This window comes from Curcuma longa, chromosome 4 (assembly GCF_044706935.1).
Source record: "Curcuma longa cultivar G26 ecotype Majalengka, Jawa Barat chromosome 4, ITB_CL_G26_1.1, whole genome shotgun sequence".
NCBI classification, from domain to species: domain Eukaryota; kingdom Viridiplantae; phylum Streptophyta; class Magnoliopsida; order Zingiberales; family Zingiberaceae; genus Curcuma; species Curcuma longa.
In genome coordinates, this window is record NC_133864.1 from 3,588,205 (window position 1) to 3,693,347 (window position 105,143).

The 105,143-nt window shown below is 37.4% G+C and overlaps 7 protein-coding genes and 3 pseudogenes across 10 annotated transcripts; 6 read left to right on the top strand and 4 right to left on the bottom strand.

Moving 5' to 3' along the window:
* Positions 1-11,378: 11,378 nt before the first annotated feature.
* LOC141826433 (protein argonaute MEL1-like) lies at positions 11,379-20,510 on the bottom strand (annotated as a pseudogene).
* Positions 20,511-21,981: 1,471 nt separating this feature from the next.
* LOC141827835 (putative vesicle-associated membrane protein 726) lies at positions 21,982-24,125 on the top strand. Its single transcript, XM_074715164.1, has 5 exons — positions 21,982-22,171; positions 23,320-23,458; positions 23,534-23,654; positions 23,734-23,796; positions 23,979-24,125. Exons 1-5 carry the CDS (start codon positions 21,982-21,984, stop codon positions 24,123-24,125), a joined length of 660 nt encoding a protein of 219 aa, XP_074571265.1.
* Positions 24,126-25,554: 1,429 nt separating this feature from the next.
* On the bottom strand, positions 25,555-32,476 carry LOC141828232 (protein PTST homolog 2, chloroplastic-like). 3 transcript variants are annotated; one of them, XM_074715616.1, is made up of 9 exons: positions 31,672-32,476; positions 31,429-31,577; positions 27,768-27,980; positions 27,464-27,699; positions 27,108-27,253; positions 26,884-27,031; positions 26,562-26,630; positions 26,383-26,479; positions 25,555-25,933 (listed from the first exon to the last, which is right to left on the bottom strand). In XM_074715616.1, the coding sequence occupies exons 1-8, from the start codon at positions 32,292-32,294 to the stop codon at positions 26,384-26,386; spliced, it is 1,680 nt and encodes a 559-aa protein (XP_074571717.1). In that variant the 5' UTR covers positions 32,295-32,476; the 3' UTR covers positions 25,555-25,933; position 26,383. The 3 variants fall into 3 exon arrangements, with proteins under 3 accessions (XP_074571717.1, XP_074571716.1, XP_074571718.1); XM_074715615.1 differs by having other exon boundaries at positions 26,370-26,479; XM_074715617.1 differs by lacking the exons at positions 25,555-25,933; positions 26,383-26,479; positions 26,562-26,630 and having other exon boundaries at positions 26,945-27,045.
* Positions 32,477-32,916: 440 nt separating this feature from the next.
* On the bottom strand, positions 32,917-35,822 carry LOC141828233 (gamma-glutamyl peptidase 5-like). Its single transcript, XM_074715618.1, has 4 exons — positions 35,328-35,822; positions 33,535-33,690; positions 33,291-33,458; positions 32,917-33,228 (listed from the first exon to the last, which is right to left on the bottom strand). The coding sequence occupies exons 1-4, from the start codon at positions 35,703-35,705 to the stop codon at positions 33,121-33,123; spliced, it is 810 nt and encodes a 269-aa protein (XP_074571719.1). The 5' UTR covers positions 35,706-35,822; the 3' UTR covers positions 32,917-33,120.
* A 23,377-nt stretch (positions 35,823-59,199) lies between these two features.
* LOC141828636 (uncharacterized) lies at positions 59,200-62,926 on the top strand (annotated as a pseudogene).
* Positions 62,927-63,124: 198 nt separating this feature from the next.
* LOC141826922 (uncharacterized) lies at positions 63,125-64,722 on the top strand (annotated as a pseudogene).
* Positions 64,723-75,147: 10,425 nt separating this feature from the next.
* LOC141828681 (uncharacterized) lies at positions 75,148-77,152 on the bottom strand. Of its 2 annotated transcripts, none has more exons than XM_074716139.1 (4): positions 77,004-77,152; positions 76,829-76,937; positions 76,679-76,743; positions 75,148-75,419 (listed from the first exon to the last, which is right to left on the bottom strand). In XM_074716139.1, the coding sequence occupies exons 1-4, from the start codon at positions 77,127-77,129 to the stop codon at positions 75,315-75,317; spliced, it is 405 nt and encodes a 134-aa protein (XP_074572240.1). In that variant the 5' UTR covers positions 77,130-77,152; the 3' UTR covers positions 75,148-75,314. The 2 variants fall into 2 exon arrangements, with proteins under 2 accessions (XP_074572240.1, XP_074572242.1); XM_074716141.1 differs by having other exon boundaries at positions 76,829-76,941.
* Positions 77,153-77,358: 206 nt separating this feature from the next.
* On the top strand, positions 77,359-78,642 carry LOC141826107 (agmatine hydroxycinnamoyltransferase 1-like). The gene has a single exon (XM_074713359.1). It carries the CDS (start codon positions 77,359-77,361, stop codon positions 78,640-78,642), a length of 1,284 nt encoding a protein of 427 aa, XP_074569460.1.
* Positions 78,643-90,800: 12,158 nt separating this feature from the next.
* On the top strand, positions 90,801-92,084 carry LOC141826111 (agmatine hydroxycinnamoyltransferase 1-like). The gene has a single exon (XM_074713362.1). It carries the CDS (start codon positions 90,801-90,803, stop codon positions 92,082-92,084), a length of 1,284 nt encoding a protein of 427 aa, XP_074569463.1.
* A 5,169-nt stretch (positions 92,085-97,253) lies between these two features.
* LOC141827479 (endoplasmic reticulum oxidoreductin-1-like) lies at positions 97,254-102,222 on the top strand. The gene is made up of 10 exons (XM_074714733.1): positions 97,254-97,509; positions 97,607-97,738; positions 99,303-99,555; positions 99,635-99,745; positions 100,102-100,220; positions 100,321-100,425; positions 101,022-101,224; positions 101,300-101,423; positions 101,721-101,891; positions 101,979-102,222. Exons 1-9 carry the CDS (start codon positions 97,354-97,356, stop codon positions 101,868-101,870), a joined length of 1,353 nt encoding a protein of 450 aa, XP_074570834.1. The 5' UTR covers positions 97,254-97,353; the 3' UTR covers positions 101,871-101,891; positions 101,979-102,222.
* Positions 102,223-105,143: the final 2,921 nt, after the last annotated feature.

Below are 105,143 nucleotides of genomic sequence, written 5' to 3' on the forward strand. Positions count from 1 at the left end.
TTTGTCATTTCGTTTTACTAAATATTTTACTACATAACTAACATTAATTTTACTAAAGTAAGATTGATATTAAAATTACTCAATACTATAAAATTTTGATTTATTTTTAATTGATGTAGTATATGTATTATACTTGAAATAATATATAATTTAGTATTATTTAATTCAAGTTGATATGTCTAAATAATGTTGTATAATTGTTTTTTAAATAAAAAAATAATTGTAAGAATTAAATAGACCTAAATATGCGTAAAATAAACTCAGTTAACTAAAATAATTATAATTAGTATACAAAACCAGATAAATGGATGATTAATAATTACTTTTTTATTATTTATTTGTGGTAATCAAGATTTGTAACTCTTCGAACCAATGGAGGTGATTGGCTCAATCCTATAAAAGTTTTTCACTAATCATGAAATCTAATTATGGATGTTTGAGAACCACTAGGACGTCATTGCACCGTAACTCGGGGGATAATTACATATTTAATATCTATTATTATTTGTTTATCTAGACTCTGTCTCATTATTAATTCCTCCAGTTTAATTAATTAAATAACTTTTAAAAAATAAATGAAATTGTCGGTGATCGAGTGCAACAAAATAAAATAGCAAAGTTGTTCAACTACCACACAATTTACAAGTAGAATTGATTCATTAGACATTTTTCCATTTGATTAATTTGTTAACATCCACCTGTGTCGATCGATTGTTTTGTACTTCATTAGAATGCTCGATTATGTTTGAGTTGATAGTTTTCGTATATCTTGGCTTGATATTTGGTGATGAAAATTTTCAATATTATTTTTGCAACTGAGATTATTTTTCTTTATCATTTTAATTACCACCTAGTTGCCCATTTAATCTATAGTTTAACAATTTACTATCTAATTCTGATTAGTTATTGTTCTGGTCTATGATCCATGGATGAGTCAACTCTCACAGAACGTCTTTTAATCACTTGATAATTAATAGTCAAAACATCGTTGAGCTATAAACACTGTTGAATTCTTGGTAAGTGTTCTCGAGTTCTCACTAAATGTTATCAAACTCCCATTAAATATTGCTGAGTTCGACGTACCTTCTCCTACGTGGAATCTCCATTGACCACATCAAAAGAATATTACGTGGTCTTTATTGACCGAGTCAAGATCATACCCTAGCCAACTCCCTATTGGTTATTACTGATTTTATGGTCAAAATACAATATATCAATAAATTATTGAAGTCCTTCCACCCCGAGGCAACTTCTCAATGATAGTGCCACTTGAAAGGTTTCACTTAGAACCATGTCTTCCGAGTGAATCTCGTGTAGGATCACTCTTGAAGATCCTAGATTTGGTTGATCATTGTCTTGGAGTCAACGATCTTGTATTCTAGGAATTGGCCGATGATAAACTTTTTGGCCCCTACATCCTCAGTCTTGCACTTCTTATCCAGGGACTCCTATAGCTCTTTAGCCGTTCTCATCATGCTACATAGCGTACAAGTTGGCAAAATAGTTGATGATTTAGTTTCGGCATAAGAACTCAGAATGAGTTCATGCCTCCACTGCATTAATGGTCTAGATATCAGTTGCATCCTGGTCGACTTGGGAGGTTCCTGGTCAACAACCGAGCCAGATTTAGTGTGGTCAAGTAGAAGAACGTATTTTGTTGTCACCGCTTAAAGTTCATTGGGATGAACTTCTATGTCTTTCCCCATAGTTGATTGGAGCATTTCCAATAGGAGCAGAAGGGGTCCCCATAGTTGATTGGAGCATTTCCAATAGGAGCAGAAGGGGTCATCACACGTTGAGTCGTTGCACCTCAATTGCTTCCGTGGTCATCTCAACGGAACGATTCTGTCTTTGCCGGAGATACAAGGGAAATTTACTGAATTTGAAATTATAGAATCAAAATTCAATCTTATCTGTTAAAATGACCTAAGCTGATAATCTCAGGATGTCAAGCTTTGCCTGCTTGGTTATCCAAGTGAGCAATTGAGTCTAAGTGGGTCGCTGCCTTCTATGATTGAGTTGATTTGACCGAGCTGTCGAGTTGACTTGGCTGAGTGACGAGTTAGTTGAGTGTCGAGGGCGAGCGTTGATTGAGCTGAGTGCTGAGGTTGAGTGTCAAGGGAGGCAAGTGTCAAGGTTGAGTGTCGAGTCAGCCGAGTGTTGAGTCAACAGAGGCCTGAGGCTGAGTCAACCGAGTGTTGAGGCTAAGTCAGCCAAGTTGGTCGAGTTTGAGCTGCCTTGGCTGAGTTGTCGAGACCTAGCTGCCGAGACTGAGTTGCCAAGTCACTGAGTGCTGAGGTTGAGTCAATTGAGCTAGTTGAGTCTAAGTTGCCGAGGTCAATCTGCCAAGTCAGCCGAGTGTCGAGGCAGAGTTAGCTGAGTCACCGAGTGTTGAGGCTTGCGTGACGCAGTTTCCTTAAAACAGATTTGTCCCCTCCAACGGTGCTTAAATAGACATTTGTTTCCCAGGATACAACGATGGATTGCGATCACCACCAAACACAAGTTGGTCATGGCAAGCTGAAATTGTACATAAATGCTATCACGGGTTCTGCAAAGCGAAAAAGTATGATAGAGAGGAAAATTTTAGAGGAACAAAGGTGATAGCAAAATTGATTCGAGTGACAAAATATTGATTCATTCACTTGGGCAAATTTTGCCCCAACCATTTCGGCATTAAACATGCACATGTCATGTTCACACACAAGTCAACTTGGTTTAATGCAATCCGGATTTTGGATTTGCACCCCTATGCACCCACGCGTGAGAGAGAGTCCCTCTCCATATATATATTTACAACTAAAAATAAAATAATGAGACTCTCAATGTGGGATTAAAACGCATGCACAATAAAATCTCCTCATCTCCTATTCTTATTTCCATTTAAATTTCCATCAACATCTACGGTGAATCCTCGAGGTCTTGCAATTCATAATGCATCAAATGCTTCCCTCGAAAAAAATAATAAATCCCAGTTAACCTCATTGATTATCCTTGGGGGTGACCGACCTGGTCCTACGGAAGTTTCCTACCGACCACCAAGGTAAATCGGGAAGCGCACGCAGCGGCCAACCCAAATGCCCAGCATCGTTTGATTGCGATCAAATGCTTCCCTCCAGCTTTGTATCTATGGGTGATCAAAAATTTCATTAAATTGAATAAATCAACCAAACCGATCGAATTTAAAAATTTGATTCGATTATTTCAGAATTTCAAATTTTTTTCTAAAAAACTCGATTACTTTAGTTCGATTTCGATTTTAAAATTTCTTATTTGATTAAATTAAATAAATCAAAATAAAAAAATAATTAGTAAATTCTTAAATGAGTAAACTTATAAATCTCTAACTAATTGATAAATCTCTCAAAATACTTTAAAAAATTGATTATTTCAATTAATTTAATTTTCGATCGAATTAATCGATATTTTATCGGTTCGATTTGTTTGATATTTTTATTTGAAAATTTGATCATTTTAGTTAGTTAAAAAAATTAGATCGATTTAATTAATTAAAAAAATTAATTCATTTCGATTCAATTGATTAATTTAATTCAATTCAATTCAATTTAAATGAATAGTCAGTCCTATTTCTATCACAATATAATCCCTCCGGATGAATAGTCAGATCTAAAAAACCTATAATAAAGTTTTATAATTCTTTAATTTCCTTTTTTAAATAATAAGAATTAAATAATCACCTACTCTTACCTCAAAGCTGGCAAAAAAAAGAAAGAAATTATTTCGGAAATATGTACCAAAATTGAAAAATATTAAAACTTAATTCATATATTAAAATTCTCTAAATTGTTAAAATTAAAATTACATTAATTAGCAAACTCCTATGCTCATTCTATTCATTATGTTCCTGTCCAGAAATAGATTAATTATATTAAATAATAAATTTGCTAAGTCAATAGGTAGAGATTTTTTTTATGTTAGACTTAATTCGAAATATATAGGGCTAGGACTAAGTAGAGATTATGGTCAAATTATATCAAGATGTCTACACGATTTATGATAACGAGATAAGTTTTTAGTATATCTTGAATCTCTACGTATCTTTAATTTCAATTGTAAAAATAAATCAAATTAATAAATTTGCTAAGTCACTGGATAAAAGTTATGATTAATGAGACCGAATCGATAAAATATCGATTAATTCGATTTTCTACCGAATTAATTGAAATAATCAATTTTTAAAAATATTATAATAAATTTATTTATTAATTAAAAATTTATAAATTTACTTATTTAGAAATTATATTTTTTATTTTGTTTAATTCGATCTATTCGATTTATTCGATTTAATCGAATAAGAAAATTTAAAATTAAATTAATAAAAATTTTTAAATAATTAAAATTTTGAAATAATCGAACGATCGAATTTTTAAATTTATCAACTTATTAAATTTAACTGAATTTTTACTCACTCCTATCATCTACAGAAAAATGGTTCTCATAATACAGAAGATCATGATAATATACTGGTCGGCTACTTCCCTAAAAATGGATGAGATAAAGCTATTAGAACTTCTTGAAATATTTAAAAACAACAACAACAACACACGGTTGAACTAATTGCTGAAGAGGTATAGTGAAGTTGGACCTGTGTAGCAGCATAACTACAGAGAAATAAATCAAACTCAGACGGATGATAGATCATTTTATCAACGACAGTTTATAAAATCAACAAAATAGGTGTTATTTTTAGAATTGGATGGTATGGTATATTAACATACTGAATGAGTGAGATATTAAATTTAAGAGTGAGTATTCGATTAAAATTAAACCGAATCGAATCAAATTAACCAAAATCGAATCGAATCGATTTTTTTTTAACTAATCGAACCGACCAAATTTTTAAATAAAAATCAAATAAACCGAACCGATAAAAGACTTAAGAATTTAATTTTCAACTGAATTAACCGAAATAACTGAATTATTTAAATTTTATAAAAATTTATCATTTAGTTAAGGATTTATAAACTTATTTACTTAAAAATTTATAAATTTTTTTTTATTTTAGTTAATTCGGTTTATTCGATTTAACCGAATAAGAAATTTTAAAACTGAAACCGAACCGAATTAATCAAATTAATCTATTTGTTTAGAAAAAATAATCAAAATTCTGAAATAACTGAATCAAAATTTTAAATTCGATCAATTTATTCAGTTTACCGAATTTTTGCTCCTCCTAATTAAACAGACCTACTAAAATGTTTTTGCCTCTATCAGTATGAATCTCAACGTCAAGGAAGAGCCATGTGTGATGCCTTTTCTGAACCACCACATAAGTGATTTTGGCTTTGCAGTCCACTACTATAGAGTCGCATACTCGCATGCCTAACAAAATTCCGTCATAGACAAAATGAAAGGAAACAAAACATCAATTTAGATAAAATAAAGTATATCAAAATTTGGCACTATTATTGTAAAGATTAACCAACCTGACTTGAAAAAAAAAATTGTTTATTTTCATTTGATATAAAAAGGAATATAAATAATAGAGTTTAAAGTTAGTTAGTTCAACTCGATAATTTTATAAATATTATAAAATTAGCTAACATTCAAATCATGATCTTATTTCTTTAATTTTTATTTGAATTATAAAGAATATATAATATATTTATAATACTATTTTTATCTAGTATTTTTTGATACCTTATAAATCCTAAGTTTTAAATTATTTATAATATATTAAAAATAAGTAACACTATAATTATTTTATTAAAATGATAATTTAATTATAAGAGCATCTGCAACGGCAGATGCGTTATAACGCTCTAATATAATAATTAAAAATTAAAAAATTAAAAAACAAATACAGATGGTGGGCCAGTCAGAGGTTGGCCCACCACACTGTTCACTGAACGCGTTCAGTTCACTACAATTGCCACATGGACAAAAACTGCTGACTCATCCTCTCTCTCTGTTATTAACGCATCCTCTCTCTCTTTATTAATCTGCCGTTGCAGATGCTCTAACAATAATCATGCTACTATCTCAGCTTTAGTTCAATAAATCTTTTAATTATCAAACATGAACTAGCCAAGCTAAAACACCCTATCTACTACCGAAAAAGAAATCAAACTCAGAAGGATGATAGATCATTTTATCAACTACAGTTCCTAAAATCAACAAAATAGGTGTTATTTTTAGAATTGAATGGTATGGTATATTAATATACTGAATGAGTGAGATATTAAATTTAAGAGTGAGTATTTGATTTAAATTGAACCGAATCGAATAGAATTAATCAAAATCGAATTGAATCAAATTTTTCTAAACTAATCGAACCGACCAAATTTTTAAATAAAAATTGAATAAACCGAACCGATAAAAGGCTTAAGAATTCGATTTTCAACCGAATTAACCGAAATAACTAAATTATTTAAATTTTATAAAAAATTTATCAATTAGTTAAAGATTTATAAATTTACTTACTTAAAAATTTATAAATTATTTTTTTATTTTAGTAAATTCAGTTTATTCGATTTAACCGAATAAGAAATTTTAAAATTGAAATCGAACCGAATTAATTAAATTAATCGATTTATTTAGAAAAAATAATCAAAATTCTGAAATAACTGAATCAAAATTTTAAATTCGATCAATTTAATCAGTTTATTCAGTTTAACCGAATTTTTGCTCATTCCTAATTAAACAAACCTACTAAAATATTTTCGCCTCTATCAGTATGATTCTCAACGTCAAGGAAGAGTCATGTGTGATATCTTTTTTGAACCACCACATAAATGATTTTGACTCTGCAGTCCACTATTATAGAGTCACATACTCGCATGCCTAACAAAATCCCGTCATAGACAAAATGAAAAGAAACAAAACATTAATTTAGATAAAATAAAGTATATAAAAATTCAGCACTATTATTGTAAAGATTAACCAACCTGACTTGAAAAAAAATTTATTTATTTGCATTTGATATAAAAAGAAATATATAAATAATAGAGTTTAAAGTTAGTTAGTTCAACTCGATAATTTTACAAATATTATAAAGTTAGCTAACATTCAAATCATGATCTTATTTTTTGAATTTTTTATTTGAATTATAAAGAATATAATATATTTATAATACGATTTTTATCTAGCATTTTTTGATACCTTATAAATCATAAGTTTTAAATTATTTATAATATATTAAAAATATATAACACTATAATTATTTTATTAAAATGATAATTTAATTATAATGATAATCATGCTCCTATCTCAGCTTTAGTTCAATAAATTTTTTAATTAACAAACATGAACTAGTCAAGCTAAAACACCCTATCTACTACAGAGAAATTAAGAAATCAAACTCAAAAGGATGATAGATCATTTTATCAACTACAGTTCATAAAATCAACAAAATAGGTGTTATTTTTAGAATTGGATGGTATGGTATATTAACATACTGAATGAGTGAGATATTAAATTTAAGAGTGAGTATTCGATTAAAATTGAACCGAATTGAATCAAATTAACCAAAATTGAATCGAATCAAATTTTTTTAAATTAATGGAACCGACCAAATTTTCAAATAAAAATCGAATAAACCTAACCATTATATAAAATAAAAGTCTTAAAAAGAATTTAATTTTCCATCAAATTAATCCTATTTCTTTAATTTTTTATTTGAATTATAAAGAATATAATATATTTATAATACTATTTTTATCTAGTATTTTTTGATACCTTATAAATCCTAAGTTTTAAATTATTTATAATATATTAAAAATAAGTAACACTATAATTATTTTATTAAAATGATAATTTAATTATAACGATAATCATGCTACTATCTCAGCTTTAATTCAATAAATTTTTTAATTAACAAATATGAACTAGTCAAGCTAAAACACTCTATCTACTAGAGAAAGAAATCAAACTCAGAAGGATGACAGATTATTTCATCAACTACAGTTCCTAAAATCAACAAAATAGGTGTTATTTTTAGAATTGGATGGTATGGTATATTAACATACTGAATGAGTGAGATATTAAATTTAGAAGTGAGTATTCGATTAAAATTGAACTGAATTGAATCGAATTAATCAAAATCGAATTGAATTGATTTTTTTTAAAACTAATCAAATCGATCAAATTTTCAAATAAAAATCGAATAAACCGAACCGATATAAGGCTTAAGAATCCGGTTTTCAACCGAATTAACTGAAATAACTGAATTATTTAAATTTTATAAAAAATTATCAATTAGTTAAGGATTTATAAATTACTTATTTAAAAATTTATAAATTATTTTTTTATTTTAGTTAATTCGGTTTATTCGATTTAACCGAATAAGAAATTTTAAAATTGAAATCAAATCGAATTAATCAAATTAATCAATTTGTGTAGAAAAAATAATCGAAATTCTAAAATAACTGAATCAAATTTTTAAATTTGATCAATTTAATCAGTTTATTCAGTTTAATCGAATTTTTGATCACTCCTAATTAAACAGACCTACTAAAATATCTTTGCCTCTATCAGTATGATTCTCAACGTCAAGGAAGAGCCATGTGTGATGCCTTTTCTGAACCACCACATAAGTGATTTGGGCTTTGCAGTCCACTACTATAGAGTCACATACTCACATGTGTAACAAAATCCCGTCATAGACAAAATGAAGGGAAACAAAATATCAATTTAGATAAAATAAAGTATATAAAAATTCGGCACTATTATTGTAAAGATTAACCAACTTGACTTAGAAAAAAAAAATTGTTTATTTTCATTTGATATAAAAAGGAATATAAATAATAGAGTTTAAAGTTAGTTAGTTCAACTGGATAATAAAGTTAGCTAACATTCAAATCGTGATCTTATTTCTTTAATTTTTATTTGAATTATAAAGAATATAATATATTTATAATACTATTTTTATCTAGTATTTTTTGATACCTTATAAATCCTAAGTTTTAAATTATTTATAATATATTAAAAATAAGTAACACTATAATTATTTTATTAAAATGATAATTTAATTATACGATAATCATGCTACTATCTCAGCTTTAGTTTAATAAAATTTTTAATTAACAAACATGAACTAGTCAAGCTAAAACACCCTATCTACGAGGGTAAACAGTATTACCTTTCTTATTTCAATCACTTCTCTCAAGAGGACCTTTTGAAATTGCCCATCATTCACCCCATGCTTGAATATGCAAGTATTTCAGTGAACTTCTACTTTGGGTGTAATATACACGAATTAATACTGATAGAATATGATTCTGAGTGATGATTTCATAAAAATTTGATTAAATTGGATAAATTGATCGAATTTAAAATTTTAATTTGATTATTTCAAAATTTTAATTATTTTTTAAAAATCAATTAATTCGGTTTGATTTCGATTTTAAAATTTTTTATTCGATTAAACCGAATATATTGAATAGACCGAATTAAATAAAATAAAAAATATAATTTATAAATTTTTAAGTAAGTAAACTTATAAATTCTTAACTAATTGATAATTTTTCATAATATTTAAAAATTTTGATTATTTTGATTAATTCGATCGAAAACTAAATTAATCAGTATTTTATCGGTTCAATTTATTCAATTTTTATTTAAAAATTCGATCGATTCGATTAATTCAAAAAAAATTCGATTCAATTCAATTTTGATTAATTCAATTCGATTCAGTTCGATTTAACCAAATACTTATTCTTATTTCTGTAGAAAGAAAGTAGAAGTTCCTTGCGAAACAACCCGAACAATTCATAAAAGTTACAAACTATTCCCAAAATCCTTGAATGTGACCAAACCTTTATACTTGAATGCTTGGGGCCAATCAATTGAAGCTACAACCTAGGTTCGAGAAAGAAATCACAATCGAACAACATCATTAATGTTGTCATCAATTCCAACTTTGGAAAATCTGAAAGACACAGAGAAACCTATCTAATCTAGTACTTGGCAAGAACGGCTTGTTTGTGTGACATACGGTCCAAATATTATTATCGGCGTGTCTGTCAAAAAAGGAATTTGGTCATGCAAAGCATCATGGAGCACCGTGTTTCGTCCTCCGACCTATTGAGCGAACAGTGCAGGTTGACAGTATGTCGATAAGTATTAGCCGAATCAGAAAATGAAACCCACGAACCTTGGCATTGATCTTTAAAGCAATATTTTCCAAATACTTTTTTTTCTTCTTTACTTGCGCCATATGTCTAGGCTGTTAGTATCGATGAAATTAAAATATCTTCATAATAGTATAATATTGTTCATTTTGAACCTAAGTCCTCATGATTTTATTCTTAGGCTCAACAATCTTCTCCTTGAATAAAGGACCACTGAGACCTCCCTTATCATTCTCATCATGGTTCGGGTCCAGACTCCCTCTACTGAGAGCTCCTACCATTCTTCTAATGGTCCGGGTCCAAACTCTCCGTACTGAAAGACCTCCTACCATTCTCCTAATAGTCCGCTCCCTTACCATTCTTCTCATGATTCGGATCCAGACTCTCCATACTGAAAGCTCTCCTATTATTCTCCTAATAGTTTGAGTCCAGACCCTCTCTACTGAGAGCCCCTTATCATTATTCTAATAGTTCAGACTTCCCCTAGCTCCTTCGTTTTTTCTGAGAGTCCCGCATGGCTCTACATAGACCATGACTCTGATATCAATTGTTAGTATCGATGACATTAAAATATCTCCACAATAGTATGATATTGTTCATTTTGACTTAAACCCTCATAGTTTTGTTTTCGAATTCAACCCAAAAGACTTCATACCAATGAAGACATCTTCTATCTTATAAACTCATGATTTTTTTATATATTTTTAATGTTGAATTTTGATTGTATCTCAACATTGTTGCTCAAGCTCGGTTTCACATATTCTCTTGATTCTACCTACGGTGAAAAAGAAATGTCAAATAGATGAAAGATATGCTTTCAACCTTATAGGAAAGAATAAATACCGTAGGAACCACCCGTTTCCGGTAAAATGATGATCAGCAATTCAATATAGCGTCCAGTTATTCCCCAACTATTAAATAGCTCAGTTACCGACGGGTTTTCTTAAAGCTAGTTCTAGTCCATCAGGGGAACCACCTCAATTTCAATAAAAGGCCTTGGATTAAAAACCTTTAAATTCCATAGAAAAGTCTGGGCTAAACGGAAATAAAAACTTAGTTTGTTTAATCGAGAAAGTGATGTGTAGTATACCATGCCAATGTTGCTGCACATGAGAACAAGATTGTTGCAGAATTGGTGTACTTCATCTTGGGGAAGACACGAAGAGAAACTTATGCACGTCCAATATTCCACCATCAACCACTCTCTGAGATTATCAACAGAAATATTAACAGATTTATATGGCTTGTGTGTGTGTCTATATTTAGATATATGTATATATGCAAATATAATTGAGCAGATCAAGATAGAAGTAGCTGACCCAAATGGTTGGAATAAAGTTTGACAATGATGAGATATATCCAATCTCATAACATAGATTTAAATGAACATGTTTCAGGTTTATAAAGTTGAAATTTACCCGCACAAGTGAAAAGGGGCACAAAAAGCAAAACCTGCTGACAAGCACAGTAGGAAGCCGACTAAGGTGAATCTTTATATATTGCATTTTCATTATTTCTGCTTTAGTATATTGTGTAGTAGTTAGTAGGACACCCTTGTAGTAATATTGTTTTTTTGTTGTCAGTAACAACCAAGTATATTATGCACTTATGGATTATTATCTGAATTCTCTCTTTAATGTTTCAGGCAAGAGAAGGAATTCAAAATAATAATTAAGCATGTTGCGCAGGCAGATACTAATCATCTCAATGAGTTCTTATATGGAAGATAGATTGATGCTCCACAGAAGACCATTCAAGCTTTTAATATTGTGCTCAGGCAATCATCTTCTGCAAAGTAATCCAACTTTATTGTTCTCTATGTTATGCCTTATATTTTTAGTGACTCGTACACTAATAGCTAGGTTTGCACAAAATTGTTGCTCCTCAGTTACTCTTAACTATTTTTGCAGAGATATAACATTATCAAAGTCATTCTTTTCTCCCACTTTCCGTAATGTGTCTGATATAGGTGGCGGTATGGAATCCTGGAAGGGGTACTACCAGAGTCTTCGGCGAGCACAAATGGGGTTGTCTTTGAACAATGGTATTTTCATGTGCAAACACTTTATACATTCACCCTATATATTGGTGTCCTTTCTTGATCAGTGATTTTTTTTTGTGGATTTCACATTGTTGAAAATTGAAGTAGTCAAGCATGTTAAGATATAGCAGTCAGTGTATTTAATTCTCATTAAGTTGTTTTGTAAACAAAGTTGATAACAGATGCATGCTGATTTTTGACACTTTCTTTCTTAGATATATCTGGTACTTCTTTCTATAAATCTACGATGGTAGTGGACTTCGTAGCTGAGTATCTTAACCTCCATGATTTCTCAAGGCGATTATCTGGTGGAAGACGCATTAAGACAATTTCCTAAAAGAACAATAGTCACTTAATATTGTGTTTGGTCATCATCTTTTGACTTTAGTATTTTCTTTTGTTGCCATTCTCAGATTTTTTTTGTTTTTTTTTTCTCTTTCAACTGCTGTAGATACTAAAAGTTCTAAAAGGAATAAAGGTTGAGACAACTCACAATGGAGAATTCTTCAGACGCTACAAAATTACTGGGATAACCAAGATGCCCATGGGCCAACTAATGTGTTTCTCTGCCTTCAAATCTTATTTTTTTATTCAATACTTCCTATAATTAATCTCCAATACAAAGCAAACTACAAACCTACTTTTCAGGTTTCCAGTTGATGAAAAGGGTACTGAGATATTTGTGTTGCAGTATTTTAGAAATCAGTACAACTATCTTCTAAAGTTTACCTCATTGGCCATGTTTTTAAGCTGGTAGCGACACCAAACCAACCTACTTACCGATGGAGGTCGTTTTCTTTCATTTACACATAATTATTTGTTTCATTGACTATTCTATCTTCAATTAAGATCTTAAGTGTTTTTTTCCTCCATGATATGTACACATTTTTTAGGTTTGTAGAAGGGCAAAGGTATCAACGGGAGCTTAATGAGCGACAAGTGACTGAGTTACTAAAAGCAACGCGTCAACTGCCTCATGATCGGATGAGGAGCATCGTGGAGGTATGCATTGAACATAGCTATAATGCAAGGACGAATTAGACTTTTCTTGTTATTCTACATGAGCTCTGTCTTGATAGGGCTGTCAAGAATCTTGTTGGTAATAGATAGATGGAGAAGAAATAGAGAGGAGAGGAAGGGGGAGGGAAAGCCCTTTCATTTGAGGACAGAAAATAAAGGCCCCAAATCCTCCTTAAAATAAGCTTCAATTTACAAATAATAATAGCTTTGACCCTTCTCCTCCCTTTATCTCGTTCAGTCCCAAAGCATTGTTTTGTTGGTTATTCATGAGATCCTACATATGTTGTTTGTCTTTTTTAAATAATATGTACTCAAACTCTCACTTTTTTGACTTTTTATTAGGCTCTTTTGGTCACTGATCGAAGTATTCTGTTGTTGTTACAGATTGTCAGCCAGAATAAATTCAACGACGACAATTTCGTGAAGGAGTTCAGTATTAAGATTGACGATGAGCTTACCCTAGTTGACGCACGCGTCTTGCCGCCACCTAAGGTAAGTATCGTCAAAAATTCTCAAGTCTGTGTTACCAAGTGCATCTGCATTTCATTTATATGCTTTTGATGTCTTGCAACGTTAGTGAGCAATATGTAACTAATCTGTTCTATTTGTTTTAGCTGAAATATCATGACTCAGGGAGTTACTAGTTATGCTCACCTTATTGATCATGTTCCACTAGCCGAATTTAGGAACGCACGATTTCTCACTCCCTGAGTCATGGTATTTCAGGTAAAACAAATAGAACAGATTAATTACATATTGTTTACTAACATTGCAAGACATCAAAAGCATATAAATGAAATGCAATTGCACTTGGTAACACAGACTTGAGAATTTTTGACGCTACTTACCTTAGGTGGCGGCAAGATGCGTGCGTCAACTAGGGTAAGTTCATCGTCAATCTTAATACTGAACTCCTTCACGAAATTGTCATCGTTGAATTTACTCTGGCTGACAATCTGTAACAACAGAATACTTCGATCAGTGACCAAAAGAGCCGGATAAAAAGTCAAAAATGTGAGAGCTTGAGTACATATTATTTAAAAAAGACAAACAACATATGTAGGGTCTTATGAATAACCAACAAAACAATGCTTTGGGACTGAACGAGATAAAGGGAGGAGAAGGGTAAAAGCTATTATTATTTGTAAACTGAAGCTTATTTTAAGGAGGATTTGGGGCCTTTACTTTCTGTCCTCAAATGAAAGGGCTTTCCCTCCCCCTCCTCTCCTCTCTATTTCTTCTCCATCTATCTATTACCAACAAGATTCTTGACAGCCCTATCAAGACAGAGCTCATGTAGAATAACAAGAAAAGTCTAATTCGTCCTTGCATTATAGCTATGTTCAATGCATACCTCCACGATGCTCCTCATCCGATCATGAGGCAGTTGACGCGTTGCTTTTAGTAACTTAGTCACTTGTCGCTCATTAAGCTCCCGTTGATACCTTTGCCCTTCTACAAACCTAAAAAATGTGTACATATCATGGAGGAAAAAAACACTTAAGATCTTAATTGAAGATAGAATAGTCAATGAAACAAATAATTATGTGTAAATGAAAGAAAACGACCTCCATCGGTAAGTAGGTTGGTTTGGTGTCGCTACCAGCTTAAAAACATGGCCAATGAGGTAAACTTTAGAAGATAGTTGTACTGATTTCTAAAATACTGCAACACAAATATCTCAGTACCCTTTTCATCAACTGGAAACCTGAAAAGCAGGTTTGTAGTTTGCTTTGTATTGAAGATTAATTATAGGAAGTATTGAATAAAAAAATAAGATTTGAAGGCAGAGAAACACATTAGTTGGCCCATGGGCATCTTGGTTATCCCAGTAATTTTGTAGCGTCTGAAGAATTCTCCATTGTGAGTTGTCTCAACCTTTATTCCTTTTAGAACTTTTAGAATCTACAGCAGTTGAAAGAGAAAAAAAAAACAAAGAAAATCTGAGAATGGCAACAAAAAAAAATACTAAAGTCAAAAGATGATGACCAAACACAATATTAAGTGACTATTGTTCTTTTAGGAAATTGTCTTAATGCGTCTTCCACCAGATAATCGCCTTGAGAAATCATGGAGGTTAAGATACTCAGCTACGAAGTCCACTACCATCGTAGATTTATAGAAAGAAGTACCAGATATATCTAAGAAAGAAAGTGTCAAAAATCAGCATGCATCTGTTATCAACTTTGTTTACAAAACAACTTAATGAGAATTAAATACACTGACTGCTATATCTTAACATGCTTGACTACTTCAATTTTCAACAATGTGAAATCCACAAAAAAAAATCACTGATCAAGAAAGGACACCAATATATAGGGTGAATGTATAAAGTGTTTGCACATGAAAATACCATTGTTCAAAGACAACCCCATTTGTGCTCGCCGAAGACTCTGGTAGTACCCCTTCCAGGATTCCATACCGCCACCTATATCAGACACATTACGGAAAGTGGGAGAAAAGAATGACTTTGATAATGTTATATCTCTGCAAAAATAGTTAAGAGTAACTGAGGAGCAACAATTTTGTGCAAACCTAGCTATTAGTGTACGAGTCACTAAAAATATAAGGCATAACATAGAGAACAATAAAGTTGGATTACTTTGCAGAAGATGATTGCCTGAGCACAATATTAAAAGCTTGAATGGTCTTCTGTGGAGCATCAATCTATCTTCCATATAAGAACTCATTGAGATGATTAGTATCTGCCTGCGCAACATGCTTAATTATTATTTTGAATTCCTTCTCTTGCCTGAAACATTAAAGAGAGAATTCAGATAATAATCCATAAGTGCATAATATACTTAAATCATATTCTCGTGCAACCAAACCTGATGCTATCCTTATTTTCTTCAGAGAGTTTTGTTGTAAAATCATTTTCTTTGAAAGGGTCCAGCAGTATACAAGCTCATCTAACCATCATAAACGGATAATCGCCTTAAAAGTTCATTGTTGTGGAGGATGACAAGCTCACTGAGTATTCTTCTATTGAGAACCTTGGATTTAGATTTAGGTGATGTTGCAACCTGGTCATACACACAAGTCAAAAGAAAACCAATATAACTATATAGAAAATGGAAAATTATATTTATAGGTTAATGTATTTGTAAACCACTCTTAAGAACACCAAGAATACATTGAGCCTTTTCCAACTAAAACCTTTGGAATAATTAGCATTAACTCAAATGTAACAGGATATCACAGTCCAAGTTTCTGAATATAAATCATGCTAGTACCATTGTTTAAAATAAATTCAGTTGTGCCAAAGCACATCTTGGATTTGGGTAATCCCATATACAAGAGGGCGTTAAGAATATTGAAACTAGGTCTGAACCTTTCCTAAGAACATAAATTCCGAGATAAGTAATCATCTAGTCGATCACACAACCACAACAATTCTGTGGATCAAAAGTAAGAGAAATCACCAGCAGATTATTAATATGAGTATGAAGGAAAACTCCCTTTTGAACAGCAAGCTTCCCGACTTTTCTACAATGGTAAGCAAAATTGAAATTAAGTCCCTCCAGAAACGTAATAAAGTTAACATGACATGGCTCTCTATTGGGGATGAACAATTAAGCCGTCAACGGTGACCGCGGGCAGAAAACAATGAAGCCTAGAAAATCATTCTCAAATACAATGATGCTGTCAATGCTCCAGAGATTTTTATTCTGCCAAAAGTATGCAAAAGAAACGAACACTCCAATTATCATTGCAGCATCGTAGACAGTGGCTTCAATACACGAACATCAATTCCGTGGTGTTTAATTCGTGAAATCAGAATATGCGACCACTTAGCTTTTAGATCTAGAAAAAAAATAACAGTCGGCCGAACAGAGCATGCTTAATATACTACTAACTAGTATCGACAAGTACAACAATTCGAACGAAAAGAAGAGCCAAAGAATCTCACGTGGTAGCGGAAGATATTCTCATCATCGACCACAACGAGGAAGTGGTTTGCCGTCACGACGCACTTGTGCCCCTCCGTCCCGTATCCCGGGCGAGCCGGACGGCTCAACTCCTCGATCGAATCCGGAGGCGGAGACGGAGACGAGGAATCCCTATTCCTCAACTGCCTCTTTTTTCCCCTTCCAAGGTCAGACGAACCGGCCACTGACGATAGAGACGACGCGACATTGAGCCCTCGCTTCCTCCACCTCCGCGCAGCGACATCGGTCGCGAAGAGCGTGGCGATCCTCCAACACCACCACTAGATCCGGCTCCCCGTCCCTCGCTTCCTCCACGTCCGCGCAGCCGGGATAAGATCGCTCGCCAAGAAGAAGAGTCAAGAAGGCGAGGAAGAAAGTGGGTTTACATGCGGAAGAACTGGCTCACAGCCTCACACCGACTCACTAGAAGCTTCTGTAGGCGTGGCATCCAAATGACTATTCTATCCTTGAGTGAAGACAAGAGGCAGGTGACGGGACTCAGCTAATCGCAGGTAATCGTCTTCAAGGCACAAAAGTCGGTGTGGCGTCCCAGTACCGGTGAGCTTTAGGTTATGTTTCCTCGGAAGAGTTTTTTCTTTACCTGCCACGTGGCTACACTGCAGCATCGGTAATGGTTACTCCAACAATAGCACGCCATTGGACGTCCTAGTAGACCCTATTCTTTAATTCTAAATTATACGATAATATATTTCTAATTGCTCAATAAAAGCTTCTATTTTCTTAATTTTGCTCTGTTCACCTCTCTCTCCCCTCCATTTTTCCACCCATTTATAATAACTCAATTTTAACTAAAATTTATTAAAATATTAAAATAAAAAATATCAATATTATAATAATAATTCAAAGCTTATAATGTGAATTAAATCTTAGTAAAACTTTAATGGAACATTTATAAACAAATTAGCCATTTAGGCCTTTATGCCCAATCTCAAATAGGAAGCATCATCAAACAAACAAATGAAAAAAACTGTCAAACCGCAGAATCTGAAGATAGCATGGTCGATCACAACAGCAAGAATCACTAAGCATAAAATACATTAAAAATAATTTATTTCTCCCCTCCTACACGGTACAAGTCTTCAGCTTTCACATCCATATATCAAAACATACCAAAAGCTACAAGATTATCTCAATCACTTCCACGTATCATACCAAAGATTACAAGATTATCTCAACCATGTTATCCGTGTCAGAGCGACTACTTGGCATATTGAATGATGTTAAACTTCTGCTTGCCAAAGCTCAACTACGCAAAAATATGCCTGTATTTGAGACAGAAAAGGCCAAGTAAACACAAATGAAAGATATGCAACAGATATGATGCACCTTGAAGATACAACAATTTCAACTAATTGTAAACAAACCATCAAGAAATCAATCTCAATAGAATCCACTGATTGGTAGCATTCCTTCGTTTATCAATCCTCGTTTGCCATAGTGAAAGATAATCAATGTCTTAAATAATTCAAAATTGAGATAAAACACTAAGATGGCAGCTAAAATAGTGTATCTTTGTCTGCTATATCTTTGTCTGCTATTTTGAATAGTTAAGCATAAATTCCTTCTTGATTGTCTATTGCACATCAAAGGCTTCAACTTTTCCAATCTCCTGGAACCATCAATACCTTTTAAAGTTTGTTGATTGTGTACCGTCTTAGTAGGTAAGAAGTGTGATCACTTATTCTGATAAGCTCTTGAGTATCCCATGTGATAAAAAATGTTAACATTAAGGTAGATGAACTGTGTCTAAATAGCAAAAACTAATTGGCGGACCAGGACTTCCAAACCTACAACAATTCCACACTGAGTGTCAATGAGCATTAATGAAATGCCTTCCCATTTGAATTTATATAGGGACTATAGGACAATAATGTTGTGTTTGGTTTGCAGAAATGGTAATTATATAGCTTAGGAATTCTCATGGAATAACAATTGTCATATTTGATTATACAAATATATTTTAGAATACAAACTACAACAGGACAACAAGGTTTAGATCTAGTACCAATTAAAGGACAATGGAGAGAATTGATGAGAGAGTGGTATAACATAAAGTGTAGGGATCAATCATTTATGCTTCCAAGTATACTTTTTGAAGAATCCTCGTTTTATCATTGCTAGTAAACTCTTTTCAAGAATATTTTTTAAAATAGTAAACTCATATCCAATGGGATCTTATAAAAGGTGCTATACTTCTAGAATATTGAAAAATAAATGTTCTAACCCACCACCATTACTCACCATCAGTCACCTAAACCGTCATCTGTATCCTGATGCCCAACAGTGTCATATGCAGGATTTATGGCATGGTCAATCTGCAGAAGGTATGAAGGTAGGGATGCTAGGTGGCTAGAAGTTGGACAACGAGTGGCAACAATGAGATCACCCCCATCCTGAGAAACAATTATTGATCTTAATCTGGATGGATTGCTGCTCAAATTTAAATTGAGCTCAGATGGAAGACAAAGAAGGAGAGGATTCAAAAATATTTCCCTTTTACAGAGATAGTATTTTGCGCACAACAAATGGACCTGAATACTTTAATTAGATTTAAAGATTCTTCGGATTCATAATTAGGGCCCTCATCATGCAGGTTGACAAGAAGATTGCACCCTCAAGATCAATAAATTTCACTCTCCCTAGAATCACACCCAAGGATCCAATCATCACCTTACCAATATATATATAATATGGAAAATAATTATACTATGCTCTTGGCTAGAATTTATTTACTTATTTAGTTTGAGAAAAATAACATGATTTTCTCTATTATTTTATGCACAATGAAGCTATAGTAGTAATATTGTCTTCCCTACGTATTTTTTTTTATATTTCAAAAAACCCTGAAGCACTACAATTCACTCAAAAGAAAAACAAGAGAAGATAGCACTTACACATTTGATTTCACTTACGTAACCACCCTAATTCTCTAGGAGAACTTCCAAATTTGGTAATTTCAAATTAAAACAAACATAAATATGATCAGCCAAAATAATATTAACATATCAAAACTATAGTGTTTATGTCTAATTTCCATAATATTTTCGCTTAATTTATAAAAAAAAATGAATATTTGAAACCATTGCACACTTTCAACGTTGCCAAAGCGATCAAACAAGGCATTAGAGAGGTAAGCCAACCTGATTCCGAAGAAGCTCAAGCCACAGCGACAGGTGACGGCTGGGCGGGGGTCTTCTTCGACTTGTCAGGGCGATCAGCAAAATCCTCAGGATTGTAGACGACCGTGATGAAGAGGGAGCAACTGGGGCAGCGAGCGATCTCCTCCCCGAGGCGAAGATCTTCCTTAGTGATCTGAAATAAGTCACCGCATGGACAGGGGTAGGTGAAAACTTGCAGCTCCTCGTTCCATTCCATGTCCTCGATCTCCACCTCGTCGTAAGACATCTCAAATGGCTATCTAATCTCACGTTTGTTCTCTTAATTGCTCTCTCCGAGTACCGCGAGAAGGTTAGGTTGAAGAACTAAAACGAGAACTGCGAATTCGCAAATCAATGGATCAAAACCTACTCAAAAGCATGAAACGGGAAGAATACGACGAGCAGTTACGGTTGCCCTAGCCCAGGTTGGCGTAAAGAAAGGCGCCTAAAGTTGGCGTCTAGGGAAAAATTGAACCGGACGATCGAAGGAATTGACCGGATTTCGTCGGTTCGATTGTGAAATTTTTTAAGGAAACAGGCGAAATCAAAAAGGGCCGTTGATTAATCGGCAGCCTCCTTTAAGTCACACGATTTGAAAGGAACCTCATGGAACAATTCCATAGAAGCCCTTTTTATGTTAATTTTTTTTATAATTATAAAATATTATAAAATTATGAAAAATTCAATTTAACTAAATTAATAGTGCAATATTAGACAATTAAATACGTATGTATATATTTATTAAAATTAAAATTTGTGTGTATATTTATTAAATTATTTTTAAAAACATGTAATTTTTTAAAATATTTTTATTTATAGTCCACGTTGTTTTGTTGAGTCCACTATCAACATCAATGATCCGATTAAAACCGTTTAGACATAAGTTGTAAAAGAATGAAACTTTCTGTTTAATTTGATAAAAGTTTGATTATGTTAATTTAATACATATAATCAATTAAATGATCAAATTTAATTATGATAAGAATCTCACATGAAATAAATATGTTGAACACTTCTTTAGTGTACAGTTATGCTTTGGATTTGTTAAATAGGTAAACTAAAGGTAAACATGATTAATTTATTAAACATGATTATGCTTTGAACATGTATTTAATTTATTAATATTCTTAATAAAAAATTTGAATTATTCGTGAAAAATATTCAAGATTTGTAAATCTTATTAACATTCATAAATAAAGATTCTAGACTATTTGTGAAAAAATATTCAAATCATATTTATCAATAAAATTTTTATAAAATTAATAAATTAATAAAAAAATTTAAAAGAAATAAAATAATATCAAAAATATAAAAATTTTAAACAATCAAATAAACTCTAATTAAAAGTTTAATAATATTAAATAAATTTAAACAATAAAAAATTTAAATTAAACTTAGCAATCATTTCAATTACTTAATTTATTCTAAACTCAACTTAACTTTATTCAATTGCTTTATTAAATAAGTTTGAATAATATAAAATTTAGGAAATGAGATGTTTCCTAAATTCAATTTAAATCTCATCGAAGCAAAATTAGAGCGACGCCAACGAGAGCAGGTGGCGAGACGAGGAGCTGAACAAAACCGCATCAAGCGCCTCTCCTCTCTCGTCTCCTCAGACTCCAATCCTCCTCCGCCATTGCTCATCCTTCCGTCCTCCCTCCCTCCTTCCGCGCTCACCTACTAGGGTTAGGGTTTCCTCTTCCCGCCGCGGGAAGATGGGGCAGCAAACGCTGATCTACAGCTTCGTCGCCCGGGGCACCGTCATCTTGGTGGAGTACACCGCCTTCACCGGGAACTTCACCTCCGTCGCCTCCCAATGCCTCCAGAAGCTCCCTTCCTCCAACAACAGGTTCACCTACAACTGCGACGGTCACACCTTCAATTACCTCGTCGACAATGGATTCAGTGAGTCTCCTCCCGATCCCCTTCTCACTCTTCTGTGATCTTGATTATCTTGTTACCCAAACCCAAAAGCCATCTTGGCACTCATGGATCATGAGCTTCTTTTTAATTTCTCCTATTTTATGGCTTTGCCCAATTTGAGAAATTGATTTTGGAATATGGTTGACCTTCATGGCTGAGCTATCTCACTCACTTGTTGATCCTTACCGACATAAAATTGTCTTTTAATTGTACAAATATTTCACAATATATGATTGGAGATTGGGAATGTGTCTTTTATTGCTTTGATTAGCGACGATAGGTCTGCTATTTGTCAGCATTGCAAAGTTTTTGTTTCGACATTAACTCAGTTAAGTTGCTAACAAACCGAATAGCTAGCAACTATCTACATGTACAAAACCAGGGCAATGCCAATTGTTATTGCAATTTTCAATCGAGGAAGCATATTGGTAATGTGATATAGGATCGTTTTTACTCGGATAATTGTATAAACATTGATTTTTTGTTTTTCATATTTATATGAATTGTATTGTTGCTTCTTGTTGGGACTGAAGCGTATACTGAATCATTGCTTAAAAGTTTTGAGGTTGGAATATGTTATGCTTAATTGTAATGATTTACTTCAAGTTAGATTGTAATGTGGGCAGAAAATCCATTAATTCTGCTACCGTTGGAAACATAAACTCCCCTAAACTCATCCACTGGAAACATAAAATCAAGCTAAAGCAACTCGCTTGAAGGCCTAGCAACTCAAACTCAGCTTAGGTGAATTCCAGTCAACCTCATCACCACTTGTCAGAACTTTCTTAATTTGAGCTGCCCTTGCCTTGTTCCCAATTGGGGTTTGAGCCAAACTAGTTAAACCAACATACTTTTATACTTTGTTATAAGTTAACCATAACAGTTTGATATCTATTTGAATAAAAAAACTGGAAGCAAATCATGAAATCAATTGTTCAACTTCACACTCTAAGGACCAATTCTTCACTGGTAATATAGCCATTGAGTAATAAGATTGATGTAGCTGACCACAAATGGTTGGAGCATAACTTGATGACAATATCGATGAAGATGACCTCATATACCATCTTTTCCCTTGGCCAACTAATTAAGGATAAACTGGTTTAAGACTGCCATGACAATGGTTGCAGCATACTGTGTAGTCGCTGTTGAGTCAGCTGGCAAACAAATTCCCATGGCCTTGCTGGAGAGGGTTAAGGAGGACTTCAGTAAAAAATATGGAGCAAAAGCAGCAACCGCCACAGCCAATGGCCTAAACCGAGAATACAAGTATGGTTTGCTTTCCCTAAACTAGTTATTGTCATTTGCAACTGCAGTTAATTTTGAATTTTTGTTTTTGTTCAGGTCAAAGCTTAAAGAGCACATGCAATTCTGTATCGATCACCCCGAAGAGATAAACAAGATAGCCAAAGTGAAAGCTCAAGTTTCTGAAGTAAAAGGAGTCATGATGGAGAACATTGAGAAGGTGATTTTGTTTCCCCTGTTTGATCGTTAATATATGTCGCCAGCATCTGATTATTCTTTCCCATTTTTGTTGATTTTAGGTTCTTGAGCGGGGTGAGAAAATTGAACTTCTCGTCGACAAAACTGAAGATCTTCGCTCCCAGGTATGAATTGAACATTTATTTGTCATATATGTGGAGGTAATTGCCATCCAAGGTAGCAAGTTATGCTGCTTTTAATTTGCAAAAGAAGTCATGGCCCCTTTCATATCAGAACCTATTCATCTCATTACACAATCATTCGATGATCGTAGCTCTAGTCGATATGCTATGTTGTGATATTTCAGGCGCAAGATTTCAGGCAACAAGGTACAAAGCTGAAAAGGAAAATGTGGGTAGACAATATGAAGATAAAGTTGGCTGTTTTCGGCATCATCGGTCTCCTAATTCTCCTCATAATCTTATCAATTTGCCCTGGCTTCAGGTGCTTCTGAACTTTGTTATTGCCATTGGAATTGCATGCAGGCAAGGAGAGAGAAGATAAGTGAGCGAATGAAAATTCTTCAGGATTTGGTGCCAGGTTGTAATAAGGTGCACAGTAAAGATTTCCTTCTATATCTTTTACCAGAAAGTATAAAAGTACTCACTATCATGTACTTGAGAGGAATTGTGTTTTTCATTTTTAATTGAGATTTCTCATATGAATTCAGGTTTTGAAGTACCCGCCTCTAAAGATGTAAGTCAAAATGTTTAACATTCAATGTTTTTCTATCTGTATGTCAGAATATATAATATTCAAACTACAACACTGCCTTTTGTTTGCTGCTCGTATGAGAACTTTGTAAACAAATTATTTTAAACAGTTAGACTAATTGCATTTGAAATGTATACGATGATTGTATCATCAACATGTTGTCTCTGCACAATTTATCGAGTTTCTTCTTATGAGTGCATACCATCTGAAATCGCTGCCAACTAACTAAACAATATGATTGTTCTAAGGGATAGTTATTGTTGTGATACAGTTGGAATGCAGATCTTCTTCATGGATATATCATTTTCGAGGACGTTAATATATAAATGTTGGTTAAGCTCATCAATGGTCATTCATCTCCAAACTATGCTTCTCTGTTTGTCTGCCTTTTCTACTACATATTATATTTTTTACGAAATGGTGTGTTGCTATCATCTGAAATGCACTTAGTTGTCTTGATTGCTGCGCATTGTTTGTGTTTGCTCATTTTATTGGATACGAGAACTTCATTCCTTAACCTACCATATCATGGAATCACTCTGATACACAGCTTTTGTATTTCAGCATGGTGCGCAGGGACACAACACCATTTCCCGTATGACATACACTCTGCATGAGACAAGAGAATTCGAGCAAAGTTCAACAACAGATTGGCTTCACATGCAGATTGGTGGTGCGCTAGAGAGAGTGACATAATCAAACACATTTCTTGCTCCTAAAATGAATACCAAACCGGGATTGATAAAATCCCTGTATTGAGGTTATACTTATCTATAGCCCATGTAAAAGTACATTCAGAAATCCACCTAAAGTTGTTATGCCCCTAAGGTGATATCTCGAGGAAGATTATCAATTACTATTATGAGCAAAACGATGGACAATTCTTCTCGGTTATCCTGCAAAATGGCTGATCAAACATTGATATCTCTATTTTAGTTCATTTTTTTCAAAAAAAGGATCAGTATTTTCCCTGAGTAATGCAATAGAATGATCTCTACTTTGTTTGTTTACTCCTTTAGAGATTGCATGCATTTGATCTTATTGCTAGAAGTTGATTGAGTTGTAGTTGAGTTGCTTCATTGAGCTCTAAGATGTGTGTTCTAATGAGTTTGTCACAAAGCTTATCGAGCTTGATCCACAGACCCAATGTCAAAAACCAATCGAGCTTATCGAGTTTGATGTCTTACAACTTTTTATCTACATTGTCAAGCAAAAAGAATATATCTGGCATGAAGAAATGCTCATTTAGTTTTACAACATTCCATATAAAAAATGTACATCTTGGTAGAGCAGTCACAATGAGGTTGTAAGAGGATCAGTAGACAGGCACGATATCAGGCAATAACAATGCCTTCAGTCGACCTGCACGCACAAACTGTCGGTGTAAGTTGAAAGATCCATAGGAACAAATGCCTTCATCTGATTTTGCAGTGCTGCAATTGTTGAAGTTTGCTTAGATTCTTCGGCATGCAGAGCCACAGGACGTAAAGGATCGTCGGGCTTCGATGTCATCATTGCCATCTTGCTTCTCTAAACAAGCTCCTGATGCTGTCAACCATGAACATGTTTTAAGCAAAAAGAGGTCACAACAAAATTACAATTGATACGAGAAAATTTGATTTGCCATAAAAAGTTTGTCTGATGATTTAGCTCTTACACTATCATAAAGAGTTTTTGTCCCACTCATCCATGCTACTCACATGGATCTTGTGCCATAGGTAATTATTTTGCCAATATCCCGCATTTGTTTATCTTGATTTTGTGATCGTAAGGTCCGATATGTTCTCGTAAATGTTCGTAAGGATAGAAATCCTATAAATTTGAGTTTCCATTTAATCCATGGATTGAATTGGATGCCATCTGATGTTTATAGATGGCAATGAGCATCTAACAATTTTGGTATCTAAAGAAATGTCAGCTCTCTACCGCAAAGAACATAGCTAACTTGCAATATTGAATTCACACTGATGCACAAAAATCATACCAGGAACACGTACTTCAATCAACCATGAGGAGGTTATTCTCATGACCATGGTTGTGCACGGTAGGGCGCAATGGATCAACTTTCCATACACCATCAACAATGAACTTGATCTGCGTCAAAACAAGATACATCAAGCCCAAGCATGCTTTGGAGTCATAAAGAAAATTGTTACCAATAAAAACTGTTGCTAACCTCATATCTTCCAGGGTACAACCTTAGCTGCAAAGAGAAGATGCCTGAGTTTGATCGTTCCATCCTTCTCTGAGTACAACATATCATATTGTTAGATTATGCTCGTGATGAGAAAAATTATTTGAAAACAAACAATGGATGCAAGTACCTAGTTGGAGATAGAAAGTGTGTTGGGATAGTTAATATAACAATAAAGATAACTCGATCGAGGTTTAGATCATTTCAGTTCTCTACAATAATGAACCACGAATCTATTTTTGTATATTACTCAACTTACATACGTTATGCAAACCAAAAACCGAAAGCAGGAGAAAATTTTTACCTGGTTAGCCCATCCATCAAAAGATCCCACAAGTAAAACCTCTGAAGCAGAATTAGGCCAGACGATACAGGTCGTATGAAGGAGTGATAAATCCTTTTGAGCAGCATTAATACTACTTTGTTTCTCTTCTGCTATTTTCTGTGCTTCCCTACACGTAAAATCCTAACATTACATGTATGACAAGAATTCAGTAAAGATTTGAGGCCAAGTTTTGAATAGCAAACCTGATCTCGAGTGATAGTTTTCCATCTATAATAGTCAATTTTGCTCGAATAGACCTCAACTTATCTCGAGCTTTCATAATTTCAGTTTCTTGGAATTCCCAAGCATCAGAAAGACTATGTAGCTCATCTAATGAGTTTTCATGGTGCTGGAGAACCAGAACTGAATGAGAATAGCAGTTGAAATTATAAAATTTCACCAATATTACAAATATGTCGATAATAGTCGAACAAACAAACAAATGAAATGAAAGGACAATGTATGAAACACATGCATATTCAGCCAATTATGAGAAATAGGTTCACATTATTCAAAAAAAAGGGGAAAAAATTGCTACATATAGAAAGAAATGACAAACCTTTTGGGAATTAGCACCATTGACTATAGCTTGTAATATGTGAGCAGCAGAGTTAAGATCTTCCTCCAATCGCTGAAGACGTGCAAGTATCTTACTTTTGTCAACTACCTTTTCATCTCTTCCTTTATAAGACATGTTGTTCTGCGCTTGTTTATGAAACTCATTACTAGAAACTTCAACATCTAAAGGGTGTTCTTCTGAGAGCCTTCCATCGTCGTTAGGGGCAATCTCAGCAGCTGGAAAGCACAAAGTTTTTAACACTATAGACACAGAAAATTGAAATGCAACCACAGCGATAAATTACCTTCAAAGTCCATCAAAGAAAAGCCAGCTCTTTGGAGACTCCAACTCCTCCATGTGTCAGGAAATGCACCTTTTGTGCCATTGACATCTTTGAATTTCGTATTTGCCTCAACCATTTGATCAGAGCTTTGTGAAATGCAAGTTTCAGATTCTGATGACTTGGATCTAGTATTTCCCACATTACTCTGAATATCAAGTTTACAAGCAACTAATTCTGCAATTAGAAAAGCAAATTTCATCAAAATCTAAACTAACAAAGATTTTCAGAAACCAAAATATTGGCAAATGTGACTTGATATCAAAAAATGACTACTAATAAACAATGGAGTAATCGCTCCTACATTTATGAACCAGCACCAACAATGTATAACAAAATGTAACAATAAACCACCAGATAAAAGTAATTGAAAATAGATGTTCTTCGTTTCAATCAAACAAAAGCCAACCGACCAAGCAAAGAAATTAAGGTGAATTTGTGCTTAATTCTGGATCTATAATAACATATCGCCAGCAAAGGTAACTGAATTTATGTTTATTTTGGAATTGAAAATAAGATGTTGTTACATATTCACACTATTTACTATGTTGTGGATTGCGCAAGATACTTGTGTAGATGTTTGAGATTAGAAACAAAACATAACAGCTGAATCAGATTGATGTATCAAAATCAATATTCATCACTCAATCTTGCACTATAACTCAATGAGATAATTCTTCCATCATAAAAAACTAGTTCACATATTTGGATCATTGAATTGTTGGAATTATTTTAAAATTCAAATAAATAGATTTATTTAACTGGTAATTTTTTATTTGTTAAACCCTAATCTTTTTCATATATTAAAAACGTGAGAGGTGGATATGGCTCATGTGTATAACTAAGTGTGCATTTGAAATAAAACAACTCCATGCTTTATATATGTGCTATAATGTTATCTTGTAATGGATATGTTTTTGATATATTGTTAAATGCATGGAATTGGACATTAGCAACTTAATTAGCCTTGATAATTTTCATTATTTTTAGCTAAAGCCTTTGTAGTATTGATCAAATAAATGTCGCATGATATTTATATATGAAATGATCGTGTGAACTACGAAATTAGTTAATTACAAAGACGTTATATAATTTTATTTGTCTTATAAAATACATCAACATACATGTGAGCTTGCTTATAGCTAAAATTTATGGAAAATAAATTGGGGAAGCTAATTTGATTTGTGTATTGTGTTTAGCATGACTTTGAATTATGATCCATAAATACTCTATTGAGCTCTATGACAATTGCAAGTAGCTCTTCATACTAGTCCAGTTACACATTAAGTACAATGATAATTATTTATCATGTTTGTCTTAGTTATGCGCATGCTCATATATATATATATATATATATATATATATATATACATGTGAAAAAAGGACGGTTCAGAAGTGTGTGACTGTCTTACTAAACGGCTAAAATAGGATTGTTGATCTTAAAATCAGTGGGTGGAATGAAGGGTTATCCATAATGGGTCTTCCAACAGTGGCAACCCAACCTTTATGATGGGCGACCCCTTGATGGAAATTTAATGAAGTAATATCAAGTCAATTGGTTGGTCACAAAAGTACATAAAAATTTAAAAACCTATAGAGTTCTTTATGATGAGAATCTTCACACCCCCATTCCTATGGTACTGACTTGTACTTCTACATAGAAAATGGGAAGACTTTTCTTCAGAAAACTCTGAAAAAGATAATTTCCACGAGATGTGACTCTAGAAATCCCTGGTAGGTGTCTCTTATATGAGGACTGATATAGGGTTGCGGCTAGGAGTTGGACCCTCCTAAAGGTCCTCATGAAAAATTTAAAAACTTGTGCACAATCATCGATGTGCACCATGGCATTGATTTTCAAATATTCTGTGTTTTATTGAATGTTGGATTCAAAGGTGGTGTAGTTCAAGATCAGATTTACTCTGCACCTTCCAACGAAAACTATTACACTAGGTTTCATCATTAAATAAAAGCAGAAGAATTGCTTATTCCTTTCTATTTACAGTTTAAGAAAAAAGTGAGAATTATATGAATTACTTTAAATTTAAAAATGTATTTATTTATTTATTTATTTTAAAATAATAATTTAAATCTATTTTATGAGTTATTATTTGTTTAATTGTAAATATTTAAATAAACGTAGACAAAGCAAGCTCTTTGGATTGGATGAGCTAGTTTTAGAGGAGGCATCCACCCTTTTCTATATACTAACAAATACCACCGTCACTCTTTACCTTTTTTTATATTACTGCTACTTGTAGTTTTCTTAGGAATGTGACAAAGAGTCTCACCATTCGCAGCCAGTGGAGACTCCAACCCCAATTATATCTTGGGTGGAGATTCAACCTAAGCGAAAGGTCGAATACTTACTTCTTGTCTCCTGGTTATATCTATATGTCTTATTAAGTTTCTCTTTTATTTATTTTATTTCATAACAATTTTAATTCTCAAAACTAAATTTTTAATTGTATTAATCATATCGGTTATACATGGCATGAAATGAAATTTCATACCGTGCTAGGTGCTATGGGTGGAATTTACCATTCCGCCCACCGCCTAGCACCGGCACTAGCACTGTGGGCCACCACAACTCATGGCAACCTCTGCAAATTTGCGGAGGCTATCGTGACCTCTATGGGATCACGAAGGCTACCACAATCCCACGGGGTTGCAGGGGCCACGGAGACACTACAATCCCATGGTTTTTTTTAAAAAATAAAATTTTATTTTTTTAATATTTAGGTTAAAAAATTTATTTTTTAACCTTATTTCCTCTTTTATTAATTTTTTCTACTTCTTAAATTTTTTCCTTTTTTTATTTATTTACTTTTTTCTTCCTTGTTAATTTTTTTAACCTCTAATTCCTCTTCCTTATTAATTTTTTCTACTTCTTAAATTTTTTCTTTCTTTTATTTATTAACTTTTTTCTTCCTTGTTAATTTTTTACTTTTTGGTTTATTATTTTTTCCCTATGTACAAAAAGAAAATTAAAGATAAAAAAATCTCTTAAGGATGGTTTTTTTTTTTTCCTGCTTATCTCTTTACAAGATAAATAAAGGAAAAAAAATAACCCTTTAACATTATCATTATCCCTTTTCACGAGATAAGAAAATTAAATTATTAAGAAAGATAAAAAAAAATAAATATATATAATTTTAACTTTATAAAATATACTACTACTAATAAACTAAATTATTCTATATATAAATTTGATTTAATTTAACCTAAATTGACTTTTACTTAATAAAACATTAAACATTTGACGAGATAATATCAAAACTTATACTCAACATTACATTTCAAATATAACTCAATAATAAACACCTATAGCTAATAAAAATATTTTTAATTAATACATTTTATATTTAAAAAATACTAAAACCATATCGACATGGTATATGGTACCGAAACTATATCGTTCCAGTCATAAACCAAAACTCCAACATGGATCACAATTTTAAACCTTGATACATGATAAGAACAAGCATGTACTTAAACCTTCAGTGCTCATTGCACTAAAGAACATATCTTAGTTGGTTCTGAAGTGTTTAAGATCATAGAAGCAAAACATGCATAATTTTGTTTATGTTATGGCAAATGATCAGAAACTGAAATGCAAACTCACTTGTAGCACGTCGATCGATTATAGGTTTCCTGTATGAATCCAAACCATTTACCACCTTCCCACTTGTTATGAAAGACAAGTTCCTCTCTTTTTTCAGCCTGCTCAATATTCCTTCAACCCCACCACCCTCTTCCTGGTCCACTGTCTCCCTGAAAAAAACACAGAAAACCAATCAAAAAAATGTAAATTAACAGGAAGATAAAGCAGCAACAAATAGGCTCAGCAAGCGCATCTCCCACTCACAATGTTCTTCCTGAAGAAGATGGTGTGGAAGGGCAGTCGTCGGAGCCGTTAGAAACCCTTTCTTGGTAGATTCTACCATCGTCTGCAACTTCACCTTTGGTTGGCATAACAGTTACGGTAACCCCCTCGGCAATGGGAGACTCTACCTTCTCTGTCGGTTGTGAGCTATCATCCACCTCATTGTCATCGACGTCCCAGCCAAAAGCGAGCCATCCGCCCTGAGCTACCACAGCCTCCGCTAAATCTGCCCTCCCAGCCGCGACGAGCTCCTGCTTGGTAGGAAAATCTGTCGGCTTCGCTGAGTTTTGCATGAACTCGTAAATCTCAGCTTCCACGTTCGCACTCCTCTTACGTGCCTCGAATCCATCCGCCGCCTCTTTCCTCCTCTTCCTCCTACTACAGACTATCGTCCTCGAGGCCTCGGAAAGTCCAAAAGACTCGATTTTGACGCTCGCACAGCAACGAATTCCAGCCGGACCGGAAACTGCTAAAGATACGATTTTGGCACTTGGACTCCAACGAACTCGGCGCCTGCGCGGGCCGGAAACCGACAAAGATTCGATACCGGGACGAAATTGAGGCCGGAATCTGGGTTTAGGGAGTGAGGAGAGGAAGAAAGACATGTCGCCGCATCGCCCCACTCGCCGCGAGCTTTGAAATTTATAAAGAGGATGGCTGTCCGGCAAAGGTCGCGCCTTTAGCCTTTATAGCTTGCTTCCGTGACAAGATAGGCAAAGCGGGCACGAGACAAAAGAAGGCGAGAAAGCGACGACGGGAGGGGAAACGAAGACAATGAGCTTGTGGAAATGGCGAGGAGGAGGAAGAGCTGGAAGAAGAATAGAAGATGAGGCGGCGACTGTTGATAAGGGATTGGATCGAGTGTAGCAAACAAAGTGAAGATCTCTAGTCCTTTTCTGGAAAGGGACCAAACCAGAAATAGCATTGGACCACGAGTCCACTGTGATATGCAACCAACCCTAAATGGGCCGACCCATGTGGTGCGGCCCAATACTAAATGGGCCGAGCCTTTAATAATTTTAAAATTATTTTAATTTTATATTGTAGCATCCGAAATAAAAATATTTTCGTGATAAAAACATAGACACTTTCTTCATGTATCGAGTTACCTTTATTTACCTCCTCACAGATGATCGTGAAGTCGATCGTGTGAGACCGTTAAAATGACGAATTCCACCTTTTGGGAAGAAAAAAGATACCTCTATTTACTTTGAGGAACAACGATGCTACATATAAAATCATACTAAATTATTCGATGAACGCAACACAACACGGTTTGATCCAATCAAGTCGTCAACAACAGCTCGATCAAACTGTTGCCTAGTGCTACATTAACATGCAACTGTTCTATCCAGTTCATGGCATCTCCACTTGAGAATCCCTTTGTAGAAAACATAGAGCTTCAATTGAGATCGGTGTCTTCTCTTTCGATTACCACAGAAGATCCCCCTTCAGGAAGCCTTTGCATAGCCTCTTCCAAGCCTCCCGGTCCGGTTGTCGCGTGCCGATGCTCACCTTTGCAGCTTCCGCATGGCAAGTCTGTCAAACAAGTGTTCTTGAGCAACTGAAACTATATGGCACAAATGTTTTTCAATAGTAACCTGAATGAGATTGCGTTGGAGGAGTCGATCGATGAGGTGGAGTAGGATGTCTTTGTCGTACTCCGGGTGGCCTTGGATGCCCATTATGTGGTTTCCGTATCTGAACATCTCGATGTCCGTCTTCTCGGACCAAGCCAGCACCTCTGCCTGAGGAGGTAGTTGCCATACCTGAACACAAGGCAAACCAACCTTATGTACTAGTTCAGTGCTGAAAAAACCGAGCTACCGATCGTGCATCACTGACTTCGTCACGGTGGAATTTGATTACAGGGAGATGAGAGGGTATGTGGAGGGAGGACTGTGTCTTGATGATGGTGTGGGAGGGGTGGACGCAGGTGACTCCAATGTCCCAGCCTTTCTTGGCTCTGCCGGTCGTCCCCCCTAGAGCCCTGCACAAGATCTGCCCAAGCAAAAGATGATATGAGCAATTGCATTGTCAGAAATCTTGAGAACTGATAGCATTGTTAGCGAAGTTTTAAGTATTTTGTCCATCGAAGATCTCAATTTTCAAATTCTGAAAACTCAAATTTCGACACAAAGCAACACAAAATTTCTCACTAGGAAGAACAAGAAACATATTGTTATTTCTGAAATGCAACAGCAAAGAACAGCCATCAGTGTTTCTAAAACCATTGGCACTGCCAATTCGCCATTTTCCAGTTGAACCGGACTTGTTTGGCAACCGAATCACAGTTCAAACAGATAGACAGACTACTGGCCAAGTTCAGTTTTCCAAACACAACAAATAGTCATAAAGCTGGGATCATCATATACAAGAAATCTTCAAAGACGGCAACTTGACCATCTTGATCCACCTACCATCTTCGGTAAGTTCCTAAAATCTAACATTACGCATCCGCAAACCATAGGATATAGAGGGAGTAACAGAACAGCCAACGATGCTTCAAAAACTGAACCAGTGGCACTGCCAACCCCCCCCCCCCCCCCCCCCCCCCCTGCCAGCCCGGTTCCTGGTCGAACCGAACTATATTGAACCTGACTTGTTTGACAACCGATTCACAGTTTAGACGGATAGACTTACCGGCCCAATTCAGTTTTTGAAACACAACAAATATTCATCAATGGCCAAGAAGAAAGCCGACCCACATACAAGAAATCTTCAAAGCTAACAACTTGACCTTCTTGATCCACCTACACTCACCCTTATCGAATCTTCGGTAAGTTCCTAAAATCTAACCATACGCATCCGCAAACCATAGGATATGGAGGGAGTAAACAAAGAACCAACCGGACTTGTTTAACAACCGATTGCCGGTTTAAACACAATCCAATTTCAGAAACACAAGCAGCTAGAGGGGGAGGCAAGTAACAAACAGATAGTCTTCATCAATGACAGAGAAAACAAAGAAAACTAGTTCCCTTTTCCTCTTACCGAACTAGAAATTCCACACAAAACATCAACTAGAATTAGAAGAAACCATTAGGTAAATCGAAAGAGATGAATCATGTTTGACAAAAGGCAGACTTGGACCATGTCAATTTTCCGAAACCCAGACCAAAGTTGAACCAATAAACAATCGATCTTCCGGATCAGATAGGCTATCTGTCCCTGAATTACAGTAGAACTAATCAAACTCAATGTTCCGGAAACCAAACCAAGCTGATTCCACACGACTAGATTGGCTATCGGTTACCGATTGAACCAGCCGGTCCGACACGAATTGACCAAGTAATGATCATAAGAACTTTACCTCTATTGAAGCTATTCTTAAGTTCTTCAACTTGTATAGATCTTATGCACAAAGAATCTACACAAAATGGATAATCTTCTTTAAATTAATAGCAAAATTGTCATGTTTGCTATACACATTATATTTAAAAATAATAATAAGAAGAACATTTTGTTTAATCAAAGAAATAATTCTGTTTTGATTGTAAGTTCCCAAATATTTGGGAAAATGCTGGTTTTTAATATCATTTTCTAAAAAATATTTCTATTGCAATTGCAGTAAATCATTAAAATTAAATTTCATGATAGAAATTAGGAAGAAAGTAAAGAAACAGAGCATCGTCCACCTGGTGGCCAAAGCAGACGCCGAGGACCTTCTTCTTCTTGGCGTCGAGGGCCCTAAGGAAGGCGACGAGGCCCTCGATCCAGGGGTCGTCGCCGTGCGCGTCGTTGCAGCTGCCAGTGATCACGAACCCGTCGTAGCCGTCGGCCTCGGCGGCCGTCGGCAGCTCGCCGTGCGCGGCGCGGTAGACGTGCCACGCCTCGCCCTCCTCCCCCAGCAGCCCCACGAAGACCTTGAAGTACCCGCCGTAGGCCTTCCGCACGTACTCTGAATCGTCGGCGCACAGCAGCACCGCGAACTTCCTCCGCCCCTTTTCTCTCCCCTCCTCCTTCTCCCCCGCGGCAGCTGCCGCCATCGCCGCGTCTCCATTCTCTCCTCCCATCTCCGTTCTCGCTAAAGATTTCCTCTTTCGGAGGGGAATGGAGTGGGAGGAGGAAGAGAATGGCGGATTCGCCCGCAAAATCCTGCCTTTTTGGGGAGGAAGAAGCGAGGAGCAACGGAGATGGGATTGCGGAGGAAGGGGATGAGGCGCCTTTATAGAGGTGAAGGCCTGCTGCTTGCTGTCGGAGAATTTTTATTTCAGCCCCTCAAAATTTACCTTTTCGATATGTCTCCCGATGTGCCAACAAATTTCATTTTGCCTTTCATAGTTTTTCTTTTTATTATTTTACCCTCTGAAGTTTGAGTTTTTAAATATCTTCCCTTCCAACCAAGTCAATATGCTAATCATCTTTTTAACTCAAAAGTGTCTTAAAAGAACTATTGTAAATAATTTTATTAATTTTTATTTCTATTTGATTTTTTTAAATTTAGATAGTTCTTTCAGTCCTAACATAGTTCGATAATGGTAAACTTATATCAAAATTAATAATAAACAAATTGTTCCTTAAATATGTTGTTATGGAAGGGCATTGTTGAAGAATTAACAATTATATCAAGGGATTGAATTTTTTCCATTATTGAAACATTAAAAGTCCATTAAAGTCAAATGATTAAGAAAATTTTCTTGAGTCAAGTGAATAGGGGAATTTTCTAAGATCAAGTCGCCATTAAAGTCTTTTAATAAGAAGGAAACTTATGGTTGAATTAAAGGATAAGGGTATTTTTGAAATATAGAATGGTCTTTTAATATTTTTTTCCAAAATGAAATATTCTTTTGATGATAATAAAAATAAATAATGATCTTTTAATTTTTGCCCATAATAATATCATGGAGCACAAATATTATCAAAAATCTTTTTTTTTGAAAGATTTCTTTCCACAAATGTTTATATTGTCTTCTAATCGTCCAACTCCAACCTTAATTATGAACATTTTTTTATGAAAATTGAATTTGGATATTATTCCCGTGACAAATAATTAATAGTAAAAAAAAGATAGCGAAGGAGATGGAAAGACACGATTTTGACTCATCCATTAATTTATTTTATAGTAGTGTTCCGGGGATAATCCTGTGGGCTCATCATGGTCGAACTCGAGTCTAAGTTTGGTCTCGCTCCCAAAGGACACAGCCGGTTGGATCCTCGAACTTGACGAGTCAAGTCACTTAACATAGATAACCACTGGAATGACCTCCGTCTGACCGGATTACATTCGCCGAATAGCCATCCGGCTATCGACTTCGCCGAATCGGCCACAGCCTGCCGAATCCTCCATCCGGCACAAGCCTGCCGAATCCTCCAGTCGGCCACAGCCTGCCTCCACCAGCTCCGGCGAAGCTCCCGGCGACCTTGAAGCTACCACCGTCGTCCTCATCTCCTCCTCCTGTTCTACTCCCAAGGCGAGGAAGGTCCGGTGACGTGTCCAGAGGCAGATCTCAACCGGAACATAATTTGGCGCCGTCTGTGGGAACACATTTCTGCCCGGATTTGAGATGCCGACGGACAAACCTCCTCAACCTCGCCTCACGTCATGACGGAGGAAGATTTCAACAGGGCGGTCGCCACGGCCATCCTGGCAGTTTCTGGACAACAACCTCAGGTACAAGCTGGCCCTTCGAGACCTCCATCTCTCGTCGACGATGCTCGCACCACCGGTGCGCCAGTTGTCCGGGTCCACAGAGGCCCGCTATGGGCCCACGGTGGCCCACTATTCTCGAGTCCAGAATCCTCAAGTCCTTCAAGCCCCAACATCATTAGGCCCATTCGGCCCATCAAGATCAAGACCCATCAGGCCCACCAGGCTCAGGCCCAGGCCCGGTCCTACATCCACGCTACGCATCTCAGACCGATGCAGAGGGCAAAGACTTAACCAGGCCATGGAATGCTACGCATCTCCAGCTTTACCGCAGTTAGCGGTCAAGAATACTAAGTACCATGGTACGTACTTTACTTCCCTACCCTTGAATAACGGGAATACTTCCGCAGGTCCTCTCCACGCTCAGGCTTTTCAGCCATTCGACATCACTTTCCCGACTTGGACATAATCGGGATCGAGCTGTCTCCACCGACATAATTAGGTCTCGGACCTACTCCATCAGCAATTGCCCTTCTCAGGGTTCAACCTCCCTTCGGCTCGGACATAGCCAAGGTCGAGCTCAAATTAGGTCTCGGACCTACTCCATCAGCAATTGCCCTTCTCAGGGTTCAACCTCCCTTCGACTCGGACATAGCCAAGGACGAGCTCGATTCTGGTGGTCTCGGACCACTAGCTCTATCAGCAAATGTCCTTGTCAGGGCTCAACCTCCCCTCATAGTTAGGGTCGAGCTTACTCCCGGTGGTCACGGACCACTAGCGCCCGCCACATCAAAGTCTGATAAATTTCATAACACTTGCTATCTTTTCATGCTTAACTCCCCCGCGCTTCGCACAGCCGGGGTCGAGCCGAATCGCGGAATCAGACCCGCTACAGCATCCGTCACCGCCATCTACTACAATTCTCAAACTCCCCAGCGCTCCTGCAGCCGGAGTCGAGCTCGCCTTGACAACCGAGTCGTACTACCGGCGTGGGTCAACTCACGCGGTTCTCTGGTTAAGCGGTTTTCATCTAGGCTTTCAGCCGTTCATCCCAGGCTCCTCAGCCCTTCATTCAGGCTTCTCAGCCATTCATCGCAGGCTTCTCAGCCCTTCATCTAGGCTTTCAGCCATTCGTCCGGGCTTCTCAGCCATCCAAGCGGACTTCTTCCGCTCAGTCAGTTGGCCATGCTGCTCAGTCAGTCGGCCAGCCAGCTCGGCCGGCAGAACTCTCATTGACTCTCTCAACTCCGTTTGCTCAGTCAGAACTCCCTCTGACTCGTTCAACCCGGTCAACACTCTCATTGACTCAACTCTGCTTCTCAGCACTTAGCTTCTCAGCTATCCTATTGGGCTCGCTCAGCGCAGTCAGCACTTCCACTGACTCATTTAGATCAGTCAGGACTCTCTCTGACCAGTTCAGCCCAGGCAGTAGTTCACTCAGAGTTCTCAGCCGCCCTCTCGGCTGTACCCATTCGGCAGCTCAGTCTTGCCACTCAGCAGCTCAGCTCTGCTCATTCGGCCACAGCAGCTCAGCTCTGCCCACTCTACGTATCGTCCACAAGCACGGACACACTCTACGTATCGTCCGCAAGCACGGACACACTCTACGTATCATCCACAAGCACGGACACTCTACGTATCGTCCGCAAGCACGGACACGCTCTACGTATCATCCGCAAGCACGGACACACTCTACGCATCGTCCGCAAGCACGGACACTCTACGTATCGTCCGCAAGCACGAACACTCTACGTATCGTCCACAAGCACGGACACGCTCTACGTATCGTCCGCAAGCACGGACACGCTCTACGTATCGTCCGCAAGCACGAACACACTCTACATATCGTCCGCAAGCACGGACACCCATTTTCGAATCGTCCGCAAGCACGGACACCCATTTTTGAGTCGTCCGCAAGCCCGGACACACTTCGTTGCTGAGTCGTCCGCAAGCCCGGACACACTTCGTTGTCGAATCATCCGCAAACCCGGACATACTTCGTTGCCGAATCGTCCGCAAGCTCAGACATACTTCGTTGCCGAATCGTCCGCAAGCTCGGACACACTCCGTTGCCGAATCGTCCGCAAGCCCGGACACATATTGTTCCTGAATCGTCCGCGAGCCCGGACCATCTGCCTTTCCGACACGTCCGCAAGCCCGGACAGTTCACATCCCCGTATCTCCTCCGCACCCGAATCGTCCATGCCCCCAAATCGTATGACACTCTGAGGCTTCACAACCACTCATCCGAGGCTTCACAGCCACTCATCCGAAGCTTCTCAGCCACTCACCGAGGCTTCACAGCCACTCATCCGAGGCTTCTCAGCCACTCATCCGAGGCTTCACAGCCACTCACCGAGGCTTCTCAGCCACTCATCCGAGGCTTCACAGCCACTCGGCCACTCGGCCATTCGGCCATTCGGCCACTCGGCCAGCCACTCGGCCATTCGGCCACTCGGCCAGCCACTCGGCCATTCGGCCATTCGGCCACTCGGCCATTCAACCATTCGACCACTCGGCCAGCCATTCGGCCATCCGGCCACTCGGCCATTCGGCCACTCGGCCATTCAGCCATGTGCCTATTTGGGCCCATTCCACTCGGCAGCTCAACCCTGTCACTCGGCAGCTCAGCCCTGCCACTCAGCAGCTTAGCCCTGTCACTCGGCAGCTCAGCCTTACCACTCAGCAGCTCAGCCCTGTCACCCAGCCACTCGGCCATTCGGCCACTCGGCCATTCGGCCACTCGGCCATTCGGCCATTCGGCCATGTCCTCACTCAGCCATCCTTCCAGGGAGGCTTCTCAGTCTTCCTTCCAGGCTTCTCAGCTTTCCTTCCCGGCTTCTCAGTCAAGGAAGGCTTCTTGGACTCCAGGTTTCACTCTCTCCCACTTGATCGGCTGAGTCTACGGACCCGACTCAGACTCGAGTCCAACTCAGTCTAGTCAGTCCGACTCACGCTCCCTTCGACTAGACTAGTGGGGAGGCTTATGTTTCGGGGATAATCCTGTGGGCTCATCATGGTCGAACTCGAGTCTAAGTCTGGTCCCGCTCCCAAAGGACACAGCCGGTTGGATCCTCGAACTTGACGAGTCAAGTCACTTAACATAGATAACCACTGGAATGACCTCCGTCTGGCCGGATTGCATTCGCCGAATAGCCATCCGGCTATCGACTTCGCCGAATCGGCCAGTCGGCCACAGCCTGCCGAATCCTCCATCCGGCACAAGCCTGCCGAATCCTCCAGTCGGCCACAGCCTGCCGAATCCTCCATCCGGTACAAGTCTGCCGAATCCTCCATCCGGTACAAGCCTGCCGAATCCTTCCGAATTCGAGTGCTGAGACTCCTCAGCAAGCCGAATCCGAGTCCTCAGCAGACTCCTCAGCAGGCCGAATCCGAGTCCTCAGCAGACTCGCCTTACAGTGTCCTGGCATGTCCCATCATGTTCTCTGACTGGCCCACGCCCTTCATTTATTATCGCCGCCCTCTCTAAACACCCACATGGGTAATGACATGACGGCTACCTACCAGAGATGGAACTCATGACTATTGTGCTTGATTGTTCCTGACATCTAATTAATTATGATGAAACATCTTGTAAATGATGACGTGACACGTGCGCACGCTCATCCCTTCCTTTAAAAGACCACTCCGTCGGACAGGTAGGGGGGCCGAACTCTTACTCTCTTTTACACGCTCAAGTTCTCCTTCTACTGTTCATCTTCTTCCTCTCGTCATTACAAACTTGAGCGTCGGAGTGGTCGCGCCAGGGCACCCCTGGCCTTCCCACTGACGTTCTCTGTGTTCGCAGGCCTTCAAGTTCTTGAAGTTCTTCCTGTTCTCCACCAGCTCCGGCGAAGCTCCCGGCGACCTTGAAGCTACCACCGTCGTCCTCATCTCCTCCTCCTGCTCTACTCCCAAGGTGAGGAAGGTCCGGTAACGTGTCCAGAGGCAGATCTCAACCGGAACAAGTAGAAACATTTTTTAGTTTAATTATTTTATATATCGTGAACTTTTAGAACGAGTTTATCCTTATGAAAAATTTTCCATTATTTTTTAATAAAGTAGTATTTTATACATCGTTGCGCATGTCATTTTGATCACCTTTCAGTTCTAGGACGAGCCACGTTTCATATGTGAGTTTTTTTGTAGCAAAAATTATGATGGCGTCCTTTTATTTTTAAATAATCTAGGGATGTCATTTTTTTCTTATAAAAAGGGTATTTACTTAAATATCCTTTAATACTATTTTGTATTATTCAATATTATTATCTCCGGTATAAATCTCTCATTTAATTTTCATATTATAATAGCTATGATTTCATAACTATTATAACTGTTGATACAATCGACCTCAGGTCAAGTTTGATCGGGTTGACTAAGTTCGAGTTAACTCGAATTGAGTTTTGATGTTTGAGCAATATGTTAGTTAGACGTCAAGTAGATCAAAGTTGATCAGATACTTGACGGTAAAGAAAAATTCAAGTGGGTTATGAAGAACCAGACACTTGGCACGAGATGAGAAGTCCAAATGAGTCAAGATAAATCGAACACTTGGTGATTGGGAAAGTCTAAGTAAATTATGAAAGACCGGACACTTTGAAAGTCTAACGAAAAATTAGTAAGAGGAAAGTCCAAGTGGATCAAGGTTGATCAGACACTTAGCATAAGACTAAAGCCCAAGTGGGTCATGGAGGATCAAACACTTGATGATAAGGGAAGTCTCAACATATCACAGATGACTAAATGTTAGGCAGAGAAAGTCCTAGCAGGTCAAGATTGACCGAATGTTAGACAATGGAAAGTTCTAATAGGTCACAGATGATTGGATGTTGGGCAGAGGAAGTCTTGATAAATTGAGGTCAATCAGATACCAGACAAGATACAAATTCAGCCTTGAAAAAGTTGGAATTAAGATTAGCAATCGATTGACAAACCCTAAACTTAGAATTCTAGGTTTACTGGTGACCAGTCTATTGGTGTCAAGTAATTGATTGATGCTCGACCCTGGCCAGGGAATAGAAGGGTCCGAAATTAATTGATAGGGTTAATTAATCGATTGGTATGAAGCAATCGATTACTCAACCCTCGCCAACGAACAAAGAGGTTTGGAATTGATTGGTCAATTAAACTTAGAGCTACCAATCGATTGATGCAATCGATTGGTCAAGCAAAATAGTCGTTCTGTAGCCTAATGGCAATCCTAGAAAAGGGGTTCATGGTCATTTGAAGTGGCCGATTCTTAGAGATTCCAAGTGAAAGATTTCATTGTAAAGTTATTTTTTGATTTCATTTGTGTTTGCCTTTCTTATTGTGTTTTTGTAAAAACAAGATTGTAAGAGACTTCTTCACCACTGGAAGCTATCTGAAAAGGAGAATTTCTTAGTGAAGAGAGATCATAGTAATGAACCCTTGGATTAGTCATCTCAAGAAGGCGGATATCAAGTAAAACCAAGGTATTGTATATGTGGCATCAAGATTGATTCAAGAATTTTATTGTGCAATCAAATGATGATCACGAAATCAAGACGAGAAACGATCAAAGCTATTCACCTCCCTCTAACTCGCACAGGTCTTTACAAGTGGTATCAAATCAAGATTGCTCTTCATCGGATTAACTTCCGTCGGAGCACGAGCTAGAAGTAGAAGATAAAGTCTCATATTTTGAAGGAGTCAAATGGAGTTTAAAGATAGACTTGGATATGATATTCAAGTTCCACCACCATTCGGATTAGGAGGCTTTGATCTTTGGAAATCAAGAATGGAAATTTCTTGATGATAAATATAGAGCAATAGTTTGCTCTAATGAAAGGATTTGAAATTCTAAGAAATACAAAAGGAAAACCTCTTCGGAAGAACAAATGGAATGAGGAACAAGTTCGAAAATATGAGGCAAATGAAAAGGTAACTAGATTGCTAGTTAATATTTTGCATAACAATATCTTGTGCAAGATAAGTACATACCAGGATGTCAAGGAGCTATCAAGCAAGTTGGTGAAGCTCCATGAAAATCTGTCATCGGCACAAAGTGAAGACAAGCTCAACAAGGGAGATTCATTGACACTAGAGCACGATGATTCGGGAGTTAAGAAGTGCTCAACATCCGAGGAGGAGATTAAAGAAGCATCCATCTTAAGGATTGAGGAGGAGAGGCCTTTTACACTGGAACGAGAAGAACTCTTTATATCCGAGACCAATAAAGAAGAAGAGGGTGCTACTTCTACAAGTAGAGATAGTTCAACTCAAGAAAGTATATCAATTTCAATTCATAAAAATAAAGATCACATTATTTGTTTTGACTATAGAAAAAAAAGGACATTATAAGAGCAAATATCCAAGATTGACCAAGAAGAATGCATCTATCATAGTACCCAAGGTGAAGGAAAAAAATCAAAAGAGATCGACCTCATGATATGCAAAGGCAAGGAGCACATTGTGTACTTCACATGCAATCAAAAAGGATATTACCAAAATTAATGTTTAAGAGGGAGGAAGCTCAAATTTAGAGGGAGTTTCTATGACAAGAACTGAGATATCATTATTTAATAGAATTTCCTTATCTCATAATAAGGAGCATGTTTGAAATAAATTTTATCATCTTAGTGGAAAGTATTATGCAAATAGAAAACATAAAAAGTCTAAGGACAACTTTGGATCATATCATGCTAAGACAACTCCACCTAAGGATAGAAAGGATCTAGGTAAAAATTCCAAGAAGATTAAACACATACCTAAAAAAAGAAATGATCAAGCTAGAAATGAGAAGTCAATGATTAATGACTTAGAAATGAAAAATAAAAATTTGAGGTCAAGACTTGATAAGTTAGAAAAGATCCTTAAGAAAATGATAAGTAATGTTAAAGGGACCAAGAAGCAAGACCAAGGTTTAGGAAGACAAGAGTCATCTATTGATAAGATAGGTTTGGATACAAATCTAAGTCCAAGAAAAGCATGACTTCATACCATAGAGTTCCATATAGCTATGAAACTAACTTTTAGTCTAGGAGTCAAGTCAAGGTTAAAAGAAAGGCTATCCCTAGTGTTTACCTTAAGGAGACTAGCATGACTAAGGCTTCTAAAAGCCTAAGAGAATCATCAGGTAGGTATCTAGGAAAGTTATTGTTAGAATCGGCCCAGTGCATTGCTTGTGTTTACACGTTTCATAAATGTACGCAGAAGAAGAAAAGATAATAATTAAAACTAATTATTATAACACTCGCAACACACCATACAAGATACATGTATATGACATAACTGAAAATTAAAATTTTTCAGAATAACAATTTATTCTAGGTATACCTGATAGATGACGTTGAGAGGGAATGAGATTGGTATCAATCGAACGACTCTTTCAAAGTTTCATCTCTACCGGTGATCCACGTCATCAAGTTCTCGTCTAGACGGCTTCTCGAAGCCACAAATCGCGTCACTATCTTGGGTACTAGCCAATGATCGACAACAGTCGATACAAGAGAAAACCCTAATATCAAAAAATATGCAACAACACTTATCGCAATAAATTTTTTGAGACTTTCTAACTATCGTTGATAATCATATTCCCGATGTAGTTTTTGGTGATCAATATTTGACCGTCGATTTAGGACAAATAGATGAAACCCTTTCCGGCAAGGATGGAGCGATCTCAGGAGGTTTCACAAGTTTCCAGCAGCAAACCCCAATAGCGACTCCGGTAATGACTCTGACAATAGCTAACGGCCTCTCCGGTGGTCGATGTCCACCAAAACCAACTGTAAAATTTGGATCCAGCAGCTACATGAGCTTCCCGTCAGATTGTTGGCATCGGCGACTCTCTTCACAAGGAAGAAGAGACCTCGTGACGAAACTAGCCGACACTTGGAGTTTCCTTCTCCTCTCTACCGACGATAAGACTTAACAAAGTAGGTCATCCAACGTTTGCAAGATCCCGATTCGAGATTAGGGCTAAATCGAATTCGGGATGGAGACATCTTAAGCTCTCAACCACGGTATCTCCCTTCCCACAAAGGAGAAACGACAATCGAGCAGCGCTTGATCGAAATCGCGATCGGGGTGTTGGATCGAGGTGGACCGGCAAGAGGGGGGTGAATTGCTCCTGAAAATAAAACACGAATCTCTTGTGTTTCTTTACAAGGATAAAAGTTAGTAGCAATCAATTAAATAAATAAACATTAATTAAACTAAATAAATAGTAAAAGGTAAATACACACAGATGTACTTGGTTACAACCTAGGTAGTTGTAAGCCAAGGCAGTTGAAGCTCGACTATGAAAATCTCCTTCTGGCGGAGAAACCTTTTACAGAACTTTGAAGCACAAGAGAAGCTAGAAGAGAATACAATTTCAATGTTCTTTTTCTTCTAACTTCTAAGCCTATTTATAGCATAAGAGAATATATCTGGATCGTTGATCGTAGATAAATTTTCTCTTGGCCGTTGATCCGTTGATACGATCCTAACTGTTGATCGGAGATAGACTTTGATCGTAGCCGTTGATTAAATAAGGATAAACTTTATCTTTAATAAAAGATAAAGAGATTTATCCTTAATAAAAACTAAGTATTTATCTTTTATATAATAAAAGATAAATCTTATTTTTTTTTCTTTTTTTTTTTTTGCAACCGCCACATCCAAAAAGTCCAAGTCTTCTTTGCTGGTCAAAGTCAACAGTCAAAGTCAATGGTCAAAGTCAAAGTCAATAGTTTGACTTTTGTTGACTTTTTGTAGAATCTTCGGTTGGGTGATTTCTGACCAACCGGAGTTAGGCTCACCCGAACCCGACTCCGGCCTTTTGCCCCTCGAGCGTGCTTCCTCCCGGCTTCTCGTCCCTCGGACTTCGCGCACGTCCTTCTCAATCCACCGGCGTACTCTTCCGTAGCTTCCGCGTCCCTCGGATTGCACCGAGCCCGTCGGCTCACTTCCCCGCGCAACCCTTCTCGTCCACTACGTTTTACGCTCGACTTCCTCCGTACCTAAGTTCCTGCACACTTAGCAGAGGGATTAAAACAACACAGGACCTAACCTAACTTGGTTGATCACATCAAAACTAACCAGGGCACCAACAATCTCCCCCTTTTTGATGTGCATCAACCCAAGTTTAGTTAGGATAAATAATAAAAATAATAAAACATATTGTGACATAAAAATATTGCAGTTATCATCCATAACCTCCCCCTGAACCTAAGCACTCTCCCCCTTTGATCACAGCAAAAATGGGGCAGAACAAATTAGGGAAAGGAAAAAAAATATTTTGAAAAAAATATAAAACACTTTTTTTTTCAAGCCGTGAATAGATTTAATTTCTAAGAAATAAAATGTTCTAAGTATTTTTAAAATAAAAAATATGATTATCACTTAAAAATTTATAGAAAATAATTCATCTGTTGGAAAATTTTGAAAATTTTTCTACAGGTAGAAGAGGAAATTTTATCTTGGTACAAAAAATTTCAAGTCAAAATTATTGTTTTTCAATTTTCAAGAATAAAGAATTTAAATTTTAAATATAAAATCATAGAAATTTAATTTTTATCTAAAAATATTCAAAACTTTTGGTCTTTGTGGAAGATAAGATTGTGAATATATAAAAAATTTCTAGGCTAAAAAACTAATTTCTATTTCCGAAAATAAATTAAAAACCTTCATAGTAGAAATTTAAGAAAAATATTTTTTAAGATTCAAAAAATTCTGTCAAAAAATTATTAAAATTTTTTTACTAAGTTTGATTGGCCATTTGTAGATCCTAAAAAATTGGATCTGATAAAATCAAATATTTATCTATTTTTAAAATTAAATTCTTATTTTTTGGATGAAAATTCATAAAAATTCAAACATTATCAAAAAAATATTCAAAAATTCACATTATATAGTAAAACACTCGTGCATTAAGAAAAAAATATAAACATAATTTTCTCAAGATAAGGTATGATCGAAATTAATTTCATAAGGAAAAAAAAAAAGTTTAGTTAAATAAGAGACACATAATAAAGGAAAAACTATTAGTCAAAATAAATAAATTTTTTTTTCAAAAATAATCAAAAAATTAATTTAGACATGACTTTGGGATCCAAAATAGATTTTCATCTACGGGGTTAATCAGAAACTTTGGAGGAATATAATTCTTAGGCACTTTTCTAAGTTGGCCCGTATGATTTTTAATATACCAGTTCAAATTTCCAGGATAAAAATTCTTTTTAGTTCGTAAGCATGCAATATCGTTTTCTAGCTTTTCAACTAAATTTTTCAAATTTTCATTTTCTATTCTCAATTTGTCAGATAAATTAGACGAACATGTAGTGCTTAATTTTTCTTTTAATTCAGAGTTTTCCTCTTCTATTTTATTCATAGACTTCAACATGGATTTTATTATAGAATAAATTCGAGCAGGTGGAAGTAGGCATACCTCACTTACCGGGTCGGTCTCGAAGTTAGGGACTCCCCCTTCGTTGCTGCTCTCTTCCGAGGTGCTTTCGTCATCTTCTTGGTGACTTGCCATTAGCGCAAGTCCGGCGTACTCTTCAACTTCCGATTCGTCCGACGAGGTCTCGTCCCAAGTGGCTTTTAATGCCTTCTTCTTCTTTGGCTGGTTCTTGAATTTGGGGCACTGATCTTTCAGATGACCCTCCTCGTTACAGTTGTAGCATCGGACTGTGCGTTTCTTTTTTCTCTGCACCTTTTTAGAACGATTAGCTTTAATAAATTTAGACAAGTTTCTTACCGTTAGAGCTGTTTCTTCATCGTCCGTTGAAGATTCTTCGTCGAGTTGGATCTTCCTTGTATTTAGTGCGACGTTGTCTGTTTTCCTGTTCTTTTCTACATATCGAGATTCGTGAAGTTCTAATATAGAAAATAACTGTTCTAACGTACTCACCTCTAAATCTTTTGAAATATAGTACGCGTCGATTACCGAGGTCCATTCCGGGGTTCTCGGGAATGCGTTTAGGGCGTACCTTTGAGCATCGCGATTGGTCACCTTTTCTCCGAGATTTTCGAGGCTTGTAATTAATTCTTTTACCTTGGCGTGTAATTTTGCAACTGATTCTCCGTCTTCCATCCGGAGATTGGTCAATCGGCTTCGAAGGATATCTCGTCGCGTCAGTTTTGCCTCCGAGGTGCCTTCGTGCAATTCCAGGAATTTTTCCCAAAGTTCCTTTGCCGAGTCGTACTTTCCGATTCGATTGACATCTTGTTCGGGGAGGACGGTCAGCAGATGGAATTCTGCCTTTCCGTTCGCTATAGCATCTGTTTGCTCCTTCTTGTTCCAGGAGTCAGGATCCTTGATCTTTCCTTCATTATCTTCCGGAGCTGCATAGCCATTTTTCATGATAATTAATAATTCATAATCTGTGGAAAAGAATACCTTCATTTTTCTTTTCCATGCTCCAAACTCTCCCTCAAATTTCGGCGGATATATCACTGGTCCAACCATCTTCTTGAAATTTGCTGCAGTTGGCGGTTAGTCCTTCTGCGGCGTCCTCGGCTCTGATACCACTTGTTGGATCGAGGTGGACCGGCAAGAGGGGGGTGAATTGCTCCTGAAAATAAAACACGAATCTCTTGTGTTTCTTTACAAGGATAAAAGTTAGTAGCAATCAATTAAATAAATAAACATTAATTAAACTAAATAAATAGTAAAAGGTAAATACACACAGATGTACTTGGTTACAACCTAGGTAGTTGTAAGCCAAGGCAGTTGAAGCTTGACTATGAAAATCTCCTTCTGGCGGAGAAACCTTTTACAGAACTTTGAAGCACAAGAGAAGCTAGAAGAGAATACAATTTCAATGTTATTTTTCTTCTAACTTCTAAGCCTATTTATAGCATAAGAGAATATATCTGGATCGTTGATCGTAGATAAATTTTCTCTTGGCCGTTGATCCGTTGATACGATCCTAACTGTTGATCGGAGATAGACTTTGATCGTAGCCGTTGATTAAATAAGGATAAACTTTATCTTTAATAAAAGATAAAGAGATTTATCCTTAATAAAAACTAAGTATTTATCTTTTATATAATAAAAGATAAATCTTATTTTTTTTTTCTTTTTTTTTTTGCAACCGCCACGTCCAAAAAGTCCAAGTCTTCTTTGCTGGTCAAAGTCAACAGTCAAGGTCAACGGTCAAAGTCAACGGTCAAAGTCAATAGTTTGACTTTTGTTGACTTTTTGTAAATCTTCGGTTGGGTGATTTCTGGCCAACCGGAGTTAGGCTCACCCGAACCCGACTCCGGCCTTTTGCCCCTCGAGCGTGCTTCCTCCCGGCTTCTCGTCCCTCGGACTTCGCGCACGTCCTTCTCGCTCCACCGGCGTACTCTTCCGTAGCTTCCGCGTCCCTCGGATTGCACCGAGCCCGTCGGCTCACTTCCCCGCGCAACCCTTCTCGTCCACTACGTTTTACGCTCGACTTCCTCCGTACCTAAGTTCCTGCACACTTAGCAGAGGGATTAAAACAACACAGGACCTAACCTAACTTGGTTGATCACATCAAAACTAACCAGGGCACCAACAGGAGACCCTACAATTGGTATCAGAGCGAGGTCGCTCTTCACCAGACTAACCGCCGGATTAGCCATGATCCGGATCTAACCATGTGTGTTGAACCTTAAACAAAGGAAGTGGGTGATCCCGTGTCTGAATCAAGAGGACCTGACACCGAGCAGAAAGTCCTAGTAGGTCGGGTGGACTGAGGGGCAGGAAGTCCTGGTTGCGGCTGGGCAGGAAGTCCTGGTTGCGGCTGGGCAGGAAGTCCTAGTAGGTCGAGTGGACCGAGGGGCAAGAAGTCCTGGTTGCGGCTGGGCAGGAAGTCCTAGTAGGTCGAGTGGACCGAGGGGCAGGAAGTCATGGTTGCGGCCGGGCAGGAAGTCCTAGTAGGTCAGGGTGGACCGAGGGGCAGGAAGTCCTGGTGGGTCGAGGATTCAGACATTAAACGGAGGTTTTCCGTTTGAGGGGGGTCTGTGGTCCTTTGTTTGAGGGGGGATTGTTGGGTTGCAAAGGTGCAAACATAGTCCTACATCTAAAACACATGGAAAAGATCATGGGTTTAAAAGGATGGAAGATATCTCCATTGGTATGAAGCCTTTTGGGGAGAGCCCAAGAGCAAAGCCATGAGGGCTTTGGCCCAAAGTGGACAATATCATGCCATTGTGGAGATGCAGACATCCTTGGGGACCCTACATTAATCTCAATCATTTATTCCTATTTCAATATTATAGCTCATATACAATTTCTTATTGGATTTGGATCTAATCTAAATCCCCATCCCTTAGCTCAATATCCAAAACCCTATGTCGATCAACTTAAGTTTGATTTAAAATTAAATTGTTTGATTCAATAATCAAAACACTTCCAATCAGAACCAAATCAATTTGGTTTATTTTGTCTTCATAAGACGAAGCTCATCATTCATTCTGATTTGCCAAAATATTTTTCATTAGAACCAAACTAATTTAGTTTACTTCGTCTTCACAAGATGAATTCCATCATCTTTACTTTTGTCTGGTCCAACCAAACTTTATTTCTTTCGTTCTAAGAATTTAATTCTCAAACTAATTTTAAATTCTTCGAAGAAACCTGTTAGGTCACACGCACTATAAATTTAGGAAAAAACTAGTTTTAGATCATGGATAATCCTTTAGTTTAGGAAAAAACTATTTTACATCTCACAAGATACAGTAGATACATGTGAGATGTTATGATAGTGAACTAAGTTCAAGATGCAATTGATATATCAAAATGAGCCTTAGTTTCATCAACCTAATTGGATTTTATGTTGGTCAATCATGAGAAAAATTAATGTGCAAGTCATGTACATTTAGCCTATAGATCATGATTGAAAATTAACTTTAAAAATCATTTCAATTTTATTTTGGAAAATCTCGGTGAAGTTTATTTGTTGATAGGAATCACTATGTTGGGTTGCAAGGGTGCAAACATAGTCCCACATCTAAAGCATATGGAAAAGATCATGGGTTTAAAAGGATGGAAAATATCTCCATTAGTATGAGGCATTTTGGGGAGAGTCCAAGAACAAAGTCATGAGGGTTTAGGCCCAAAGTGGACAATAGCATACCATTGTGGAGATATTTTGATTCCATCGGTACTTACAAGTGGTATCAGAGTGAGATCACTCGTCACCGGACTAACTACCGAATGAGCCATGATCCAGATCTAACCATGTGGTTTGAACCTTAAACAAAGGAAGTTGGTGCTCTCGTGTCTGAATCAAGAGGACCAGACACTAGGTGAGAAGTCCTAGTAGGTCGAGTGGACCGAGGGACAAAAAGTCCTAATTGCGACTAGGTGGGAAGTCCTAGTAGGTCGGGTGGATCGAGGGGCAAAAAGTCCTAGTTACGGCTAGGTGGGAAGTCCTAGTAGGTCGGATGGACCGAGGGGCAAAAAGTCCTGGTGGGTCGAGGATTCAGACATCAAAAACAACGTTGAGGGGCGCATGTGGTCCTTTGTTTGAGGGAAAGATTGTTGGGTTGCAAGGGTGCAAACATAGTCCCACATCTAAAGCATATGGAAAAGATCATATGTTTAAAAGGATAGAAGATATCTCCATTGGTATGAGGCCTTTTGGGGAGAGCCCAAGAACAAAGCCATGAGGGCTTAGGCCCAAAGTGGACAATATTATACCATTGTGGAGATATTTTGATTCCATCGGTACTTACACACTATTAATTAGTTTGAAATAAAGTTAGAGTAAAACGTTGAAGTTTTCAATAGTTTCTAACTTAGTACCATTCTTTGAAAGTAAGATATATTTTTATAGAAAATTATCTTTTTCTAATACTATTTGATATAAGTAATGTCTATATGAAATTTCATGATTTTTTAAAATTATAGAATTACTTGTGTATTTTTGAAAGTCAACCAAAAAATTAAAAATTTAGATTTTCAGGTCACTAATCGATTGATGTCAGCATCAATCAATTACTACATATACCAATCGATTGGTTCAATATATTGTCAAGCATAAAAATGGAAAGATTATTGGTGCAATCGATCTCAAGTTAAAATTGATTGGGTTGACCAAGCTCGAGTTGACTTGAGTTGAGTTTTGATATTTGAGCAATATGTTAGTTAAACATCAAATAGTCAAAGTTGACAAAATATTTGATAGTGAAGAAAAGTTCAAGTGGATCATGGAGGATCGAACACTTGGCACGAAATGAGAAGTCCAAGTGGATCAAGGTAGACCAAAAACTTGGTGATCAAGAAAGTCTAAATGAGTCACAGAGGATCGGACACTTAGTGATCGAAAGTCCAAAGAAAAGTTGGCAAAAAGAAAGTCCAAATGAGTCAAGATTGACTAGACACTTGTCATGAGACTGAAAGCCCAAGTGGGTCATGAGGGAAGTCCCGATAGTCACAGATAATTGGATGTTGGGCAGAGAAAATCCTAGCAAATCAAAGTTGACTGGATGTTAAGCAATGGAAAGTCCCAGCAGGTCATGGATCACTGGATGTTGGGCAAAGAAAGTCATAGTAGGTTGAGATTAATCAGATACTAAAGAAGATGAATGTTCAGCCTTGAAAAGGCTGAAATTAGTCCTAAACCTAAAATTACTAATATGTTGGTTCAATCGATTGTTCGATCCTGGCCAGTGAACAGAAAGATATTGTCACATCCCGGGACACCGTCCGAAAAATTTTGGTAACATCTCCCTAGTAACCATGATAATTTTTCTAGATACAAACAAAAATACACAGCCACATGTGGCCAGCATAAGGACTACACGTCCTTTAAACACAAACATACACACCACATGTAACGTACCAGGGCCTACACAGCCAAAACTAACAACCTAACATGCACATGCTATAAATGCTCATCACAAGAAAACCAAAATCGTATATATGGAAATCCACGCAGCGGAAAAACACGACAACTACTCAAGCATTAACATCAGTGTATAGAATCCACATACAACCATATCGAACTACGACTAAAAGCGAATAAACTCGCGAGGAAAGCTATATAACGAATACACTAAAAAAACATGCGAAGGAACACCAACTTCGCCTTGCTGTGAGATGGGGGCAGTCCGGCAGAACTCTAAGCTTCGTTATCCTTATCTACAACCTGAGGAGACAAGAAACACCAGGGTCTGGGTGGTAAGTATAAAAATACTCAGTGGATACTAGATAAAAGTGCAGAACATAACAAGGTATCAAATGGATAATAGCATAGATGTCAAAAGGTATATAGTTCCAACATAATACTACAGGAGCAAGGCCAATATGATTATCATGTATGCCATGTCATACAAATGCAGCAGACAAATAACAACAAGTACATAATCATATAACAACAAGTGCATAATCATATAATAGGTGCATCAATTATAAATGCACTAAACAACAACAATTGCATGCATGGTCACTGTCTGTACTCGCCACCCCCTAGTCACTCAACCCATGCAGTGAATTGGGGCGTAAAACAGGATAACTGCACACCCTCCAACAACAGACCACTACCCGTGAGTGGGGAGGGGCAGTCTTCAGGAGAGCTATCTAGCTAGTCCTGGTAGCACCCAACCTGTGCAGTGCTATAATGCTCTCCCTCAACCTGTGCAGCGAGAGTTAACAACAACAATATGCTACGATGCATAGTTCAACAAATAACTACCACAACATCCAAGTATGTGCAACATCAATTATGATAAATCAACATAGATAATCAATAATTACGGTGACTGTATTGAAGATAAATAGATCATGTCAAGGTCAACAGTAAGTGTTAATCATGAATCAATCACTGCATGTAAAGAAAGTAATAACAGGATAATTACGAAAAGAAAACCTGTGTTGACCAAGCATCGGAGTACCCACCTAAATTAGACGGTTGTCAACAATAGCACTCCCAAAATCTCAAAACTCTGTGTATCTCAATATCAACAAATCCAAAATCCTCAAATCAGGAGTCCTAGACCAAGCTAGCTCCGGTTGGCGGCGGCAACCCGTGAAGGAGGGAATTGTTCGGGCGGCTTGCGGAAGAAGGAAACGGCGATTCAAAGAAGAGGAAGAGGACTCTGCGAGGAGGGCGACGGCGGAAGCAAGCAGCGGCGGTGTCGATTTCTTCCTCTCCGGCGTAGAAAGGGCAGGGCGACGGCCGCTGGTCTTCTTCTCCATGCGAGCAGCAATGAAGGACAGAGGATCCGATCAGCGTTGATGGCGGCGTCTTCACGCGGTGTGCAGCGGCGTCGGCAGAGGGGATCACCGGTGACAAAGGAGGGAGGGAGAAGGGTGGCTAGGGTTTCGGTCTCAACCTCCTCTTATAGCTCTCGTTGGCGCGAGAAATCCGACGAAGGATTCGGTCGGTGAACACGTCTTCGTGCGCGCGAGGAGAAGGTTGCGTAGACGGCAGTTGGCGCAGAGGGGTATAGTTATAAAGAGGAATGCATAGTAACTTTCCTTTGGTTAAGATGTGGGCTAAACCAGATTAAGTTTATTAACCCGAACCAGATTAAATTTTTGGTTCGATTGGTTCACTAACCAAACAACCTCTGATTTAACTCAAACCAGTTTTGTTGGATTCATCTTCGCGAGACGAACCTTTTTATCCCCTTTATTTTATCATAATCTTAACCTAATTCTAGATATGACCTATTTATGAGCTTGGCTAATTTTAGGTTTCAACCCACTTAAGTCGAACTAATTAGTATTTGGTCTTTAATTGGTTAGTTCAAACCCTACAATTTCTAGGATATTACAGATCCAAAATTGATTGATAAGGTTAATCAATCAATTGGTGTCCAGTAATCGATTGGTGCAATCGATTACTGGACACCAATTGATTGATAATGCTCCACCTTGACCAACAAATAGAAGAGTTTAGAATTGATTGGCCAATTAGACTTGGAGCTACAAATTGATTGGTCAAATAAAATAGTTATTTTGCAAGTTTAAACGATCGAATCTGACATGATAATCGATTAATAAGTAAGGTCAATCAATTAGTAGGTGGAAATTAGCTCGATGACAACCCTAAAATAGGGGATTTCATGGTCATTTGAAGCGATTGATTCTTATAGATTCCAGAGTGAAGTGATGGTGCATTTTCATATCAACAAGAGGTTATTCCAAGCAACAAGAAAACATCCAAAGCAAGATTCATTATAAAGTTATTTTTGATTTTATTTGTGTTTGTATTTGCTTTTTTTTATTGTGTTCTTGTAAGAACAAGATTGTAAGAGGATTATCCACCCCCAAAAGTTATCCAAAATGGAGGATTTCTTATTGAAGAGAGATGTAGAGTGCACCCTTGGATTAGTCGCCTCAAAGAGGATACTAAGTAAAACTAAAATGTTGTGCATGTGGCGTCAAGATTGATTCAAGAATTCCACTAAGAAATCAAATGACGACCATAAAATCAAGATGAGAAGCGATCGAAACTATTCACTCTCCCTCTAGCTCACACAGATCCTAGCAACAACGCATCAACATATTAGCTAACAAGAAAGTAACATGATGCAATGGATTAATTATGAGTTTGTGTATATTAATGAAATTATAAAATTTTGTGATCATTCCGTTGGCTCAATCGCACCCTTAGATGATCGAACCGGACATGAGTTTTGATGTGTTGAACAAACGGTTTCAATTATGTTCTAATAGCTCATCGAGGTCTCTCCATCGATAAAAGTCAACTATATACCGTTGTAGCTTTTTAATTGATAATTGTGGTTCAATTAAGGGCCTTTGAGTTTAGGTTAATAAGAGGTTCTTTTAAGATATATCAACTTAATAAGGGATTTTCCATGGCGAACACATCAAAGATCAAGTGAGGTCGAATCTTATGGCTTAAAGGTTCGTGAATTTAGGTGAAGTAGGAGTTGTTTTTAAATTTGGTTTTTTTTTATTTTTACATTTTCTTTCGTCAAGTTGAGTTTTTTGTACTTTGGAATTACAAACTTTTGTGATCATTCCTCTTGTTTTTTATGCTTAAGGCCATCTTCGATTGTTAGAGCATTACAATATACTTCTTGGATTGTATTACACAAAAATAGATTATCTTATTTTCCAATTTCTAGGGCAAATCCATCAATAAATTGAGGCTTTAAATGCTTATATAAAGTATCGAATTGATATCGGTCACATTTAGTTCAAGCAACAAATTAAAAGCATGAGGAATATATTGTATTCGATCGAAGAGGACAAAGCATGGGGGGCATATCAATAAGCAATTCAACTACCATACGAAGCACTAGGATTAGCTATATGCCTTCGTCAATCATACATTTTCATCCTTAATATCGGGTGCGTGATTGAATGAGGGCTGAATGTGATTTGGAATGAATGAGTCAAAGTTATTCCTACGGATGCAAACAGCATGAGAGGGGAGGATGAATAGCTTCGATCGCTTCTTATTTTGATTTTATGCTCATCATTTGAATGCGCAGCGAAAACCTTGATTCAAACATGACTCTATATACACAATTCCAGAATTTTATTTGGTATCCGCCTCCTTAAAGCGACAAATCTAAAGCGTTCATTCCAAGTTATCTACCTCTACTATGAACTCCTCCTTTTCTGATATTTTTCGGAGACAGAGAAGTCTCTCACAATCTTATTTTTACAAGAATACAATAATACAATAAGAAATAAGAATACAAATGCAAATGAAAGTAAAAACATCTTTATAAATGAGATCTTGCTTTGGATGCTTTCTTGTTACTTGAAATACTTCTTGTTGGTTTGTAAATGCAACATCACTTCATCCTCAAACCCTTAAGAACTGGTCCCTTGTCCTTCAAGTGAAACTCTACTTATGCAGTTACTATCAGAGTTAATTTCGCCTATCAATCGACTGATATCTTCTACCAGTCAACTGATTTGGTTAGCGATCAAATAATGAATTCTCAACCTTCTAAAATCTATCTGATTTTATCAAATTTTCAAATATCAATCGAATCGATTTGTCAATTAGTTAAATCGATTCATTTCTGTATACTTTTGAAATAACACACGTTGATTGATTACCCTTATCAGTTGACTAATTATCCTCACTACAAAAATAAGGGTATTTAGCAACAAACTTTTGCGACGAATAAAATTCGTCGCAAAATTGGGACAAATTTTGCGACAAAAGAGGAAGTTGTTGCTAATTTGGAACGAAATTTGCGACAAAAATATTTTTGTTGCAATAATTGCGATGACCATATTTGTCGCAAAATTTGTCACAAATTTGCGACAAATTTAATTATTCGTCGCAAATTTGCGACGAAATAACATGTTCGTCGCTAAATTTGGCGATCCCGGCAAAATAAAATACCCGAACCCATTTGATTTGGCGACGAATTTGTGATTCGTCGCAAATTTTGCGACGAATTCATGAATTCGTCGCAGATATTGCGACGAATCACGAATTCGTCGCAATATTTGGCGACAAAACAGAATATTTGTCGCCAAATTTGCGACGAAAATTGCGACTAAAGGTTATTCGTCGCTAAATTTGGCGTTTCCGCCACAACTTACCTAGCCGGGACCCACTTGATTTGGCGACGAATTCATTATTCGTCGCCAATTTGCGACGAATCATGAATTCGTCGCAAAAGTTGGCGACGAAATCACTTATTCGTCGCCAATTGGCGACGAATAATCGGATTCGTCGCCAATTTGGCGACGAAATAGGCGACGAATATGTATTCGTCGCAAAAGCCCTAACTTAAAGATTTCGGCCGATCCCCTTTTTCTCCCTCCCCCCTCGCGATTTTTCTCTCCTTCGCTTCTGCGCAGCGCTGCAATCCGGCGATTTCTCGGCTTCCAGCTCCTCCGGCGACGGCAAACTCCTCCGGCGACGAATCCACTCCTTGCTCGAAGGTAAGATCTCGAGGCTTTTTTTTTCCTTTTTCGCTGTTCTTTTTCGCTTGTGGGGCTGGAAAGGGGTGGTCGGCCGGGTTGCTGGAGCTCGCCGGCCAGCAGCGCTAGGGTTGCTGGGCTGGCCTGGGCGGCGGCGGGCGGCGGGCGTTGGTGTGGCGCCGGCCCGTTGGCTGCAGAGGGTCTGTTGGCGCGCAGGTGTGGCGGCGGCGGTTGGTGTGGCCGGCGGCGGCGGCCGTTGGTGTGGCCGGCGGCGGCCAGCCACTGGTGGGGTGCTGGCCGGCCAATGGTGGGTGCTGGCCGGCCACAGTGGGGGGGGGATTAGGTTTACATTAGGGTTAGGGTAATTAGATTATGTTTTTAGGGTTTAATTAGATTAGTGGTTAAGTTTAGGGTTAGGGTTAGGGTTAGTGATTGATGTTTAGGGTTAGGGTTATTGAATAGCATTAGGGTTTAGGGTTAATTAGGGTTAGTGATTGATGTTTAGGGTTAGGGTTATTGAATAACATTAGGGTTTTTAGGGTTAGTGTTATGTTTAGGGTTAGGGTTAGTAATAGCATTAGGGTTTAGGGTTAGAGTATTAGGTTAGTGTTTAGAGGGATTATTGAATAGGATTAGGGTTTAGGGTTAGGGTTAGTGTATCTTAATTTAATTATTTTTAATATATTTTAAGTAATTATCTTGGTTATATAATATAACATTGTTATTATTTTATTGTGCAGGTCCTACTTTGAGGTGTGAAGGTCCTACGCATACTCCTGCGTTCACGTGTTGTAAGTATAAATTTTTTATTATTAATTGATATATATCCATGATTACTATCTTTTCTATTTAACTATAGTGATAGGAGTTACATGATATTTTTATTGGGTGACGGAAAAAATATTATGTAACTTCCTATCACTGTAGTTAAATAGATCAAGTAATTATGGCCATGATTGTTTTATATATTTTATAATTGTTATAGAGGTTAATTATTATAGGTTTTGTATGTGTTATGATATGTTAGGTTTATGTTTTATATGTCATAGTTGTTGTTTATGTAATTAGGTTTATGTTTTATATGTTATAGTTTTGTTTATTAATTTATTAAATTGAAAACAGGAAATTAAAAATGCAGAATGAAAGGGGTTGGATGTATAGAAAGAACAAACCTAACCGTAAAGGTTTAACTGATGAATATATTGTTGGAATGGAACAATTTTTGGAATTTGCAACCTCTCATGTTGAATTTATGGATGGAGAAAAGATAAGATGTCCTTGTAGAAAATGTCATAATGGTAAATTTTTACAATGTGACAAGGTTCGCGAACATCTTTGTAGATTTGGTTTTACTCCGAATTATTATAATTGGACATGCCATGGTGAACCATTTATACCTGACGAGGATTATTATGGACAAAATATACAAGCGTCAGTGAGTGGTGATCAAAGTGCTTATAACCAATTCAATCCATATCAGAGTTCAGGAGGTCATAATTTATTTTCTGATCCGAGTTTTGCAAGCTCTAGTTGTCCTCCAACAGATGAACAAATATTTTCTGCTTATACATCACCATTTGAAGGGGTACAAGAACAAAATGTTTATGAGAATTTAAATAATCAGACATATCAACAATTTCAAGAAATGCTAAGTGCTGCAGATGAACCTGTGTGGGCTGGTTGTGACACTCACACTCAATTATCTCTGACTGCAAGATTATTGAATGTAAAAGCTGAGCATAATGTGTCTGAAAATTGTTTTAATGATTTTGTTCAAGTTATGGGAGAGGCACTTCCGCGTGATCACAACTTGCCTACTGATTTTTATAGTATGAAAAAACTTGTGAAAGACTTAGGTCTTCCGGTGGAAAGGATTGATGCTTGTAGAGATGGTTGTATGATATATTGGGGAGAAGATCAAGATGCAGATGTTTGCAAATTTTGTAATCAAGCTAGGTACAAGAGAAGCAATAAGCCTCAACAACGACGTAAAGCATACAGTCAGCTATTTTATTTGCCTTTGACTCCTAGGTTACAAAGACTATATGCATCAGAAGCAACTGCTGAACATATGACTTGGCATGCAAATCATCAAACAGAAGATGATCTAATGTGTCATCCATCAGATGCAGAGGCATGGAAAAATTTTGATAGAACATATCCAGAATTTGCAAGGAAATTCGGAATATAAGATTGGGTCTATGTGCTGATGGATTTGCTCCTTTTGGTAAATCAGGAAGAAATTATTCATGTTGGCCAGTTATATTAACTCCGTATAATCTGCCACCTGGGATGTGTATGAAAACACCGTATATGTTTTTAACATTGGTTGTGCCTGGCCCTCAAAATCCGAAAAAGTTAATTGATGTTTACATGCAACCACTGATTGCAGAGCTGAAACAATTATGGAATGATGGTTGTCCTACATATGATATTCATACTAATCAGACGTTTGTAATGAAGGCTGCACTGCTTTGGACGATAAATGATTTTCCAGCTTATGGCATGTTATCAGGATGGAGTACCGCAGGAATTTTAGGATGTCCAATATGTATGGAAAGATCCAAATCATTCAGATTGAAACATGGAAGGAAAGCCAGCTATTTTGATTGTCATAGACAATTTTTACCAGCAAATCATAAATTCAGGAGGAATAAAGATGAATTCACTAAAAATAGAGTTGAAAGAACACCTCCACCAATGAGATTATCAGGTCAACAGCTTTGGTACAGAGTTTATAACTTTCCTTCTGTTATTGAAGATCCACATGGTACTATTTATGAATATGGGAGCACACATAAATGGACTAAACGGAGTATATTTTGGGAGCTACCGTACTGGTACAGTCATTTACTACATCATAATCTAGATGTGATGCATATTGAGAAAAATGTTTTTGATAATCTGATAAATACAGTCATGGATATCCCTGGAAAAACAAAAGATAATTTGAATGCAAGAAAAGATATGCGACTGATTTGTAAAAGACCCAGTCTTGATGTCGATGAAAATAGTAGGGGGCCAAAGCCAAAGGCAATTTATACATTAAATAGAGAGCAGAGACGTATTGTTTGTGAATGGCTAAAATCTTTGAAATTTCCAGATGGTTATGTCTCTAATATTGGAAGATGTGTTGATTTGAAAGAATACAAATTAATTGGTATGAAAAGTCATGATTGTCATATATTCATGGAAAGACTTATTCCTATTGCATTTAAGGAGCTGTTACCAAATTTTGTCTGGGCTGCAATTTCAGAGTTAAGTATTTTCCTTCACGATCTTTGCTCAACAGTTTTGAGACATTCACACATGGAGACTTTAGAGAAAAATATTCCAATCATTTTGTGCAATTTAGAAAGGATTTTTCCACCGTCATTTTTTGACTCCATGGAACATCTTTTGGTTCACTTGCCATATGAGGCTAAAGTTGGAGGTCCTGTCCATTATCGATGGATGTATCCATTTGAAAGGTACTATTTTAAATTTCGAATAATGACTAAATATTTATTGATCTTAATTATTTTATATTTTGGTTTCTAATCTGATTTCTTATATGATAAGCAGATTTTTATATCATTTGAAGAGAAAGGTTAAAAATAAAGCACATGTTGAAGCCTCTATTGTCAATGCATATATCGTCGAGGAAGTAACAACTTTTGCATCATATTATTTTGAGCCTCACGTTAAAAGCAAAAGGCAGAGGCCAGGAAGAAATGATGAAGGTCCTATTGATCAAAATTTAAAGTCATTTTCAATTTTTAACTATCTTGGTCGACCAAGTGGACAATGTAAGGAGAGATATTTAACTGGTCAAGAAATGGCGTGCAGCTCAGACATATATTTTACTGAATTGTCCAGAAGTCACGCCATATTTCGAGTAAGTATATATTTTTTATGTTGGTAATATCTTATATTTTGGCACATGTGTGACTGTCATTTAATTTTATTGTAGGATTTTTCAACAATTATATTCTGAAATGTCGGCACAAGACTTTGATCGATATTGTGATGAAGAATTTGCACCGTGGTTCAAATCATATGTAAGTAGTAGTCAATCTAATTTATACTATCATTTATATATATACATATGAAAATTTTTATACATGTTTTTTGGATTTTAGGTTTATGACAATCAAGCTCACCTTGAGCATGAATTTCTATTTCATCTTTCTTGGGGTCCGAAAGCATTGGTACGCACTTGGCCAGCATATTTCATAAATGGATATATTTTTCATACTCAGGAATATGGAATGGGAAAAAGTACAATGAATAGTGGAGTATGTGTTCAGTCATCAGAAAATGACAGAGCCAGTGCAAGCAATGATTTTTATGGTTTGCTGGATGAAATTATAGAGATAGAATATCCCGGACCAGAAATGAAAGTTATTTTGTTTATGTGTCGGTGGTTTGACCCAGTTAGAGGAATGAAGGTGCATCCACAGTACAAGTTGGTTGAAATAAATCATAAAAGGTTTTATAAACGATATGAACCATTTGTGTTGGCACAACAAGCTATTCAGGTATTCTATGCTTCGTATCCTAGTTTGAGACGTGACAAAATTGATTGGTGGGTTGTATGTAAAACTAAAGCACGGTCAAAAATTGAGGAACGTTGGGAAGACATTGCATATCAACAAGAGGAAGTTAGAAACACATTTGAGACTGAAGAACATGTTATTTCAACATTACGAGATCCAAGCGGAATTGTAATTAATGTTGATGCAAGTGAACTTAATGAAAATATTAATGAAGACGCTGAGAGCGACGACGACGACGACGACGACGACGACGACGATGATAACGAAGACGACGACGACGATGATAATGACAATGAAAATGAAGATTTTGATTTTATATAAAAAAACAAGATCTTTTATAAATAATGGTAAGGATAATTTTATGAGTTATTTAGTTTTATTCGCCATATTTATATAACTTGGTTACTTGTTTATACACTATTGATGCACTGTAATTTTTTCTGATATGTTCTTAATTACAGGTCATATTATTTACATTTTCTAGCTGTTTGACATCTACTGACCTCATACCTAGCACAGATGGTAAGTATTTCCATATTCCTCTTAATGTAATCATTATTTATTATTTGATCTCATAACAATTTTGTTTCACAGTTTCGCAGAGGTGGACATAGACGCAGGCCAGTCCTGCTGGCCAGTCTCCATCACCATCAGGCTGCAGGACCTTCGCATGCACCTTCACCACCACTGCTGCAGGACCTTCGCATGCACCTTCACCGCCCACTGCTGTAGGACCTTCACCTTCGCCACCACAGCCGTCGCTGGTGCAGTCTCCCAACCCTTCTCCGGTACAGTCCGCTACTGACCAGCATCGGGAGACCATAGTCCCTCATGGCGATTCGTAAGTATATGCAGATTATTTTTTATATTTATATATATTTTTTTATTACTAATAATGTTTGTTTGAATTTTTTTATAGTTTTGAAAATTCAGTAACAATTATTCGCCAAATTAATCGAATTGTTAATAATCATTGGGGAGGGGCTTCAATGACTTACACTAGCACTCCAGGACCCACCAAGGATTTATGGTGGACTGAATTCAAGGTATATTTTATATTAATTTAATTAATATATCATATAAAATTTAATATATCTAACTATTTATTTTTATGTATTTCAGCGAGCATTCACTTGGGATCCATCACATGAATTGGAAATAAAGAGAATTTTTTAAAAAAAATGTGGGGATCATATTCGTCATACTCTACATCATGCCAAGGACAGAAACAAGAAACCACCGTGCATCACTGATGAGAATTGGACGAGGATCAAAGGTGTTTGGGAAACTGAGGAAAGCAAACAACGAAGTCACCAGAACAAGACAAATCAATCATATAATTCTGGTGACTCATCTGCTACATATGCGGGAGGCTCCATCAACATCGAGGAACACACGCGTAGATTGGTAAATTTTTCTATACATTATGTTATTAATGTAATTTCACTTATTTCTTTATTTCTAACAATGTTTTTTAATTTTAGACTAAGGAGATGGGGAAGGAGCCACTATTTATTGAAACATTTACCCGCACTTTTCAAAAAAAAGATAAGACTTGGAGCGGGGACAGAGCTAGAGCTATGAAGGTTTAAATTTTAATTATTTCACTTATATGATTTTTAATAGTTATGTATGTTGTTTAACTTATTAAATGTATTTATATTTCAATACAGGAAAAATATGATGAGGCCGAGCTAGCACAGAGGAGTTCAAGTGCTAGTGAAAATGCTGATGGATCTGAGCCCTCCGTTGGAAATGACCTGAGTATCTGGTTGGATGTGACTGGAGGATCGAAGGGGGGGAGGATATTGGGAATGGGTTCTCTTAGCAGAACTCATCGAGTTGCTGGCACCTCTTCTTCTTCTTCCACCCAACCAGCAATGAGGGCACAAATAGATAGCCTAACTGAAGAAGTCTCTCATTTAAAAGGAATAATTATTCAAAGGGATGAAGAAATGAGAGAAATGCGCAGACAACAGAATGAAGAAATGAGTGAAATGCGCAGACAGCAGCAGTTGATTATGCAGCATTTTCAGTTAGGCTCCGCTCCAAGTCAGCTTCCTCAGGTTCCCGATGATGATGATGACGGTGACGACGGTGAAGACGACTCTTCTTGATAGCCTAGTTGTGTATCATTTTAATTTTTCTCACATTTAATATTGCTTTTATTTTTTTGTATTTGTAACTCTTTTTTTTACTAATTAATATTATTATTTTATTTTGAACAGGGTTGATGAAACCAAGGATGGCCAAAAGGTAAATTTTTACATATTATACTGTATTTGTAATAAATAATTTTCTAATATTTTTGTTTTCTTATGTAGAAAAAGCAAATTTGATGAAGAAGAAATCAGTGATGCAGAAAGTATTACCCGAGGTTGATACCATGGACGGTGATGCTTTCTTTTCTGGTCGTCATTCAGATACTTTGTTATGTATGTATTTTATTATGGATTTGGATGTTATGGTACTTTGATACAGTTGGAGTTTATGTTTCATTTGTAGTACTGATATTTGATACATTTGCACTTGGAGTTGTATATATTTGATACATCTGGATTGTTTGATACATTTGGATGTATTTATGTTTGTGGATGTTTGGATGTGTTTATGTTTGTGCATGTGAATGTTTGTGGATGTGTTTATATTTGTGGATGTGTTTAGATGTGGATGTGTATGATTGTATTATATTTTTAGATGTGGTTGGAGATATTGTATGTAAACAGGTTTCATATTTCGAAGAAACAAATTGAATCTGTGAAATTTTTTTTTAATTTGCGACGACATTTGCGACGAAACAAGGTTTCGTCGCAAACTTATCGAAATTTTACTGTAGTATCGTAAATTTGGCGACGAAATCATGGATTCGTCGCCAATTTGCGACGAATAAAGTTGGTTTCGTCGCCAATTTGCGACGAATTAACAAGATTCGTCGCAAATTGGCGACGAATCCATGATTTCGTCGCAATATTTGTGAAGAAATAATCTGACAGTCGGATTGGCGACGAAATATCGACTTTTTTCGTCGCCAATTGGCGACGAAAAACTATTTTTCGTCGCCAATTGGCGACGAAAAATTTTTTTCGTCGCAAATTGGCGACGAAAATGCATTTTCGTCGCAAATTGGCGACGAAACATGTTTTTTGTCGCAAATTGGCGACGAAACATGCATTTTTCGTCGCCAATTTGACCGTCTTCATTTCCGATTGATTTTCTGAAAGCTGGCGACGAATTGATTTTTCGTCGCAAAATTTGCGACGAAATATTATTTTGTCGCTAAATTTTGGAACGAATTTACTGTTTCGTTGCTATTTTTTGCGACGAAATTTGCGACGAACTTTATATTCGTTGCTAATTTTGCGACGAATTTTAAAATTTTTGTCGCCACTCGTTGCGACAGGCTATTTGCAACGAAAAATTTTGTGTCGCAAAATTCGTCGCAAAATGGTTTTGCGACGAAAATTCTTGCTTTTTTCGTCGCAAAATTCGTCGCAAATGGCTATTATTTTTGTAGTGAGCCTAACTGAAGAAATCTCTCATTTAAAAGGAATAATTATTCAAAGGGATGAAGAAATGAGAAAAATGCGCAGACAACAGAATGAAGAAATGAGTGAAATGCGCAGACAGCAGCAGTTGATTATGTAGCATTTTCAGTTAGGCTCCGCTCCAAGTCAGCTTCCTCAGGTTCCCGATGATGATGATGACGGTGACGACGGTGAAGACGACTCTTCTTGATAGCCTAGTTGTGTATCATTTTAATTTTTCTCACATTTAATATTGCTTTTACTTTTTTTTGTATTTGCAACTCTTTTTTTTACTAATTAATATTATTATTTTATTTTTAACAAGGTTGATGAAATCAAGGATGGCCAAAAGGTAAATTTTTACATATTATACTGTATTTGTAATAAATAATTTTTTAATATTTTTGTTTTCTTTTGTAGAAAACAAAAATTTGATGAAGAAGAAATCAGTGATGCAGAAAGTATTACCCGAGGTTGATACCATGGACGGTGATGCTTTCTTTTTTGGTTGTCATTCAGATACTTTGTTATGTATGTATTTTATTATGGATTTGGATGTTATGGTACTTTGATACAATTGGAGTTTATGTTTCATTTGTAGTACTGATATTTGATACATTTGCACTTGGAGTTGTATATATTTGATACATCTGGATTTCAACATTTGGATGTATTTATATTTGTGGATGTTTGGATGTGTTTATGTTTGTGCATGTGAATGTTTGTGGATGTGTTTATATTTGTGGATGTGTTTAGATGTGAATGTGTATGTTTGTATTATATTTTTACATGTGCATGGTTGGAGATATTATATGTAAACAGGTTTCATATTTCGAAGAAACAAATTGAATCTACGAAATTTTTTTTTAATTTGCGACGACATTTGCGACGAAACGAGGTTGCGTCGCAAACTTATCGAAATTTTTATTGTAGTATCGTAAATTTGGCGACGAAATCATGGATTCGTCGCCCATTTGCGACGAATAAAGTTGTTTTGTCGCAAATTTGCGACGAATTAACAAGATTCGTCGCAAATTGGCGACGAATCCATGATTTCGTCACAATATTTGCGAAGAAATAATCTGACAGTCGGATTGGCGACGAAATATCTATTTTCATCGCCAATTTGCGACAAAAAACTATATTTCGTCGCAAATTTACGACGAAATATCCTTTTTCGTCGCCAATTAGCGACGAAACATGGTTATTTGTCGCAAATTGGCGACGAAAATAGATATTTCGTCGCCAATTTGACCGTCTTCATTTCCGAATGATTTTTCGAAAGCTAGCGACGAATTGATTTTTCGTCACAAAATTTGCGACGAAATATTATTTTGTCGCTAAATTTTGGAACAAATTTATTGTTTCGTTGCTATATTTTGCGACGAAATCGGCGACGAACTTTATATTCGTCGCTAATGTTGCGACGAATTTTAAAATTTTTGTCGCCACTCGTTGCGACAAGCTATTTGCAACGAAAAATTTTGTGTCGCAAAATTCGTCGCAAAATGATTTTGCGATGAAAATTCTTGCTTTTTTCGTCGAAAATTCGTCACAAATGGCTATTATTTTTGTAGTGTCTTGGATGGTTGTTATTAATCATAAGATAAATCTTGGATTGTTCGGAGATTACTCTAACAAATGGCGAAGGTATGATCTTTAAGAAGCTATGAAGTTGCTCACGCTATTACACCTAGATCTTATCTCTTATATAAAAGGCTTAAGGTAATAATAATAATAGACAAAAAATAAATAAATAAACCCCTCTTATTTTTTTTTATCATTCCATTTTAAAAAATACTTTTATTTTAACGTTGTTATAGTAATTTTGATCAAAATTATTTTAATATATTCAAAATTAGTAAAACAGATTTAATTTAACCCCATGATAAAAACGTAACCTCATTTAATTTTGCCCATAATAATGTAACTTCCATTTCTTTCAATTATTTTTTTTTATTTTTAAGATTTCCTTGTACAAATGTGTCAATTTCTCAATTATGAAGATATGTTTAATCAAAATTGAATTTGCATATTATTCTCGTGATAAATAATTAACTGCATCACTAAAAAAGATAGCGTAGAAGATGCATGGAAAGATGACTCATTAATTCATTTGAACTTTTAGAACAAATTATCCTTATGAAAAAAAAAATCATTATTTTTAATAAATTAAGTAGCTTTTTTTACATTTTTTTTACATGTCATGTAGATATATCTTTGTATTTTATAACGAGCCACGTTTTATATGCGAGTTTTTTTATCAATTTAAATTTAACATTTAAAATTATTAAATCGACGTATGATCTAACAAGAAAGTGACATGATACCATGCTCATATTGATATCATTATATTATTCAATCACACTTAACAATATTGTTGATTACCAAAGCATGGGGAAACATATATAGTTTCTTCAATAAAGAAGGCAAAAAGAGGGATAGTATTAAGCAAACCCCGGCCGCTATACGATGTAATAGGGTTAGGGTTAGGCAGATGCTTTAATCAATCAACCGTTTTTCATCCTTGATATTTAGTTGTGCATGTTTGAATTAACGAGTACTGAATATGATTTAGAGAGAATAAGTCAAAGTTACTCGTAGGGAGACAAACAACAAGAATAGTGTTAATTATATTCATAGATGTTATATTAATTATGAGATTATATACTATAACTATTGTCATTACAAAAAATAGTCTACAATATCTTGGATGGTGAATGGGAAGGTCCTCTAACATACAAGAGTAGGATCAAATGAGAAGGTATAATCTTCACTTAGTCTAAAATGCTATGAAGTTGGCCAAAACTCTTATAACATGAAACTCAAAACTACGAACAATTTTGTTCAAAACTACTACAATATAAAATAGTTGAACAAAATTACTTACAGCAATTTTATCAAAGTTGTTCTAATTAGAGCAAAACTTTAGCCTAAGCTATTAACTATCACAACATTAGACAAGGATATTATTTAAAATATTAAATGTCTTTGATTTTTTAAAATAAAATATATTTTTATTTTCGCCACTTCCATCTCTTTCAATGATCATATCATTACTTTATTATGGAACACAAATATTATCAAATATCTATTTGATAAGATTTCCTTCCACATATGTGTCTAGTTCTCTTCTAATGGTCCAAGCTCAATTATGAACATCTGTTTCACTAAAAAATGATAGGGAAGAAGATGGAATGACACATTTTTGACTCATCCATTAATTTATTTTATAGTAGAAACACTTTTTTATAGTTTAATTATTATATATATATCATGAACTATTAGAACGAGTTTATCCTTATGAAAAAATTTCCATTATTTGTTAATATATAAAGTAGTATTTTTTTTTTTTTACATTGTTTCACATGTCATTTTGATACACCTTTCTATTTTATAATGAGCCACGTTTCATATGTGAGTTTTTTTTTATCAATTTAATTTTTAACATTTAAAGTTATTAAATCAATATTTTATTTATTTTTGCATAAGTATCCATCTCTTACCACATTTCAACCACTAAATAAAGTTAAAAAGTGATATAACTCGCATCTCAACATCATTAGTTGTTCGAATACTACATACACATGCGTACATTGCGTGGATTTCGAACCCTTAGGGAAAAGCATCTTACTTCTTATCACTAACAATTATTAAATCAACATATGATCTAACAAGAAGGTGACACGATGCAATGGATTAATTATTGAAAATGTGCTAGATTTTAAAAGCTAATAGTCAATTTAATATTATGTTATGATATTTTGTAGGGTTGAATTGCAAAATTTTATTCGCATTCTAAAGTTTCTAAAACATCTCTTTTAATTTTTGAATCCCAACTTTACCCTCCATCAAAGTGCTCCAACACTAAAGACTCCGATCAAAATCGAAATCAACTTCGATGAAGACAATATTGTCCGGTCAATCTTTACGATAAGTGTCAATACAAGTAGAATCTTTGATTCCAAGTCACTTGGATTATGAGCATTTTGAGAAATCTATGAAAGTTTGTGAGGCAAAATGAAAAATTTCTCTTAAAATTAAATATATTTTTTTTAAAAAAAAAAAGAAAATAAAAATAATAAACTCTCGGCTGATATTGTTCCAGCTCATTGTCCTGACAACTTTGTTTGCATTCTCACATGACATGCCGATATTGGACGTTGACGCTACAGACACCTTTTTCTAATTATACTAATAATTGGGGTAAATTGAATAAAATAAGGGCAATTACTCTTTTTCATTTGTGTCCCTCCAACAAGTTTCTTTTTTCAGTTTTTTTTTTTTTGCCCCATCTGTCTCTTATTTATGCTCAATAGAGAAAGAGATTAGGCGACGTAAAATTTGAAAAATGGGGGACTTTTTAGATAATTGGCTTTATATAATTTTTGTTTTTTCGAATAGATCCATTTAAATTCTATAATTTAAAATTAATCATTACTGCACACGATTATAGATACCAAATCTGAGACTCTGGCCACCACCTACCACGTCCCCTCCCAAAAGATTCTCGAGAATCTACCTTTCAGTCATAATTTATTTATTTTTAATTATATTGATTTAAATATAATTGAAAATTAAATAACATTTAGTTTCTTCCCTCCCCTCCTAACAAAAAAATTCATTATAAAATTAATCATTTGTGACCCACATTTAGAATCATTAATTTAGATTGAATTTGTCATTTGAATTATTCAATCAAATAATTTAAATAGATTGGATCATTTAACGAGTCTAAATGGAGTACTAGTCAATCTATGCAAGTTATGAGTCAACTCATAGAGGGCTCGGGTTGATCCATAGATTGAGAAGGAAAAAAAGTAAAAAATTCAATAAACTCATGAGTGAGTTGGTCCGTCTAATTTGTAACTCAAACTTAAAAATTTTAATATTTTTTATATTTATAAAGTTTTGAATTAATCTGTAGATCCGTAATCAATCTTGATTGAATTGAAAATTTTTCCAACCCATTAGATTGGTAGACCGACCCATCCTGACACATAATTTTTTAGTAGGTCGATCCACTTATCACTAACTGATCCGTACAGTTTTAACCACTTTGTATTAATTTTTTTTAAAATGTAACTTGATTTATTTTATCATAAATCTTTAGTTATTATAAAGATATTAAAAAATAAAATGAAATGTCTTTTGATATATAAAAATTATGGGCTCACATTTTACATAAATATCCACATTATTTTTGTCTGAAAAAAAATCACTAAAAGCCCAAAAGTATTTATCATCAAATAATATATTTAAAAATTAAAATAATCATAAAGATAGAAAAAAAGGAGAGAAAATAATGAACTTTTATAAATCAAAGCATCAAATTTCCATCATTTCTTCTTTTGTTAATGAAGATATGATTCGATGTCACAATATCTTTGAAATGGCATCGGAGTCATCTGATTCCTACGTGGATTTTCAAATTAATTTATACTTAAATTTGATCCAATTAGTACACATTGTGTTCATTTATACGATAAGAAAACAAAATTGCACTCTGTATCGTTTAAAACAAATCCGGTTTAATTTAATACAGCATTAAATTATCAAACTAACTCAATACTTCTTAATTTTTATTATTTTTAAAATATTTTCATCACTAATTTTTTTTCTTTTTTCATCTATTTTAAACAACTCTAAAAGTAAAAAATCAAACCATCTTTCCCTACAACTTATGCACATTTAAAAATCAATCTAAAGTCATCCCTACAAAAGCTTGGCAAGTTACAAAGAAAGAAACAACAACTTGGCAAGTTAAAGTCAGTGGTGAGCTCTCGATAGGCAGCCACAAACCCGCGGCGGTCTAGCCACGGGCACGCGACTAGGCGGCACCTGATGCTGCAGGGATGAGGCATGTGGGCAAATGCCACCAGCAATGTGTTGTTGCTTCAAACATTAAAACACTTGAAACACTTTAATCCACCTTTAATATCTCTTACTCATCTGATTAATGGATACTTTACACTCTTTCGTGCTTCAACCATCAGCAAAGCTAAACACTCAGCCTCATCCTGTTTGACAATAATCCTTTCAAATTACTTTTTTGTTTAGTAGTTCTTACAAAGCATCGATCGACATCAACCACTCTAATTCAAGTTGCATTGGTGACCTGATGAGCACAATTCTGAACAGCCTTTCAGTTTGTTGCAATCAAGCTTGTACTGCATTCGAGTCATCAACTTACCTCCTTTTGGTAAGATAAACGTGTAGAACAAATATTGAATCATTTGGCTCATTCAGAAAGCTGCAAAAAAAAACCAGTCAATAAACCTTTTAGATGCTTAAAGATGCAATGACAATTGTATAATTCTTTGCTTTCACTATTACATGAAAACAATGACAGTGTATTAGATGACATTAATAACCTGTCTAAATACTATTAGACTTTATCTTCTACTATATTATAATCTATATTTAAATAAATTATATCTTATTTTATCATTTCTAATAAAGTCTTCTTGATCTTTTTATTTCTCGTTTGATGTTCATATTCACAGTAGTTACCATATCTGATTTAAAAGTAGGAATCAGGTATAGCAGATAGATTACCTCTCACGCAGCACTAACTGGACAGCATATCCAACAAATTGCTTTGTCGGAGTTTCTCGTTTGGATGGCACAGGGCGAACATCAAGTGAGGTCCTTGTCTGCTAGCAACTGAAATTAAAAATATTCTTCATTAGCTGGCGATGACAGATTTGAATGAAAAGGAAGATGCGACCAAAATTGTTTTGTATTGGCAGCAGCATTCCAATAGTTAATTTGCATGACTAGTCATGCATCTAGTTGATGATCCATCACAGCTAGCTAGAAAGCATTTAGCACTGGAAGATTACGACAATAATGAAACAAACTAAGCGTCAAAGAAAGAAACTGATAGTTAAAAGTTGACTGTTGATGAACCAAAAACAAAGCAATGAAAACAAAGACTGAGATTGTGTTTGTATCACGTGAAATATTTTTCTTATAGTGTTTGATATCATATTACTGAGGACAATTTCTTCGCAAGACGAGCAAAAGTTGGTTTTATCTGTCCATTTGCTTCTTGAGACATCGCCACCGCCACCGCCACTGCCGCTAGCATGATCTCCACCTCCAACGTCAGCACCCACCACGAGCGAACACAAATGAAGGGGTGATCAACCCCATCACTATTGATGTCTTCACCTCTACGAAAACCATCCCCACCTCTAACTATGCTTCCAAGTGGAGTAGGCAGAAGTTTAAAAAAAAAGGAAAAGGAAGAAATAGAAAGAAAAGAATATTTTTCCTTGTAGCACATTCAAATACAAGAAAATAATTTTCTCTATAAAATAAATTTTCAAGTACATTAACAGACTATTTTGCATCAAACAAATGGCATAGTAAGTATCAAACAAAAAAACTGATATTGAAGCACTGACATTGTATGCTGCATGCTACACATTGAGAAAGTTTGTGTTTTTAATACTATTTGTATTGCTTCACTACAAATACAAACTTATTTTCTATAAAATTATCATCATCTCGTTTCTTCTATCACCTACTAATAGAAGAATGAAAAGGGCATAAAACTGCACAACTTTGCCAAAAGTTTCTTTGAACCTAAATGTTGATTAGTTGGTATAGCATTTCAGTTCTGAATGGTATTGATAGAACAAAGAGTTATCTTTACGTTTGTTCTTGATAATTATTTCGGCAATAACAATTTGCTGTCGATGAGATTGCAGTGTAGATAACATAGAAAAACTTATCTGCGACCAATTAAGTTGCAGTAAGACAAATAATTGAATATCCAAATTTAGTGACAAAACAAGTTCAAATTTTGTTTTCTTTTCATAAAAAAGGCAACAGATCATGCTGGAGCCACGTCAAATGGACAGTAGGCAATACAAATAGAGTATTTCAAAGCATCTTGGTTTTCTTAATGTCTTGTCAAATGACTTATCATAAATTGCATTTAAAACAGATATCATCAGCTCAAATTTCCAGGAAAAATTAGAGAAAACAACTAGATGCTCTGCAAGTTACCAGTTAACTATCAACAGCCTAAAGAGAATAACAAGCAGATACAAGAACATACAACAATTTAGCTCCTGAACTAGGAAGGAATTTTGGGGTTAAGCAAGTGACCTGACCTGGACCAGAGTGAGTTTGACCATCCAAAAGCTTCACACCATCACTGACCAACAGGCTCTGAAGATTAACATCGAAAACAATATATTGAGGTTAGGTAGAGAGCACCGAAAAGTGTTAATTCAAAATAATATTCCACAGATACGAATTTACTCAACCCTAAATGAAAACATAATGGATACTTTAAGAAGGGTCTAGTTAAGTTGCAGTTTTACATACCATATCAAATCAAAGACAACAATTAAACCACAAATGAGAATCCCATAATTGGATAAAATGAATGAGAGGTACACTATACTCTAGTGGCCAGCATAAAATAATGTTAAAAATCTTATGAGCATCAATCTAAACCATGACTCATTGTTTTAGTATATTAGAGAATGATAGTATTTGAGTTACCCAGGGAAATGGCCATTTATTATCGAAGTACTAAGGCCAAACAAAGAAGGGATCATCAATCACCTGCATATGCATCTAAAGCTAAAATGTACATAAATAATAATGCACAGATGCATCAAAAGTCAGCTAATAAGGAGAAGATGCAAACCAAAACTGGGATTAGATTACATCAAACATCTTTCCTGCTACCAAAGCTCTAATTATTAGCAACAAATTACCACCACGGCGCTTTAACTACACGGCACTCACTTGTCATCACCACTCATATTTCATGAAGGCGTCATATGCTCCATGGTTCTTCACCAAAACAATATAACACCTTAACACAGTTACATCATGGCAGCGAGTAAGAAAATTGCTGAGCTGATCTTACATATAGAAAAAGTTTCTGATAACTTTTACATGGGAAAACAAAAATAGCAAAGACTACCGTCTTGTACAAATATTTGGTTCCCAAATCTCAGTACATCAGAGAACATTCCTTAATGAGCTGAAGATTACAATGAGCAATTAGTTTGAACATTCCTTAATGAGATGAAGATTACAACAATGAAAGGATTTACTTTCCTCCCTCATCATAGATTTTGGGAAGCAGTGAATAGTGAATAGCTTGAAAATATACAAACAATTTTGCTCCTAAGTAGAATGGCACATGAATGCAGTCATTCAGGTGATGTAAGGTAGAACAATTTATGAGCCTCAATGACTTCCAAGTTCCACATTGCTTCTCGATCTGGTTGTTCAGAGAGGTCAACAATCTTGTGAACCTGCAAAATCATAGAATACTGAGCTACAGTTTCTAGCAACAAATTTCACAGTTAGTTTCCTCATTATATTGTTCTCTCTGCATTAAGAGCAACAGGAATTCCAAGAATTGTTCACTTCATTAAACAAACAAATGTTGACAGCACCAACAGAGAATGAAACGGCAAAACAACAACCTAACTTAAAACAATAAGAGAACCATCATGTTGAAGCTGAAAAGACTTTGTCTATCACCTGCCAGTTTCTTTGCTATGGATGCATTTTCAGAACAACAAACTACAACTACTATTACATACAATGACAAGAAAATAGCAAAAACACAAAAGAACTCACAAGTTCTTTCATAAACTGAACAGTATTATAACATGTTTTGATGGCATACTCAACATTCAGTTGTAAAAGTTTATGGTAAATAACTACTTGGCTAAAAATCCTCATAGTTTACTTTTATTTACATCCAGTTTCTGTTATAATAAAACAACTTACAGGGATAATGATGCATCAGATATCAACGACTATTTCAGTTTAACAAGAGTTTCGACAATACATGAACAAGTGTAGGCTTTAGTTGTGTCGTCATACTAAAGGTCCTGAGCTTGCATACCTTTATATATGGACATGGTCAAGTTTTATGGCTAGAAGATAAATTATGTAGAAAATAATATGGTTCAAATTATAATTATACACATTTGAGAATTGGGATGAACCAAGGCACAATATAAGAAAATCAAAGTACAATTGTCTAAAGTAGTCTGAATTTCGCTAGTCTTTGATGAAGAGAAACATCTTACGGGGCTTTTACTTTATAACAAAGCTGTGTTGGATTTGTCATTCATCAATTCCTCCTTTATAAAATGAAACCCTTGAAAGCATATACTTCAAAGAAATGCTTGCCGCTGTTGCATGATTTCAGCATCAATTTTAAACATATATTGCTTTAGCAAACTGAAATCAAGAGGATGAAGAAGAGTTGCTAGTAGTGATAGAATAAAAAAAAAAACTGCTTTGTTTCAGTTCATTTTCTTTTCCTCTTCATAGTAATTTATCACATATGCAAGTCATAACTAGAGTCAACAGGGTAGAAATTGTGTGTTTACCGTAACTCTCCCCTAATAGCATAGCAAAAAGCTTCTATGCCTCGTTATCCTATCGTTAAAACTATCAGTATGTTGTCATGAAAGTGCACTGACGAAAGTTATCATCCTAATGATTTCAAGTAGAAACATAGCCGTAGAACACTTTTTATCGGTAAACTAGTTACCTTGATGGTGAAAATGCCGTCGCATTGAGCTGCGACGTATGGCCCGACAACCATTACATACATCCCTGCACGAACCAAAAAATAAAGTGATTATACTGCAAATGCACGTATAGAGAGAACTATTCAGATTAAAAGGAGTATTTTTTCGACCAATCTTCCACTGCTGCGGCTGGGATTCGGCAGAGAAAAGGAGCTCAACAACCCCGGAGCCATCGTCGAGGAGGAAGCGCCCCTCATCCGATCCCGACACCATAACGCCCTGCCTGCATTCTCCGTGTCATCAATGTCGAAGGAACAAGCAGGAAAGGAGTACGTATACGAGGACCTGCAACCAGGCGCGCTGGAAGAGGATTCCGAAGAGAATGGAGGCGGTTGAGGACGAGGAGGTGCACGGACGAGCATCCTTCAGTTCACCGGAGAAGAGCTTCAGCGCCGCGAGGTTGTAATCCATGGCCGAGATCCGAGAGGCGGAACCTTCGCCTTCCGCAACAAAAACCCTAATGGACAGTTGGACACTCGTTTTTTACATATCAGTCCATGATAGTTGCATTTTGTTATAATAGGCACTTTATTTTCATTATTATAAAAAGGGCCTTTTCTATTGGAGGCGGTTTGCTGGATAAATTGCTTCTCCCCGCCGCAATTGCAGAAGAAGCAGCCGATCGATCGATCGATCGATCATGGAGGTGAGAGTGAAGAGCTCAAGGCTCGTCAAACCAATCGATTTCCATTCATCTCCTTCGACTGGCCATGTCCGCATCGTTCCCCTGAACGTCTTCGACAAGGTGACCATGAACCTCCACGTCGCCGTCATCTTCCTCTTCCGCCCTCCGCCTGCGCCGCCCTCCAACGCCCACTTGGATCGAGGCCTCGCGGTGGCCTTGTCTTACTACAGGGAGTTCGCCGGGAGGCTCGCCGCGGACGGTGACGGCAACCCCGTCATCGTCCTCAACGACGCCGGCGCTCTCTTCGTCGAGGCGACGACAGAGTTGCCGCTCCCGCTCGAACCGTCCCCTGCTTTGCGGCGTTTCCTTCCGAGCACGGACGGCGGTGACGCTGGAGATGCTGTGGCGCAAGTCCAACTGACACGGTTCGCATGCGGCTCTTTGGCCGTCGGGTTCTCGTGGCACCACCGCGTCGCCGACGGGCACGCTGCCGGTAATTTTTTAGTCGCGTGGGGAATCGCTTGCAGGGGAATGCCTCTCCGGCCGCCGTTCCGAGACCGGTCCGCAGTCGCGGTTCTGCGTGAGCCGCTGGAAATCCGGTTCGATCACCGAAACACGGAATACTACCTCAACGCCGACGACGACGGTTACAATTTCCCTATCGACGACGATGTTACGATGGTCAAGGTTCACTTCACGCCGGAATTCGTCGCCGATCTGAGAACAGAGTCTGAGGCGCCCACCAAATTCGAGGCAGTGGCGGCGCAGCTGTGGCGGGCGGCGACGAGAGCGCGCGGGCTCAGTGAGCGCGAGACCACCCACTTGGTGATCTCGGTCGACGGCCGGAGGCGGACGAGCCCTCCGATCCCCGGCGAGTACTTCGGCAACCTGGTCCTCTGGGCCGTGCCCCGCACCTCCGCCGGCGATCTCGTCCGCCAGCCGCTGCGCCACGCGGCATCAATAATTCGCGAAGAGATCGCCAAGATCGACGCCGGGTACTTCCGGTCGTTCGTTGACTTCGCGGGCTCAGGGGCAGTGGAGGCGGAGAAGCTGGTACCGGCGGCGGAGAGGGAAGGGAGGGCATTATGGCCGGGACTGGACGTGGCGAGCTGGCTGAGGCTGCCATTCTCCGAGGTGGATTTCGGCGGAGGGCGCCCGTTCCAGGTGACGCCGGCTTACGTGCCGGTGGAGGGGCTGGTGGCAATTTTGCCCGGCGAAGACGGCGGCGTCGATGCCTACGTCAACATGTTTGACCGATACGCCGACAATTTCCGGCGGTTTTGCCGCCGATCGGACTGAATGAAAAACGACGTGTCCAGTGCATGCATGAAGATCAAAAAACGTGTCGATCTCTCAGTTCATAATAAAGCCATCTGGCCATGCAGTTAGCATCCTCCTCAGCAGTAGTAATATTAAATAATTCAATTACAATAAATCTTAAATAATTTAATACAAGTTAAAAACAAATAAATAAATAAATTTTATCGACGTACAATCGCGCACTATGCATCACATGGAAGATCTATTTCGTGTGTCATGCAAATCCAAAACTTTCACAGTGCAATGACAAAGTATTTTTTGTACATCAAAGAGGTGTATTGTGAATTAATTTCTTATAATGAGAAGATAATCCTTCATTGTGGAGTGATTAGTTATTCATGTTTTATGATTTATTCTGATAATTAATAAAAAATTTATAAAATCAAATTAATTATTTTTAAGATTAATCTGTTTGAAAAATTAAATACTTAAATTTTATATTAAGATAAGATAATTGATGCCTCATAAGGAAAGTTGACACTTTTAATCTCACAATGAGACATAGAATTGCAAGTCTTGACTCGGTCAACATAAGCCATGTGGAAAGGTCATGGTTTAGTTAATAGGAGAGCCGCATGGTCGAGTCTGATCTGTTGAGTTCCTAATCGTTCGACTGTCGACTTCTCAAACTGTCAACATGCGAAGGGACATGAACAACGAAGGGGCACGGTAAGTGAAGAGACATGTGATTATTACAATACCAATACCCTTTGATGAAATGCATCTTTTGATTTTCTCTCAAAAAAAAGTAAAGAGCACACTGGTTATCAACACCTTTTAAAGGAATGTTATGGGTTGTAAATGAGTATTTCGCCTCAAGCATCGAGTTGATGGTTCTCTTGAAAGACACAAAGCTCGACTTGTAACCAAAAGATTTAATCAACAATCAGGTATTGACTCGGCGAACAATTTCACAAGAAACAAGATGACTATGGAGAGATTGATATTTGTCTCCCCAATCAGAATGAACAAAAAGTATTTTACGATTAAAATATCGTTCAACTTGCTTTTGAAAATAACAAAATATGTCTAATATATCAGATTTTTTTTCTCATAGGATAGAGTCAAGTATATTTATTAAAATGATCAATAAAAGCAACATAATAAAGGAAATCTTAGTTAGACAAGATAGGTGTAGGGCCCCAAACATCCGAATGAATTAATTTAAGTAGAAAATTAGAAACATGATCAGATGAAGAGGAAGGTAGTTTATGACTTTTAGATTCCATCAGGGCCTACATGAATAAGACGGATAGGAGGTTGAGAAAGTAGGTAAATCATACCCATTGATGATTAACTGAACAATGCGAAGAGAAAAATGACCAAGTTGGGCATACCAAGCTAGTTTATTTGTACGTTTACCAATGAAAGTCTTGATTGAAGAATTTTGAAAATAATAAAGGTCATGTTTAATACCCCCAGAAAATAAGATAGTATTTGTTCCTTTATCTTTTATAAAATAATAATTACAATAAAATTCAAAAATGACATCATTATCAAGATAAAATTGGCGTATGGAAAATAAACTTTTAATAATAGATGGGATGTAAAAGATATTGCGCATGTGAAAAATACGATTAGATAAATAAATATGTATTTCCAAGGTTAGTAATTTATAAACTTGAGTCATCACCTACTTGCACTGTATCCGAGCCATAATATGATGTTACTTCTGTAAAAATATTATAATCTGATGTGACATGATGAGTTGCTCCAGTGTCAATATACCATTCAGTAGATGAAAATTATGGTGGTTTATTAAGAGTAGGCACGAACGAGAGTGCTATAAGATTAATATGTGAAATGGTCAATTGTCTTAAAGCTCTAGGACCACCGACAAAATTTGTGTCATATCGTCTAGGACATTGAGTACCAATATTGTTGGGTTGCAAGGGTGCAAACATAGTTCAACATCTAAAGTACATGGAAAAGATCATGAGGTTAAAAGGATGGAAAGTATCTCCATTGGTATAAGGCCTTTTGGGGAAAGCCCGAGAGCGTAACAAAGTCATGAGGGCTTAGGCCCAAAGTGGACAATATCATACCATTGTGGAGATATTTTGATTCCATCGATTTTAACAAGTGGTATCAGAGTGAGACCGCTCTTCACTGGACTAACCGCCGGATAAGTCATAATCCAGATTTAACCATGTGGTTTGAACCTTAAACAAAGGAAGTGGGTGCTCCCATGTCTGAATCAAGAGGACCAGACACCAGGTGAGAAGTCCTAGTAGATCGGGTAGACTGAGGGGTAAAAAATCCTAGTTGCGAGTAGGTGAGAAGTCCTAGTAGGTCGGGTGTACCGAGGGGCAAAAAATCCTAGCTGCAGCTAGGTGGGAAGTCCTAGTAGGTCGGGTGAACCGAGGGGCAAAAAGTCCTGGTGGATCGAGGATTCAGACATCAAAAACGACGTTGAGGGGCGCCTGTGATCCTTTGTTTGAGAGGGAGATTGTTGGGTTGCAAGTGTGCAAACATAGTCCCACATCTAAAGTACATGAAAAAGATCATGAGATTAAAAAGATAAAAAATATCTCCATTAGTATGAGGTCTTTTGGGAGAGCCCAATAACAAAGTCATGAGGGCTTAGGCCCAAAATGAACAATATCATACCATTGTGGAGATATTTTGATTCCATTGGTTCCTAACAAATATATCCAACTCTAAGACAAATTTGAATCTACTTCAAGTATTCAACATTGAATTAAGGAAAAGAGAGAATAAGAGGGGAAAACGACGATAAAAAAAGAGAAGAAATAATATGCAAACTTGCAGGGTGATAGAAGAAAAATCACTATAGAATGACGATAAAAAAACTTCGTCATTGATGATTTATTTATGAGGATATAATTTATAGAAATATTAAAATACTTATTTAATTAATAAATTAATAAAAAAATTATTAATTGACATATTATTAAAAAATTAATTTAATAATAATTTTTTATTGATTAATTCTCTTTTAAGATTAGTTCTTTTTTACCCACCACGCGCGTTCGAGACAGTGGTGGCGTATCTCTGGCTGGCGGGCTACGACGAGGGCTCGGAGGCTCAGCGAGCGAGAGACCATCCCACTTGGTGATCTCGGTCGGCGGCCGTAGGCGGACAAGTTCGCCTGTCCCCGACGGGTACTTCGGCAACCTAGTCCTCTGGGTCGTGCCCCACGCTGCCGCCGGCGATCTCGTCAGCCAGCCGCTGCGCCACGTGGCGTTGATAATTCGCGAAGAGGTCGCCAAGCTCGACGTCGGGTACTTCCAATCGTTCGTGGACTTCGCGACCTCGGAGTGGTGGAGGCGGAGAAGCTGATTCCGGTGGAGGAGGGGGAAGGGAGGGGAGTATGTCCGGGACTGGACGTGGCGAGCTGGCTGAGGCTGCCATTCTCCGAGGTGGATTTTGGCGGAGGGCGCCCGTTCATGGTGATGCCAGATTACGAGGAGAAGGAGGGGCTGGTGTTGCTTTTGCCCGGCCAAGACGGCGGCGTCGATGCGTACATTTTTATCACATGTTATTGTATTAGTATTAATGTTATCAATAAATTAAAATGATTATATAATAATTTTGATTAAAATATTATTTTAATAAAATTATATATTTTGTGAATCATCTTGTAAAATCTAATTTTAACGTAGATATATATATTTCTAATATTTAAAAAAATAAAAGCTTTGGCTCGTTTCCTATTTACTCTTATCTATTTTTCAACTTCCAAAAATATATATATTATACAAATTCAATAATTTATTGAACCATAGTCAATTTTTTATAATACCCAAAATATGTATCCAACTTTCATATTTATCAAAATATATAGTGGTGGTTTTTTATTATGTCCCTCCTTTATCATTAATAGATTATTATTAAATAATCAAATGTATTAATCAATTTTTAAATTTGCTACGTTGGAATTGTGATCAATAATCGACTACTCATAACTCATTAGTCTACTGTTAAATTTGTTGTGCTCCCATAATATGCAAGACCATTATACAATTCTCAAAATATTTCAAAACTATGCTAATTTGAAAATTTTATAATTTTCTATTTAGGTTATGAAATTCATATATGATAGAATGATTACATTCAAGATGATATATATAAAGAGCATATTTAATTTGAAGTATTGCTGAGATGATTAAGTTTATCAATAAGTTTTAATTAAAATTGATTGATGATTGAAATCTCAAAATCACTTCAAATCAGAATAAATACAATTTTTTATTTTTTTTTAATGTAATCATGTCCTGTGATTTAGACTCTACAACTTAGATAGAGAAAATATGGATTTTTGAAATCTTTGTACCTTGAAACTTATTCATCAACATAACCAAATGATTCCTAAGATTCTCTTAGTTGAAGTTATGTCAAGATTTTAAATTTTTGAATATTGTATGGTCACCAACAAGTTTTAATAAAAAAACTCACTAATGGCCTTAGAAATCTCAAGATTACTTCAAATTTTGACCACTGGGAACTTCCTGAGTGTATTCATGTCTTATACTTAAATTTCACAGTCTAAATTGAGAGATGTAAAATTTTAAAATCTTCACAATATTTTTTTAATTATAATTCAAGTATCCAACTCTTGCGATTTGCCTAATTCTATAGGTGAACTGCCATGCCCCACAAAAATTTTTCACCGACCACCAGGTTAATCCGAGAAGCACAGATGTCCATGGCTGACGACCCGACGTCACCAGTATTTCGAGGATCCCAGGTGTTCAAGGATGCTCAGCATGAGAATTGAACCTTCAATGGATATGTTATTCCCCTTGCCGCTTACATCGCACCATGTCCCGAGGAACAAAATCTCCATGTACAATAAGAGGCTTAGAACTAGAGCTGTCAAATGGACCAACGCATGACGGGGCGGGCCAACGTAACCCACTAAAAACTATCATATGGCGGGACGGGGCAGACCGACCCACCAACTTGACAGATTAAAAAATCTCCAACCTAACCTAATCCAATCCAACCCAAGGTGGGTTGCAAGTTAGACGGGCCAACTCACAGGCCTGTCAAAAAATTAAAAAAATTAAAAATTTTAAGTTTGAATTATAGTTTAAATTGATCAAGTCAAAATTATATTTTTAACCTTAAATTATAATTTAGAGAGATCAAGTCCACTAATTCATTGAATTTTTTTATTTTAATTTTAAATTTTAAAATAAATAAATAAACTTTCTCAACCCACGGATCAATCCAAGCCTGCCGTGGGCCAACCCACGCGATGGCGAGCCTAGACGGGTCAACCCATCTGAACCCATCTTAAAATGGATTGATAAAATTTTAATCCAAAATTGCTTGATGGGGTGGGCCAACCTAGTGAGTCCAACCTAAATTGACGACTATACTCAAAATCAGGATTGTATATCATATCCACATTTTATACACTTCCCTCTTCTACTTAATGTCCAAGTTTCAGAATTTTAAATCCTTTAAATCCATCGACGAGTTCCGGCAAAATATATTGATGAACTTTAGATAGTTCTGATGAAACCTAATCCAAATCATATAGGTTTCTATAGTGCTTCTCTGTCTCATGTACCCTAAAGTCTCATATTCAAAGCTTTCTTAGCTGTGCACAATCTGTTTTCAAATATTTAGCACAAGGCTATATATGGTGCTTTGACGAAATCAGCATCAAAGTGATGATGCTTTAACATAATCAACACTAAAGTGGTGATATCTTTAAGAAATCAATACCAAGATAGTTAAATAAATCAACACAAAAGTGATAATATTTTGATGAAATTAGAATCAAGGTGGTGGTGATTTAACCAAAACAATACCAAAGTGGTATTGCTTTAACCAAAATAATACCAAAGTAATTCTTTTTACCAAAGGAGAAATTCAACAAGTGTTGATATAGAAGAAGTCCAAGTAAAGGTGTTTGGATACTTAATCATTGGAGAACTCTTAATATATTAAGGGTGATCGCTTGATCGGATACTTTGACAATTTGAGGAGCCTAAGTAGGTCAAGAGTTACCGAATACTTAACAATCGGAGAAGTTAGAACAAGTCAAAAGTGACAGAATATTTGTGACAGAATATTTGACGGATTAAAGTCCAAGCAAATAAAATGATTGAATGTTTGGTGGGCACAAATCTTAGTAGGCTGACTCAATACCAAATAGACCTTTTGGCAAAAGAAGTTTCAAAGGCAAGTCCTCTTAATAGAGGCTATTCTGAAGGTGAGATGCTTAGTAGAAGATGTTCTAAAGGCGAGGTCACTCGACAAAGAAAGATTTGAAAGTAATACTCTTCGCAAATAAGAAAGTCTCAAAGTGTATTTGCTTAGCAAATAAAATTTAAACGAGTTGAGAGTTTAAAAGTGGCATATACTCTATATGTTTTTGGATAGACTTGGAGTTAAAGGGTGGTTCGACTTTAGATTGATTGTAGTTGGTAACCCAATCGAGTTGAAGCCGATCGACATCAATTGGATGGAGTGATGAGTAATTTAGAGAGTTGGATCGAGATGATTTGCTTGTGAATGTAATATTCTATTGGGTGAAGAGTCTACTAGGCATTCAACTAAAGCAAAATTAGGTAATCTACTGGATTTGTCTATTGACAAAAGTTGGGGGGGGGGGGGGGGGGGGGGGGGGGGGGGGGGGGGGTGGGAATTAAGGATGTTGAAGATTAGGCAATCTGAGTAGGTTTTTTTGTTTTTTGACAAAAGTTGGGAAAAAAAGGATGTTGATCTAATGAAGGATGGCAAGAACCATCAAATGGCTTGAATGATGAAGAAAATCAAATCAAGTTAACTAAAGTACTCATTATTAGGCAGAATAGTTGATCGAAAATTAATATTGTCGATTGATGGTTTTGTTACCTTAGCAAAAGCTTACGCAATTACGAAAATAATTGATTGTAAAAAAGAGCCTTGAAAAATATAAATAAAGAGGCAAAGAGAGTATTATATTTTTGTTGCTCTCTTTATTGTATTGGTCTTATTGCTACTGTTTTTTTTTCAAGTTTAATTGTCTCCCTCTTCTCATTGCAAGAGATTAATAACTGTAAGTTCATAACCTTACAAAATAAAAGTATTAGTGTTTAAATTGTGGTAAAAGTTATTTTAGCCATTAAAATTTTATTCATAAACCTTTTGTTTGTTTGTACGAGGGGCAGATAGATAAATGAATTAAATATTTATGAATAAGTTTGATGTTTAATTTAGTAAGAATTTATTTATGTTATTTTTATTAGTGAACATAGATTGTAAATTATTTATAAATAATATTCATGAATAAAATTTATAAATTATATTATAAATAAAACTGATCATATCAACATAAGTAAATAAATAAAGAAACTTAAAAAATGAACAAAAGATTTTATATTATCAAGTTCAATAATTAATTAATTAAATTTAATTAAAAATAAAAATTTAAACAATCAAATAAATTTGAATTGAGAGTCCGATAATATATAAATTAACCAAGTTAAAATTTGAATAAAACTCAAATTTATATAAAAAAAATTAAATCAAATTTGATTAATCATTTTAATGACTTGATTTAAGTCAATTACTTTATCAAATAAATTCAAACATCATAAAATTTGACTCGATTAGTTTATTTACCACTCTAGTGGCAGATGAGAGAGGGACAATGGCAGAGGAGACAAAAGGAAAAACATTTTAAAAATATTAAAAAACAATCTATTTACTAATTTTTATACATTCAATCATTATTATGTAATAAACAGATAAAAAAAAAGATGTATAATATATCCTTTCTCTCATCTGTACCTGAAAGAACTAGGTTGTAAATAGAAATAGCATTGTAATCAATATGGGTGAGTGTGAGTGTTATAATGTCCAAATGATATTATAATCAATATGGATGAGTATTATACCACTCATACATATGTCAACATTAAAATTTTTGAACACAATTAAAAAGTAAAATTAAAAAAAAATTATCCGGACACGTACGTGCATGTGTCAGTCACAAAGGTGCAGACCAACAAATAATGTCTTAATAAAAGAGAGATTTATTTTAATATCATGAGTATGTAACATGTGAGTTCTATATATTTTAAAGAGGTAGTATATATTAATATTCAAATCAATATGAATATATTTTTATAGTAATCAGAACATTTGGCGAATTAGGGTATCCATAATGATATTAAACATTTCTTTCAAATATTTATGGTTCACATCATCAATTAAATATCTCATTTTTAAAATATTCCAACTTTCACAATGAAATATACCACAAATAATTATTGGCTCCACCTAACAAATATCTTACTTTCAAATTTCATAATCATCAAATATTTATGAGTCTCGCTGTCATTTTATTAATTTATATTTAATTTTATATTTAAATAAAATTAATTATAATTTTTAATTCTTTAATTTAATATTAAATAAAATTAATTTAATATTAATATTAATATTTTATTTAAATATAATACAATATAGAATGTACAAATGTTAAAAGAATAGTACAACATGTGAATATAATTGTTTCACAAATTTGAAATTGAAATAACTAAATATTTTATAGATAATAAATTAGTCCTTCACTTACTACGATGACATGTTTCTCAGATGTGTTCAAATAAATCATGATGAAACTAATGATGTACCTGCATATCATGTAGTTTGGAATTTCTTCGAATGTATTCAGTAAATTCGGTAGTTGAGCCCTGATTCGTTATGATAGTATTTTGTTCTTCGCGATCCCAAATCAATATTGCATGACCTTTATTTTCCACAGTCATATTGTGTAAAATAATACACGTATTCATTATTTCTTTACATTTATCCATGAACCAATGTTCCTCTGGATCTCTTATAATTGTTCGACGAGCTTAGAGCACCCCAATGCCCACTCAACATCTTTTCTTACAACTTCTTATCTTTCCTCAAATTTTATTCTTTTTCGGACCCTAGGGGCAAGAAAAACTCTTAATGAAAGTGGTCATTCTGGATATATATCATATGTAAGGTAGTACCTTTTTGTATATTATATACCGTTCATAATAAAAATAACTTTTAATGCATTTTCTTTCAAGACATCATTAAAAATAGACGATTCATTAAGCACATTAATGTTATCACGAGACCCAGCAACTCCAAAAAAGGCGTGCCATGTCCACAAATCGCTAAATGTGACACCTCAAACATAATTGTTGGGTAGCCATGATTGCCTAGTGTGTACTATGCCATCCACGCAATCGAACAATTTTGTCAGGCCCAATGCTGCAATCAAGACTCCCTAACATCTCAGGGAAACTGTGTCTTTGTTCCTGCATTTCAAGCAAACGAGTGATATCAGTTGCATTGAGTTTTCTTAAGTACTCATCACCATATATTTGCATTACATATTGACAAAAGTTTGACAAGCATTTAAGGGCAGTTATTTCACTCATCCATAGGTACTCGTCCAATTGGTTAGCAGAACCTCCATAAGAAAATTGACGAATAGCCGTCATGATTTTTGAAGCGGCGATAGACTTTTTCTCCTTGTTGAATCTTCCCGCCATTTAAAATATCTACTGGGATGATTTTTCTAAATCAGTGACTATATATATGTGCAATAATAACTCTTTTTTCATTCGGAATCATTGTCGGAATATGTCATCGATATACAATGACTCAGTAGATAAATAATCATGGGCAAGTTAAGTGTGTCCAGCTACACATTCTTTATTAATTGATCTTTTTCTTTATGTACTTCTATAACAATTTTGCATAAATTCAGCTACGTACTCTAAGTTGATTGTGCACCACCATCATGAATAATGCTTCCTCGAGATTTGATGTTGTATGACACGTTGTGTCTTTAATTAGGAATATTTTCCATGTTAATTTGGTTAGGATCTTCAGACATATTGGAACAAATGAAAGGTTTAGTGGGAGAAAGAGGAGAATAGATATTGTATGGATAATTGTGAATGCTTCATCTCCTACTTTTATACCAATTTTGTAACAACTAGTTTATAAAGTTTGTCACAGCTAGTTTGTAATAGCTAGTTTGTAACGACTAATTTGTAATGATTAGTTTGCAATGGCTAATTTGTAATAGCTAGTTTGCAATAGCTAATTTGTAACGGCTAGTTTGTAACAACTAATTTATATATAACATTAATAATCAAAAAGTAGATTACACAAATACTAAAACACATGACATGAAAACATTAATTACAAACCACATTAAATTAATAAAATACAGAAATGACAAACCATCAAAATTACAAACCATATTAAGTTAATAAAACAAACAAACTGTTGGATTAAACCAAATTAAATAATCAAATTACAAATTGATTTCTCTTTTACAAGAAGCAAAGTCCAATTTCATCTCAAATATTTCTTCATGGATTTATTGTACATTTTCATGAATTCATTAGTTAATACATTTAATGTCTTATTATTTTTTATGTCATCCAAAGCCCTATAAATATGGATGAAATGTTATGCTTGCAATAAGTGTGAGAGTTGTAGCAACAAAAAGTCCAATACAAAAAAAACATATTTGCTTCATAAGTCTTCTCTTTTTGTCCTTAAATTTCTTAGTTCCTACTTCTTCTTCCTTCACAAACCCACTACATGAACAATTTTTTCTTTAGCTGCTCACATATCACTAGATGGTTTTGAAGTTATTCATCTATTATGCTTCATGTGTCCATACGAAGAGTTGATGTGCTTGGATGAGTTAATCTACTTTGTTACTGTTATTATACTCTTCCAAATATGATACCGATTGTTGCACAACCTGATTCAATTCATCAATTAGACTTACTCTTTATTTGTCTTTCCTCTTTGTTGTCTTCCATCCCATTAGATGAGATTGGACTTCTATATCATCCACATCAACAATTGTATTAGGATTAGAAGAGTCAGTATATACACACCTGATGATTTTGATGTCTTTAATTTGCTTCCTTTGCAACTTGTCGCCCTGAGGATTGAAGAGCATACATTAGACTATTTTTCATAATTCTCCACATATGTTCATATTGGAAAGTAGATTTAAAAGTACTCTTGTATTCTTTATGAGTCTGGATCATCAAATCTTCATCACTCTATTCATTTGGTCGATCATTGTACTATTTATTATAGATTCTATTATATCTATTCACAATCTTTTTCATTAAAGCCCAATGTGATTTTGCTTTCTTTGCAATTCTCCTTTTAACTTTCTTCTCTCGATTGGTATTATAGTATGCCACCACCCGTTTTCAAAAAGACTCATTCTTTTGGATATTATCAACTACTAGATTTTCGCTCATGATTGTGTAGCAGCAAAGAGCTTATCATCTACTACTATCCACACTATTCGCTTACTATGATCTTCTTTCGATTCGTTGTTCGTCTCGGTTGCATGATCAAAAATAATATTATCAAACCCTATTTCTGTTGAGAATAGAGGAAATTATGAATGAGGGGTTGCATGAGGTGTTTCTATTCCTTTATTACTGTCATTTGCATTAACATTAGTCCTTTTTGATTCATTTGATTGAATCTAAGGTGATTGAAGCAGATTAATTTCATGAGATAGAGCTTGCATAAAATATTGATTACTCTATCAATATTTCGGGGGGCATGTATAAAATGGAGTTTGATGGCCGCTACTTGAAAATTTTGGATAACTTAAAAAATTATGATAATACGGCGGTAGGTATAAAAAAGGTTGGAAATTATATGAGTGTTGTGTGGGAAATGAAAATTGAGGATTGAGGAACTTAAAAATTTTCTTCACTTGAATTTTCATCAATATTGGAAGAATTTAATAAATTTTTAAAATAATGATTGAAATTTTTATTATCGTTCTCTAAATTTTTATTATATACTAGTTTTTTTGTTATAAAGAAGATGGATGAAAATAAGATATATATATATATAGAAAAAATAAACGTTTTCCATGTTTTAAAAATTAAATGTTGCAATGTTCTCAATTAAATAATAAAAAATTAAATGATTGCATTTAATTAAACCGTCATTTCATTAAATTTTTTAAAAAACAAATAATAAAAAAGCTACTGCAAGACCCATAGCTCATATTTTTTTAATATTTTAAAATATTTGAAGTTTGAAATATTTAAAAAATATCCCTTAGATCCTCTTATAAATTCAGTACCGCAATTGTAAAAAAAGAAACGACAGTCGATCGATCGACCATGGAGGTGAGAGTGAAGAGCTCCAGACTTGTCAAACCAATCGACTGCCGTCCATCTTCTTCGACTGGTCGTGTCCAAATCATTCCCCTGACCGTCTTCGACAAGGTGACCGCGAACCTCCACGCCGCCGTCATCTTCCTCTTCCGCCAGCCGCATGCGCCGCCCTCCAACGCCAACTTGGAGCGCGGCCTCGCGGAGGCCCTCTCCTCCTACAGGGAGTTTGCCGGGAGGCTCGCCGCGGACGGTGACGGCAGCCCCGTCATCGTCCTCAACGACGCAGGCGCGCTCTTCGTCGAGGCTACGGCAGAGTTGCCGCTCCCGCTCGAACCGTCCCCTGCTTTGCGGCGTTTCCTTCCGAGCACGGACGGCGGTGACGCTGGAGATGCTGTGGCGCAAGTCCAACTGACACGGTTCGCATGCGGCTCTTTGGCCGTCGGGTTCTCGTGGCACCACCGCGTCGCCGACGGGCACGCTGCCGGTAATTTTTTATTCGCGTGGGGACTCGCTTGCAGGGGAATACCTCTCCAGCCGCCGTTCCGAGACCGGTCCGCAGTCGCGGTTGTGCGTGAGCCGCTGGAAATCCGGTTCGATCACCGAAACACGGAATACTACTTCGACGCCGACGACGACGGTTACAATTTCCCTATCGACGACGATGTCACGATGGTCAAGGTTCACTTCACGCGGGAATTCGTCGCCGATCTCAGAACAGAGTCTGAGGCGCCCACCAAATTCGTGGCAGTGGCGGCGCAGCTGTGGCGGGCGGCGACGAGAGCGCGCGGGCTCAGTGAGCGCGAGACCACCCACTTGGTGATCTCGGTTGACGGCCGGAAACGAACGAGCCCTCCGCTCCCCGGCGAGTACTTCGGCAACCTGGTCCTCTGGGCCGTGCCCTCCGCCGCCGCCGGCGATCTCGTCCTCCAGCCGCTTCGCCACGCGGCGTCAATAATTCGCCAAGAGATCGCCAAGCTCGACGCCGGCTACTTTCAGTCTTTCGTGGACTTCGCGAGCTCGGGGGTGGTGGAGACGGAGAAGCTTGTACCGTCGGCGGAGAGGGAAGGGAGGTCATTATGGCCGGGACTGGATGTGGCGAGCTGGCAGAGGCTGCCATTCTCTGAGGTGGATTTCGGCGGAGGGCCCCCGTCCATGGTGATGCCGCCTTACGTGGCGGTGGAGGGGGTGGTGGTGATTTTGCCCGGCGAAGGCGGCGGCGTCGATGCGTACGTCAACATGTTTGATCGACACGCTGACGATTTCCGGCGATTTTGCCACTGCTTGGATTGACTGGAAAACCACGCGTCCACTTTTTTTTTTTTAAGGGTTTCCACTTTCTGCATGAAGATCAAGAGGCGATCGAACGTTTTTAAGAATAATGTTATTGTATTAGTGTTATTGCTACTGTTTTATTACATGTGTGAAATAATAATTTTTACCTCTAAATATTTAATCAATTTCTAAAATATTTTATTTCATTTATGATTCAAATCCTCTTCTCCTACAAATGCTTTATCAATATATATCAATTACTGTCCCGGTTGAGAACTGCTCCTGGACATGTCACCGGACCTAGCTCGCCGTGAGGTGGAACCGATGGGGAAGAAGAGCAGGAGAAGAAGAAGCTCGAGGGCCACAGGACCTGCAGGCACAGCAAACGTCAGTAGGACGGCCGGAGGTGGCTCCGGCGTGACCACTCCGACGCTCAAATCAGCAATGACGAGAGGAAGAAGAAGATGAACAGTGAAATAAGGCCTTGAGCGTGTAAAAGAGAGTAAGAGTCCAGCCTCCATACCTGTCCGACGGAGTGGTCTTTTAAAGGAAGGGATGAGCGTGCACACGTGTCACGCCATCATTCAGGAGTGTCTCATCGTGGTTAATGAGATGTCAGGAACCATCGAGTTCCCTGTCCCATCGCCGTAAATGTATCACCTTGTTAATTGTCTGCGTACAGGCATCAGAGAGATAACATTAATTAAATGGGGCGTGGGCTTGTCAGAGGTCATGATGAGGTGGGCCAGAGTGTTGCGGAGTGATCTGGCAAGGCTAGGGCCGAATGAGGATTCGGCTGAGGCTAGGGCCGAATGAAGATTCGGCGGAGGCTGTGGCCGAATGAGGATTCGACTGAGGCTATGGCCGAATGAGGATTCAGCGGGGGCTAGGGCCGAATGAGGATTCGACGGAGGCTGTGGCCGAATGAGGATTCGGCGGAGGCTGTGGCCGAATGAGGGACTCGGCTTAGGGATAGGGCCGAATGGGTATTCGGCTAATGCTACTGCCGAATGGGGATTCGGCGATGGGTGTGGCCGAGTAGGGATTCGGCTAAGGCTACGGCCGAATGGGGATTCGGCGATGGGTGTGGCCGAGTGGGGATTCGGCTAAGGCTACGACCGAATGGGGATTCGGCGATGGGTGTGGCCGAGTGGGGATTCGGCTAAGGCTACGACCGAATGAGGATTCAGCGATGGGTTCGGCCGAATGGGGATTCGGCCAAGGCTTATCAGACCAAGGGAGATTTGTACAGGGTTTATCAGGTCTCTGGGCGAGATTCAAGTCAGACCCGGATCAGACTCGAGCTTATGCTGACGTCATCGTGGATATCTGCCGTAACATAAGCCTCCCCCCTTAGTCTAGTCGAAGGGAGCGTGAGTCGAACTGACTAGACTTGTTTCTTGCTCGAGTCTGATCTCATTAAGCAAGCTTAATTGGGAGCCACTTCTGGGGGAATACGTGGCTCAGTTTGATTGGACACATCAGTTCAAGCGGTATGGCGGCCGAATGAGCAGAGCTGAGCTGCTGTGTGGCAGGGCTGAGCTGCCGAATTGAAGGAGCAGGGCTGAGCTGCTGAGTGGCAGGGCTGAGCTGCCGAATGGCCGAATGGGCAGAGCTGAGCTGCTGTGGCCGAATGAGCAGAGCTGAGCTGCTGAGTGGCAGGGCTGAGCTGCCGAATTGAAGGAGCAGGGCTGAGCTGCTGAGTGGCAGGGCTGAGCTGCCGAATGGCCCAATGGGCAGAGCTGAGCTGCTGTCTGGCAGGGCTGAGCTGCCGAATTGAAGGAGCAGGGCTGTGCTGCCGAACTGAAGTAGCAGGGCTGAGCTGCTGAGTGGTAGGGCTGAGCTGCCGAATGGCCGAATGGGCAGAGCTGAGTTGCTGTGGCCGAATGAGCAGAGCTGAGCTGCCGAGTGGCAGGGCTGAGCTGCTGTGGCCGAATGAGCAGAGCTGAGCTGCTGTGTGGCAGGGCTGAGCTGCCGAATGGCCGAATGGGCAGAGCTGAGCTGCTGTGGCCGAATGAGCAGAGCTGAGCTGCTGAGTGGCAGGGCTGAGCTGCCGAATTGAAGGAGCAGGGCTGAGCTGCTGAGTGGCAGGGCTGAGCTGCCGAATGGCCGAATGGGCAGAGCTGAGCTGCTGTGGCCGAATGAGCAGTGTGTCCGTGCTTGCGGACGATTCGGAAATGTAGAGTATCCGTGCTTGCGGACGATTCGTAGAGTGTCCGTGCTTGCGGACGATGCGTAAAGTGTCCGTGCTTGCGGACGATGCGTAAAGTGTCCGTGCTTGCGGACGATGCGTAATGTGCTTGTGTCGACGACTGCCTTAAGTTGACACAGGTGTTGGTGCTGACAGATGCTTCCATGTTGAGAAGGCACAGGTGATGTCGGTCGTTCCCGCAACGGGAAGGCGCCTCAAAAATGAAGAAGGAAAGCAAGTGTTAACTTACCTCTTATCTTGTTGTTGGAGTAGGTCCAGGACCCGAGTTGGCTCAATCCACGGCGATGTCCTAGCCGGGAGAGTATTGGGCATAGCCAAGAGGCTTTGAAGTGGAGGGGCCATGGCCTGGTTGCGTCCTTGCCATCTGCAACGGCCTGAGATGCGTAGCGTCGATGCAAGGCCGGGTCTAGGCCTAAGCCTGGTGGGCCGGGGCCTGGTGGACCTAATGGGCCTGATGGGCCTGAGGGGCTGGAGCTCGATAACTTGGAGCTTGAAGAACCGGATCTTGGTGGGCCGGGGTCTGGTGGGCCTGATGGGTCTTGATCTTGATGGGCCTAATGGGCCTGATGATGTTGGGGCTTGAAGGACTTGAGGATTCTGGACTCGAGAATAGTGGGCCTCCGTGGGCCCATAGCGGGCCTCTGTGGACCCGGACAACTGGCGCACCGGTGGTGCGAGCATCGTCGGCGAGAGATGGAGGTCTCGAAGGGCCAGCTTGTACCTGAGGTTGTTGTCCAGAAACTGCTAGGACGGCCGTGGCGACCGCCCTGTTGAAATCTTCCTCCGTCATGGCGTGAGGCGAGGCTGAGGAGGTTTGTCCGTCGGCATCTCAAATCCGGGCAAAAATGTGTTCCCACAGACGGCGCCAAATTATGTCCCGGTTGAGAACTGCTCCTGGACACGTCACCGGACCTAGCTCGCCGTGAGGTGGAACCGATGGGGAAGAAGAGTAGGAGAAGAAGAAGCTCGAGGGCCACAGGACCTGCAGACACAGCAAACGTCAGTAGGACGGCCGGAGGTGTTTCCGGCGCGACCACTCCGACGCTCAAGTCAACAATGGCGAGAGAAAGAAGAAGATGAACAGTGAAATAAGGCCTTGAGCGTGTAAAAGAGAATAAGAGTCCAGCCTCCATACCTGTCCGACGGAGTGGTCTTTTAAAGGAAGGGATGAGCGTGCGCACGTGTCACGTCATCATTCAGGAGTGTCTCATCGTGGTTAATGAGATGTCAGGAACCATCGAGTTCCCTGTCCCATCACCGTAAACGTATCACCTTGTTAATCGTCTGCGTACAGGCATCAGAGAGATAACATTAATTAAATGGGGCGTGGGCTTGTCAGAGGTCATGATGAGGTGGGGCAGAGTGTTGCGGAGTGATATGGCAAGGCTAGGGCCGAATGAGGATTCGGCTGAGGCTAGGGCCGAATGAAGATTCGGCGGAAGCTGTGGCCGAATGAGGATTCGGCTAAGGCTATGGCCGAATGAGGATTCAGCGGGGGCTAGGGCCGAATGAGGATTCGGCGGAGGCTGTGGCCGAATGAGGATTCGGCGGAGGCTGTGGCCGAATGAGGGACTCGGCTTAGGGATAGGGTCGAATGGGTATTCGGCTAATGCTACTGCCGAATGGGGATTCGGCGATAGGTGTGGCCGAGTGGGGATTCGGCTAAGGCTACGGCCGAATGGGGATTCGACGATGGGTGTGGCCGAGTGGGGATTCGGCTAAGGCTACGACCGAATGGGGATTCGGCGATGGGTGTGGCCGAGTGGGGATTCGACTAAGGCTACGGCCGAATGGGGATTCGGCGATGGGTTCGGCCGAATGGGGATTCGGCCAAGGCTTATCAGACCAAGGGAGATTTGTACAGGGTTTATCAGGTCTCTGGGCGAGATTCAAGTCAAACCCGGATCAGACTCGAGCTCATGCTGACGTCATCGTGGATATCTGCCGTAACAATTACTAAGATTAATCTTAAGTTGAGAGATTATAATTTTGGAGTATGTTTACATTAATCTAATAATATAAAATTATTTTTCAAAAAATATAAATAAAATATAATTTATTTATAAATGGATTAAATAAATTAAAATGATTATATAATATTTTCGACTAAAATATTATTTTAATAAAATAATATATTTTGTAAATCATCTTTTAAAATATAAAATTTAACGTAGATATATTTCTATTATTTAGGAAAATAAAAGCTTTGGCTCCTTCCTATTTGCTTTTATCTATTTTTTAATTTCTAAAACATATATATGTATACAAAATTTATTGGACAAAAGTAAAAGGCGCTCATTTATTTCTAAATTGGACACTTTTACTTTTTATTTTATCAAAGATATCCTATTCTACTATTCTGATAAAAAAAGATAAAATCTAACACTCTAATAGTCTCAATCTGTCTCACGATCATCTATAAATCAAAAAAATATAATTAATAAATAAGAGTATATCAAAGTTGTCAATTTAGACTTGTTGATTATTGATTGATTTATTTTCTTAAATAATTTAAATATAATTTATATATCTAAAAGTTCAAAAGCGTAATTTTGTTTGTATAAGCAAAAAAAAAGAGATCGTGATGTCAGCGAACACCTCAGCAAACACCTCAGCTAGTCCACGAAGCCGTCTATATATCTTTTACTTCTCTCTCCGATCCACGTCAATATTATCTGACGTGTCAGTCTTCCATTGGCCGTACACGGTGTATCATTTTAAAACTTGTATGTGTTTACAACCCCGAATTTCCTACCTTGATCCGCGTGGATAATTATTATTCGTCGTCTGTTTAGATATCAAACGGCCCCATATTAGGACCACCTGCAGATCGAGTAAGAACGAGTAGGTCTCTAATAACGTCCTCAATTGTCACTGTCATTTATTTCAAGGCTCCGTCAACTCCGGGCAGCTGACCTGCGGGCTTTTCTTCCTCCTCCCACGTTGAATTTCTAAACCCTCCCCTCCAGCCACCCGACGATTTCTCGCTGGGTCTCTAGGGTTTCCCACTACGCCCCTGAATCTCCACCGGCTCCGGACTCAGATTTCTACTTCTGGCGGTAGGGTTGCTAGGTCATGAAGGGGGCTGAGGTTGGCGGACGGAGAGGCTGGCGCTGGAGTGGCTGGGCCGTGGGGGCCCTGATCGCCGTCGTCCTCGCCTCCGCCGCGACCTCCAGGAACTCCGTCAAGATCCCTCTTCTCGGGATTACCAATCAGATCTGTCGGTGCGCGGTGAGCCTCTCTCGATCTCGGTGCTATTTTTGATTGGGAAATGATGCAAACACGTGGTTTCGATGGTTTGGCGGGTGACAAATTTGAGACCTTTCAGGAGTCTAGGAAGTACACTGGCGTCGTGGAGGATTGTTGTTGCAACTACGAAACCGTGGATGGTCTCAATATGGAAGTCTTGCATCCGATCCTACAGGATCTCGTCACCACGCCATTCTTTCGGTATTTTAAGGTAATCGATTGAGACTTGTGATTCTGTTATTTCTTCTGCTAGTCGCTGATGTGCTCTGTGATTTCTGTTGCTTCCTTCGCTCTGTGTTAGCAACTTAGGGGTGCATGTTTAACGCGGCTTGCATGCAGATGCAAGGGAAACCTACTTTTTCTGTTTCGATGGTTATCATTATACATATGGATTATGTTACCTTGGTGTGTTAAGGTTAGCTTGATTTGTTAAGGATTATTTTGAGGAAAGTTTGTTAAGGATTGTGTGCCGAAAGTACTGAGTAAAAGCTATGTTGATTTTTTGAAATGGATGAAAGAGTCAATTTTGTTATCAGCTCAGTAGAGAGGAAATTGTCTTGTGTAATACTCTCTATCCTTAATGTTCAGGATTACTGCATACTGCTATATGATCAAGGTTAGTAGAAATTGGAAAAAGGGAACAAGTCAAATAGAAGGGTTTCTCTCTCATTTTTTTCTCCACTACCTCATTTTCTCTCTTGGCACATGTCTTGTAATCTGTTCGAATTTATGCATTGTAGTTCTGTCTGACTTCATTTTGAAATCAATTTCGTTGGTATACTCAAATTTTATTGTCCATGAGAAAGAGAGTGAGAAACTGATGAACTGAACTGAATAACTTGGTAAGATAACAATTATTACAAAGTTGGGTTTCTCAAACATCATTTTGTGATCTCTTTGGTGAAGAATAGGTCCATGATTTACCTTTTTTGTTTTTCGAAAACTTGTTATCTCTCCATAGATAAGGCGCATCCTTCTTTGATAATATTTCTCATGAAGGCATTGACATATATTAAACCAACAATTCCTCCATACTTAGTTTTACTTTAGTTGAGCTCTTATATAACCTAGTGACTTATGTAACTCTAGTTTCCTTTCTTGGTCATGTACCCATGTGCTCATATTCATTTGAGAGGGAGAGAGGTCATGTGTATGACCTCTCATTTGATTTGAGATTTAAGGGTTATTGTATACTATTAGTGAAATATTATACTTTTGGCAAAAATATATCAACAAATTGTCTACATAATCTTTAATTTCCTGATTATCATAATATTGCTACACCTGTATTTTGATTCCTTGTCTGGTTTTTTTTTTTTTTTTTGTCTTAGAAGTCTGCATTTTTTGGTTACTTTTAGTAGTTTCAGTTTGCCTAGGATGTCTACTTGATCATTCATCTTTCTCAGCTGCCATCTTATAATGTCTCTTGTTATTAGTCTATTGGAGATTCCTATTGGCTTGCAAGATAGTCACTGATGATAAATGATTATTGCTAATAAAATAATATTTACTAGTAACATTCTAATATCTTAACAACATAAGGAAACAAACCTCCTGTCAAGTATCCCACAGCCTTGTTCCATCCACAAAAAAAAAAAGTTGGATGAGAAGGTAATCAATCATGTCTACGAACCATCGGTTAATATTTTTCTCCAAAATTTGTTTGTTTACATGAGTGAGGCATTGTGTAGGGACCCAAGTGTGCATTTCCAGGTACTTTTTCATTTATGTAATTATTTTCTTTCCTGATCTATTGTTTCTTGTGGCATTGGAAGGTCAAGCTATGGTGTGATTGCCCATTCTGGCCTGATGATGGAATGTGCCGTCTTCGGGATTGCAGTGTCTGTGAGTGTCCAGAAAGCGAGTTTCCTGAGCCTTTCAAGAAACCTTATCATCTTTCCTCTGATGATCTAATGTGTCAGGAAGGAAAGCCACAGGCTGCTGTTGATCGTACAATTGATAATAAAATTTTCAGAGGGTGGATTGAAGTTGACAATCCATGGACCAATGATGATGAAACTGATAATGGTAGTCAATAATGTTAGTTTACTTAACATGGCTGATGTATCCCTTCTCATCTTTCTTTATGCATGATTCTCTTGTGCAGCTGAGATGACTTATGTGAACCTTCAACTAAATCCTGAGCGCTACACTGGCTATACTGGCCCTTCAGCTAGGAGGATATGGGAAGCAATTTATTCAGAAAATTGCCCAAAATGTTTGTTCAGTGATTTTTTTTGGGTCTCATTACTGAAGATTCATTTAGTTGCATTTTAGTAATTGCTATATGTGTTGCTTTTGTAGTCCTACCATATTCATGTTGATTTTGACTCTTTTGCCCACCTAACTCATTTTGCTTATTATTTTCAAGCAGTTTGATTTGTGGCAACATTCTCTGCTGAAACTTTTTCATGACCACCTTACTGAGTTTCTAAGTTAATGCAGTTATAATCATGCTATATTAGTGTATGATTTTGCAGTAGTCACATATGAACATACAAAGCTAACTAGGTTACTAGGGTGACTAGGTGAGTCACCATACCATATTCTTATGGTCCTTTGCTTGTGTTTCAGATTCGTCAGAAGAATTTTGCCAGGAGAAAAGAGTCTTGTACAAACTGATATCAGGATTGCATTCCTCCATCTCGGTTCATATAGCTTTTGACTATCTTCTTGATGAAGCTAATAACTTGGTTATTCCTCCATCTCAGTTCACATGGCTGTTTATATTACTTTATTAACAACTTCTTGACTGTTTTGCTGACTTTTTTGTTCTTTTCTTCATAATTATAGTGGGGTGAAAATCTTGAACTGCTGTATGATCGGGTATTGAGCCATCCAGAACGTGTTAAAAACTTGTACTTTGCCTTTCTTTTTGTTCTCCGGGCAGTGACAAAGGTATTTTTTCCTTATGGCCACATTTCTTCCCCGCTTCACAGTAGAGACATGGTATTAGCAGTTGAGATGTTTTTTGTTTATGTTTCTCACTGGAAGTAGTATGCAGATTTTGGCCACAAATACTAAAGAAAAGACGCAACAACATGACCTTACCTCTATCAGAGCTTTTACAACACTTGTTGCCTATATTAATTCTATCTGATCATAACAACATGGGAAGCATCTTGAGCTATGCTATGTTTAGAGAGATTTTGATCATGATACATGCAATTTTACAAGACTATCAAGAGAATCCAATAGTTATTTTTGAAGGAGAAAAAAAGAAAAATACCTCATAGTGCTCTGAGAATATATTCTTGGTCTTCTCTGTTTTTGTACAAAATTGTTCTCCTCAGACAAATTATTTTTAAAAAAATCTGTATGCCACTCTGATTATGAATCCAACCTATGCTTTCTCATACACTACTAAAATGTATATTTGGCGTCAATTCATTCATTATCAATTAAATGCTCAATCAGCTTAGAGCCTTAGACATCTTTTCTTCATGCGCACTTCTACTCATCTATTAATCTGGCAGCATATTTCATATGTTCAGGCTGCAGATTTCTTGGAACAGGCTGAGTATAACACAGGAAACCTGGAAGAAGACCTTAAAACTCAATCGCTTGTGAGGCAACTTGTGTACAATCACAAATTACAAGCTGCTTGCCCAATACCATTTGATGAGGCCAAACTTTGGCAAGGTGAAAGTGGTCCCGAACTAAAACAACAAATCCAGACACAGTTTAGAAATATCAGGTTATATGAAACTTGATCTTGTAATTATGAGTTGATGAGACAATCTACCTTACTGGATCCATTTTCTTCATGCAGTGCATTAATGGATTGTGTTGGATGTGAGAAATGCCGCCTATGGGGAAAACTTCAGGTTCTTGGTCTGGCTACAGCTTTGAAAATTCTATTCTCAGTTGATAACCAAAACCTCATCAATCAACAGGTATGCCTTTCATAGCATAAGCTCACATAGGGAATAGGATCTGACAAATAATTAAGTTCTATAGATCTCCCTCGTTACCTAGTTCATATCATTATTAGCGTGAATATTGTGCAAGTCAATCTTGTAATTCGTAATTGCCTCCAATCTCCACATATAAGTCAGACTAGTCGAATTGCATTTCAATATTTCATTTTGTTAAGATTCCTCCCACCCCTACGCCTCTTTTGAATTTGAAATGTGTTTTGTTAGCTTGAATGCATAGACCACATAAATTATAGCTCTTTGTTGGTTGTTCAGTTGCAGCTTCAACGAAATGACGTTATCGCTCTGATGAACCTCCTCAATAGGCTCTCAGAATCCATTAAATTTGTCAACGAGAAGGGGCCTTATGCCGAGAAAATCATGGAGAAAAGGGCACACTCAACTACCACCAAAAGCAGTCGGTAAACCACAAAGTTAGCACTTTGAGTAAGATTTCTGCCCCCTACTTCAACAAGAACTTACAATGTCTCAGTCGCATTTGTGTTAAACTTTGACAAAGCTTATGTACTGCAGTTACAGGAATATGGAATCGGATCATGTTGTTCCGGTAGTGAGATTTTTTGAGCCCACTATCAAAGGAGTTAGAACTAATCCTGGAGATGAACAAAGACGTCAGAGAAGAGTGAGCACTAGCATTTATCCATTGCTTTGTCGATAACATATTTTTCCTTGCTTTTGCTGAAACTGAACTGATTACTAGCGAAGATCACACCATTTTTTTATTAAGAACATTTAGTGTATCATTTAGATACAAAGTATGAGCATACATATACAATATTCATACTCTTCTGCAAGTGAGAGAAGAGACCCAAATCATGCACATACTAACACACAAACTTAACTTTAGGCCAGTATTTTCAAAAAATCCCAATCTTGGCTACTTTGGATTTCATTGTACCAGAATACCCTAGGGAAAAAACAAGCTATTTTTCTGGTTCAACTGCTTGATGGTTTAGTGGGGTTTGAAACTGAACTTTTTCATTGCTTGAAGTTCTGATATGAATATTTTAGGCTCAGGCTCTGTTGACTGACTTAGGTGGAGTGGATTAGGGGCTAGAGCATTAAATGGTGGATCTTGTCTTTGTTCCCTCTCTTTCCTGTAGAGAGAGAGAGAGAGAGAGAGAGAGAGAGAGGATAGGGCAGGGAAAGGACTTAAAGGGGTGTGTCTGATTGGTATAAAGAGAGATGCCAATTCCATCCCATCACAGGACATCTGGCCACAGAAACAACCATCCCCCACTGCAGACTGCTTCTTGCTTGCTGGCTGGCAGGCAAATGCACAGTTGGGGGAACTGACAGCATCTCTTTTTTTACCTTCAACTTTTACTTTCACCCATCTGTTTCTTTGATTGGTGTGAGGTTGGCATGCAACGCCCATGCCAAAACCAAAACCAAAACCAAAGCAATAGGACGGACCCTCATGTGATATAAGAGTTCTATTTCCATGTAGAGTATTTTGTTAGAATCACAAATTTGTGGATGCATGCAACTGATCGATCGTCTCTGATATTAATCGATTCAAAATACTTGAAATACAAAAAAGAAAAAGAAAGCCAAAGCCAAAGCCAAATCAAACCCACTAAGAAGTGGATGCATGCTTCCCACCTCTTCTGGCATCTCTCTTTTTGACTTTTTATCTAATTTCAAATATTGTTATTCTAAAAAATAATGATTTTTTCTTTTAAAAAAAGGTTTATCTTATATTTCTTACTCCCTAAGGTTGATTTTGATTTTTAAGGGTAATTTTTTCAAAATGCCTTTAAGACCATTGGAATAAGTTTATCTTTTAATCATTTTACCTTTTTTTATATATAGGAATTTGATATCCTATGCGTCTTATAATACGTGATTTGTTCATGATAAAATATTTGGGGCGTTCGAAATGTTTCAGATGTTTGAATGTTCAAAACATGAATAGTGATTTTTTAAAATTTATGATTAAATTATTTAAGAATTTTCTTTTAGGATTGAGTGTTGGATTCGATGGCTCTACAATGATACGATATTGTCCACTTTGGATCCATACCCTCATAATTTTGTTTTTTGAGCATTATCCAAAAGGTCTTGTACCAATGAGATATTTTTCATCTTATAATCTCAGGATCTTTTCCATATATTTTTAATGTGGGACTTTGATTGTTATCCCAACAATTTACCCCTCAAACAAAGGATCACTAGGAGTCCCTCTTTAACGGTCTCAGAGAGAGAGAGAGAGAGAGAGAGAGAGAGAGAGAGAGAGAGAGAGAGAGAGAGAGAGAGAGAGAGAGAGAGAGAGAGAGAGAGAGAGAGAGAGAGAGAGAGAGAGAGAGAGAGAGAGAGAGAGAGAGAGAGAGAGAGAGAGAGAGAGAGAGAGAGAGAGAGAGAGAGAGAGAGAGAGAGAGAGAGAGAGAGAGAGAGAGAGAGAGAGAGAGAGAGAGAGAGAGAGAGAGAGAGAGAGAGAGAGAGAGAGAGAGAGAGAGAGAGAGAGAGAGAGAGAGAGAGAGAGAGAGAGAGAGAGAGAGAGAGAGAGAGAGAGAGAGAGAGAGAGAGAGAGAGAGAGAGAGAGAGAGAGAGAGAGAGAGAGAGAGAGAGAGAGAGAGAGAGAGAGAGAGAGAGAGAGAGAGAGAGAGAGAGAGGAGAGAGAGAGAGAGAGAGAGAGAGAGAGAGAGAGAGAGAGAGAGAGAGAGAGAGAGAGAGAGAGAGAGAGAGAGAGAGAGAGAGAGAGAGAGAGAGAGAGAGAGAGAGAGAGAGAGAGAGAGAGAGAGAGAGAGAGAGAGAGAGAGAGAGAGAGAGAGAGAGAGAGAGAGAGAGAGAGAGAGAGAGAGAGAGAGAGAGAGAGAGAGAGAGAGAGAGAGAGAGAGAGAGAGAGAGAGAGAGAGAGAGAGAGAGAGAGAGAGAGAGAGAGAGAGAGAGAGAGAGAGAGAGAGAGAGAGAGAGAGAGAGAGAGAGAGAGAGAGAGAGAGAGAGAGAGAGAGAGAGAGAGAGAGAGAGAGAGAGAGAGAGAGAGAGAGAGAGAGAGAGAGAGAGAGAGAGAGAGAGAGAGAGAGAGAGAGAGAGAGAGAGAGAGAGAGGGGGAGGGAGAGAAGAGAGAGAGAGAGAGAGAGAGAGAGAGAGAGAGAGAGAGAGAGAGAGAGAGAGAGAGAGAGAGAGAGAGAGAGAGAGAGAGAGAGAGAGAGAGAGAGAGAGAGAGAGAGAGAGAGAGAGAGAGAGAGAGAGAGAGAGAGAGAGAGAGAGAGAGAGAGAGAGAGAGAGAGAGAGAGAGAGAGAGAGAGAGAGAGAGAGAGAGAGAGAGAGAGAGAGAGAGAGAGAGAGAGAGAGAGAGAGAGAGAGAGAGAGAGAGAGAGAGAGAGAGAGAGAGAGAGAGAGAGAGAGAGAGAGAGAGAGAGAGAGAGAGAGAGAGAGAGAGAGAGAGAGAGAGAGAGAGAGAGAGAGAGAGAGAGAGAGAGAGAGAGAGAGAGAGAGAGAGAGAGAGAGAGAGAGAGAGAGAGAGAGAGAGAGAGAGAGAGAGAGAGAGAGAGAGAGAGAGAGAGAGAGAGAGAGAGAGAGAGAGAGAGAGAGAGAGAGAGAGAGAGAGAGAGAGAGAGAGAGAGAGAGAGAGAGAGAGAGAGAGAGAGAGAGAGAGAGAGAGAGAGAGAGAGAGAGAGAGAGAGAGAGAGAGAGAGAGAGAGAGAGAGAGAGAGAGAGAGAGAGAGAGAGAGA

What these genes read in the sequence shown, in the direction of transcription:
- LOC141827479 (XM_074714733.1), top strand. Translation starts at nt 97,354, where the DNA reads ATGAAGGGGGCTGAGGTTGGCGGACGGAGAGGCTGGCGCTGGAGTGGC. An exon ending in ATCAGATCTGTCGGTGCGCG is followed by an intron (nt 97,510 to 97,606) that starts GTGAGCCTCTCT and finishes GAGACCTTTCAG; the next exon opens with GAGTCTAGGAAGTACACTGG. An exon ending in AAAACCTCATCAATCAACAG is followed by an intron (nt 101,424 to 101,720) that starts GTATGCCTTTCA and finishes TTGGTTGTTCAG; the next exon opens with TTGCAGCTTCAACGAAATGA.
- LOC141826111 (XM_074713362.1), top strand. Translation starts at nt 90,801, where the DNA reads ATGGAGGTGAGAGTGAAGAGCTCCAGACTTGTCAAACCAATCGACTGC.
- LOC141828233 (XM_074715618.1), bottom strand. Translation starts at nt 35,705, where the DNA reads ATGGGAGGAGAGAATGGAGACGCGGCGATGGCGGCAGCTGCCGCGGGG. An exon ending in GCGTCTGCTTTGGCCACCAG is followed by an intron (nt 33,691 to 35,327) that starts GTGGACGATGCT and finishes TTGCTTGGGCAG; the next exon opens with ATCTTGTGCAGGGCTCTAGG. An exon ending in TCCAACGCAATCTCATTCAG is followed by an intron (nt 33,229 to 33,290) that starts GTTACTATTGAA and finishes CTTGTTTGACAG; the next exon opens with ACTTGCCATGCGGAAGCTGC.
- LOC141827835 (XM_074715164.1), top strand. Translation starts at nt 21,982, where the DNA reads ATGGGGCAGCAAACGCTGATCTACAGCTTCGTCGCCCGGGGCACCGTC. An exon ending in CCTCGTCGACAATGGATTCA is followed by an intron (nt 22,172 to 23,319) that starts GTGAGTCTCCTC and finishes CAATGGTTGCAG; the next exon opens with CATACTGTGTAGTCGCTGTT. An exon ending in CTGAAGATCTTCGCTCCCAG is followed by an intron (nt 23,797 to 23,978) that starts GTATGAATTGAA and finishes GTGATATTTCAG; the next exon opens with GCGCAAGATTTCAGGCAACA.
- LOC141828681 (XM_074716139.1), bottom strand. Translation starts at nt 77,129, where the DNA reads ATGGATTACAACCTCGCGGCGCTGAAGCTCTTCTCCGGTGAACTGAAG. An exon ending in TCCAGCGCGCCTGGTTGCAG is followed by an intron (nt 76,938 to 77,003) that starts GTCCTCGTATAC and finishes GAATGCAGGCAG; the next exon opens with GGCGTTATGGTGTCGGGATC. An exon ending in ACGGCATTTTCACCATCAAG is followed by an intron (nt 75,420 to 76,678) that starts GTAACTAGTTTA and finishes ATGATTTTGCAG; the next exon opens with GTTCACAAGATTGTTGACCT.
- LOC141826107 (XM_074713359.1), top strand. Translation starts at nt 77,359, where the DNA reads ATGGAGGTGAGAGTGAAGAGCTCAAGGCTCGTCAAACCAATCGATTTC.
- LOC141828232 (XM_074715616.1), bottom strand. Translation starts at nt 32,294, where the DNA reads ATGTCTTTCTTCCTCTCCTCACTCCCTAAACCCAGATTCCGGCCTCAA. An exon ending in TTCTTTGATGGACTTTGAAG is followed by an intron (nt 27,700 to 27,767) that starts GTAATTTATCGC and finishes TGTGCTTTCCAG; the next exon opens with CTGCTGAGATTGCCCCTAAC. An exon ending in TTGATGGATGGGCTAACCAG is followed by an intron (nt 26,631 to 26,883) that starts GTAAAAATTTTC and finishes TGTTGTACTCAG; the next exon opens with AGAAGGATGGAACGATCAAA.